Raw genomic sequence first — 136038 nt, forward strand, 5'->3', positions numbered from 1 at the left:
AATAAATATATCCTACCTGGATTGGTTCTGCTGGGAGTCAACTGTCTCTTGTTGGGTTGTATATGCAGATGTTGTTAATCTTGCCAAGATGGTGAGGTACTAAACTGATCACTCTTTATGTGATAAGGCTAATGCTAGAATCTTGTCTGTGTGTCTGTCTGCAGCCTCACCTCCTCTGTCCTGAGCTGATAGTGTCCTGGTTTGGATGTCTTGACTTTGGTCTGGTTGAAGGAAGTCTTTCCAGTGGTACAAGGCTGCCCGGGTAGCTCTAGGTATTTCTACCTTGCCCTTCTGAGTAGGCAGTAACATGGTCATGCTTGGGCTGTAGCAGTGCTGTTTGTGCACTGAAAAACAAAAGGTCATCTGAGGGAACCTCTCTGCTCTCCTGTTCAGCAAGGAGATCAAAATGAATCTATGGAGAGTTGGTCCTCTTCTGATTCCTGGCCTGACTGTGACCTTTGTGATGGAGTGGTTGCCTCTGCAGTGGGGGGTGATTTATGCAGCCCCTCTCCCCCTAATAAGTTATAAACAAAACTCTTTGGCTGAGCTCCCATCACCTCCTGAAGCTGGTGGTCAGCCTGGCCTTGCCTGATGCTGCCTCAGTACGACTGAAACAGTTGTCTCTAGCAGATTCAGGATGGTGTGAGGAGCTGGAGCTGTTGCTAGGCACACATCTTTCCAAAGCCAGTTTGGGGATGTATTACCTCTTGTCTTAAGCTTCCCAGTTACCTATAAACCAGCTGAACAATGAGCAGAGGTTGTTGAGTGTGTTGCATGTTGTGGAGTATGTTGGTGTTCCTCTTGCAGATGAGCCTCCTGTCTGGTCTGTCTCAGCTGTGCAGTAGCTGAGATGCCACTGACTGAAGTATAGGGTGACTTGGCTTGTGCCTGGAAGATGAGCTTTAGGTGTGAAGAGCTGAAAGATCTACCTGGCCCTTTCTGCCTTTTCTGGTGTTAATCTGGTTGTGCCTCCCTTGTCCTGGGTCTGGGGAGCTGAACGTCGAACAGAAAGGATGAAACTGAGCAAGGGGGATGCCGAAAAGCTCCCCACCAGGTGGCACTAGCCTGTCACAGCTACCCTTGGAGGATGTGAGGTACTCCTGCTTGGTTTTTGTCCGGGATAAATCTTCCTGGGATTCTCATTTCATTTCCATGTGCTGCCCTGACAAGCGGGATTTAAAAATAGCGTAAAAGTTTCTAGGAGTTAGTCATTACACTGGGGCCTAATCCTGTGCCCCAAATCATTTGTGCTGAATCTGGATTCTTGATGAGAGAATCAGTGTGCCTGAACTCATTGCATACAGCAGGCAAGTTTGAAACTGTTAAATGTTGTTGATGTAATCTGGGTTCAGCTATCAGCACAAGCTCTGGCTTGTCACAAGTGCACCCAGGGCTGAAAAACTAAGCAAGCTCACTGACGCCCCGAGCTGCGTGGAACCAGTAAACGATTGTCTCTTGATTTTGTGACTGCAATCATACTACAATCCTCTTTTGTCTTCTGTTGCTCTATATTTTGTCCCCCCAAGGTGAGTGCTTTGCAGCTGGTGAGAAATACAAGGAAAAGGAGATGTACACCCTTGCTTAGACATTTCCTACAAGTTTTCTCCTCTGGAGGCATCTGCTTGGGAACGGTTGTCTTCCTCGAGTAACTCCCCAAGTCCTGCTGCACAGCTTTGTACTAGGCACAGATTCAAACCTCTCTGCAATTGCTGCTTTCCAAATGGCTTTCTCTGCAAAAGCAGCAGGCTGGCTGTGCTGAGCGGTGTACTTCCAGCACTTCAGCAAGGACTAACACCTGCTCCCTTCTCCTGACCAAGAAGCTGCAGCTCTGCAAGAATGGCTGGTTTATACAGTGTTAGAAGATACCCTGTAGGTTCTTTGATCCATGTAGAAATCTGGGCTGATCTGGACTAGAAGCTGAGTGGCGTTGGATGCAGAGTGCTGTTGGGTGCCTGCTAGCAGCTAGGAGTTGAAGCTGATCCATGTCCAAGATGTTGGCACCAGTTCCGGTGGCACTCTGCCTTGTACTGCTGGTCACATTTGGATGCTGTGGCAGTCATGCTTCCAGAAACAGGTGTCTCACCAGCTCTAAGGATTGAGAGGTTTGCAGTGTCACTTTTCCTTTGTAAACAAGCAACCAGACTGGGAGTCTCAAAGGTGGGGAGGAGAAACCCATTCAGAAGCAGAGAGTGTTACTGCTTGGCAAAGACAGCTGTGCTGTGAGCCTTAGAGAGGGGCTTGGGAAGTGTAACTTGGAACTGGTGCAGTAGCTGTGCATCTGGCAGCTGAATCCTTCCTTGTCAGAAGAACTGAAGCTTTAATCTCCTTGACAGGTCTCTTGCTGTTGGAGCTGTACAGATGTGTTTCTGCTCCTTCACAGCAGTCTCAGTCCAAGGGAATCCAAACTGGGAAGTGTCTGGCACAATGGAATCTCCAACCTCAGTGTTCTTCCTGAGCCTTGGAAAAGTGAGATCTTTCTGTGGCCCTTTCCGCTCCCCTTCCTGTGGTTTCTGCTGACCATTGAAGGACAGTGGCAGTACCAGAGGAGGGAGTTGGAACCATCCCTAGAACAGGGCAATTTCACTGAAACTGGAGATGGTCTGGGTGACCTAATAAATCTGTTTCCTGGCTCCTCAGACAATACAGGATTGTTCAGCGGGGCTCTTTGACCAGTCTAGTTTTCAATGGCTTAAGTGTTTTATTTTGCTACTTCACTTGGAAGGTTACTTGGGATCCCATTAGTCTCTGCTGATAGATTTAGCCTGGTGTGTGAATTGGCCTTTGCTCCCTCTTCTCCTGCACGGAGCTGTCTTATCCTCTCCCAGTGAAGCTGCCTCTTTGAAGCTCATGCCCTACGCCTACCTCTAGGCAATTGCTTCCCCTCCCTGACAGCTTGGCACTCTGTCTCTTGGCTGGAAGAGAGGAGGATTTGGAAAGGAAGATGCTGTGCATTGTTAGGTACACCCTACCCAAGGCTCTGCAAGGCCACCTGCACAGCACTGCAGTGGCTTGTTCCCACCATACAGAGCTACTCCAGGTCCATAAGATCTAGCAGTGAAAATTGGGAGCACCTCCCTGAAGACCTGTGCTGAGTGCTCCAGGTTTCCCTGAGCTCTAGCAGGAAAAGCTGTTGGTACCCCCAGCATGGTGCTGTGGGGCCAGGGCAGATGTACAGGGTGGATCTGCTTTTGGAGGAGGCAGCCTCTTTGATATGTGAGCTGCTTGTTTGAGATTCGTGTGCTTGCCAGGAGAGGGGCCACAGCAACCAACTGTCAGTAGTTGCCTCACCTGAACTAATTACCTGCCCTGGAAAGTACAGTTGATACTAATCATAGGTGCTGAGCCAAGCCTGTCCTCAGGGAAGCAGGGAGCTGCAGAGAGGCTTTAGCAGAAATTAGAGTCTTAGAGCTGTGCTGCTCTTTGGTGCCAGGGAACTTTTGAGAGGAGAGCCTGCAGTCCTCCAGACCTGCTTCTCTAACCCACTCTCCTGCTGAGAATGGGGAAAAATGACAGTGGGAGAATTAGCTGAGTGAGGTTTAGAAGACAGAAGTGCAGTACTGCTGGTGTCTTGTGTTGCTGGAGCCTTGTGCTGCTTAGACCCCTTGGTGCAGGGATTGAGCAAGGTATCAGCATGGCTATGACCAGAGACCTCATCCTCCCACCAGCCCCTGTACAGTGTGGTTTGCTCAGAGGAGGGTTGAGTTCTCCCTGTGATGAAATGTCACCCAGTAGGGCTGCAGGATTGCTGCAGTGAGGGTGATACCTGATGCTTGGCATCACAGGCTTGTCCTAGCCAGGCCTCCTGTTCTTCACCTTGCCCTTTTCTAGAGCAGGAGAGAGGAGTGGTGAGTGGCAGTATCTGGATGCCTATCCAGAAATCTCATTTCCTGTTTGGCAAATGAAACTTCATCTAAAGCCTTAGTGAACTCATTGCGTGGAAAAGCAATGGACAAAGGACCCATCCAGGCCTGACTGCCAGCTACAGCCATCCCTGCCTGTTGAGAGACATGAGGCTGAGTGGGACACAGCAGCAGAACTTGTCTTTGTCTCAACTCTTTAATGGTGTGCCTGGTAGGGGTGAGTCTGAGCTCTGAGTGCCCTCATTAAAAGCTGCTTTGCCCCACACACCATCCAGGGAGGATCAGTGATTACCACATTTCCATGTAAACCTCTTCTTTTTAGCTCTAGGGCTCTGAGGTTTGTAGTGGTACTACCAGGCTGACATTCAGATTTACTGCCTATTGCTAGGGATGCCTAGAACAGGTACAAGAAGTGTGCCTGGAGGAGGCTCTGCCCAGGTTTGTCACCTGCCTAGGAATGGAAAATGGAGCTGCTGGCTTGGAACTAGGATGCTGGGGCTGGCAGTCTGGGAAGGTTGCAGCCCAGGTCTGTGAGAACAGGAGAGAGAGTGTTGGTGGGAAGAGTACCTGTGGTGGATCACCCATCAGGTTCTCTGGAGACAGTGCTGCTCAGTGTGCCACCATCCATTGCTGAGCTTTCACCTTCCAGGTTCCACCAAGAGCCTGCAGTGTGCTGTGGAGTGTTGGCTTCTCTGAGTGCTGTGTCCCCCAGCTGTGACTGAGCACTGGCACTGGCTGCAGTGTGCAGAACGAAGCTGCTTGGCCACATGTCCTGCCCTCACACCTGGTGACTGAGGTGTGTGAAGCATTCTGGCAAACAGCCCCAGTGCTGTGCACTATTTTCTCCTTTGTGTGTAAATTTTATTCAGGTAGGTGCTTGGGTAATTCCATAAAGGGGACACACTGCTTATCTTTTTGTTTTGTATAGGGAAGAGTGAGCCGACTCTTCGGGGGGGGGGGGGGGGGGGGGGGGGCAATAGATTCTTCCTTATTTGAATGTTTAGGGAATGTTTAGGGAATTAAGTTGTGCTGCTTTGGGATTTAGGGTTTGGAGCATGGTCAGCTTCAGAAAACTGTACTCCGAGCTGCTGTGGGTACAGTTTAGCATCATACAGATTTGTGTATACCAAAACCATGAACTCTCCATTCAGACCACATTGCTCTTGGGCAGTGCTTGTACCAACTGAGAAACAGTCTTGGTGGTACTGATGAAAGTTTTGGGGTGTGATTTCCAGGTATTGAACTGTGGAGCAATAATTGCCCAGGTACACAGCAAGTGGGGCTGGGGCCTCTTGTGGGAGGCTTAGTGTGCGGTGGCTCTAGGAACTAGAGCAGCAGGCTGAGCCCAGCTGCTGCTCACCTGGCACAAGGATGCCCTGGTGTGCCAAGAGCCTTCCAGGAAGAGGTGATGAGTGAGCATGCTTGAGCCCTGGGCACCTGGGCTCCACATGGTGGTTCTACATTTCCTCCCCTTCTCTTGACTGCTGCAAAGCTGGAGGTCCCTGCTGGCCCTGGCCACTCTCTGCTGCAGCTCTCCTGCTTCCCCTGCGTTGTTTACAGCTGTTCCAGATGCGCAGCACTTGGCAGGAGCCCCTGTGACATGGGAACACAAGTATCTCTTGTTTCTTCCTTGCACACACAGTGGTGACTCACAGGTGACCTTGCCCTGGCTTTGCTGAGGAGGACAGAGAAGGATGAGATCCTCATGGGTCTGTGGGTGACAGGATGGAGCCTGTGCTCTTCCCTCCTCGATGGCAACGAGAGCTTTGCAGAGGTGCTGGAGACGTTTTCAGCGAGGAGACAGAGCTCAGAGAGCTCTCAGTTGTTGTTCCTCTGGAAGCGTGCTGTGTGGGTGCAGATTATACCCCATCCTCTGCAGGACCTTCGCCTGGACTGTTCAGCCTTCCCCCGGGGCCTGCAGCATCCTGTCCTGTGTCTGCCACCGCACTTGTGGGAGTCCTTGCGTGAGAGGTACGTGTCCCTCCACCCTGTGCCAGCCCGGTGACGAAGCCCTCCTGCCTGATGGAGATATGAAGTCATCCTGAAGGGGGGTCTGGGGAGGGAGGAGTTCCCATGGTGACAGACAGCAATTCACCCGACGGGACAGGGCGGGGGCTTCATCCTTTTTATTCTTTTCTTCTGGAGTCGGGCACCCAGCCAAAGAGCTAAAGGAGCAATGGCACAGCCTCGCGGGGGAGAGCCGTGAGGACAAGTCCGCTCTTGTCAGCTGCACAGACCCGCTGGAGCATGTCCCCCTTTCACTCCCCACGTGTAGTGGTTCTCCCAACCCCTCCTGCAGCCTTGGTCCCTTGGGTGCTAACCCCCCCCACACACACCCACCCCTAGCTTTCTTGCCACCCCAGCAGCCTGATGACCAAACATTTATCACCCTTCCCATGGACCATGGCTCTGTGTAAAGCATTCGGAGTGGTTAGCTGGCATAGCCTCTAGGGGAAGGTGTGATGGTGTCCTGCTGGCAAAGGAACTTGTGCCATCCATGTGCCTAACACTCAAATCTTCTGAAAGTCCCTTCCTGAGAGACTGCAGCGTGGCCTCAGCCCTCCAGTGGTACACACACCCCTCCGTGCCCCTGCTTGTCTCAGGCAGGGCCCCTGCCGCGCCTTGGTGCAAGCTGTGCCGTTCCCTGCCTGGCGGAGCATGTGCCAGCGGCTGTCTGAAGACTCCCGGTGCTGCCCCGCACGTCTCCCACCGCCCCTCGATCGCGGGTGGTGCTCCCCGTGGCTGCACCGGATGCCCTTTGCACAAGGAGTGGCCGAGCCTCATGAGGAGCAGGACCGGGGCTCTTTCAGGAGCCCCACCAGAAATTTACATGGAGCCGCGGGTAGTTTTCAGGGGGCGTTGGTGCAGGTTGTGAAACACCTGAATAGAGGCAGAGAGGAAGTATTGAGCAACCACCCTGACATCCCAGCTGCCAGAGCCACATCCCAGATGTAAGAGTGGGGAAGTGTGAGTAGGATTGACTGACTAGTGATAGGCAGCCTTTTGCTGGCAGAGGGGCTGTGGGAGAGCTGGCTGGAGAGCTGAGGTGGGCAGACTCCCTCTTGGGCAGCTCCTGAGTGGGTGCCTCTTGCCAGTCCCTGGTGAGCGCAGACTGGCATGCTGCATTGCCAGTGCTGGCTCTGTTTCTGCCTGTGGCTCAGCAGCTGGAGGTCTTGCACACAAGCTGGTAGTGACCTGTTACTTCTATCCCTTGGGAAGTCAATGACCATCCTCAGTAAGGCCTAGTGTGGCAGCTGGGTCCTAGGATGGCAGTCCACTCTGTCCTTGCTTCAGTCCTTTGGGGCTGGAATAGGGGCCCCTGAGGCCAAACTCCTCAGACTCACAACTATTCCTCTTAGCAACGCTCCTCCCCTGAGAATACATCTGCCCTGAGCCACTGCAGCTGAGCAGGCATCTGCTGTTGCTGTTGGAGGGAGGAACAAACACTCCTGGCTCCATCAAGCTGTGTGAACCCCCTGCAAGGAGAAGCTTCTTCCAGCACAGCTGGTAGCATCCCAGGAACGGCTCCAGCTTCCCACACACGCATGCTGCCTGCCTGCTGTTCCTCCTCCCTGCCTGGCAAACATTTAAGATGTGGCCTGGCCACTGCACTCTTCCCCCTGACACCTCCTGCCACACTCCTGCTCCCTCCTGCATGGTCTGTGGGGACTCCCATGGCCAGGTTAGCCTGTAACTGGCCTCATGGCCCTGGGTGCCATGCTGGGACCTGGGCAGCTGCTGTTTCCCAGCCCTGGGAGGTGGAAAAGTTTGACATACAACAACAGAGCAGCTCCTGTGCACTTGAAATATGGTGGTGACTTGCCTATCTTGCCCTGAGCTGGCTGCTCCCGGCTCTAGGGTTGGAGGAGGAGGAATGGGGAAGCAATAGCTTTGTAGTTCTCATCCCCTTTTGATGGGAGACAGAGGTGCTGTGGGGTTTGAGAGGTGGTGGGCAGCTTGCCTTTGCATGTATCAAGGTCTGCTGTGCTGCTGGCATGCAGCATGGCTCTGTAGAGCTGGGCTCTGTTCCGGGCTCCTGCAGACACCTCTGCTCAGCTGGTCCTGAGGTCAGTCTGATTTAAAGCAGAGACTGGTGATACCATCCTGCACATGGAACTGGTGAGTATTCCTGTCAGGTCCCTGGGAGCAATGCTGGAAAGCCACAGTAGGCCTCCTGCCCTGCCCCTGGAAGCTGAGTTTGGTGCAGAGTGAGAGGCACTGATGACAACCTTCCCCAGCGTTCCTCTGCCAGGGCATATGCTGGGGAAGGCTTGATACAGCCAAAGACATCTTGGTGTGTACAGGTAAAACTCTTTCCTTGCCTTCCCTGGTGCTGCAACGGTGACCTGGCCTTGTGCAGAACTACTCTCCCAGGGGAGGGCTGCAGGAATGCCACCTTTCAGCTCTGCATCGATTCACCTGGCCCAAGGCACTGCTGCTAACGTTGGCCCTTGGGGAACCCCATGGGTGCAGAGGGTGGGGCAGGCAGGCAGGGGCTGACTCTGCTGCCCAGCATGTTGAGTCAAGCTCTGCACACCGTGGACCCAGCCTGCACAAGCCACGGGCTGGCAGCTCTCCCTCGGCTTCCCTTTATCTTCTCCTTCCTGCAGGCATCTGAGGGGAATCCACTCCCTCTGCGCTGCTAGCCCCTGCTCTTGCATCCTGATGGGTCCCTGAGTCCCCCTTTGGGCACCCTGAGCCTGGCTGTGCCCCAAGCATTGCTTGTTGCTGCTGCCTGCACACCCCACAGCCAGGGCTGGGCTGGGAGAACCTTACTCTTCTGTGCTCTGGGGAAGGCAGGTTGTCTGCCCTTAGGAAGAGGCAGGCGTTTCCCTTCTGTGACAGCGTGTGCTGGGCTGGCTGAGCAGCTCTGGGGCTTGTGCACTTCGGAGGGCTGTCAGCATGGAAAAAGCAACACTGACCCCACACAGAGGTGCTGAGTGAGCCTTGCTGCACCCAGCTCCTGCCTTTCCAGCCTTGAGGGCAAGACAGGCTTCTTTTACAGAGCCTGATCCCCACTGCGGGTGGGGGCTGTGGGGCCAGGAGTGAAGGGGAGCAGCTCATGCCTCAATCAGGTGGAAAGCCAAATTCCTGTGGGATCAGCCAGGCTGCATGGCTGGTCACATGCAGCATGGTCACAGCTGCCTGTGCTCTACTTCACCCTGTGTCCCTGATGCACAGCCGTAGCCACTGTGCAGCATTTCTGGGCATCGACAGCATCACCCAAAGTTCAGCCACAGGATGCAGCTGAGTAAGGTAGCTTGTTAACTAGCCCTAGTAGTGCTGCTTGCTCCCCAGCCCATTGTGATCATCCCCACCAGCACCTTCCCTTTCTGGTATGCTGGCTCTGTGCTGTGGCAAAGTGCCACTGGCCCTTGGCAGAGCCTTGGCGGTGCCTGGCTTTCCACCCCTTCGCTGTGTCAGAGAGGCAGCCTGGCCCCTGTTGTCAAGCTAACCAGGACTGCCTTCTGCCTGACTCAGCCAAGGGGTCACATCCCCAAGGTGTCACTGTTCCCTCCCAGAGCCCTGTCAGTGAGGACAGCAGGGCATGGCTGCAGTCCAGCGTAGCTTTGTGAGACACTGGTGTGTGGCCGTGCCGGCAGCAGCCTCCAGACACAACAGTTTACAGGTAGTAAAAACTTCCCATCCTTCCACAGCAGGCACGAGGCACACATCTGCCTCACAGGGAGCCCTGGCTTGGGGGCACAGGAGTCTCAGCCCAGTCTCAAGCCTGACTGCAGCTGACCACTTGTTCCATCACCTTTCAACCACTAGACCTTCCCTGCAGCTGCCCCTGCACCCACTGTGGTCCCCGCATCCAAGAGCATCCTTCTTGCTTTGGGTGTCCTCAGAGCCACTGGGCAGAAGGCAGCTCACCAGTCACAGCTCCACCACGTGTTACTTTGCTTCCTTTTCCTACAGGGATGTGGCTTTGGGCAACAGAAGGATGAGGGCTGTTGTGAGATGTCCACTTGGTCACAGAGGAGCTGGGGGTTTGCTGACTGCTTCCTTTGGGAAGCACGTCCTAGACATCTGGCACAGTCATCTCCTACTCCAAACTCAGGGCAAGTCAGCAGGAGGTAAGGGGTGAGCAGTTCCCCACCCTGGCTTGTTTTGTTACCTCCTGGCTTGCTGGGGAGTTTCATGGTCGTCTCCAGTGCCACATTGCAAGTATGATGCTGTACCTCTGATGTTCTCCCCAAGCTGGCTGGTGACAGCAGCAAGGATCCATGAGTCTCCTTCCCAGGCTGCCAGGAGCAAACAGCTAGGTGCTGCAGCAAGGAGCTGGTGGTGCCTGGTGCTAGGAGACATTCCTGGAGCATGTCCCAGCTGGCCCCCTCAGCAGGCGAGGTTCCCCCTCTGGCTCTGGCCAGCTCCTCCCCTCACCCTCCTCAGCACCAGCCACACTCTGCTCACCTCCAATGGGAATCCCTCAGATTTAAGAGATCCTGGTGCTGCCTGGTCCATTCCACCAGCTGAGGATGCCCACACCATCCTGCAATGGGGAGTGCTGCTGGACTGTGGTAGGACCAGGAAACTCAAACCCTGTAACAGTGGTGCTGAATCCCAGCCTGCATCACATCAGCACTGTGGAATCAAGGCAGCAGCTGTGGAATATGGAGAAGGTGAGCAGAAGATGGGGTGTAGGACAAATGGCAGCCGGGCCACAGCTGGCTCTGGAGCCCAGGAGACATTTCACCATGCCACATCTCACTGTGTTGTGTGACTCACCTTTCCTGCTGCTCAGTGCAGAGCTGAAACCTCACCTGGGGCTAAAGAAAACAGATTTTCCTCTTGTCTTCCACTAAGGCACCAGTGAGGCTGCCAGCTTGGCAAGCACAGGGCAGGAAAAGGCTCAGGCCCAGTGCCTTCCCTGCTCTCAGACTGGGAGGTTCCCATCCCTGGGGGTGATGTGATACCCTGCAAAGCTCGGAACTGGTGCTTGCTTATACCTGCAGTCCTGCAGAGAAGAGGGCTGGTGGGGCCTGGGGAGATGTTTTAGGGCTTCTCATGATCTGAAACTTGTGGAGCAGCAGAGGTTGTGCCACGGGGAGGCGGGGGGGGGGGGGTGGCCAGCTGCCAAGTTACATTTGTGGACTGGGTTCGCATGCAAAGGGCAGGCAGGGGCAGGGGGCTGGAGTTAGGATCAGCCCAGCAAGCTTTGATCAGTGTCAGTGGAGAGGACTCAATGTGCTTTGGGGCCAAGCCAGCCCCAAAAGGGGGAACCCCAAGCCTAGAATGTGGGTTTAAAGACTGCTAGTCTGTCTGCCAGCCAGACGTGGGAAAGGACAGGCAGCTTTTTGGTATGTTCTTGGATGGACCAGCATGCAGCAGCTTTGTGAGTCACTCCCACCTGGTGCTCTCCCTCTGCAGTACTGTCCTGCGCCCCGGGGCTGTGGATTCCTTCCTGGGCCCTGGTATGTGGGAGGAAGCTGGGAAACTCCTTCCAGGAGGCAAGCTGGTTTGGGAGTGCAGCACCCCTGCATGTCCTTCTCCGGTCAAAATGTAAAGGGGATGCTGCTGTTAAGACAGTCAAGATGCATCTTTGCTGCCCATGTGGGAGTGGGGTTTCAAGACCACCCACGCTGGTGCTTGTCACATTCCTGGACTCTGGGGTGGCAGGCAGGGCTCGTGGTATGGCTGCAGAGCATCACTGCCCCAGTGCTTCTGCCTGCGGTGCCCACCGGGCAGAGCTCGCCCCAGCGCTGACCCTGTCAGTCAGGGTAACCCCTGGCTGCCTGTGCCCTGCGGCTGACACCACGCCGTGGGGCTGCTCCGCCGGCCCTGGGCCTGGGGCCAACCACAGAGCCCTTGGCAGACCCCTCCGCTCCCTGTTTAGCGAAGCCCCTTGCCTAATTGGGACAGGCCGCCTTGCCTTCATTAAGCGAGCTCTGCTGGGAGGAGAGTTTGGGGTTGGTCCTGACCTGGAGATGATGGATCCACGGCTGAACCCACAGAGCTGAGGCAGGCAGGGGGAAGTCCATGGCCACACTGAACTTTGGATATGGCCAGCCAGGTTGTGGGGCCGGAGTTGGGGCCCAGCGAGAGGAAGGCTAATGAAGAGGAGGGGATGCACTGCTTGCTGCGCCTTTAAGAAGAGCCAGGGAATCGCCGCTCCTCCCCTGCTTGGGAACAGCGTGTGCCTGGGAAAGTTGCTTGCAGCCTGCCCTGGAGCATCTTTGCTCAGTGGCAGGTGGCACTGCCCCGGGCACCCAGCTGTGAGGTGGCCCTGGGTCCCAAGGACTCTCACTGTCACCTCCCTCACTGACTGCAGGAAGATGCCCCCGGACCTGCTTGCTGCCCTGACAGGAGCTGCTGGGAAGCCCCGGGGCTGGTGGCTGGGAGGGCACAGGTATGTGGGGGGCTGAGGACAGGGGTGTGCAGAATAACTAAGGAGAATGAGGGAAAGGGGCATGGGGCACATGCAGGGGCCAAGAGCTGGGGTCAGCCCCAAGTAAGTACAGGCACCAGCAGGGAAGATGGAGCAGTGTGGTCCCAGGGGGTGCCCCAAGGGTAAGGAGCACCCTGAACATCAGGGCTGCACCCTGGGCTGAGGAGGAGCCCCAGGACACAGTTCCGCCTGTGATTGAGTGGGCAGGGAAAGAGGCCAGCTCAGGATGGTATCCCTGCCGACCTTGCTGCCGGCATCTCTTCCCTTTTACCTCCTCCCATCAAGTGCAGTCACACTAACACTGGCTTTCCGTCAAGTTTCTCCATGTCAGGCATAGGTTTTGGCCCCCAGTCTGCTGCTGGGAGATGGTGTCCAGAGCAGAGCAATATGATCTACAGCTGGCTCCAGGGCAGTCCCTGTAGTTGATCTGTGGGTGCTAGGGTTCCACATAATGGGTACCACGATCTGTGGGTGCAGGAAAGGTCCTGGCCAAGACCTGGCCAACCTGCAGTCTTGTGGGAGCTGTGCTGGTACAGGGAGCAGCCCTTCTTTACTACCATTGTCCTGCCCAAGGCTGGTGCTCAGAGCGAGGCTCTAACCTAGAGCTGGCTTAGGTCTCTGTGGCAGCTCTGTCCAACTCTGCCCAGAGCCAGGAAGTGCCCTGAGGTCCCTGGGGACATGTTCCCCCAAGACAGGTCCAAGTCGGGTCCTGGCTGGCATGTTCCAGAGCCACTCACCACATTCCTGGGATGTGGTGGATGGAGATACTGGAGGGAAAACTGCTTTGAGCCTCACTGGAGCCTTCTCAGCCCTGTACTGAGCTTGCTGTGGCACTCCCGGCAGAAACTGTTCCTGGGGGTCCAACCTCCTACTGCTTCTTCCCCATCTCCATCCCGGAGCTCTTCAGCCCCTGCCCGGAGCGCGACCGGTGGGAGGGAGCCAGGAATGGCTCTTTGTGGCTGAACAGCCCGAAAAGCCACTTTCCTGCTCTTCCCGGGGAGCCGGTAGGAAGCCCTTTTTTGGGGGGGCCGGGCTGGGCGGGGGCCGTGGCGCTTCCCCCCCCTTCTCTTCCCCCCCCCCCCCCCCCCCCCGCTCCAGGAACCGCGCTCCGGGCCGCCCTCAATAAAGGGGCGGGAGCGCCGGGGGCCGCTCCGCGCTGGCACCGCCTGCGCCCGGCTCGGCTCGGCACGGCACGGCACGGCACAGCTCGGGGTAGCCCTGCGTGGGGCGGTGGGTGAGTGCATGCGGCCGCGGGGGTGTAGCAGGAGGTCCTGCTGCAGATGAGGGGGGCTGCAGGGCAGGACCGAACCTTCCGGGTGGGCCCCCGCGGGCACTCCTTGCCCTCCCACGCCGGGGCAGCCGTCGGGCTGACAACTCCTTGGTTCTGCTGCACTGGGAGTCCCCGTGGCCATCGCAGTGCTGTCAGGTCGGATGTGTGTGCGTGGGAAGCGGCAGGGCGTGTGGGATTGCGGGCACCCTGGGCCAGCTGCCCTAGAATACTCCCCTTGTGCCACCCGTCCCGGGCTGGTGGGGAATCCTAGCAGGCACCGGCACGGGTGGGCATGAGCAGCCGGGTGGGCTGCTGCCGGTGCCGAGGCTCGGAGCAGGCAGGCGGGAGGCAGCGGGAAGGGCGTGTGGAGGCAGAGCCCGCGCACATCCTGCAGCCGGGGCTGGCAGCCTCCCGCGGCTGGGGCACGGCTACCCCGGGCACCGGGCGTCGAGTGGAGCCGCGGCTGGGCCCGGCTGGGCTGAACGGGGCGGGCTGGAGCCTGGCCAGGCACGGGGCACGCACGCGACCGCGCTGTGGCGCAGCCGGCACCGCCTGTGCCGTGCCGTGGGGCAGCCACCGACGCCGCTCCTGCGTGGCCAGGCACAGCCGCTGCTCGCCTGACTCTTTTCAGAAAGCTGGCACGCTGAATGGGTGCTGCTGGCTGCTCCCCTGGCATGGGAAGCAACGTGAGGTAACATGGCTAGGCATGGCCCTGCTGCCTCCCGACCCAAATCAGGATTGGGGTGCCAGCAGTGATGGCCAGGGTGGCACTGGCACCCTCCTGAAGCTAAGCTGGGACTGGGATCTCCCAAGCCCTGCAGTTCCATAACCACTGTCCCTAGAGGCATGGGGTTGATGTGGAGCAGTAGTGGCATTGTCCTTTCCCACAGGCTCCCACGATGAGTGTCAGGCTCCTGCACTTTGCCGTGCTCCTCACACTCCTGGGTCCCCCAGCTGCCACAGCACAGAAGAGGAACCAAGGTGGGTGCTGAGCACTGGGCACACACGGTCTGAGAGATAAGAGCGGCCCAGCATCATCATGCTGTGGTGCTACTCCATGCCCTGAGCACTGTCACCACCCCACAGCAGTCTGCAAGGATGTGCTGGAGGCTGACATCGCCTTCCTGGTGGATGGCTCATCCAGCATTGGCAGAAACAACTTCCGTGCCATCCGCACCTTCATGGATGAGCTGGTGGGGCCCTTCGTGCAGGTGGTGGGCGAGAAGGCAGTGCGCTTCGCAGTGGCACAGTACAGTGACGAGCCACGGTGAGCACCAGGGAGGGAGTCTGTGGGATGGCAGGGTGGCACAACTGAAAGGTCACACATCACCCTATGCTACCCAGGGTGGAGTTCCCCTTCTCCCAGCACACTGATGGCGCCAGCGTCCAGAGGGCCATCCAGCAGCTGAGCTACAAGGGCGGCAACACGCGGACTGGTGCTGGTTTCCGCTTTGTTGCTGACAACTTCTTTGGCCCCACGCAGCTCCGGCCTGGGGTCCCTCAGGTACTTGCAGGGTGGTGGCCCTAGTGACAACCAGTGAGAGATGTGGTAGGTCTGTGGACCTTGGGTTTGATCTCATGGCTCTTACCTGGCCCTGCAGATCTGCATCCTCATCACTGATGGCAAGTCCCAGGATGATGCTGAGGGGGCAGCAGCAAAGCTGAAGAGACAGGGCATCAAGGTCTTTGCTGTGGGTGAGTGAGGCTTTGGTGCTGGGTGATGGGGGACTTCTGCCAGGTGAGGAGCCCCTGCCCTTACCCATCATCTCCATCCCTGCCAGGGATCAAGAATGCCGACCATAAGGAGCTGATGCGTGTGGCCTCTTTGCCTACTGATGCCTTCTTCTTCTACGTTGGTGACTTCAAGCTGCTGGGGACACTGGTGCCACTGATGACACGCAGGGTGTGCACAAGCATTGGAGGCACTCTGCACCACCTGGGTATGGGCACTCATCTTTGTGGCTTATAGGTGTGATAATACTGGGTGCCAGGCTGTGCTCATCCTGAGTATACCCATCCTCCCCAAAATGCCCTCCTGGCCATACCATCCCAGCAGGCACGTGATTGTGCCTCTCTGTCAAGATCTCCCTCCTGCCCCAAACACTCTGGAACCAACGGCCCCTGTGCTCCCCTGCAGATGGGCCAAGCCACACCGGCCCCTCCAACCTGGAGATCCTGGAGCAGGGCCTTGACCAGCTGTTGATCCGCTGGACAGCAGCCAGTGGCCCTGTCACTGGTTACCGGGTGCAGTACGTGCCGCTGACGGGGCTGGGGCAGCCAATTGTGGCAGAGAGACAGGAGGTGAGTATTCCTACCTGCCTCTTCAGAGTCCCTGGGGATCCCTGGCAGCCCTGTGTGTGGCCTGGGGATGCCAAGGGGGTGCCACTGTCCTTGGTCAGGTGAGCCTAGGACCACGGGAAATGAGCACTACGCTGCGGGGGCTGCGCGCAGGGACGGAGTACCTGGTCACCGTCACTGCCCAGTATGCCAACAGCATTGGCGAGTCAGTGTCCAGCCGAGCACGCACCCGTGAGTGTCCATGCCCAGTGGAGATGGGAATGCGTTAGGACCTGGGTGCCCATGGGACTGAATGCTCATCTCTGGCTCCCTGTGTCTCTAGAGAGCCGTGCCAGCTCTGTAACGAATTTCCATGTGGTAGAGACTGGACCGACCTTCCTGCGGCTAGCCTGGCAGCCCAGCCCTGAGCCCCTACAGGGCTACAGCCTCACCTATTCTGTGCAAGGTAAGGGGGTGGTCCCTGTGAGGGGATGGCCTTGTCTGGATGCTGTTTCTTTGGACAGCCCCCACAGCAGGGGCTTGCATGGGAGGGTACATGCATAGGGTGATGCAAGAGGCTCATGCTGAGTGTGCTGCGGGTGTGTGCATGCCCTGCCTTCACTGCTGGTGCCTGTGGCAGGCCGTGGGGCACGTGTGTGCACAGAGGTGTGGAGGCGGTGTGTGTGTTCCTGCACCCTGAGGCTCCAGTGCACAGGGATCGAAGCCTGGGCATGGGTGTGCATGAATGCTGGGGGCCCCACGCATGCCCCTGCCCAGGGCTGAGAGCTCAGGCATGTGCATGCCCCCGTGGTCAGCGGGTGTGGGGGGGCAAATGGTAGACCTCAGTCCCAGGTGAGCCTTGGGCTGGAGCCAGCACCTGGAAGCCCCTCCCTGTCCTCAGGCATTCCACAGATGCCCCTTCCCTGGCTGCTGTCCCAGCCTCTCCCAGTGCTCCCCACCCCTGGCACTGCCTGGCATCCCTGGGGCAGGGTGCTGGTCCATGGACACCCCTTTGCTGCTGGGCCTGGTGCATGCTGTGCTCTTATGCCCTCCTGCACCTCTCTGCCCACCCCTCAGGAGCAACCCAGGGGGAGGAGAAGAGACTGGGGCCCAGTGCACAGTCAGTCATGCTGAGCAACCTGCGGCCCGATACCGAGTACGTGGTGACACTCCAGCCCCACCGCTTGCAGCAGCCAACTGCCCCTGCTACTCTCACCACCCGGACACGTAAGCAGTGCACCTAGGCCTGGGCTGAGCTGGGGACAGGGATAATTTCCCAGACCCTCCAGCAACTGTGCCCTGTGGGGACAAGGCTGCCTGACCCACTGCTGCTTGGCAGAGGTGGGGATGGGTATGCAGGTGAGCATCACTGCTAGGTGATGCTCTGAGCCCCAGAAGGGATGCAGTATGATGTGATCTCCCAGCTCTTACATAGCCCTTATGGAAGTGTATTCACTGAAGCTTTCCCCAGGTAACATAAAAGTGTTGATCATCAAACCACAGTTGTATTTTAAATCAATTCAAGTACCATGCTTTGGGGGAAGAAAACGCTGTTTCCACGAGGGTGCTGGAAAGCATTGCTAGGCAGAAGCTGGGGTGAGGCCACCTTTACAAGCATCGAATTTTGGCAAACTAGTTCCTTCAGCTGCTCCAGGCAGCCTTAACCAGCAGAATGTATTTAAGGCATTAGAAAGAAAGCATTTTGAGCTCCACTTTGCTGGAGTGCTTTGAGGGAGCCACCTGCATGTGGGCTGCACTTGGTGACCTCAGTGCAGTTCAGCATCCACAGAGCAGGAGCAAGGGGGCTTTCCCCAACCCTGAGCAGGTGGGTTTGCAGGCAAAGGTGTTTCCAGCTGCCCCCTGCCTCACCCTTGCTTGGGGGATGTGACAGACACCTCTTGTCCTTAGGGCGCCTGATGGGTGTGCAGCACTTGGCTGTCCACAACGTCTCGGCACACAGCATGCTGCTGGCCTGGCAGCCTGTCAGTGGTGCCACTGGCTACCGGCTCTCCTGGGCGACCCTCACAGGTACATGCCTCTCCCAGACCTTGCTCCCCTTGTACTGGTGCCCCCAGGGAGGAAGGATGGGTTGTGGGGTGGTGATACCCACTGCCTGGACCCCCAAGGGACTGCTGTACTGGCTCTCACAGGGCAGGACAGGCACAGGGTGGACCTGGATGCTGGGAAGACATCACATCCAGTGGGGGGGCTGCAGCCCAACACCAACTACGTGGTGACGGTGGCTCCGCTTTTTGGACAGCTGGAGGGGCCCACGGCCACAGTGCGGCAGAGGACAGGTAGGTGGTGGGCACGGATGATGCCAGTTCATTGCTGGCCTCTGGCTCTGCCCCTGATGCTGTTGCTGCAAGATGGGGTGGGGACCAGCTCTATGCAGGGGACTGGGGATGTGCCAGGGTGGGTAGTAGAGTGGCACATGGTAGCCCAGCTCATAGGGTCCCTCTTGCAGAGGAAGGTGTGGAGCAGATGCTGCAGACCAACATCCTGGGCCCCACATCCATCCAAGTGATCTGGACTGGCGCCCGTGATGCCCGTGGCTACCGTCTGGAGTGGAAGAGAGCCACAGGTGGGCTTGGGGTGCCTGGTCCCCTCCACAGACCCTGTTGTGCTGGGAGCCAGTGGTGACTCTTCCATCCCTGCAGGACTGGAGCCCCCCAGGACAGTGTCACTCCCCAGCAATGCCAACGCCTACCAGCTGACAGGGCTGCAGCCAGGCACTGAGTACCGCATCACCCTTTACACACTCTATGATGGCAGAGAGGTGGCCACCCCTGTTACTACCTTCCAGACAGGTGAGCAACGCTGTGGTTCCCCTGGGGTGTCCCACACTCTCCCAAGCCATTGAGATGGAAGGATGTCTCATGTGGCATTGCTCAGCTCAGGGAGCCCTTTGGCCATGGGAGTTCCCCAGCTCTGTGATCATGACCCAGGGTGAGGATGAGGGCTGTGCCATCCAGGCTGCGTGGCTTTGGCCGTACCTCACTGTGTCTGCTTGCAGGTGTGGAGGTGCCCCTGGGCACTGTGTCGAACCTGCGGCTCACTGAGGAGTCAGGCAGGCGGGTGCGGCTGGGCTGGACTGGTGTCCCTGGTGCCACTGAGTACAAAGTGGTGGTGCGCAACAACCAGGGTGAGTCTGTGGGCAGGGGCACAGGTGGCCCTCAGGGGACACCACACAGCTGGTGCTGAGTATCTGCCACCACCCTGCTCCTGGCAGATGGCACAGAGAGGACAAGGCGTGTTCCGAGCAGCCAGACTGGGCTGGAGCTGAGTGACCTCCGTGAGGGCATCACCTACCTGGTGCGTGTCTCCGCGCTGGCAGGCGGCCGGGAGGGCAGCGCCACCACGCTCACCGTCCGCCTCAGTAAGTCCCTGCTGGCATGTGGCACTGGGGGTCCTGGCACGGTGGTTTTCCCCCACTGGTGTATGTTGGTGCTCTGTATCCTCAGAAGCCCTCAGGGAACTGAGGTGTCTGCAGGGCCCCTCTAGGCACCCTGAGGTGACACCGTGGTTCCCTGGGGTGGTGCAGAGTATCCGGCAGTGGGCAATGTCTCGGAGCTGCGGGTGACGGAGGCCGGTCCCAGCCAGCTGCGAGTCACCTGGCAAGGGCTGCCAGGTGCCGGGGGGTACCTGCTGACATGGCGAGGCAGCGATGGTAAGTGTGAGGACCACAGGGTGCCATGATAGTGATGCCAGGACCTTTTCCAGCCCAACTGTTTATCCTAGGCCTGGAGCAATCCCGCTTCCTCCCTGCTGACCCCACTGCTTTCACTATCGAGGGGCTGCGCGCAGGCACCATTTACACTGTTGGTGTCTCGGCCATTGTGGATGGCCGCGAGGGCAGGCCCATCACCGCCACAGGGCGGACAGGTGAGGTGTCCTTGTGCCCACCAGTGCTGGCTAGTGCCACTTGCTGCGGACCTGGGTCACACTGGCCATTTTGGTTTTGCAGCACCTGAGCAGGTGGGGACGGTGTCCCAGCTGGAGGTGCAGGAGTCCAGAAGCAACATTGCCCGTGTCACCTGGGTTGGTGTGCCAGGAGCAACTGCCTACCGCGTGGTCTGGAGCCGCACAGATGGTACTGTGGGATGGGGATGGGGACAGGGACAGGCTGTGAGGGCAGTGAGGTGGGGGGCTGACGCTGTGGCCTTTGGCAGGGGGCTCGGAAAGCAGCCGGCGGGTTCCTGGCCACACTAGCTCCTTTGACATCCCTGACCTGGAGGGCGGTGTCTCCTACACCGTGAAGGTGACAGCTCTCATTGGCAACCGGGAGGGCAACCCTGTTTCCATCATCGTCACTACCCGTGAGTGCTGGAGCGGGAGGCAGCACCCTGGCCTGGCACTGGGCAACCCTGCCCCTAATACCTGCGCTTCTGCTCCACAGCGGAGGCAGCACCACCACCCCCTGTTAGAAGCTTCCGTGTGACAGAGGCCTCTGAGCGCCGCCTGCTCCTGGCCTGGGTGCCTGCAGCTGGCAGTGCTGGGTATCGTCTGGTTTGGCGCCTGGCTGAGGGTGAGTATGGCTGGATAGCATCCCTGCTATCCCCAACTGCACCTCCTCACCCATTTCTCTTCCCATGCAGGAGGGCCCCAGCACAGCCAGCAGCTCCCAGGCACTGCCAGCTCCTATGACCTGGCAGGGCTAGAGCCAGGCCGGCGCTACCACATCAGCATCACCAGCTTGGCTGGCAGCCGGGAGAGTGAGCCAGCCACTGTCACTGCTGTCACTGGTGAGGGACTGTGTGGGGCCATGGGGACACCAGACCCCTGGGGCAGGGATGAAGCCTTGAGGAATGCCAAAAGGTTTGGCTGTCAAAGCCTTGGGTTGGGGAAGGGTGATGGGTGGGGGGCCAGGAGCAGGCTGAGGGCTGTCCCACGGAGCCGGGACACCCTTTCCTTCTTAGCAGCTGCCCCAGTCCGTGTCACCAACCTGCGTGTGACAGAGGTGCGGAGAGACTCAGTGATGCTCACCTGGACCTCTGTCCCTGGTGCCTCCAGCTACATTCTCTCATGGAGCCCCCCTGCAGGTGGGATAGGTGGGTGGCCCTGGGCTGGGGAGCAGCATCCCTGTGCGGTCTCACTGGTTCTCATGACTCTGTCTCCTGGGTGGCAGCTGGTGGGGAGACAAGGAGGACGGTGCCTGGTACTGCCAGCTCCCAGCAGGTCTCTGGGCTGCGCCTGGGCCAGAGCTACACCTTCACCCTCCGCCCGCTCCTGGGGAGTGTGCCAGGCGCTGAGACCTCGGTCAGTGAGCGCACAGGTACTGTGGGGACCCTGCGGGGACAGGCTGGGCTTGTCTCTGCTCCTGTGGCAACTTCACCCCTTCCATGCTCACAGTCTGCAGGGATGCCCGTGGTGACATCGTCTTCCTGGTGCACGGCACCCGTGACAGTTCCTCTGGTGCTGATGCCATCCGCGCCCTCCTTTCCAACACCGTGTCCTCCCTGGGGCGCCTGGGCCCGGAAGGCACACAGGTAGGATGCCGCCACATCAGCGGGGGCCTGGGGAGGTGCAGGGGAGCATCTGTGCCCACTGCTCCTCTGTACCTTTGCAGGTGGCTCTGGCCACATACAGCTACCGCAGCCTGCCCTGGCTGCTCCTCAACCGCTCCAGCGACCTGCCTGCCGTGCTGGAGCAGATCCGCACCATGCGCTATGAGGAGCCCAGCGGCAACGCCATTGGTGAGGACCTGTGCCAGCAGCCAGGGCAGCGGCTGGTGGGACACCAGTGACCATCCTCTTTCTCTTTCTCCCTCCCCAGGGGCAGCCATAACCTTTGCCAGGACTTATCTGCTGAGCCCCAATGCAGGGCGCCGGCCCAGTGTGCCAGCGGTGCTGGTGGTCCTGGTCGATGGCCCTTCCGGGGATGATGCCATTGCTGCAGCCAGAGATGTTAAAGCTGGGGGTGAGGATGAATGGGATCCCAGCAGGGTGTGCAGGGAGTTCTGCGGTGTGCTGAGGGTGCTCTTCATTCAGGGGTCCAGGTGCTAGCAGTGGGTTTGGAGGGGGCAGACCAGGAGCAGCTCCGGCGCATGGTCACTGGCGAGGACCCACGGTACATCTACCATGGTGGCAGCACCTTAGCAGAGCTGGAGGGAGAGCTCACTGATGACCTCTGCACCATCATCTCCACCAGGGTAAGGGGCCAAGGTGTCCTAGGGGGTTTGGAAGGGGAGCAGCTCTGTGGGGGCCAAGAGCTTCTCCTACCCCTGAATTTACAAAGGCTTATTTTGCCTTGCCAGCCGGAGCCGGAGCCAAAGCCCTGCACCGTGCAATGCCCCAGGGTGAGCATCCCCATACTCTACCATGCCATGCTGTGCCATGGGGGCTCAGCATGGATCAGGAACCCCCCCAGCTTGCCAATGGTGACAGTAGAGTGGGGAGCCAAACATGAAGGTGCAGCCCCTAAACCCTTTCCTCTGTTCTCTTTCAGGGTGAGAAGGGAGAACGTGGTGAGGCAGTGAGTGTTTTGGTGTCATCCTCCCCCATCTGGTGGCTCATGGAGGGGCTGCATCCCCCAAGCTGTTCTGATGCCATCCCACAGGGGATGCTCATTGCTGTCTTTGTCTCTATAGGGACCACAAGGACGACCAGGGCCACCAGGCCTCCCTGGCGAGCCGGTAATATCCTGTCTAGGGGGTAATGGGGGGCAGCTTCTTGACAGGAGGCAGTGACATGATCCCTGTGTTCCCTTGTCCCTTTATTCTGCTGGCAGGTGGGTGTGGGGCAAGGGGCCCATCCAGCTGCAAGGGTGCACTGGGAACATCCCTTGGCCAACACCCAACACCTAGCCCACCCTCTCTACTGTCCCTCCAGGGCCGTCATGGGCCGCCTGGCCCTCCCGGACCCCCGGGGCCACGGACTGTGCCAGGGGAGACCATCGAGCGGCCAGGCAAGAAGGGGGACAGGGTGAGTATCTCTGACCTCTCACCCAGGCACCCCAGTGTTCTGGGGCACAATAACCTGGCTGCATGGGGCCTCTCTACCCCTCCTCATTCACTTCTTTTCCTTGCCCGTGCTGGAGGGGGTATCCCCTTGGAGAGCCCCAGTCCAACCTCACACTGCTCCCTCATACTCTACCTCAGCATGCAGGGAAAAGGCATCCTAGGACCCAGCTCTGCCACAGGGTCATACTGGGTTTCTGGTGCCGGGACCAGCACTGCCTGGAGCATGGTGGGGGTCTGGCAGTGCCAGGGTGCTCCTCTCTTCCACAGGGATTCCCTGGAGCTGATGGGACACCAGGAAGCCCTGGCCGCCCTGGGAATCCTGGATCACCTGGCCAACCAGTGAGTGGGGTTGTTCCTTGGGGTTGCTTCTGTATGGTGTGCTCTTCCCATCACCCTGCCTGCTCCCTGAACAGGTCTCTGCCTACCCTTGCCCTGTGCCAGGGGGTCTCTGTAGCTGGCAGGGATCCTGCTGTCTCCTTTTTGTGTCCCAGGCCAAGTGTACTGGGCAGGGACTGTCCATCCTTGCCGTGGCTGGAGCCCCTGTAGAGCCTCATCCTATGGCATCGCATTCCATCCTCACTGCCCTGCCTGGCAGGGACACACATTCATATCCTGAGCTGTTGTTTTCCAGGGCACCCAAGGCATCCCTGGACCCCGAGGAGATCCTGTAAGTATGTGTCCATTCCTCCCCAGCCCTGCTTCCTCCCTGCACCCCACCCCTCATTCTCATCTTCCCTTCCCAGGGGCCGCGGGGGCCGACAGGGCTTTCTGGCCCGAAGGGGGAGAAAGGAGAGCCGGTAGGTGGTGGGCACCAGACTGCCCCATGGGGTCCCTGGGGAGTGGTGGCACCCTGCTGGGTACATCTCAGCCCCTGGTACCTCCTGCTACTTGGCGTCTTGGAGACCCCAGCGTCTCCCTGCTGGGCTCCTGGCCATGTGGGAGCCTGGCTTCCCTCCTTCACTGGGAACACAACATGACAAATGGAGACACTGATTTTAACTCCCTTTCCTTGTTCAGGGAGAGCCCAGCGTGATCACGGATGGAAGACAGGGGCTGCCAGGCCGGAAAGGGGAACCAGGAGCAGCGGTAGATATGGGGGTGGAGATGCCAAGGGGTCCAGGGGTCCCTGCCAGCACCCCTGGCCCATGCTGTGGCCCCAGCTAATGGAGCATCTCTTCTGCAGGGCAGCCCTGGCCCTCCCGGAAGCCCTGGCCCAAGGGGACCATTTGGTGATCCAGGTCCTCCTGGTCCACTTGGACCCTCGGGGCCACCAGGACCTCCAGGAGAGTCTGTGAAGGTACTTCCCCCTCAATGCTGCATGGTGGTTGCTGGGGGGATGTGTGGACAGACAGAGGGAGGAACTGCCAGCAGTTTGAAGCTGCTCCCAGGTGCATTGCTGCTGGTCCCACTCATGGGCTGTGTTCCCCACCAGCTGTGCCTGCGCACACATGTGTGCAGGAGCTGGCGCTGGGCAGTGTGGGGAGAGGAACATGGCATGCACCTGCCTTGATGCTACTGATGATGGGCTGCCCAGCATGTCCCTATTCCATTTGAGGGGGACATGGGTGGATGCCAGACCTGCCCTTACTCCCTTTTTTGTTTTTTCCCCTCCCAGGGAGAGAAAGGTGATCGAGGGGAAAGGGTGAGTGTCTGCATTTCCCTGGCTTCTCTGCCCTCTTGGACAGAGGGTCCCATGAGTGCCTGAGGGCACTGCAACCTCCCTGGGGCACTGGGATGGTTTGAGTCCCCTGAGGCCATCACACAGGAGCTGATCCCTGTCTCTACAGGGGCCCCCTGGACTGGTGGACGGGGCAGCACCTCGAGGGGAGCCTGGCCCCCCGGTGAGTCCAAACCCTGGGTCAGTAGGAATGGCTGAGGGGAGTAGTGCCACCATGATCATGTGTCCTTGGAGCTGAGCTGTGCCCTGGGGACTGAGCTGTGCTCTCTTTCAGGGCCTGCCTGGGGACCCTGGGCCTCGAGGACCTGCTGGGTCCCCTGGCCTCAAAGGAGAGAAGGTAAGAAGTAGGGGGATGGTGCATGCTGAGGCCAGACCCTGCACTGCTCTGCAGCAGAGATACTCATTCACATCTCATGGGCATCCCTGTCTCATGAGCATGGCTGACACCTTTCTTAATGTGCAGGGGGATGGAACAGAAGGTTTCCCAGGGCCACCTGGACGCCCTGGGGACCCAGGAGACCGGGTGAGTTTTCTGAGAGAAGGTAGGACAGACAGGAGCTGGCTGAAAGCTGAGCCCCACGGACACCCCAGAGGGTTCCTCCTCCCATCAGCCTGGGCACCGCCACGCTGGAGGTGACATCTTCTGCATCTTCTTTTGCAGGGCCCACGGGGACCACCAGGGGAGCAGGGCAGGAAGGTGAGTGGTGTGGGGACCAAAGGGATGGTCTTGCCTTGACCTCGTTGGGGAGAAAAGGGGTCTGGATGCCACACAGGGACATGTGCCATCCTCTGTGGGTCCTGCTGCTGCTGACTCTGTCTTCCTCTTGTGCCAGGGAGACCGTGGGGCACCAGGTGACCTGGGAGATGCGGGTGAGAAGGTGAGATGGCACTGGAGCATTTGGCAGTGTTGGCAGAGCCTGGTGGCACTGTGGCCCTGTGCCTAGGGCTTACTGTCAGAGCGTAGTAGTCTTGGATGAGCTTTGGTGCCAAGGCCCAAAGGGTTCTGGGTCAGAACACAGTGTGGCATGAAGGAAGGCAGGCTTCCTGAAACCTTCCTTTGTTTGGCCCTGCAGGGGGACCGTGGTATGCCAGGCCCTGAGGGAGAGAAGGTAGGTGGACTGTGGTGGCTGCTGCCATGCCAGGGTAATGCCTGCCCTGCCCTGGAGCAGCTGCCTTGGCACAGGGTGGAAGAATTCCCCTGACATCTTCCTCTTCCTCCTCTACTCTAGGGTGAGACAGGAGCCCCAGGGCGCCCAGGGCCATCAGGCAGAGAGGTGAGTTGGGGCAGTGGCCACAGTGCTGTAGAGCTGGCACCCTGGGAGTAGTGGGGCTACCATGGCCCAGGTGTGCCTCCCCAGGCTCTGCCAGCCCCTGAGGTCTCTTCTCTTGCCACAGGGAGCTCCAGGACCAGCTGGTCCCCGGGGGGAGAAGGTGAGGACAAAGTGGGGTCCCAGCAGGGTGGAAGGGAACTCCTGGAGAAGGGACTGGCAATGACATCCATCTCTCTGCAGGGTGATCCAGGACCACCTGGCAAGCCAGTAAGTGATGCTGCCTGGCAAATCTACCTCTGCCTGCCCCAGCCCCAGGACAGGGCACTGCAGGCAGCACACAGCATGGTCCCCTCTGCTTCTCTATCAGGCTCCCAGTGTGGCCAGTGCTGGAGGAGAGAAGGTAACCCTGCCTTGGCTGTGCTCCCCAGCCCTGTGCTGGCACTTCCTGGGCATGGTCATGGGCTGGGGAGCAGGACTGCACAGCTGGGCATTGACCTAAGCAGATGCCTGTCCCCAGCTGCAGTTGGGGAAATGGGGGTGGTTTGGGGGGGCTGGTAGTGCCATTTTGTCTGCTCCAGGGTGACAGAGGCTTTCCAGGACCAGAAGGACCTCCTGGCCCCAAGGGTGATATGGGAGATAAAGGTGCCCGCGTGAGTATTGCCTGGGAAGGGGAGGAGCGGGGGGCATGGCACAGCCCCTCCGGGCTCATGGTGCCTGTGCCCCAGCTCCAAACTGCATCCTTTCATGTCTAGGGTGCCCCTGGTCTGAGCATCCCAGGACCAGCTGGCCCCAAAGGCGAGCAGGGTGATCGGGTGAGTCTGCATGCACCCCAGGGCCTGGCAGGGCTCCTGTACCAGGGGCACCAGCACAGGGCCCCAGTCCCTTCTTCATCTGGGCTCTGCCCCAGCGCCCAGTGACACATTCTCTCCTTTCCCACACCCAGGGTATCGTTGGCCTCACGGGCAGGAGTGGCCCAAAGGTAAGGTCTCTGCAGGAGGAGCTGCCCCTCTGTCCTGTCCATCCATGGGGCTCTGGGGGTGATGTGCCTGCAGGCCATGCCACAGTGTTGTTCCAATGAGTGGAGAGTGCCATGCTGAGCCCCTTTGATCCCTGGCAGCCCCTGTGCACTCCCAGTGTTTCTCTGACCCCTCTTTCCTCCCTGCCTAGGGTGACCCAGGGGAGCCAGGAGAGAAGGGCGAGCCGGGCCGAGCAGGCATCCCAGGACAGACTGGACTGCGTGGCAAGGAGGTAGCGTGGGACAAGAGGGTGGAAGAACCAAGTTCCATGGGGCACTCTGGCCCTAAAGAATTCAGGGGCTCGTGGGGAGCAGGGGGTTGCTGGTGACTTGTGCTTTTCTTCCCCTGGCTGGTGTCTGCTGACCTGTGCTGCAGGGGGAGCGTGGAGAGAAGGGTGATGAAGGCACCCCGGTAAGTGAGGACCCCCCAGGATCACTGGTTCCCTCCCTACTGCCCCCATTCACCCCCTCTCTCCCCCCAGGGTGAAGCAGGTCTGCCTGGCAAACCCGGAGACAGGGGCCCACGGGTAAGCCTGGGGCTGGGGGGCTCCCTGGTGTGGCTGAGATGCCCAGTGGCCTTGGGGGGTGCTCCTACTAATGCATACCCTCCCTCTGCCCCCACCCAGGGCCTCCCTGGCTACCGTGGTCCCCCTGGGGAGAAAGGTGACCCCGGGGAGCCAGGTCTCGAAGGCAGGAATGTAAGTACCACCTCATGTGCACCCACCATCCTGTGGGCACTGACCACCCCACAGACCCCATTTACCCACACCCACCCTTGCCCCAGGGGTACCTCTACCCCGTGAGACCCACCAGCCCGTAAGTCCCCCATTCCCTCCTCTTCTCACCCTGTCCCTCTCTCCCACAGGGCAGCCCTGGAGCACCAGGGAGCAAGGGTGACCGTGGGGAGCCGGTGAGTGATGCAGCGCCATGTGCCCTGCATGAGCCCTTCTCTTCCCTAGGCCTCACCAGCTCCCCTTAACCATTTTCCCTTTCCCTTTTTTCAGGGGCTTCCTGGACCCCCAGGACGAAGTGTAAGCTCTGCCCCCAACCCTCTCTCTGCCCATGGGCCGATGTCAGGCTCTTGCTCTGACAGTCCCTCTCTGCCCCACAGGTTGAGATGGGGCTCGGAGGAGCAGGGGAGAAGGGTGAGAAGGTAACAAGTGGGTCCCTCAGGGTGCTGGTGATGGGATGTCCCCTACTAGGCTGTGTCTGTGTGCTGGAGTCTCGGTGCACCAAGCTCTCCCTGTCCAGAATCACCCCTGTCACACACCACATTCTGAGAGCAACGCGGGACTGGGGGGCACCTGGGCCTATGCTGCTGCCCAGGGCTGAGGGAAGGGTGCCAGGGTGGGAGATCCCTGTAGGGCAGAGATCCTCAAAGGAGCCAGCATGCTCATGGCACCCCAGCTCTGCAGGGCTCCCACAGCAACAGCCCACACCCTGGGTGCTCTGCTTTTCTGAGCCAGCTCAGGCTTGAGCAGCTTTGGCCGTGGGCTGTGCTCTGTGCCGGATGAAGTGGCAGTCCCCAGCTGTGACCCAGCTGGCTCCGGGCTCAGCATCCGTTGCTGGTTTGCATTTCTTCTGCAAACTCTTGGTGCCATGGTTTAGTTGATTAGATGGTGTTGGGTGGTGGGTTGGACTTGATCTCAAAGGTCTTTTCCAACCTGGTTAATTCTATCCTATTCCTATTCCTATTCCTATTCCTATTCCTATTCCTATTCCTATTCCTATTCCTATTCCCTATCCTATCCTATCCTATCCTGTCCCTGGCCACCTGGGAGCTCTGCTGAGCCCAGCAACCTTTATTACCTTTTTTTTCCCCCTCCCTTTTTTCCAGCCCATGTCTGTATTTGAAAGCTTTGTTATTATCCCACCCTTAAACAGAATAACCAGAGGTGCTCAGCATGGGCTCTGGCACGGGCTCAGGACAGGCGTTTGTGCCAACAGCAGAGCAGGACCCTCTAACTACCATGTCCTTCCTTGGCAGGGGGACCCTGGGGACCCTGGTGAGGATGGTGCGAAGGGTGCCCGGGGTGATGCTGGCTCCCCTGGTGTGCCTGGAGAGAGGGTAGGTGCCAGGTCTCTGCTGCAGGAAGCAGTGGGACAGCAGGATGGATGATGTTCTGCAGGACAGTCAGGGGTCCTGGTATGCAGGGGGTGGTGGGTGAGCATCCAGGATCCCCTCCTTTTCCTCCCTTCTCCACTGCTGAGTGTGTTTCTCTCTTGCAGGGCGTGGAGGGCCCCCGTGGCCCCCCTGGTGCACGGGTGAGTGCCCCCTTGCTCCCTTTCCCCCTTCCTCACAAGGGGCTGAGCAAAGGGTCCATGACCTGCTTGGCTCCCGTTCAGGGAGGACAATGATTACTCCTTTTGTCACCCCTGCAGGGTGACCCTGGTGACCGAGGACTGCCAGGAGAAAAGGTGAGGGGGCTGGGGCTGGAGGCTGCCCTGCAGCACCACCATCCCTTCCCACAGCTCCAACTTTCCTTTCTGCTCTCTTACAGGGGGACCGTGGCCCCCCAGGGCTGGATGGCCGCAATGGGCTGGAAGGCAAACCTGGGCACCCAGGCCCCACTGGGCTGCGGGTGAGCATGGTCCAGGGTAGGGGGGGCTGCAAAACGGAGGGGCAAAGGGCTGGGGGGAGCCCTCTCCCTAGTCTTCTGCTCTGTACTGGGGCTACTGGTGGGAGGACTGTGGCAGAACAGGGATGTCCCTGCCTTCAACACCTTCTTGTCTGCAGGGGGACCCGGGGAAGCAAGGGGACCCTGGCCGGGATGTAAGTACCTCCAGAGAGGGCAGGTCTGGGTTGTGCTCCCACTGGGGCATCATGCTTGAAGGGGCCAATGTCCTGGTCTTGTCTCACGCTCCTTTGTCTGGGGCAGTGTGGCAGGGACCGTCCCCTGTCCCCAGCAGGATGTCATCATCCTGGTCACACTCTGAAGGGTGGTGCTCCCCCACCCTGTGCTTCCCCATCTCCTTTCCCTGCAGGGACTGCCTGGGCTGCGTGGGGAGCAAGGACTGCCTGGCCCCATTGGCCCTGTGGGACCACCTGGCATCCCGGTGAGTGCCAGCTGTGCTGCCCCCTGGGGACACATCCTACCCCATGTGCTCTGCAGTCGGTCCCAGCGGGTCTTCCTGCCGAGGTTCACCCTGTGCCCAGCTGCCACTGCCCTGGGCTCTGGGGATCCCAGCTGCTGGTGCTGGGGGGAGCACCGGGTGAGGCTCTCTCACTGTTGCTGCTTCCTCCCAGGGCAAACCAGGTGATGACGGCAAACCCGGCCTCAACGGCAAGAACGTGAGTAGGGGGAGCAGGCTTGACTCTGGGGCTTGCTCAGGGTGCTGAGGGCCAGTGGTCCCACTACAAGCCAAAGGCGAGGTGGGGATGTGGCAGAGAACTCCCGTTCTCTGAGCCACACCACTGCTGCCTGTCCTCGTCCCATGCGGTGCCCATGCCAGAGTTGGTTGAGTTGGATGTTGACTGTGTCCCCAGGGAGAAGATGGCACACCAGGAGAGGATGGGAGAAAGGTAAGTAGCCAAGTCCTGGGTGGTGCCTGGGTGGTGCCTGCATGGTCCCCACATGGTGCCTGTAAGGTTCTTGCATGATCTACACAATTCTGGTGGCTCCTCCCTGCCTGGGCCCAGGAGCATCATTCTGGGGTATGTGGATAGGGCAGCAACCCTCTAACTCCTTTCCCTCCTGATTAGGGTGACAAAGGTGACACAGGACCCCCTGGCAGAGAGGTGAGGAGCATGGTGATGGGAGTGCTGGGTACATGCCCCCACCAGGGACAGACCTGGGCACCTAGGTCCTGGGGGTGACACAGTTTTCTTGGTAGGGCCACAGCGGTGCCAAGGGCGAGCAGGGGGACAGAGGAGTGCCAGGGCCCCTCGGCCCCCCCGGCCTCCCTGGTGTCCCAGGGCAGGTCGGTCCCCCAGGCCAGGTGAGTAATCCTTGAACTAATGGTGCCACCCAGCCCCCAGAGCCCCTGCTGATGTGGGGTGGGCAGGACCCCTGACCATGCCTCCCTTGGGGCACTGCCCCGTGTCCAAGGGTGCTGTTGTCACCTCTGTGTCTTCCAGGGCTCGCCAGGCCTCCGTGGGGTGCCTGGACCAAAGGTAGGTGTGCTCCTGCCCCTGAAACCCCCAAGGCAAAGGTTTGGGGAACCCTGTGTCGCAGGGAACAAGTCCCTGGTGGGACTTTTTGGCCTGAGGGTGGCAGAGCTGGACTGTGGTACAGGAGTCAGCACTGGGCAGCCTGGCTCTACTTCTCTTGATGCCTTTTCTGTGTTCTAGGGGGACCCAGGGGAGCCTGGACTGCAAGGGGAGCCGGTAAGTGCCTGGCACAGAGCCTGATGAGGTGCAAGCACCTCAGGGTGGTGGTCCAGGTAGCACTAGCAGTGTGAGCTCTGAAACCTATTGAGGGAAGCATCAGCACTGCTCTTTTCATTCTCTCTTGCTCTGCAAACCTAGGGGCGACCTGGCAACCCTGGAGCACGTGGAGACCCTGGGACTGCAGTGGTGAGTCCCTCCTGACCTGCTGGACTTGGATGAGAGCCCTGGGGTATGGAGGACCCTCCACAACCCCCATGGTGGGAGCAGGCTGACACCCACCTCTTTTCATTGTCTTTTTATTGCAGAACATTGAACGTAGCCTGGAAGCACTTGGCATCAAGGTATGTAGTCCCCAGCTGTTGGGCTAGAGGTTGCTCTTGCCACACAGAAGCAGGAGGGGAGATATAGGAGATGCTGGGAGACCCAAGTGACATGGGATGGGTTGGTGGGGCCAGAGGGTGCCAGTGTGGCTGGGGACTGTGCCCCCTGACCGGTGGTTCTTTCCTGCCTCCCAGGTCTCATCCCTGAAGGAGCTCACGGGTGCATATGACGGGAGCTCAGACTCCTTTGTGCCACTGTCTGAACGGCTGCGGGGCCAGAAGGGCAGCCGGGGAGAGCCAGGGGAGAGGGGTCCCCCAGGTCGAGAGGTGAGTGGAGCTGGGCTCAGTGCCATGCCCACACTGCCCCACTCCTACCTGGCCCCCTGCCTGAGCTGGCTGGGAGGACATGCAGCCAGCTCAGCCCTGGGGTGCTTGGGGAGGGCTGACAGTCCCTGGTACAGGGCTGGCACTGGAAGCATGGCACTATGTTTTGCAGGGCTCCTTAGGCTTTCCTGGTGAGCGAGGACCCAAAGGTGACAAAGGAGAAGTGGGTGCCCCTGGCCCCCAGGGCCCTATGGGCCGCGTCGTGGGTGAGCGGGGTCCTGAGGGGCCACCTGGGCAGCCAGGGGAGCCTGGTAAACCCGGCATCCCTGGCGTGCCAGGCCGTGCTGGGGAGCTTGGGGAGGCTGGCAGGCCTGGTGATAAGGTGAGTGTGTGCAGAGGCATGGGGTGGCCTGGTCCAGGAGCTTGGGGACAGCCCTGTGAGGGCCACTGTGTTGTTCTTCCAGGGTGACCGGGGCGAGAAGGGTGACCGGGGCGAGCAGGTGAGCCAGGAGGTGGATGCAGTCCCCTCCTTCCTCTAGTCTAAATCTACCCTCTTTTAGTTAAGATTCAGATTAGATATAAGGAGGACATTTTTTACAATGGCACAGGTTGCCCAGAGAGGTGGCAGGCAACCAATCCCTGGAAACAGTCAGGGTCAGGCTGGATGGGGCTCTGAGCAAACTGATCTAGAGGAAGATGTCCCTTGCTTGATGGAGGGGTGGGTGGATTAGGTAACCTTTAATGGTGCCCTCCAACACAAAACATGATTCTGTGATTCTGTGATCTGTGCTCTGCTGTCCTTTTGATACTCAACCTATTTTTCTCCCCTCCCCAGGGCAGAGATGGATTGCCTGGCCCCCCAGGGCCCCCTGGGCCCAAGGTACGTAATAGCTGCTGCTGGGGATTGTCCCCAAGAGCTGCCAGCCTGCACTTCCAGTGATGGGTGGTCACATCCAGTCCCCTAACACAGGGGCTTGGGAAGGGCTGTGTCTCTCAGAGGACCTTCCTATGGTTCTCTGGGTGCCAGCCCTGAGTGTGCCCTGCCCACAGGCAGACGTGGTGGAGGGCAGCCTGATGGGCTTCCCAGGCGAGCGTGGCCCTGCCGGACCCAAGGGAGTGAAGGTCAGCCAAGGGCCACTGAACCGGGGACAATGGGATGAGCTGGGCTGGGGCTATGGGTGGTGGTGGGGCAGGTGTCCTCAGGGAAGAAGTGGGGGCTGATGGCATCTGTTTTCACCCTGACACAGGGTGAGCCAGGAGCCGATGGCGAGAGGGGACCCAAAGGAGATAAGGTCTGCGGTTGTAAGTCTCCTGCTGCCAATGTGGCACCACATGGAGCAAAGCCCTGGGCAGGGTCACTGCTGGGGGCACCCCTCTTTGGGTGTTATCAGGCCCTGGAGGGAAACAGGAAGGTCCTTGCCTGTCCTACAGCCCAGTGTCTGTCCTGTCCCCACTGCAGGGCGATGGTGGCTCACGGGGAGAGCGAGGGGAGCCTGGTGAGAAGGGCAGGGATGGTGCCCCCGTGAGTACCACAATCCCCCCACCTGGTGCTGGCCCCAGACTCCAACCTGGCACTAACCTTGTCTCTGTCTCTTGCTCCAGGGCCTCCCGGGTGAGAGAGGGCTGGCTGGCCCCGAGGGAAAGCCGGTGAGTGGGGACGTGGTGGTGGGATGTGAGCTGGGATGTGGAGGAGGTGCTGTGGTCCCACACCAGCCACCACCCGCACCAGCAGGAACAGTTACAGCTTGTTTACCTCCCTTCCCCACCAGCACCAGGCCCACAGGGCTTTATGTGGCCTCCTGTCCCACTCCCTCAAAGCACCCAGAGTTGGGTAGCACACACCAGAAATGGGCATCATGCCTTGGGGGGCGGCAGGACTGCTTTGAGGTCGCAGGTTCCCACTCACCCCTGGCTCTGATGTGGTTCTTTGCAGGGCTTGCCAGGCTTCCCCGGCGTGCTGGGACGTCCGGTAGGTGTCTGTGACCCCCCCATGCCACTGTGCCCTGCTGACTCAGCATGCACCTGGGGACTTCTAGCTGTGGGGGCCATGCCTTGGTGGGTGTTTTGCCCCAGGCATTATGCCAAGATCTGGCCAGGCTTGTCCTCACTTGGTGTGGGTGCTTACCAGAGCCACTGCCACTGTCTGGGTCTCATCTTCCAGGGCACAGCCCATGCACCCAGTGGGGAAAACCCACTCCTGCAGTGACCCCATTTCTTCTTCTCCTTAGGGCAACCAGGGAGACCCAGGACCCCCAGGACCTCCAGTAAGGAGCCACCCTGTGTTACATGCAGGGGATTGTCATGCAAGGGAGACATCTGCCCTGACTGACATCCCCCTTGCATGACAGCCACCTCAGGGAGCAGGAGTGGGATGGCAATGCTGGGACTGCATTGCCCCCTCTCTGAGCTGTGCCACCAGCAAAGCCTACCCTGATATATTGTCCCTTTGTCCCTCACAGGGCAGCACTGGCCCACCAGGCACTCAAGGGCCAGCTGGGACCAAGGTATGGCATTGGCATCAGCATTGCCACATCCAACCTGGAAGAGGAAAGCAGTGATTTGCCAGATTTTGGGGCTGGTGGGAGGACTACATCTGAGGATATTGTGGGATGAAGGAACATTTCGGTCTGGGTCCTTTCTTGGATCCAGGCAGCACTGGGGAACAGCCCCATGGAGGGTACAGGGATGTGGTGGCCAGTAGATCAGGGTGGTGGGACTGACACGGGCACTCTCTTCACAGGGTGAGCCAGGGGAGCCTGGCTCTGGCATCCGGGTAAGCACCTGCACCCCCCACTCCCAGCACTCTCTTGCCCGGCTCAAAGCCATCCCAACCCACCAAAACTGGCCAGCCCTGCTGCTCTGCACCTTCCTTCAGGAGCAGCTGAGGTGCCATCTGTGCCAGGGCAGCACAGTGTCCCCTCTTTGATGTGGCTGTTTCCATTGCAGGGTTTGCCTGGTCCCCAGGGTAGCATGGGGCTGCCTGGCCCCACCGGCCCCCCTGGTCCAGGGGTAGGTGTCCATAGCCCACTCCAACCTGCGCCCTGGTTGTTCTTGGTGCCCTAGCTGCCACTTGATTTCTACCCATGCCTCTCCTGCAGGGTCCACCAGGTGTCCCAGGACTGCCAGGACAAGTGGTGAGTGTGTCATCCCTGTCCTGCCCAGTGGCCATCAGTGTGGGTGCTCAGTGCCCCTTGAGGGGGGGCTGCAGGTTCCCTGTGCCCCAGCTCCTCTCTTACTGCCTTCAGGGGGAGAGTGGGAAGCCAGGTGTGCCCGGCAGGGATGGTGTGCCAGGGAAGGATGGTGAGGCTGGGATGCCTGGAAAGATGGTACGTTGCTGCTCACCCCACCCTGTGCTGGCAGGATCCCCACGGGGCTCTGCCTGGGCTATCTGCTATTGAGGCTGAGGGCTGTGCTGCTTGATCCAGGGTATGCCAGGACCTTCAGGCCCTGCAGGTCCCAAGGGAGAGCCAGGGGATGTTGGAGCCCCGGGACAGGTAAGTACAGAGCTGCTGGGAACTTCCCCAGCATTCCCAGACTGGGATGAGAGGGAGCATCCCTATCCAGCTTTGCTCACCTGTGGCCTCTCTCCCCTCTGCTCCAGGCCATTGCTGGCCCTCCCGGTGCCAAAGGTGAGAAGGTAAGGAGCCAGGGTACAAGGCAGGGCAACCTCCACCTCTGAGTGCTGCCAAAGCCCCCAGGGCAGGCAGGGGTCTGCAGGGTGTTAGTGCCTGCTGTGGGCACCCCTGATCACACATGTGCCACTGCAGGGTGAACCGGCACTGCTGAAGGATCTGCTGCTGGGAGAACCTGTGAGTTGGCCCCATTAATCTCATCCCCTCCTCATTAACCTAATTTCCCCTGCCACTACCACCTCACACCTTCTAGGGGGTGAGCCAGCCCTGTGGCCACTCTGCTCCCCTAATGTTGCTCTCCCCTGCTAGGGCTCCAAGGGTGACAGAGGCTTACCTGGCCCCAAGGGTGAGAAGGTGAGCACTGCCCTGGAGGACTGGTGGGAAGGCAGCCATGGGGCTCTGCATCTGCCTGCCCATGGCAGGAGGGTGTCTGGCTGCAGCCGTTCCCTCTTCACATTGTCTCCCAACCCTGCTTTTTGCTTGTTTCTCCCTGTCAGGGAGAGCCAGGAGGATTTGGAGAGCCAGGGGATCCTGGGGAAGATGTGAGTAGGAGGGCCAGGGTGTTGGTGCTGGGGGCAACAGATACTGTCAGGTGGGACCTGTGCCCCTGCTACTCACCACACAGCTCTTTCTGATGGCTTGGTGTCTTCACAGGGAGCAAAGGGGTCCTCTGGAGCCAAAGGAGAGAAAGTAAGTGTCCATGGGTTCCAGGCAGTGGGTGCTTCCCAGCTGCCTGGGGCAAATCTGAGTGGCAGGTTGCCCTCAGCAAACCTGTGCCCATCAGCCAGGGCACACACTGTGTGCTCTGCCACCACACAGGGATCACCAGGTGTCGGTGTGCGGGGACCTCCAGGACAAGATGGGCCTCCAGGGCTGAAGGTAAGCCGTGCCTCCATCCATGTCACCCTGGCTTCCACCGTGTCCCTGCACCTGGGTGCTGCCCTGGTTCAGCTGGTCATGAAAGAAGCATGATCCTGAAGGCTGTTTCTCTGGGCCCTGTCTTTTTCCTCCCTGCTGCAGGGTGACATTGGCTTGCCAGGACCGCCAGGACCTCCAGGTTTAGCAGGCATTGCTGGGACACCAGGACAGCCAGGCCTGAGAGGGGATAATGGGCAGCCTGGCCCACCAGGTGCCCCCGGAGAGAGGGTAAAGGCTATGGCCAGTGGTCTCTCTGAACCCTCAGACAGTGCCAGCTGGTTCCCTTGCAAGCTCCAATGACCCCTAGCCGTGGCCCCTGCTTGCTCACAATGTTTCTCTGCCAGGGAATGATTGGCTTTCCAGGGAGAGACGGCACCCCTGGACCACCAGGACCTGCAGGACCCCCTGGGCCAGCTGTGAGTAGGGGGCTTCAATGCCACAGCATGCCTGAAGGGTGCAGGCTCTGCCCTGTCTCTCTCACCAGCTTGGGCAGTGTGATGGGGACCTACCCTGCACCTCCCAACCCCACACCCTGAGGCTGGGAGTTGCCAGGGGCTCTGGCACAAGACAGGACCTACTGTGAGAGCCCCAGGGATGGTTGGTGGAGCACCTGGCGCTGCCTTCCTCCTGTGGTTCATTCACCCCTCTCTTTTCTTTTAGGGCATACAAGGGGCCTCTGGCCTGAAGGGTGACAAGGTAGGATAGGGGCAGCACTACAGCATGAGGCATGTGAGGGCCACCGCTTTGAGGGGTGTCCCTACTGCAGCCACCCCTGAGTGATGCTGAAACCACTCTGGATGATGACACATAGGAGCCTGCTCTGTGTTGGGCTCTTGGGGTGGTGGTGGGGTGACCCCTGGCATGGGGCAGACATGGCATGGCTGGGAGGAGCAGTGGGCAGCAAGGACAGGGACAAGCTCTTGCCTTACTCTTGCAGGGTGCCCCTGGGGCTGGGCTGCCAGGAGCCAGAGGCGAGCGTGGAGACCCGGGTCCACGGGTAGGTACCACAGCGCTCCCTCTGCATCCTCACCATCAGCCACCCAGGTCCCCACCACCAGCAATGGGAAATTCCACTGTGCCAGCCCTAAGGGGACAGGGAGCCTGCACCATGCCTGCCCCCAGGGTAGGGTGACACAGGAGGGTCCTCCCATCCCAGGCTCCTTTCTCACATCCCTTTCCTCTTGCAGGGCGAAGATGGACGCCCAGGACCAGAAGGCGATCGAGGGCCAGCTGTAAGTAGCCCCCAGTCCTGCCTGCACCCCCAGTCCTGCCTGCACCCCCAGTCCTGCCTGCACCCCCAGCCAGGCCCCTCCCTGACCACTCTTCTCCTGTCTCCCACAGGGCTTGCCTGGGAACCGGGGGGAGCGTGGGGACAAGGTAAGGGACCCTGCAGGCTGGAGATGCAGGGTGGGGTCCTCAGGGAGGTGTTTCCTGCTCCCTGCTGTGCACCTCCGCAGTGTCTCACCATCTCCCCTTCCTCTTAGGGAGATGTTGGGGCTCCAGGGCCCAAAGGAGACAAGGTGAGTCCCTGGGACTGGGGCAGTGGGAGGAAGGACAGCAACATTGGCTCACCCTCCTCACTCCTCCTCTCCCCCTCAACCTTGGGTGTGCAGGGTGATACTGTGGTGGTGGAGGGGCCTGCTGGAGCTCGAGGCAGCAAGGGAGAGCCGGTAAGAGATATTCCCTGCCCCACTCTGCATTGTCCTTCTTGGCATGATGTGCAGGGGGTGTCTTGTGCATCCCTTTCCCCAAGGGCCTGCCCATCTTGCTTCTGCCCTAGGGCAATTCTCAGCCCTAGGGATTTGATCCTGCACACTTTCTCCTGAGCTGCACAGCCCAGCCCCTCACACACCTCTGCCTGCCAGAAGAGCTGGTAGTGCTTCTTGCAGCAAAGGGACCCTCATTCACAGAGCATGTTGTGTCCTTTCCTTTAGCCACTCTACAAAGCCCTGTGTCCCTGTCCTGGGGCATCTCTCCTCCCCACCCCAAAGTGCATCTGTTTATCTGAACATCTCCCTGTCCCCTGACCCCTTCCTATGTTCCATTCTCTGCAGGGTGAGCGTGGCCTGAAGGGCATGGAAGGGGACAAGGGCGACAAGGGGGAGCAAGGCATGCCTGGAGAGAAGGTACAGGGCTTGAGGGGGTGTCTGTAGAGCTGGAATGTGCTGAATTTGGGACCATGGAGGGTTGCAGACAGGGCAATGGACAGAAGGACCAGGACACGATGGCATCCCTGCACCCCATGTCTTGGTGCTTGTGGGCACTCTGGCATGGTGTTTGACACCATGGCAAGGGGAGCTGTCAGAGCTGGCCTTGGAAGCCACCATGGCCATGCTGTGGCCAGACTTCCCCCTCCTTCCCTGTGTCCATCTGGGTTTCTGCTTGCAGGGGATGAGGGGCGAGCAAGGTGAGAAGGGCTCCACGGGCTTCCCTGGGGCACGTGGCCCTGGTGGGCAGAAGGTAAAGCACTGGGCACCCCTCGCCACTGGCGGGGTGCTGGGGCCATGCTGGGGGTACCATCCCCTTTGCCTGACCTGACTGATGCCTTTGCCTTCCTCAGGGAGAGGTCGGAGTGTCAGGAGAGCCTGGTGAGCCGGTGAGGAGCTGCGTCTCAGCGCCGCTACCACCCCCAGGGGGCAGGAGCACATCCTCTTCACACTGTGTTCTCTGCAGGGACAGCCTGGCCGCGATGGCATCCCTGGAGCCCGGGGAGAGAAAGGGGACATAGGACCTCTGGGCATGCGTGGCCCCAAGGTGAGCTGGTCCCTCTGCCCACCAGCGCTCTCCAGGCTGGGGCTGACAGCTCAGCAGGGTTCTGACTCCCCTCCTTACCCTCGCAGGGTGACCGGGGCATGAAAGGAGCCTGTGGCCTCGATGGGGACAAGGGTGAGAAGGTGAGTGGGTGCCCACTGGGTGCTGCAGGAGCTTGGATGGGGCCTGGAGGCTGGTGGCCCTTTGGATCCCCTCTGCCAGCCAGTGCCAGCAGGGAGATGGCTGAGGCCAGAGCACGGGATCGCCTCCTCTGCCTGTAGCTCTGGGGCGAGCATTGAGGAACACAGGACTGACCTCCCTGCCTCTCTCCTGCCTGCTGTAGGGAGAGCCAGGGATCCCGGGGCGCTCAGGGCTGCCGGGGAGGAAAGGCGAGCCGGTAAGCACCGTGCGGGTGCTGAGCAGGGACGGGGAGGTGCAGCCGGCGGCTGACAGACGTCTGCTTTGTCCTCCAGGGAGAGCTGGGGCTGTCGGGACCACCAGGCATCCCTGGGAAGGAGGGGCTCATGGGGCCCAAGGTACGTCAGGGCAGCGTTGGGAAAAGCTGTGTTTGCACTTAAGCTCCCCGGCTGCCTGTCCCCTGCCGTCTGCTCCTTCCTCTTTGCAGGGTGACCGAGGATTCGATGGGCAGCAGGGAGCCAAAGGAGACCAGGGGGAGAAAGGAGACCGGGTAAGCAGGCTGCAAAGGGATGGTGTGCATCACACTGTGATGCTTTTACCAGGATCCAGCCATGATTCAAAGCACATTGGAGTCTTCTGCTCCCTGAAGAGCCATCCAGCACTGCTCTAAATGATGTTGCTACACTACAAGTGACAACAAATCCCTGCTCCACAAGAAGGCTCCAGTGTCGGTGCTTTTGGGATGCCCAGATGTGGGATTGGAGGATGCTTATGGTGGCTGCTGTGGGGCCAAGGTCTCCAACAACCCTGGCCTGACACTCTGCTCTCCTGCTCTCCTGCAGGGTGCCCCAGGAATTATAGGTGGCCCTGGTCCTCGGGGCATTGATGGTGCTCCTGGTCCCCCTGGACCTCCAGGGAATGTTGGCCCACGAGGTCCCGAGGGCATGCAGGGCCAGAAGGTGAGTCCTCACCATGGGTGGCCCTGTCCCTGGAGTGGGTCAAGATTTGGTGGCATCCGGAGCCATGCCCCAGTTTCTGTCCCTGCCCTTCCAGCTCACTGGCTTTGAGGTCCTCCTTTGTGTCCTCCTGCCCAGGGGATGGGAGCCTGGGGAGGTGGAATCTTGCTTGTCTTGGGGCTATGCTGGACCCATCCCACCCCAGAAGTCCACAGGGTGAGGGGATGGGTAAAGCAGCACATCCAAGGAACTGAGGTGAGCAGAGAGGCTGCAGAGCCAGATAACAAGAACTTATCCTTTGCAGGGGGAGAGAGGCCCCCCTGGACAGTCAGTGCCAGGGGCCCGTGGTGTGCCTGGCATTCCTGGTGAGAGAGGAGAGCAGGTGGGTGAGCAGATGCCTGGCCCTAGGTGAGCGAGCCCCAACCTGGCACAGCCTCCCACTTCCCCTCTGCTTGTTCCTAGGGCAGTCCTGGCACCCAGGGATTCCGTGGGGAGAAAGGGGAGCCAGGCATGAGGGTAAGGATCTGGGAGGAGCTGGCACGGGCTCCTGGTGTTCAGGTCTCCAGGGTGGACTGGAGCCCTGGTCCCATCCCACCCTGAGGGAGGGGCTTCCCCCATCTCCGGGCTCTCCTCTGGCACATGGGCCTTGCACCATTTGCCGTTGCACTTTGTGTCCTTTGTGTGCCTGGCAGGAGGAGGAGATCCGTGCCTTTGTCAGGCAGGAGATGAGCCAGCACTGTGGTGAGCATCCCTTACTGATGTTGTGGGACTGGGGGTCTGGTGGGGGTCTGGCCTTGCTGCCCCTGACCCCTTGTCCTCTCTCTCCTGCAGCCTGCGGGGGGCACTTCCCACGGCGTCTGGATTCACGTGAGCACTCAGGTTGCAGCTCTCCCTACCCTGCCCTGTGCATGTGGCATTGAAGGGATTCGGGCACCCTGGTGTGCCTGGGTTTGGGTAGGCTGGAGGCAGCTGGGAATGCTCCTGGAGCCCCTCAGTCAGGTATCAGCATGAGACCATGCACAGGAAGAAGGGATGATGTGTGCAGAAGTGATGGTGAAGGAGAGATCCCCACAAGCAGCTGACTTGAGTTGGTGCCAACAGGATCTAGGTGTTTGCAGGGTCTGCCAATTAAGTAGGGACCATGTGAACTGCACCACATCCATGCCTGGGTGGAGAAGCTGGACCAGGCAGCCTTGCAGGGGCCAGGATGGCTGAAAGGGAGGGTGAGCTGGAGGGACAGGGGCAAAGCATGGACTGAGATGAAGTGAGTGCTTTCTCTCCAAGGAGGCTGGGGGGCTCAGGCCAGAAGCAGCCACCCCTCTACCCAGGGAGGAGGAAGAATTGTCCGCCAGGAGAGGGAGCATGGCCAGACAGGTGATGCAGAGCTCCAAGGACATAGAAGACGTGGTCCCGTGGGCATGTGTCCCTCCCCATGCTGATTGTCATCCCTATCCCATCCTGCTGGGCTCCCAGTGGGCATTGTCTCGCTGGGCAACAGCTCCTCCTGCTATTGCCTCCTCTGGGAGTCCCTGGCAGACCTCATCTGCAGACCCTGGTCCCCCATCCCTGCCCATGTATCCCAGCAGGCTGCAGCAGGTGCAGTGCTGGGTTGCTCCCCACCTGCTAGAGGTGGTTTCCACATGGGAGGCACTGTGTGAAGCCCCAGACCCCACTGGCTCCTCCCTGATGCCTTTGTTGTGTCCCTTCTTGCAGGGCTCTTCCCCACTGCCAGCACAGTCCCTGTGCTCAAGTTGTCACATGCTGAGGAAGAGGAAGGTGAGTATCATCTCTATGCTTTAAGTCCCCATCCCTCCTTTTCACCTGCTCCATGTGTGTGGCCAGTCATATCCCTGCCTTCAGTTTTCAGGGGATGATCCATCAGTGGCAGTGCTGCTGGTCCCGGGGGGATGGTTAACAAAAGAATGAGAAGAGCAGAAGGCAGCAGGGAGTGTGTGCATGTGTGTGTGCATGCAGCATGCATGGGTGTGTGCAGCAGGGAGTGTGTGCATGTGTGTGTGCATGCAGCATGCACGGGTGTGTGCAGCAGGGAGTGTGTGCATGTGTGTGTGCATGCAGCATGCACGGGTGTGTGCAGCAGGGAGTGTGTGCATGGGTGTGTGCATGCAGCATGCACGGGTGTGTGCAGCAGGGAGTGTGTGCATGGGTGTGTGCATGCAGCATGCACGGGTGTGTGCAGCAGGGAGTGTGTGCATGTGTGTGTGCATGCAGCATGCATGGGTGTGTGCAGCAGGGAGTGTGTGCATGTGTGTGTGCATGCAGCATGCATGGGTGTGTGCAGCAGGGAGTGTGTGCATGTGTGTGTGCATGCAGCATGCACAGGTGTGTGCAGCAGGGAGTGTGTGCATGTGTGTGTGCATGCAGCATGCACGGGTGTGTGCAGCAGGGAGTGTGTGCATGTGTGTGTGCATGCAGCATGCACGGGTGTGTGCAGCAGGGAGTGTGTGCATGGGTGTGTGCATGCAGCATGCACGGGTGTGTGCAGCAGGGAGTGTGTGCATGTGTGTGTGCATGCAGCATGCACAGGTGTGTGCAGCAGGGAGTGTGTGCATGTGTGTGTGCATGCAGCATGCACGGGTGTGTGCAGCAGGGAGTGTGTGCATGTGTGTGTGCATGCAGCATGCACGGGTGTGTGCAGCAGGGAGTGTGTGCATGTGTGTGTGCATGCAGCATGCACAGTTGTGTGCAGCAGGGAGTGTGTGCATGTGTGTGTGCATGCAGCATGCACAGGTGTGTGCAGCAGGGAGTGTGTGCATGTGTGTGTGCATGCAGCATGCACGGGTGTGTGCAGCAGGGAGTGTGTGCATGTGTGTGTGCATGCAGCGTGCACAGGTGTGTGCAGCAGGGAGTGTGTGCATGTGTGTGTGCATGCAGCATGCACAGTTGTGTGCAGCAGGGAGTGTGTGCATGTGTGTGTGCATGCAGCATGCATGGGTGTGTGCAGCAGGGAGTGTGTGCATGTGTGTGTGCATGCAGCATGCACGGGTGTGTGCAGCAGGGAGTGTGTGCACGTGTGTGTGCATGCAGCGTGCACGGGTGTGTGCAGCAGGGAGTGTGTGCATGCAGCATGCACGGGTGTGTGCAGCAGGGAGTGTGTGCATGTGTGTGTGCATGCAGCATGCACGGGTGTGTGCAGCAGGGAGTGTGTGCATGTGTGTGTGCATGCAGCATGCACGGGTGTGTGCAGCAGGCAGTGTGTGCATGTGTGTGTGCATGCAGCATGCACGGGTGTGTGCAGCAGGGAGTGTGTGCATGTGTGTGTGCATGCAGCATGTACGGGTGTGTGCAGCAGGGAGTGTGTGCATGTGTGTGTGCATGCAGCATGCACGGGTGTGTGCAGCAGGGAGTGTGTGCATGTGTGTGTGCATGCAGCATGCACAGGTGTGTGCAGCAGGGAGTGTGTGCATGTGTGTGTGCATGCAGCATGCACAGGTGTGTGCAGCAGGGAGTGTGTGCATGTGTGTGTGCATGCAGCATGCACGGGTGTGTGCAGCAGGGAGTGTGTGCATCTGTGTGTGCATGCAGCATGCACGGGTGTGTGCAGCAGGGAGTGTGTGCTGTGTGCCTGCAGGATGTGCAGGGCAGGGCCTGTGGCTGGGGACAGCAGGGCAGAGGGGATGGTGTAGCAGGCAAGGGCTGCTGCTGATGGCCAGTGCTGTCTCCCAGGGCAGGACAGGCAGATCCTGCTTGACACCGATGACCTTGAGTACGACAGTGAGTATGAGGAGGAGGAGGACTATGATGAGGTTCTGGACGTGGAGCACTTGGAGCATCCTGCAGTGGGTGGTGAGCTTTGCCACACCTGCCTGGCACAGGGGATGGCACTACGGGATGTGGCCACAGGGCTACCTGGGCTTTGCTGGGGTGATGTTTCCACATCTCACCTGGCAGTGGGGTCCCTGTGCCCTCTGGCAGGGAGGATTTGGGATTTGCAGCCCTCTCACTGTCACCCAGGCGGGCGGTGTGGTCCCCATCACAGTGCTGTGCACACCTCGTGCTCTGTACCCCTAATGAAGCCTTCACCAGCTGTGATGGGTGGTGTGCTGGGCTGCTGGGACCTGCTGCCCCTGTGTCAGGTTTCCTGTGCTACTGTGTCACGGGCTGCAGGAGGGGATCCTAAAATCCCTAGCAGAGCAGGGAAGGCCTGGTGGTGGCAGCAGCAGTATGTGGAGTGTCCCTCCAGCACCCTTCCAAGGGATGCTGTAGTTGTGTTCCTGTGCCACCTCTCTTCGAGCTCTGCCTCCAGCCTTTGCTGGGATAGGGCTTGCCCAAAGGGGCATCTCCTGCCCTAACTCCCAGCACTTGGGAACGGCACAGAGAGGTTCCATCCAGCCAAATCATGCCCATGCTCAGCAGGGAGTCATCCCCTGCATACCCCTTCATGGGGTTTCTCCTCTGACCAATGGGTTAGGCTGCCTCCAGCACCGGTGGGCTGCTGGCTCCTGCCTGCCCTCATCATCACGGCTTGCCCCCTGCAGCCGAGCCCTGCAGCCTGCCGCTGGAGGAGGGGGACTGCCAGCGCTACACGCTGCGGTGGTACTACAACCAAAGAGCCTCCGAGTGCCGGCCCTTCGTCTACAGCGGCTGCCAGGGCAACCCCAACCGCTTCGACAGCAAGGAGGAGTGCGAGCTGCACTGTGGGCAGCGCCCAGGGGCAGGTGGGCATGGCTGCTGGCACTGGCAGGCCTGGCAGCATTTCCAGCCAGCGACGCAGGCTTGGCCAGTGCAAAGCCAGGGGGACAACGCCGGTCCTCTGCTCTGACACCACCTCACTTCTCCCCACAGGTGCCCGTGACGTGGCTGGTGGCAAGGTGGGAAGGCAGCCAAAGGTGTAGGCACGGGCAGTGTCTCAGCAGGCAGAGCTGCCCAGCAGCTCGGCCCAGCGGCTGCCCTGGCCAGGGCTGGGCTGCCCACGGTGGTGGAGGCCTCGTGCCCACCAGCCCTGAGAAGGAACCTGGTGCTATTTCTAATGTGTCTTTTTGCTGCTCATGGGGTTTTCCTTTCATGTCAGTTTTATTGCCCATTAAGGTGAAATATCAAACAGGAAACCACCTCCAAGGCTCTTAACCCGTTTCCCTACCTGGAGGTTTCCTGGGCTGTTCCCAGCTTGATTTTTAACTTATTCTTTGCAATGGGATGATGCTTGTCCCCATGCCCCATCTCTGGCAGCCCAGGAGTGGAGCTGGGACCTACCATGGTTGGCTCCCCTCATCTCAGACCCTCCTCCCCTTCCCTGCCCCTGTGGACCCCTAACCTTCCCCTGCTCCCTTTCTCTGCTGGGGCACACTGCCTGTGTCCCTGGACAAGGTAGTGCCTCCATACACAGCATCCCTCACCCCCCATCCTGCAAACAGCTCCATCTGAATAAATTTCACCTTTACCACAACTGGGGCCCAGTTCCCCTTTTGTGGCTGCTATGGTTTGGCAAAGACCTGATGGGGGGACTTGAGTCTTTCTCTATGATCTACCCTTCAGCTCACATGCCTGCCAGCAGCACCTCTGTCTTTAATCCGGGGGGGCTCACCTGCACCCTCCAGCCCATCTAGGAAACCCTGAGGATGGTGCTGTGTTAGAGGAGGTTCCTGCTCGCCTACACTCACCCTCAAAGCCTTTGTGAGAAATGATGTCAGCTCCCGGGGTCAGCAGCTCCCTCCAGCCCCAGGTCCAAGTGAAGACATTGTCTCCACTGAGTCAGTGCCCAGGGGCATGTGGGCTGCTGAGTGGGCTGTGTGGCACTCATACACACTACTGCTTTCTGTGTATATCTGTATACAGGGAATGTATATGTGTACCAGTGTTGGGGGGGTGCCTGATATTAAAGCTGCATTCATGGGGAGATGCCACATTTCTTTGCGCACCACTGGAGATGGTCTTTGGGGACAGCTCTTGAGCCAAGTGTGCCCCCTTCCCATCCTAGCTGGGATGCCCTTCCCAGCTGCTTGTTGCTAGAAGCACCAGCTGTGGCTCCTCACAACCCCAGGGACCCCAGTGCCCAGCCCTGTACCCAGCATGTGCCCAGCTGACACAAGCCAGGCCGTGATCCCCTGTTGGGCTGTGACGTGTCAGCACGTGGGGCTGTGTGGCTGCGGGGCTGCATGATGTGCTGGTTGAATCAGTTCTGCTAGCTAATTTTGGCTGCCAAGGGTGAGTTCCTGACTGCCCCTGGGAGAAGGAACAGTGCTGGCATTATTTCCTGTCCTTGTCACAGCCAATGACCTGGTGACCATGGGGGTGGGCAAGACCCCCAGCAGTCTGAGCCCCAGCACCAGATGCCCTGGCTCCTAGCCCTGTGTGAGCCACCCCAGGTTCCTGGAATCCCCTCCAAATATAGCTGATGGAGCTGTGGGGGGCACATTCACACCCACAGCCCAGGATGATTTCATCTGCTATTAGGCAAAATGTATTAATAACCTCACCCCCTCCCGCATGTCATCATCACCCCCTTTGTGGGCCAGAGGTGGAGCTGTGGGCAGGATAAGAGCCAGGGCTTGGCAGGGAGCAGGGCAGACCCCCAGCTCGTGGTCCCCACATCCCAGGAGCATTGCCTTAACATCACGGGAACAAGGACCTGCTGAAAATGGTGAGGCTGTACCCTCTGGGGGTGCTTTCCACGGGGCTTATATCCGGGAAATGCATTGCAGGGAGTTGGATGCTTTCCATTGTCTGCTTCCCAGTGAATTCCCACATCTGCCTGCCTGCTCCAGTACTTTCCAGAGGGTTTCACCTTGGAGATGGGTTACAGGAGGTTGGATGCCTTTCACTGCCCTCATTACAGCTGGGAAGACCCCACTGGTTGACTGATTCAGGGGACAGGCATCCATAGAGCAGGATTTGTGCAGGGGTGCTTATGCAGCTGCTCTGACCCCACCCTGTGGCACAGCACCCTGCATTGTCCGGGGACCTCCCTGGGACCAGGGTGGGACATGGGGCCGAGGAAGATGCTGAGGCTCAGCACAATTCAGTGCACAGGGCAGGACTTGTGCCCTTGCCACACCACTGCCACTACCCGGCTGTGTATTTTAGGCTGTGACATGTGTCCTTCCTAGCAGGGTGGCTTTTGCCCCAGAGAGCCCAGCAGCCCCGTAGGGGACAGCAGCCTCTGGGGAAGTCTTGAGAGGAGGAAAGCCCCACAGCCTGCCTGGCCCTGAAACCCTGGGCATATCACACTTCCCTGGCCAAAGGACAGGTCTGGGTGGAGTAGCAGCTGTGGTCCCCAGGCAGCCACCCCCTCCAGGCGGCAATGCCCCTTCCCCTTGGTTGCAAAAGGCTGGAGGTGGGGCATCTGGCCAGGGGCTGTGGGAAACAACGAGAACACCCATCTGCTTCAGCTTCCCTTGTCTTCTTCAGCCTCCCAAAACTCCCTCTGCCATGCAAGAAGGTGAGCCCCCCACTGCTGGACATAGCCTGCTGGTGTGGGGAGTAGAGGGGCTCTGAGTGTGGCACTCTGGTGGTGACACACCCTGCTGAGGGGCTCTGGAACCATGGTAGTACAATGCAGGCGATGCTCAATGTGTGCTTCCTGTAGGTGCTCCCAGCTGCGCTACACTGCAGGATGCTGCTGACCTGCCTGGTGATCCTTGTGGTGCCAGTGAAAGCCTGGAAGGGGCCAAGCCATGAGAGACTTCCACTGGCATCTAGAGCCGGGGATGGAGGCAAGCTGATGGGGCAGGAAACCACCGGAGCTAATAGGATGCTGCAAGATCCTCCTGAAATGATGAGGAACGACCATGGCTCTGGGGAAGGGTCTCAACTGAACACAGCCAGCCTGCTGCTGCTAGAGGAGTCAGCAAGAAAAGCATTGTCCTGGCCAGCTAGCCCAGCCACCAAGAGACCTGCTCCCAGAAAAAAGGCAAGAAAGGTGTCCCTCTCACTTGATGTCCCTACCCAAGTACTGAAAATAATGATTGACCTGGCAAGAGAGAAGGAGCTGCAGGCCAAGGCAGCTGCAAACGCTGAGCTGATGGCCCGTCTTGGGCGCAGGAAATAAACATCATCTTGCTGGGACACTGCTTCTTGGACAGGGCTGGAGAGGTCAGTAGGGCTGCTGAGGGGTGCTGGTGGAAGGGAGCACAAGCTGGCACTGGTGTGCCCACAAGGGACTGTGGCCACAGCACCTTGTCTGCCTGGTCCACATGCCCATGGCACAAGCAGTCTCAGGAGGATTTGGTTTAATAACTGCCAAAGAAGATACAGCTGGATTTGCCCTCATGGGGGGCAACACCAGAGCACAGCTGCATCCCAACCCCAGGCACCTGGGGGATTTTTGTGCCCTGTTTCACTCCCTATTTACTCACCAGTGGGATGTCTCCAAAGGGGCTACATCTGGTCAGGCAGCTTTTCCATGTGTTGCCTCGCTCTGGGTGGCTGCAGCACACCAAACGTTCTGCAAAGCTTGGCTGAGCCTAACGCCGGAGTTGGTGAGGATGCATAATAAAAGGTGGTGTGGTTTACACCAGTTTTAGACCCTTGTACACTCCCATTTTGTGTTCCCTCTCCCCACACAAGCAGCAGGGCTGGTCCCCAGTCCAAGGTGCCTGCAGCAGCTCTGGCCAACGGGCACACTGCCCTGTGCCGCTGTTGCTGCCGTCTTCAGCAAGGCTGGGAGATAAGAGTGGCCTGAAGCATGGTGTGGCCGCCCTGTGCAAAGTACAGGGTGCCACAAGCGAGGCAGAGGCTGGGGGACGCCCCTGGAGAAGGCCACTGGAGCTGGTAGGGGACACAGCCATGTTCTTTGAGGACTACCTGCAGCAGGGTGAGTGCAGCCTCTTTGTCTTGGAGCAGGTGTTGGCTTCAGAAAGCAGATAGACTAAATCGAGGTGACTGCACCCCGTGGGAGGGACGTAGTTCAGTACCCAGCAAATGAATGTGTCAGAAGACAGGTGGGTTGGTGGGAGGTGTTGGGGTGGATAATTGGCTCCTTTGCCTTCTCTAGACACCCCAGGGCTCTGGTAATACCTGGGCAGTGCTGGATCTCAGGACATCCTGCATATAGGCACCACAGGGCTGGGCCTGGAGATTTGTGGGTGCAGGGTACAAACAGGGTGCAAGGTAGCAGCCAGGACACCAGGCAGTGGAGCCAGAGACAGTGGTCATAGCAGAGACACTTCAGGGCAGGCAGTCTAGGTGACAACCACCAGTCTCAGGAGGAAGGTCTCCCTCGCTGCTCTCCTTGCCCCTGGGCACAAACCCCCTGCCAGAATCTCCCCTTCCGATGTCCTGCTACACTCCGCGTCCCAATGTGCCACTCCTTGCTCCAGCCGTGACGTCCCATGGTTTCCTTGGTACCCCTCCCTGCCCTTCCTCCGCCTCTCCCAGAGTGTTCTCCTACCCAGTGCCCCCTAAGGGTTCCCAGTGCCCGCCTCCCGGGCCCCGTACGTTCCCCCCCTCCTCCGCCAATGTGCCCCTTGGTGACACCATATCCCACACAGCCCCGCTGCCCCCCACCCCAGCTTCCTCTCACGCCCCGCCCCTGCCTCTCCGCCAATCAGGCAGCAGCTTTCGCACCCGGTGTCCGCCCCCCTGCTGTCAGTCATGGCCCCACGCCCCGCCCGCGCCCCGGGCCGCCGCCGGGAGGCACGTCAGGGAGGCTGGGCTGCGCCTGCGCAGGGAGCGGGCGGCGGCAGTGACAGGCTGGCAGGAAGGGGCGGGCAGCAGGAAGGGGCGGGTGGAGGTACCGGCTCCGGGACTGGCAGCGGGGCTGGCATCGGGAGTGCCACGGGGCGGGAAAGGCCTTACCGAGGGGCCGCTCGGCAGCACCATGCTGAAGAAGTTCGATAAGAAGGACGAGGAGTCCGGTGAGAGGAGGCGGGGGGAACCGGGAGGAGCTGGGCTGTGGGGGGCGGTCCCTCTTGTGGGTAACAGGGAAATTGTGAGAAGAGACCCCTCTTGTGGGTAAAGGGGAACTATGAGGGGAGACCCCTACTATGGGTAAGGGGGAAGCTGTAAGGGGAGCCCCCTCCTGTGGGTAATGGGGCAGCTGTGAGGGGAGACCCCTCCTGTGGGTAGCGGGGAGCTGGGGGACTCGGCCTGGTACCACGTTTGCAGCAGGGGCTGGCTGGTGTGCACAGGAGCGCTGAGGACGTCCTAGAGCAGTCTGATGCTGTTCTCGGAACCAGAGGCTAAACCACTTGCACAGGCACAGCACACTGAGATTGCCTGCTGCGGTGCCAGATGTGGAGTCTGAGACTAAATACTGAGCACAGTAGCCTTACTTACAGCTGCCCTACTCTCAAGCCTGGTGCTAGTTTAAGGTAGAGTCCAATTTCTGGTTTCTGTCACTTTTTCTGACAAACGTGGTCTGCCCTTCCAACAAGATCACTGTTGCTTTCAGTGGATCTGAAAGGCTGAGAACACTGAAGAAACACAAATTGAGTGCTTGATCTTTAAATCTTTTGGCCCAAGTAGTAAGGGAGAGGCTGCTATTTTGTGTGGTTTGTAATTCAGGTGGAATAGGGGTAGCTGTTTACTTTCATGGTTGTGCCTTGTAGTATCTTTTTCACTTTCCTGTGAAGCTCTCTGTGCAGCTTGTGCTGGTTTAAGCTGGATGTTAGGAAGAAATTCTTCACAGAAAGAGTGATTGAGCATTGGAATGCCCAGGGAGGTGGTGGAGTCACCATCACTATAAGTGTTTAAAAAAAGACTGGATGAGGCACTTAGTGCCATGGTTTAGTTGATTAGATGGTGTTGGGTGATAGGTTGGGCTTGATGATCTCGAAGGTCTTTTCCAACCTTGTTAGTTCTGTTAACAAATCAGTGCCTCCTGAAGTGAATTGATTCAATGTAAATCCTAGTGACTGTTCTGTGCAGCTGTGCTTGCCCTTTATTCCAAAGTGCATTAAATGCTTTGCACTTGTTTCTCTTGTGCGAAGCTTTCAGTGACATCTTGATAAGTAGAGAGTTTAGTGAGGCAGTTGTTGGAGGGGAATTACACTTGGCTTTCATTTTTGGGGCTATTCTCCATTTACGCCTGTCACACACTTCAAGGTATTGGCATTACCTATGGCCAAGGCTGGCAGGAGATGCACTTCCTTGTATTGCAGTGCTGACTTTTGTTGACTTTTGCTCGTACCAAGAGCGTACAGATCTCTCCTTTCTTCTTTTTTCCACTGCTGCTTGTGTGCTTTCCCACATGTTTACTTCGCTGTTGCATTTACTTCTCATCCTATTACTTCTGCCCTGAGTGAAGATTCCTAGTATTTTCTGCTCCTGCCTTTCTCCTGTAGATGTGTACATGTCCAAAATGTATAGCCTCAGTGTCTGTCATTCCTGTTGTCATTGCCAGTATAAAGTGGGAGTGTGTCATCCCTGAATTTACTCTTTGCATGTAAAAGCTAACAGACTAGTCTTTCTTGTTGAGATGAGTGTCTGCTTAATTGGCATCTGTCTTTGCTCTTCTTGAATGGTTTAGTAGCCTGGGATGAGCTGCTCCCACTGACTCTCAGAAGTGCACATTGAGGTGCTATTTGGAGCACACAGTTGTTCTGAGATCCTTGCTTGGTCAGTGATGGCATCTCTGCACATCAGTACAAACTGCTGTTAGTCATTCAATCCTAGGAGCATTCTGTACACACAGCCTCTGCCTTCCCTGCACCTTTCTCCTTCTCTGATGGAAGAACACTTTGACACAGGGTGCAATGGGGAACGAGGCCTCCTGTAGAACATATTTCAAGATCCTTAGTGTTAGGGAGGATGAAGAGGCAACGGTGGTCTGGGTGTTGTAGACATTGTTGATTTAGGTGTTGAAGATGTGCAGGGCTGTGAAAAATATTTTGCTTCTGGGTGCACAGTGTTCACCTGCCTACACTAGAATTGGTTCATATTCATACTAAAGACATTGTTTCTGTTCCTTCCCCTTGTTTTCTTCTCGCCTCAACCATGCATAAGTGTCTGTGTTTGTTCAGGCACCTGCTGCGTTTGCAAACTTCTCCCAGGCCAGAGGAGGGCAGCTTACAATCCAGGAGGGAGCCAGAGTGCAGATGTTTGCTTTCAGGTGTAAGGCTTACTCTTGCAAAGGCTCCTGGCACCAGTGGAGGATGCTCCAAGGCCAGGTCAAACCAGAACTGGCCCAGGAGCAGTGCTGTCCAGCAGATAAGGCTTGTTAAACACTGGAACAGAGCTAGGAATGGCTGCTTTTTGTCCCAGGGCCAGGCTAAACACCAGTACTAATTAAAACCTGCTTATCAATAACTTGCAGCTTTTGAAAAGCTGCAGCTCACAAATGCTTAAGAGACAAGCTGATGGAGACCATGCAGAATGATAGTGCTTTTCCCTCTGATTATTTCATCCTTAATTGGTGAGGGTTTTAATTATTTAATATAATTTATTCTGTTAAGTGGAACAACAAAAGTTAGGCTGTGTCCAGGCTCTCTGCTCTGCTGTCTTGTTCTCTTAGCAATAGAGCCAAAAATACTTACTGGTGGATTCTTTATGGGTTTATAAGGAAGGGAATAAAGTAGTCCTGACTCACAGACTGGCAAGCTGCACCTCTTTCTGTCTGAGCTTTTCTAGGATTGTCTTATTAATGCTGTAACTGTCAATGCACTCCCAGCCCAGAGGTTGGATATAGGTCTTTGGGGTAACAGTGGAGCAGCTGTGGCTCATGGCTAGTTACTTCTGGAGGGTATGACAAAGTGAAGAATGTCCTGTCTGCTATGCCTTCTCTAACTGCTATGAAGGCATCCTATTAATACTACTTAAGAGGGAGCCCAGGGTGTTTGGTGTTTGTGAAAAGGGTTACCTCCAAATGATCAATCTGGTTTTAATGTGTGGGCATGATTGGAAAGTTGCTTTCCCACAGCACTGTCCCTGGACTCTTACTCTCTTTATTTTGCAGGTGGAGGTTCCAACCCATTCCAGCACCTGGAGAAAAGTGCAGTCTTGCAGGAGGTAAATCCTCAGGCTCTTCAGGCTCTCCTTTGCATACCCCTTTCTGGATAGAGTCTCTCCATCTGTAGAGAAGGTCACTGGAGAACTTCAGCAAGGAAGTGGGAGTTTGTTACAGTCTTGCTAGCTCTGAAAGAAATGGGCAACACTCTTGTCTTTATTTTATTGTTGAAGAGAGGAAGCAAAAAGTTGTAGTGACTTGAAGACTATGGACTATAAAAAGTAATAAAATTATCTGGGAAAAGCTCACCCTAAATTGGTGAGCATTCCAAATGTCTCATAGATGGCAAAGTTCATGACTAGGGTGTGAGCAGTTAAGGAATAGTCTATGAATTTGCTCTGAAAGGATGTCTATGTATTCAACAGCAGTTAAACTCCTCGATCCCCAGACCCACTTGTTTCAGTGCTCTCTGTGTGCTTGCAATGCTGTGGCTCCCCTTAGCTTCACAGAGCACGAGTACTTCTGTCTCAAGACTGGTGTTTTAGCCAGCACACAGTTCAGGCTTGTGTGGGTGAAAGTGTGATGAGGATTTGGCCTTTAAACCTTAACCGCGCTTGTATTTGTGAGCCCAGACTGTAGGACCAGCTTTTCAAGAGTTCCATGTTTAACAGAAATTGGGAGGAAATATGTTCCAAAACCATTAAGACTCTTGCCACAGCATGTTCATATTGGTGACCAGCACCAGAGAGAACAGTGTTTGAAAGGGAGTGTTGGTGTCAGCATCCTTGTCTGTGCTTTGTTTCCAGGCACGAGTGTTTAATGAGACACCCATAAACCCACGAAAATGTGCTCATATCCTCACCAAGATCCTGTATCTCATAAACCAGGTAAGGGAGGAAGAATCTACACCTATACAGAGACACTTGCAGCTGGCCCAAATCTGGTTGTGGTAACTGCGATTTTTCCCTTCCAAACATCTTCCAGGGGGAGCACCTTGGTGTCATGGAAGCTACCGAATCCTTCTTTGCTATGACCAAACTGTTCCAGTCCAATGATGTAAGTCTGCTTGTAATTTTCTGCTATATTTATTTACTGGGACAAGTTGTCAACGGTGTCTTTTTTGAGCCTGGAGGTGTATGATTTTATACAATCAGCTTTTCCATCCTTTCTGGAACCATATGATCTGAGTGGGAAGAGTAGGATAACAAAGTTTGGGAGGGGTGGCATGAAAGTTTAGAAAGAGAAATCGCCTTCCTAGCCCTTTCCAGACCTTGTAGCAGCTTAACTGAAGCATTCTCCGTTCTTGAGACACAGATTCCTCCCTCTGAATTGCTGTTTAACTCTTGTGGTTGTGTTCAACACAAATCAAGCATATAATCAGCTGAAATACCTTGTGCCCTGCATTTAAAGAGCCTGCTTCCCGCTGAGAGTCAAGGACTGTGTGTCCTGGAGGCTGCCAGGAAATTTAATGCCTACCCACAGCAGTAGTACCTTCACTAGTTGTCCCCCAAACCACAAGGCACTAAAAATAATGAGACCCATGTAGAAATCCCCAGACTCAGGAATGTAAGTTGTTTGCTTCTTGCTTTTGAAGCAACAGGGTGCCTTTAGCTAATGACTTTCTTCATGGTCCTCTGAATGCCAAGTGAAAGATGAAACTGCAGATCCAGCTACATCTGGTGTGTCTGCTGCTTTACTCTGACATTGAGGGGGTTAGAAGAAAAAGAGGTGTTTTGTTTATCAGTGTGAGGTTTGTACATCTTTTATACTTAGGCACAGGGCCTCTCTGAAAGTATCAGGTTCTTGATCTTCACAATAAAATCATGGAAGCAGCGAAAACTGAGATCCCTTCCTATCTCTGAGACCCTCTCAGCTGATGTCTGGCTTCTCTCTTGCCTTGTCAGCCAACTCTTCGCAGGATGTGTTACCTGACTATCAAAGAGATGTCTTCTATTGCAGAAGATGTAATCATTGTTACTAGCAGGTCAGTTGTTTCTTTTTTCTCACTGTTAGATTCACATGTCCTCCAATAATGCCTCTCCAACCTCTTGGAGATAATTGTAGCCTCTAAGCAGAATAAGGGTAGGGAATGACTTTAGTGAGGAAGAATTTTTCCTTTAAAAGTGGCCTCTAAAATGCAGAGATTGAACTCCTGGTGAGGTATGGGAAACGTGCTGTGTCCTCACCTCTTAAGCACATAGGTGTCTGGGTTGTCTCCTTTGGTTACTAGATAGGACAGTGCTACTGCTTTTCCCATTTTGCAAAAGGCTGTTTATTAAACTCCTGCTTTTCCTGTCTGAATGCCTTGAAGCTTTTTAAAGATTTCTGGCATAAATCCCAAGGCTTTCAACAGGTAGACAAAGATTTACTGCTTCTGAAGCAGTGCAGGATGCGACTTCAGCAGGGAAAAGAATCCCCTCTGTGAGTCACTCCTGAATTGCTGATCATCTCAGTGAAAGGCTCATGTGGTACAGCCACACAGCAGCTGGAGGGTGTGGGGTCTGCTGAGGGCTGAGGCCATGCAGCAGGCAGAAGCCAGTCCCAAGTGCTGTGATTAGATGAACTCTGTTTTCTCATAGATGGTCTCACAGTGACTAGGACTCTGGGGAAAGGCAGGAGAGTTCAGTAAGGAAGGGAGATGCCTCAGGGGTATGTGTGTGTGCTGCACCCTCACTTGGTGATCAGGAGCTCAGACAGCCTGCTGCTGGGCTTCGAACCTGATCACTGATCTTGTTCTTCTGCCTTCCCACCCTGGTGGGACTTGCCTGAGACCTGCAGTTGTCTGCTCAGCATTCAGCTACGATGCTGGCTGCGTGCTGCTCTGTGTGCAGGGTGAATGCACCTGAAAGCTGCTGGCTCAGGAGTGCAGCATTGAATGCTTTCTGTTTTCAACCAGCTTGACCAAAGACATGACTGGGAAGGATGACAATTACCGAGGCCCTGCCGTGAGAGCACTCTGTCAAATCACTGATGTAAGTGCTGCTTCTCCCTTGGGGCAGCCCAAGGTCTTTCACCTTGCCCTGCTTCATTCCATCCCACCTTCCACTCTGCATTTCATGATTTACATCTCCCCTTTCACACTCCAAATGGCTTTTCTGAATCAGCTGTTGTTTCCTTCTCCCTGCAGAGTACCATGTTGCAGGCCATTGAGCGCTACATGAAGCAAGCGATTGTTGACAAAGTGCCAAGTGTATCCAGCTCTGCTCTGGTGTCCTCCCTGGTATGTACTCCCTGCAGGGCAGGCCTGAGCAACAGCCAAGCTGGGAAGCAGTCATCTGCAGTGGGACTGAGTATCTTGGGAGTTTCAGGGTTTCAGTGTTGCTGTTCCTCTCTTTGTGCATTGAGGAACTGGCACTGATTTTGTGGAAGATCATCGACCTCTTGAGGCTGCAGCCATCAAGGCCAAGCCTCTGCACGCTGGTCTCTTGCTCTTCTCTAAGTTGCTGCTTCCAGCACCCTCATAAACTGTGATTCCCAAAGCTTCCTCCATTCCTCTCATGAGCTGTCTGTGTTTTTTTTCCTCCCCCCAGCACTTGCTGAAGACCAGTTATGATGTGGTAAAACGCTGGGTGAATGAGGCTCAGGAGGCAGCTTCCAGTGACAACATCATGGTGCAGGTAGGAGACTCGCTGCCAACACAGGGAGCAGCAAGCAGCAGCTTGGAGTAGAGCAAACTGCTGCAGTTCAGCTGGGCACCTCTGGGGAACAGAGGGGATAGAAGCAGAACACACCACAGGTTTGTAACAGCCTCTTTCCCTGCACAGTACCATGCTCTGGGCTTGCTCTACCACGTGCGGAAGAACGACCGCCTGGCGGTCAACAAGATGCTCAGCAAGTTCACACGCCACGGCCTCAAGTCACCATTTGCCTACTGCATGATGATTCGAATAGCCAGCAAGCTGCTGGAGGAAGAGGCTGGCAGGTGAGGGGGCTCCTTTGCCCCACTGGAAGAATTTCCTCTTGCAGGCTCACTTGCCATCTCACAAGGGCAATTCTTACTGTTGGGCAAAAAGGCAGTGGAGAAGATGCTGAGTGCTGTCGTGGTTGTTATGAGATGACTTCTGTGAGTCTTGTCCGTGTGCTTGCACATGGAGTACTTTCTTGTTTCTCTAAACTGTTTTTTTTTGCAGAGCTTTTATTTATTGAGATACTCTACTTTGTTTTCTCTGTCTCCTGTAATTATTTGGCTAGCAGTGTGGCTTTCTGGTGGATAAGGCTCGTTGTGTGTACAGTCAGCTCTCAGGGTGTGAGGGCAGAGGGGGAGATTCCCTTTAAGGCAGAGGGGGTCTTCTCAAAAAGCAGCTTGGCTTCCAGCCCAAGCATTCTGAAAGTACAGTATAATGGCCACTCCAAAATCCAGGGGCAGTGGATTCATGGGTTTTACCTTTTTTACCTGCATTTACCTTTTCATGGGCAGTGGGACTTGCCCATTTCTGCTGCCAAATTGTTCATTCCTCTTAGCACCTTTGTTTTAATTCATTCTTGTGGGTTTTTTTGTCCCTCAGCCGTGATAGCCCCCTGTTTGATTTCATCGAGAGCTGCCTAAGAAACAAGCATGAGATGGTGGTCTATGAAGCTGCATCTGCCATTGTGAACCTGCCCAACTGCACTGCTAAAGAGCTGGCTCCAGCTGTCTCAGGTGAATGTGGCGCCCAGGGCAATGGCAAGGAGATTGTGGGACTGCAGGAAACAAGGAGCTTGTGTAGTCTGAGGCTTGTAATGAATAGAATAGACTAGAATAAACCAGGTTGGAAGAGACCTTCGAGATCATTGTGTCCAACCCTTCATCCAACACCATCTAATCGACTAAACCATGCAGCCAAGCACCCTATCAAGTCTCCTCCTAAACACCTCCAATGATGGTGACTCCACCACCTCCCTGGGCATTCCAATGGGCAATCACTCTCTCTGTGTAGAATTTCTTCCTAACCTTCAGCCTAAACTTCCCCTGGTGCAGCTTGAGACTGTGTCCTCTTGTTCTGGTGCTGGTTGCCTGGGAGAAGAGACCAACCCCCACCTGGCTACAACCTCCCTTCAGGTAGTTGTAGAGAGCAAGAAGGTCTCCCCTGAGCCTCCTCTTCTCCAGGCTAAGCAACCCCAGCTCCCTCAGCCTCTCCTCGCAGGGCTTGTGTTCCAAGCCCCTCACCAACTTCGTTGCCTTCTCTGGACAAGCTGCAGCAAGTCAACCTCCTTCCTAAACTGAGGGGCCCAGAACTGGACACAGGACTTGAGGTGCGGCCTAACCAGTGCAGTGTACAGGGGCAGAATGACCTCCCTGCTCCTGCTGGCCACACTGTTCCTGATACAGGCTAGGATGCCATTGGCCCTCTTGGCCATCTGGGCACACTGCAGGCTGATGTTCAGCCTACCATCAACCAATACCCTCAGGTCCCTCTCTGCCTGACCACTCTCCAGCCACTCTGACCCCAGCCTGTAGCATTACCATACCCTTTGCTGCTTTATGCTGCTAGCCTGTGGTGTGTGTGGATAGCTTTGTTCCTGTAAAGGTATTTGCCTGGTGTGTCAAAGTGTGAGGATTTGATTTGATTTTTCTGTGAAATAGGGCTGAATTCTAACTGATTCCCTGCTTTAGACTGAGTGTAATTGTGCAAGAAGCCCATGTGTTGAGATCTTGCTTTCCCAGTTCAGCCCAGTTCAGTAGTTCTCTTGAGTAGAGACTGTTGGTGAGTAGGGAGGCTATTTGTCACCACTCTGCACAGGGAGGGTGCCCATCATGGACCAGCCCTGGGAAAGAAACAAGGTTTGTGTGGAAATGGAGAGCAGTCCACACTGACTTAGTAGAAAAGATGACAAGGTGATGACATTTGCTTTCAAGAGGAGCAGAGGATAGCAGCTCTGTGTAAAAAGTGGGAGGTGGGTAAGAGAGAGTAGTCAGCAGGAATGTGTGGCAAAAGGGACTGAGGAAGCTGGTAAATTCACAGCTGCTTCTTAAGCAGGCTTCTAGTTATCTTGTGCTTGCAGCTGCTTCTTCGTTGAAGCTCTTGCTTTAGGTATGAAACACTTCTCAGTACTAGATGCCTAAATGTCTGCCTTTGTTGGTTTTCCCTCCTTGCAGTTTTGCAGCTGTTCTGCAGCTCCCCCAAAGCAGCACTGAGATACGCAGCTGTCCGTACCCTCAACAAGGTAGGAGCCAGCCTCTGGGGAGCTGTAATAGATTCTCGTGTGCAGGGAGGTGCAAGCTTCAGAAGAGAAAAGGGGCCAGATTATCTGATAATGTTGTGTGAATAACCTTTACCCAGGGTTACAGCCTTGCATTTCATCGCTTTCTGAGTGGAATAAAACCTCAAAGAACACTTTACAGAAGGAAGGGGAAAAAAAAAGTCATTTTCACAGCTCTCTATAAGAATGTGATTGGTCTTTCCCCTGGTGAAGGAGTTCCTTGTAAAACAGGGATCAGAACTGCTGCTGCTTGCCTGCTCTGTGGCAGTCTTTGCTTCAGCTTTTCACCTGACCTTGTAGGATATTAAAACAAATAAAAAAGGAATTAGGAAAAGATAAAATGGCAGTGTCTGGTAACTGCTGTGCTGCCACCCACCCAGCTGTTCTGCAGAGCTGGGCTCCATGAATTTCAGTTGAGACTTCATAGCTTTTTATTGTTAATAATATAGAGAGTAGAATGACAGAGGTAAAATTAGTGAGAGATTCTTTATTACTACTGCTTCTCTTCCATCAAGAGATGAAGTTCTATGGGAAGATAGAGCTCCACCCTCGGATTAGAGTGAGTTGTCTGAAGTGACCCTCATGTACAGTCTGTAGCCTTTGCTTTTGCAGGAAGGAGTGAGATCCTTGGTGGATTTTGATATGAGCTAGGCCTTTTGCATCTAATGAGTGATTCCCACTCTTTCTTGTCTGTTGCAGGTGGCCATGAAGCACCCATCTGCTGTGACTGCCTGCAACCTAGACCTGGAGAACCTTGTGACGGACTCCAACCGTAGCATAGCCACCCTGGCCATCACCACGCTGCTGAAAACTGGCAGTGAAAGCAGCATTGACCGGCTCATGAAGCAGATCTCCTCTTTCATGTCAGAAATCTCAGATGAGTTCAAAGTAAGGAAGTGGGAGGAGGAAGGACATACAAGCTCCTGAAGAAACCCCTTGGTCTTTGTCTATGTTTCTGTGTGCTCTCTGGAACCTGCATGCAGCTGCTTCTAGGAGCCGAGCTGCGGAGTATTTGCGGTGGGGAGAAAGGATCTGAGGCTATTGACCTAAGCCATGTCTCAGTCATGCAGCAGCCAGCTCCAAAGTCACATGCTGTCTTCTGGGGAGATGCCCTTTGAGAATTAAATCTCTTTTACTTTACAGTGGGTGTTGGCCTTTGCTAGGGGCTAGCTGGTATATAAAGATTGATCTCTTCTAATTCCTAGGATTGTACCTCCTGGAATTGCATTTGTTGGATAACTAAAGGCAAACCCAGAATTTCCAGGCTGGGGACCAGCACAGAATTGACATAATTCAACTATGTTTTCCTGCTTTGTGAGGCAGAATCCTTTTTCACTTGCCCCCCTTTTCCTCTAGGTTGTAGTGGTGCAGGCCATCAATGCACTGTGTCAGAAGTACCCTCGCAAACACACCGTCCTCATGAACTTTCTCTTCACCATGCTTCGGGAAGAGGTAAGTTTGCAAGACAACCACTTTGTGCTCCTTGTTCCTATGCATGAACTGCAGGGCTGCACAGTGGACTCCCTGTGGGAGTCAAGCTTTTACTGGTAATGCTGTGCAAGAAGAGCACAGAAGCAAGAAGAGCTCTCTCTAAAAGGCTTGCAGTCTAACTGGCAGAAATGACCAGCTGTGCACAATAATTATATGAGTACTGCCAGGGATATTTTTAATGTGGTTTTCATTCTTTGATTTTTCTGGGGGGTTTATTAGCTCTCAAAGCAAATGCAGGCAACAGCAGAACTGTTGGCGGTCCATGTATGTTTTGCATTTGAACCAGCTTTCTTTTATACTTTGACAGCAAATTCCAAGAAGTTTTGTCTTGTACACAAAGATTTGATCACAACCTATTTATTGATGACACGGGCCCACTTTTGTTCTGCTCTCTGTGCCGTGGCAGTGAAGGGATCATGAGTACCTACCACCATTCTCTGCATTCAGTCAGACATAAATTGCAGAAAGACAGTTTTACAGAGGTTTGCTGAGGCCATTGAGTCCATCATCAGTAAATTTGCAGATGACACCAAGCTGGGGGCAGGAGTTGATCTGCTGGAGGGTAGAGAGGCTCTGCAGAGGGACCTTGACAGACTGGGCAGAATCCAACGGCATGAGATTGAACACATCCAAGTGCCGGGTTCTGCACATTGGCCACAGCAACCCCATGCAGTGCTACAGGCTGGGGTCAGAGTGGCTGGAGAGCGGCCAGGCAGAGAGGGACCTGGGGGTGCTGGTTGATGGTAGGCTGAACATGAGCCTGCAGTGTGCCCAGGCAGCCAGGAGGGCCAATGGCATCCTGGCCTGCATCAGGAACAGTGTGGCCAGCAAGAGCAGGGAGGTAATTGTGCCCCTGTACACTGCACTGGTTAGGCTGCACCTCGAGTCCTGTGTCCAGTTCTGGGCCCCTCAGTTTAGGAAGGAGGTTGACTTGCTGGAACGAGTACAGAGAAGGACAACAAAGTTGGTGAGGGGCTTGGAACACAGCCCTGTGAGGAGAGGCTGAGGGAGCTGGGGTTGCTGAGCCTGGAGAAGAGGAGGCTCAGGGGAGACCTTATTGCTGTGTACAACTACCTGAAGGGGGGTTGTGGTCAGGCAGGGGTTGGTCTCTTCTCCCAGGCAACCAGTACCAGAACAAGAGGACACAGTCTCACCCTGCACCGGGGGAGGTTTAGGCTGGAGGTTAGGAGGAAGTTTTACACAGAGAGAGTGATTGCCCACTGGAATGGGCTGCCTGAGGAGATGGTGGAGTCACCATCACTGGGGGTGTTCAGGAGGAGACTTGATAGGGTGCTTGGTTGCATGGTTTGGTTGATTAGGTTGTGTTGGATGATAGGTTGGACACGATGATCTTGAAGGTCTCTTCCAACCTGGTCTATTCTATTCTATTCATTTCTAAGAGAGCTAACAAGCCTGCAACACAGCTGGCACCGCTGCTTGCTCTGACATCACTTTCTGCCAATTACAGCCTAACTGGGAACAAACCAGAGCATCTTGTTTTGCTCCTGTGAAAAATGGACCTTTCTCCTCTCCCAGATTTTCTGTGGGTGGATGGTATCATTTTGAATGTGGTTTTGTAGTTCAAACCATTCTGTTTTAAAGCTTTTGTTGTTTTGTTGTTGGTTTTTTTTCAATCCAAAATAGCTCCAGAAAGGTCTCCTAAGTGCCCAGCACTCTGCATGTCATTGGCAGAGGATAGTGTGCAGTTTAATCCCCTGGTGTGTACCCAGGACTCCAGTAAATAACATCTGAAGATAACTGAGCATTAACAGTGTGGCAGGTTATGGGGTGTGCCTGGGGTGGTATTGATTGCCTGTCTTCCCTCACTAATAGGGTTATTTGCTGGGTCCTGCTGTGGCAGATGTGATCCTAAATATATTTCTCTTGTGATTCATCCTTGGATGTCTGGTGCTAAAGGGGAGAGGGTTGGTTTTTTCCTCCTCCCATATGGCTGTTTTTATGCACCAGTTCTAGCAGCAGAGGATTTTGAAGGAGACGTAAAACCTTCAGGAGGATGGTTTCTTTTAGTCTTTTTAAGACATTTTTTTCTTCACTGCAGCCATTCTGAAGGGAGATGCCAGGAGAACTTGAATATTAGCTGGCCCTCTGGGTGTAAAGAGGGTCAAGAGTGTGGGCAGCCTTACTGCCCTTCTCCTTTCAAACCCAAATTAAAAGCGTGTGAGTGACCTTGTCAAAGGAAATTCTTTCCTGCCTGGCTATTGCAGAGTCTCTAAAATGCTTTGAGATTTCCAGCTGAGCACTTCCCTTTTTCTCCTTAGGGTGGCTTTGAATACAAGCGAGCCATTGTGGACTGCATCATCAGCATCATTGAGGAGAACTCGGAGAGCAAAGAGACAGGCCTGTCTCACCTCTGCGAGTTCATCGAGGACTGCGAGTTCACTGTGCTGGCCACACGTATCCTCCACCTCCTGGGGCAGGAAGGACCCAAAACCAACAACCCCTCCAAGTACATTCGCTTCATCTACAACAGGGTTGTCCTGGAGCATGAAGAAGTCCGGGCAGGTAAGAGACAGACCTGGAAAGTCGTCTGCCTTATGACAGATCTTCAAGGAAAGGCAGTGTGTGAACAGCTCTGATTTTGAGGACTGTGATTTGCTCTAGTCCTGAGCAGATCTTTTTGCACAGCAAAGATCCTGCAGTAGTACTGATGGAAGAGGTGGCCTGCAGCTGAGAGATGGGGCGGGAGAAGCAGTGACTGAAACTGGACAGAGAAGGTTTGCAGGCATTTGGCTGTAATACTTTTGCCTCTTTGTAGTCAGAATAATGCTTTGTACTAGTGCTAGCATCTCTGACAGCATCTCATCATGTCCAGGAAATGGAGGAAACTTCATCTCACTTCTTTGTTGTTTAATTCTGTTTTTGTGACTTGTGCCACAGGTGCTGTAAGTGCCCTGGCTAAGTTTGGAGCCCAGAACGAGGAGATGTTACCCAGTATCTTGGTGTTACTGAAGAGGTGAGTTGTACCTCAGTGTTTCTCAACATCTGAGATAGAAAACCCTCTTTGCTTGAAAGCTTGTTAGCATCCCCATGCCTGTCTGGTCTCTTCTAGCTGTAGATCTGAAGATGTAGTGGATACTTGGGGTCCTGTGATGGGATCACCACTGCATTCAGCACCACAAATTGGACAGAAGACAAATGTGGCAGATGATTGTTTTTCTAATACCATTACTAGTAGATTGCTGGTTGTCTCCTATGGCATGTTCTTCCTGGATCTGTAAGGTGGCTTAGTCACCTGGATTCATCATGCGGACTCTGCTGCCTTGAACTGAGCAAAGTTTTCTGCTTTCAGGTGTGTGATGGATGATGACAATGAAGTAAGAGATAGAGCCACCTTCTACCTGAATGTCCTGGAGCAGAAGCAGAAAGCCCTCAATGCTGGCTACATCCTAAATGGTAATGCAGGAAGTGCTCAAAACAAGTCCCCATCTCTTTCCTGGTTTAACAAGTGAGAAAGAGCTGACATTATCTGTGATTTCAGTGACCTGTCCCTTCTGTCTCCAGGTTTGACAGTGTCCATACCTGGACTGGAGAGGGCTCTGCACCAGTACACTCTGGAACCCTCTGAGAAACCCTTTGACTTGAAATCTGTTCCTTTGGCAACAGCTCCTATCATTGAGCAAAGAGCAGGTGAGGAGCAGTCCCCTGACTGCTGGCCCAAACAGTGAGTAATTCCCTTGCAGCTCCAGCCCTCAGACAGCAGGCTGCATTGGGCTTGTTGGGAATTGCTGAGCACCATCCTATTTGAATTTTGTGGGATTACATCTTCTGTGAAGACTAAAGCCAGCAAATCTGGTTGCTCCCACACTAATGTTTTGGTTTAGTCCAACTGCTGGTAATAGCTGATAATCCTCACTGGAGCTGCAGCAGTTCCAAAGGTGTTTAGGAGGCTAAATATAGTTGTATAGTCCGTAGCAAGATGAGAAATGAGCTCACTTCCTTTCCTTAGTCAAAATCCCCTCCAGACATTGATCTGTTTTCTGATGTAGTTAGTTCTTGTTCTTCACCATCAAATCCTTTGGTGTTTGTATTTTCTGTTTTTCTTTTGCAGACAATGGCCCTGTTGCTGTAGTCAAGCAGCCAGAAAAGGTGGCAGCAACACGGCAAGAAATATTCCAGGGTAAACTGATGCAAGGCCTCTTCTGTGCTTGTGTGTGAGAACTGTATGGGCAGCTCTTCCTGAGCCTGCCTTAGCCCCTCTGCCTTTTTCCCATCTCCTTTCAGAGTGACATGAGTTCCCAACTTGAAGTCAAGCTCTTCACTTTGGGGGGTGGGGGTGCCTGCAGTCCTGTTCTTTCTATCTTGCAGTGGATGTGGGTAAAGGATGACTCTGCCTTTAAAAGTCCATAGTGAGTGTTTATGGGTGTTTGATGGATAGCTCCTTGCTGCAGCAGCTTCTGGCAGCCTCAACAAGAACCCTGAAACTGCCAGCACCTTCCTGTGGGGTGGGGAAGGCAATGGTTTCCATGCTCTCTGTTTCAGAGCAACTGGGGGCAATCCCAGAGTTTCGTGGACTGGGCCCACTCTTCAAGTCTTCCCCAGAGCCTGTGGCCCTGACAGAGCTGGAGACAGAGTATGTGGTTCGTTGCACCAAGCACACATTCGTCAACCACATGGTGTTCCAGGTGGGTAGCTGTGGCATGTGGTGCTGAAAAAGGATTGGAAAATAAGCTCTTGACTGGTTAAAAGCTCCACTGTGAAGAAAAAGCACATGACTACAATAAGGAGTCCTTAATTTCTCACCCAGGGTAGCAGAGCCCTAGAAAAAATTAATTAGGGAGCTTGTGTGTTTGTCTGAACAGTGCTTATACACACAGCCAAAGGAAATCAGAGGCACTAGGTGGGGCTGCTCTTACTGAGCAGTTGGCAAGGGGAGCTATGTGGTTTGGGCATGAAAGAGTGAGCTTTACTGTATCTGAAAGGCTGAAAAGGATACTCAAGAAAGGGACATGGTGGGGGAGAGCTCTTCATCCCCTACATTTTGTTTTAGCCCATGTGCTCAACATGCTTTGTTTTAGTACAGGTGCTTTTCTCTCTCTGTCTTGGTCTTGGCTGCACCACCTGGCTGCCACATAGGAGATATTAGGGATGTTGTGCCAGCCTTTTTGCCTGGACTCTGGGGAGTTCAAGGCACAGCAAGTCCTGTGTGGTTTGTCCTTGGCCAACTCCTTCCTCAAAAGCTTAGAACTGCTTACACTGTCCTTGCAGGGCTTGATCTTTGCTTCTATTTGTCCATCCACCATGAGTTTAAGTGACTTGTCACTGCAGCTGGAACAAGTCTGACCAGCAAGTTCAGACTTGCTGAAACTCGCCCAAACTATCCTTAGTTTCAGCTGTGCAGAGGATACTCTGTTCCATCTGGTGTGGGGCACTGTGTCCCTGTAGCATCAAAGTGATAAGACACAGGCAACACAGTTCTCACATTTCAATACAGCAAAGAGTTAACCTGAGAATAACCACCCAGGGAGAAAGGGTAAAGTGCACTTAGAGGAAAAACTTCTATACTAACTGGTGATCTGAAGCAGGCAGAAGCTCACTCATCCCCACTCTGATTAATCTCTGCTCCAATCTGGGTTGCAGAGGACAGGCACTGGGTAGCTGTGGGGTGTTTTGTTCTGGTTCATTGTTAGTGTTGTTTCCTTGTTTAAACAAGCAACCAACCAAACAGACAACACAACAGAAAAAAAGTTTGCTGGAGCACTGGAGGCCCCTGCAGGGTTTTAGTTTTTCTTCTAAAACATTTAAATGTGTTGGTTTAAGTCATAGTTGCTCTGTGGCTAAACTGGAACTCATGACCCCTGTGACTGGCCAGCTGACAGCAAGATTGAGAGAGTTGGGGCTATTCAGTCTGGAGAAGAGAAGGCTCTGAGGAGGCCTTATTGTGGCCTTCCAGTATCTAAAGGGGACCTACAAGAAAGCTGGGGAGGGACTTTCTAGGGTGTCAGGTAATGATAGGACTAGGGGGAATGGAGCAAAAGTAGAAATGGGTGGATACAGATTGGATGTTAAGAAGAAGCTCTTCACTATGAGGGTGGTGAGACACTGGAACAGGTTGCCCAGGGAGGTGGTAGAAGCTTCATCCCTGGAGGTTTTTAAGGCCAGGCTGGATGTGGTTGTGAGCAACCTGATCTAGTGTGAGGTGTCCCTGCCCATGGCAAGGGGGTTGGAACTAGATGATCCTTGAGGTCCCTTCCAACCCTAACAATTCTATGATTCTAAGGTGCACAGAGACAGGGATTCACAAGCTGTTACCATGCCCTTACTCTGTTTGAAGTGAGTCTGCTGCTAGATCTACAGTGAGCAGCTTCAAGCTGTTGCTGCTTTCCCCTTCCCTGTTTAGTTTGACTGCACGAATACCCTGAACGATCAGATCCTGGAGAATGTCACAGTGCAGATGGAGCCAACAGAGGGATATGAGGTCATTGGCTACGTACCTGCCAAAACCCTGGTGTACAACCAGCCAGGCACATGCTACACACTAGTGGTACTATCTGAAGAGGATCCAGCAGCAGGTAAACAGTTTGCCCTCTGTTTTCCTGGTGTCCCCCAAATTGAGCGTACCACATTGCTCGCCCCCTTACATTCTACCTTGCATCCTAGCCAGGTATTTATAGCCTGTGTGTGGGTGCAGCCTGGAGTGATGGTGAACATGACTTTGCTGTTTGGGGGCTGTCAGGCCTCCCTTCTCCTTCCTTTGTGCTGTAGCATTGTGGAGTCAGGCTCTGAGACCTGGCAGATGACCTCTGCTGGGTTATCTCCTTGGCATGTTCCTTAGCCTGTCCTTTGTGTTGGTATGTGTGGAGGCTGGCACTTGGGAAGTGCTGTGAGTGCCAGATGCTCCCAGTAGCCAAGGGTTGTTTCAGACTGCTGGGATTTCAAGGCTCTGTTTGAACTGAACCTCGCCTTATTTGTCACTGTCCAGAATATGAACCAGGCCTTGCCTCTGCTTTGGTCACCCTGGTTTGTGCTCTGGGACTGCTCACCTCTGTGTGTTGCTGCTGTTCACCCGTTGGTGGCCATCTTCTGGTGGTTGAGTCACTGCTTCCTCTCCCAGCCAAGTGCTGTTAATCAGCTGTCATGCTGCAGCGCAAGGTGGTTTCATTTCAGAGGTGCACAAAATGATCCCTTGATAAGGAACGTGCCTCTTCACAAGGCACTGGTAAGACATGTGAGTTAGTGTTTCCCACACAATTTGAGGTTCATCAGTAACAGCTCTGAGGATCTGAGGACTGTGGTCCTGAACAACCATTATGAGTCTGTCTTTATCACTGTTTGCTAGCTGTAATATTACAAAGAAATAACTTGTCCTCTAGAGCCAGAAACTGTCAGAGAGCCCTCTCTAGGTCAGTGGCTAAGCCTGTGCTGCTGACAGCAATGGGGAGAACCCAGCCACCCTGAATCTCCCAGCCCCTTTCTGCTGCAGGGGAGCACAGATCTAGTGGTAATGTGAGCTTTGCCTTCCCCACCTCCAGTTGCCTGTACCTTCAGCTGCATGATGAAGTTCACCGTCAAGGACTGTGATCCAAACACGGGTGAGACAGACGATGAAGGTTACGAGGATGAGTATGTGGTAAGGAGCTGGGGGTGTACCTAGTCATGAAAACTGCTGTTATTTTGAGGGGTTGTAAGCTGTATTTGGATCCCTGCACAGAGTGATGTGACTGGTGACGCTGCTGAGGGCAGCTTTGTGTGAACAGTAGATTCTTGCTGTCTCTGAAGTTTGTCCCAGGATGCAGATGTGGGTCTGCAGAGCTTGTTTTGTCCTGTGTGGAGTATCCTTCTGTTGCTCTCCAGGCAGATACCTGACTCTGCAGGATACCAGTGCTTTGGGAGGTTGTGGTATATCCTCCAGGTTTGCCTAGCTGTGTCCTGTGGGATCCAGCAATTGCACAGTCAGGGTAGTGGAGATAGTGCCCTAGGACCATGTCTAGGACCATGTCTTGTGCTCTCCATGAGTAGCTGCCTTGTCTGATGTCCTGGTTTTGCCCTGGGGAAGATGGGGATTTCCTACTCCAGCACTGAGATTGCACTGGTGCTGCAGAAGCACATCTACCCCTTCCAGGCTTTGCTATTTCTAGGCAGGCTCTTTTACCACAAAGGAAAAAGGTGAACTTGTGCTTGGTGAGAAACTGAGACTGGCTCACAGAGGGTGGTGCTTACCCTCCAGAGGGGAAGGGATGTTGTGACACAGCCTCTGATTGCCCTGTTAGCTCCAGAGGCTGTTTCCTACGTGTTGCCTGTCACTGCTTCAAAACTGATTAGGGGCACTGCTGTGCACTGAGTCACTGGGAACACAGAGTCCTCCCAGGAGGACTGGAGAGGGTTTTTCTCAATGGAATGTGCAAGGTTAACCCCTCTCACTGCTTCCCACCAGTCACCAGGGCACGAGTGATATTTAAACAAACTCTTCCATGTGTTTCAGCTAGAATCAAGGGGAGATTTCTTTCCTGCAGCGACTGCTGAAATGAATGTGGGCTGCTGTCCAGCCAATTCTGGCATGGGCTGCCCTTCAATGCATGCTCTGGAGGGACAACCCAGTTCTGCCTGGCACAGACGTAGTCAGGGCAGCAGCTCAGCTAACCCAGCACGCGGCATTAGATGCTAGCAAGCATCTGACAGTGTCCCACTGTACTTTGCCAGCCCACTAAACAATAAATCAGAAAGGCAAAATACAGGCTTATGTGTATTCTAAGGAAGTAAATACTGCATCTGTGTGAGCACAAGCAGCTATTTCTTAGCTTTTGTTTTTTCCTCTGCTTTGGATGTTTGTTCAGTGCTTTGATCTCTGTCAGGCTGAGGCCTGCCCACAGAACAACAACCTGCTTTGAAAACACCAGAGATGGCTTGAGCAGCGACTTTCCCAGAGTTAGCAGTTGCTCAGCCAAGCAGTGTTTGCTGAAGCATCAAAAGGGGCAGAGCTTGCTCTGATGTATCTGTGAGTGGAAGTGGAGGCTTTCTTCTGCATTCACCTGATCTCAGGGAATACATTTTGAGTTCACTCTGGAGAAAGCAGAGTTAAGAACAACCATGTTTCACTTTAACCTCTTCTACCACCAGCTTGAAGACCTGGAGGTAACAGTGGCTGATCATATCCAGCGTGTTCTGAAGCCAAACTTTGGAGCAGCCTGGGATGAAGTGGGTGATGAGTATGAAAAGGAAGAGACCTTTACTTTATCTGCCATTAAAACCCTTGATGGTAAGTGGGTGTCTGAGCCCAGCAGAGCTATTAACATGCCCTCCAGCAGGCACAGTCTGGCTTGCTTCAGATCTCTCACAGAAAGGCTAATGGGGCAAAACCCTTCCCAAGCTATTCCACTGCAGCTGTTAAATGCAGAGCTATTATGTGATAACAAGTTAGTTCAGGTTTCAATAAAACAGGTGAGAATTCTGGGCCCTGTGGAGACCAGGCTGGATTGTGGGAGGCAAGAGAACGTCTTGCTTTGCGCTTTCACATTCTGCCCTCCCAAGCCTACAGACCACAGCTCAGCTATGAGCTCCCACTTCCCTTCTTGAGACCAGTAAGAAAAGATGCAAAGAGCAAAAGACTTGAGGTTGGTGGGCCAGGCTCATGGTGTAAGGCCTCTTCTCTTTCAGCATGTATTAAGGAGCCCTTTTACTTTTCCTGAGAAACCTGTGAAAAAAACCAGTCGTTTTGGTGGCTTAGAAGGGTGTCCATGTCCTATAGCCATCTCTGTGCTTCCTTGCACAGCCCCTTGGGATTTGAAAGACCCTTTCTGAGGCCTTTTCAGATTCCTTCTGAAGACCTGTGTCTCTGGCAAGATGTCTTCTTCCTTCTGTATCTGTCCCCAGAGAAGCAAGCAGGCTGCTGGGGCTGTGCAGTAAGCGTGCAGCCAGCTGTGCTCTCCCACTCCACTCTCTGACTCATTTGTCACCTTTCTGTTGCACCCTTGCTACACCAGATAAAAGAACTGCTGTCTGGTGGCAGGCAGGGTTTGTGTGTTGCCTTTGCCTCCCTGACAGCCTCCAAAACCACAATACTGACCGACGCAACGTGTCCCTCAGGACAAGGAACACGAACCCTAAAACAAAGGGAGAGCTTGAGTCACCTTCACATGCCCTCTGTGTGTCCTTGTTAAGATACTTGTGACATGGAGCCTCTTTTATTTGTTTTTTGATCTTAATAGAGGCCGTTAGCAACATTGTGAAGTTCCTGGGGATGCAGCCCTGTGAGCGATCGGATAAAGTGCCAGATAACAAGAACTCTCACACACTGTACCTGGCAGGTGAGGTCTCTGCTTGAGCAGCAGCTGTCTGGGAGGTTGCATGCAGTTGCCTGTTGAAGATCAAGGCAGGAGTTTTTGATGCAGCCCACTGCTCTACAAGTAGGACTTAGGGTCTTACACCTGCTGTGATTTCTGTCTCTGCAAGTGAAGAGTTGCTGATGCTGGGATCAGGGTGGGTGTTGTGGCAGGGGGATGCTAGGACCAGCCCCAGGCTCTGTTGGGTGGAATTTGCTGTCTTCATGACCTGTGACATCCTGGTTTGGGGTGAGTCTTGGGGCCATAAAGCACCCTTACCAGCAAAACGGGTACGTAGTGGAGCTTTTGGATGAGTGGCAGCCACTGAAGGAGTGCCTGAATCTCTTCACAACTGGAGTTTATTTTACACTTCTGTGAGTTTTACAGTAACATGAGTCCCAGGTACATTATAGCATATGAGAAATGTGCTGCACAAGGGTCTCTCCTGGCACGGTGCTGGGGGTTTACCAGGCTGCATGTGAGAACCTCATCCTTACCAAGCATTGTGTGCATTTTTAGGCTTTCAGGGCAGCACTAACTCTTTCCTCCTGCTCTCTCTCCCAGGTGTGTTTCGGGGTGGCCATGACCTCCTGGTACGGTCTCGTCTTGTCCTGACGGACACAGTGACAATGCAGGTCACTGCCCGCAGCGGGGAGGAGCTCCCGGTGGATGTGATCATGGCCTCCGTCGGATAAACCGCCTGCTCGGGGACTGTCCCAGGGCCGAGCCCCCGCGGCCAACGCTTCTTCTCTGTCAGCGGAATAGGAATCCCATTCAGGACCGTGGCTTTTGTGCTCTCTTCAGAGCGGCTGTACCCGGGGCTCTGTCTGTAAAATAATGATCTCTTACCGCCTGATTTCCCCTGCGCTGGAGCGTTCCGTGGCGGTGGCAGCGTGCGCAGGGGAGGCCGCGCCAGCCGTGCCCTGTCCTTTCTCTGTCGTTTCAATAAAGCCATCTGGTGACTCCGCCTTGTCCGTCTCTCGTGAAGCGACCTCCGTTCCGCGAGGCGGGGCCGGCCCTGCCGCCGCCCCGCCCCGGTGCCGCTGCGCCCCGCCCGCAGCCACCTCCCGCCGGGGCGGAGCGGAGCGCAGCGCTCGCCTGGCCGCGTCCGATCGCGTCCGCTCGCCGAGGCGGCTATGTGCGGGCGCACGGCCTGCTCCCTCGGGGCCGACAACCTCCGCCGGGCCTGCGCCTACCGCGACCGGCGGGGCCGCCGGCGGCAGCCCGAGTGGATCCGGGCGGAAAGATACCGGCCCTCGTACAACAAGGGCCCGCAGTCCAGCGGACCGGTGCTGCTCTCCCGCCGGCACCTCCAGCAGGTAGGTGCCTCCCTCCCTCCCTCCTTCCCTTCCCTCTGCAACTCGGGGCCGCGACCTGGCTCCGGCAGCGGGCCTTGGCGCCGGGCACCTGATTGCTGCTGGGCAAAAGGCCGCAGGGCTGCTGTGGGTCCCGCGGCTTCGATCGCGCTTTGACTGAGCGGTGGGAGTGGGGTTGTGCCTCCCGGGGAGGAGCGGTACCCGATCCGGATGGTAACGGCTTGCTTGGTTCCTCCTGGCTCAGTGCGTGTGTCAGGTTCTCGTTAAGCATTTACGTGTTCCTAAGGAGGGCAGGGAATCAGTGCTGTACTTCAAGTGTAGCGTTGTCTTTTCTGTAAAAATTGATATAGCAGTGATTCATTGGGGTAGAGTATTTTTTTTTCCTCACATGCTGGCTTTATTCTGCCTTTTTTGCTTGTTTGTTTGTTTGATTCATAATGCTGCTGAGTGTCCAGGTCACATTGATAAGGGAAGGTAGATAAAGGAAAAAAATGAATTCTCAACTTCAGAGCTGTAAAATAACCATACACCTGCAGTGACCGTTATCTGGCTAATTTAATCCTCAAGCAGACCTTCCCCAGACAACCTGAGCAGCATGTACAGCTGCTTATGCATCTCGTTTGGCTTCCACACAAGAGGGTGCCCAACGAACTGCTGCTCTTTCATGTTCAGTGGGGTGAAGCTGGGTGTGCTGAATTGAAACACCCCAATCCGGGCTCCCTCCGCTCTTCCTCACTTGGCCAGCGGGGCAGTGAAAAGGGCTGATGCACTTCACAACTAGTACCAATACAGGCAATGGGCTGGGGTACCTCAGCAGGGCCACTTTGGAGTCCTGTGGGGATGCTGTGGGACATCCTTTGTACTCTCCTTTCCTGCCTGAAGGTCTCCCATCCCACCAAGAGCAGCTAATAAGACTATGGAGCAGAGGAGTATGGGGCTGGGAGTGTGATACAGGTGGGTGCAGGCAGACACCTACTTGGTGGTGCATTTGTTCAGCCGTTGGGACACAGGTACAGTGTAAGGTGCCCTTTCTGCTGCTCATCTAGAGGTGTTTCTGGCAGACTTCACAAAACTGGACACACGTCCATATATACAGGGCGGGTGTGTGTGTACATATATGCACCCCAAGTACATACATACATATATGTATGTGTGTATATATATACATATATATAATCTGCAGTTCTTTGGGAGCACGTGCCCCCTGGGAGCTCACTTGCTCCAGCTGTGCACCACTCAGGGCTGTCAGCTGCAGGCAGAAAGTGAGAGTGAGCTGGGGGAGAAGTGAAAGCCGCAGGCTGTTTCCATTATCCAAAGGCAGGTAATATGCAAAGCATGAGGAGCAGGGGTGAACCAGGTCAGCAGAAATCCTGTTGTTAAAATGAAGGTGAGGCTCACCCCCTGTGGCACACTTGCTATGAAGAAGAGAGCTCTGAGGAGCCTGATACCAGCCCAACGTGGCTGTTCATTCGAGCTTGTGTGTCCAGGCACTTCCCATTAAAGAGCAACTGCATTCATTCCTCTAGAGGGCTGTTGGGTGAGCCTCACTGAGACACACAGTTACTTGCTCCTGCAAAATGTTCTTGTGCTTTCTACTAAGGATCAATTCTTACAGGAAAGCCATTGTGAATATGCAGAGGGTTATAATTAGTGGGTATTTCTGCACGGCTTGTGAGTGGCATCCGTGCGGAAAAGAAGAGGCAGATACAGCATGGGAGAGACTAGGAGCCCCAGCTCAGGTCTCAGCAAAGACACCATCCTGTTCCCCACCTTACCTTGGGTAACCACTTCCACAGTGCTCCATGAAGCCCCTTTCTCAAGTGGTGAGGATGCTTGTGGTCTGTGCAAAGTGGCTTTGACCTGAGGGGTTTCTCTGTCTCATTTGAAAGGATGCTGACTCCTCTGAGCGGGTCCTCATGGACATGCGCTGGGGCCTGATTCCCTCCTGGTTCAAAAAGGATGACCCTTCCAAAATGAAGTTCAATACCTCGAACTGCCGCAGCGACACCATGCTGGAGAAATCCTCCTACAAAGTGAGTTGCTGCTGTCTTTGTGTCCAGCTTGGAGAGTTAGCAGAACCAGAGCTGAAGGGGCTCCCTAGCAAGTACCAGCCACCCTTTGCCTGCTGCACCAGGGAGTAAATCCCTGTACTGCAGAGTTGGCAGACTTCATTAAAACAGAAGAATGAAAAAGGCTGTTGCTGGTGAAGCTCATCTTTCATCGCAGCACTGGTGGTGGCCATTGCACACCCTACAGGGCAGTTTAGGAGAGTCCCAAGAGGGAGCAAGCGGTCTCAGGAGCCCCCATTACACTGTTCACTGCTTGCTTGTGTTTTCTCTCCCCAGAGTCCTCTCCTCAAGGGCAAGCGCTGTGTGGTCCTGGCAGATGGCTTCTTCGAGTGGCAGCAGCAGAGTGGGGGGAAGCAGCCATATTTCATTTACTTCCCCCAGACCAAGGACACCATGGTACAGAGCCCCTCGCTGTGTCTGAATGCTCACACCCAGCCCTGAGGCCTTGCTCATTCCAGCTGCCCTGGGAAAAGCTCCCTTCCTTCCAGCTGTGCCCATCGTTGGGGGTCTCTGTTTCCCAGTGGGGCTCTGTTCTGTAGAGGACTCAGCACTGTGGCATTCTGTTGTGGCCAGTGGTCCCTGCTGCTGCAGCTGCAGTCGGTGCTGCGGCGTCCCTGCCATGTGCTGGATGTTTGCACAGCTGGGCGATACGTCTCACAGGGGACTGGGCTGGGAGTTTCACTACCTCTTTCCTTTGGCTGAGCTGGTGGCTAGGATGTTCAGAACAGAACTGGCCTGTGAAAAGATGAGGTTCCTGGTACTTCTTCTGGAGTCACCTCAAATGAATAGAAGGACTCCTGGAAAGCCATCAAATTAGTTCAGTTCATGGCTCCAGGTCTGAGTCGCTGACCTGCTGTGGCACGGGCAAATCTGTGGGCTGCCTGTGGGTTAGCACTGACCACAATGGTGGGGCCTCTCTCCTGCAGGCTGAAGGGAAGGAGGAAGATGAGGAATGGAGAGGATGGAGATTGCTCACCATGGCTGGCATTTTCGACTGCTGGGAGCCACCATCGGGAGGAGAAACCCTCTACACTTACACCATCATCACTGTGGATGCCTCCAAGGACGTGAGCTTCATCCACCACAGGCAAGTGAGAGTGAGCAAGGGGGCTGCAAGGGGAAAGGATGAAGGAGGAAAAGAGCCTTTGAACACCAGTCTTGACAGCATGCAGGCAGGACTCCCTGCCTGCTCCTGGTGCCCTCAGAGGAAAGTGCTATGACTTTACCTATTTGTTTTGGTTCGCCGGCTCATGCCCTTTCCATGGATCACCATCTTTGTGCCCTGGCAGGTGGCAGTCAAAGTTGGATCACTCTGGAGTTGGATCACTCTGCCCTGACCAGTGCCTGGCAGTCAACCCCTCTGCCATTTCCAGCAAAGCAGCTACCTGGACAAAGCAAACACATGCTCTGCCTTGCAGAAGAGCATCCTGCTGCTTGGGTTCTCACATGGTTTCCCCCTGATCTGCTGGTTCCTTGCTACCCTACAGGACTGGCTTTTGCTACCCAGCTTTGCCATATCCATGCTGAGCTTTAGCTCTGACTGCCTTGTTCCCTAGGATGCCAGCCATCCTGGACGGGGACGATGCCATCAGGAAATGGCTGGACTTTGCTGAGGTGCCAACCCAAGAAGCAGTTAAACTCATCCAGCCCACAGAGAATATAGTTTTCCACCCAGTGTCCACCTTTGTCAACAGCATCTACAATAACACACCTGAGTGTCTTGAACCCATCAAACTGGGAGACAAGAAGGTGAGTGATGGTGGCAGCTTGGCAGGGAAGAATTTGGCTGTGTTGATGCTCCTAAGCAGGGACAGTGATGCCAGGCTGCAGAAGGGGCAGCAGCAGACAGCATCTACAGGGCATGCCTGTGCATGATGCTGGAGTGCAGAGCCCCAAACAGCTTCTTTTCCCTCTGCTTCCAGAAATAAACTGTCACCCTGTGCCAGGACTTCTTTGCCAAATGAGGCAGTTTTCATGTGAAATGGGGCTTGGAACAAGCCTGTTTCCAGCACCCTGGGGAACCTCCCAGATGTGCCTGATCACAGGCAGGGCCTTGGCTCCAGCCCCTGCATCCCACTCTGCACCAGCTCAGGCGGTAGGCTTCAGTCCTGCTTTCACCATGCATCTAACTTCTCTCCTACTGTCTTTTGTCTCTCCAGGAAGTCAAAGCTACCTCAAGCAGCAAAGTGATGCTGGGCTGGTTAAAAAGCTCCCAGGAGGGCTCTCCCCAGAAGAAAGAAAATGATTTGCCCAGGTGGACAAGTCAGTTCATCCACAACCCTTCACCCAAGAAAACCAGTGCAGGTATCCTGCAGCAGTGGCTGGGAAAGGGGGTAGAGCCAGCTGCAAAGAAGCACAAGGCTTAGGCACCAGCTGGGATGGCTGGCCATCCTTCTCCCTGAATTTCCTAAGCAGAATGAGTTAATGCTTTTTTTGGAAGGCTTTGCAGACTGGTGTTGGGATTCTTCAAGCCTCTTAGGTGTTGGTCAGATGCTCCTGGTTGTTGTCTCTCATGTTGTCTGTTTGTCTTTAAAGGTTTAGTCTTTGTCTTGTAGTGGCAAGGGGGAATATAACTTAATATCCTCCCTCCCTGCTAGTCACTCATGCCAAACAAAGATAAAGCCCTGAGAAACATCTCAGCCTGCTGGGGAGGAGTAGCTTCTGACAGTGTTCATAGCTCATGCCTCCTTCTGTTTTCTTTTTTTTCCTCTCCTCCTTCCCTCTCCTCCTTCCCTCTCCTCCCTCCCTCTCCTCCCTCCCTCTCCTCCCTCCCTCTCCTCCCTCCCCTCTCCCCTCTCCTCTGTTACACTGATACCTCTTTTCTACTTAATTCCCCATCGATTCTGTACAAATTCCTTTCACCCTTGAGCAGTGGCTGCAGCACAGAGAAACATGCAATAAGTACTCAGAGGAAATGCTGGGCTGGGAAGATCTGCCAGAGCCGTCCCGCTCTGCACCAGCATTGCCACAATTTGTCTGTAGCCCCTAGACAGAGATGTTTAAGTAGTGACTGGGAGGAGCTGGGCTTTGCTTGGGTTTCTCTGTGGGTAGCAGGGTTGGACAGGGTGTCTTGGTCACGTTGTTTGTACAATCTTTTTATTAATGGGATTTGAAGTCTTAGAGAGGATTTCCTTGATCTGTGGAGGGATGCGCTCTGCCTTGCTCCAAAAGGTCATGCATTAAAGCCTGGATAACCGAAGTGCCATTACAGAACAGTACAGGGCAGTTGTTTTTGAGGTCAGGGATTTCATAAACAGCCAGATGTTACAAACCAAGAGCCTTGCACAGTGCAGCTCTTGCTGGAAAGGAGTTTTTCATTTGGTTTGAAAACAATAAATGGGATTAACTGGTTGACTGTGCAGTGCCCTTGTCCATATGCCTGACTGAGCCCTCTTACCCACTGCAGTCCCATTGCTCCTGTTTCACAGACAGATCTCCTGTCTCCTCTCTATCTGCTGTGGGGGAGACCAGCTGCCCACTGCTGAGCTCTGAGTACCAGCAGGGTCATGTTGCTGGAGCATTTCCATTTGCCAGTGGAAAATATTCCCTAGGGATTTAATTTGGATCTCTCCAGGGAGAGCTGCATGGGAAGCTATAGCCTGGGCTCATCCCTGGGGTGGGACAGTGGAGCCAGGGAGCCACTCAACAGGCGCCTGGGGATACCCAAGTGCTCTCAGACCCAAATCCACTTCTGCATCCCTCACATGCCACAGAGACAGCTGAGCCCAGAAGGTCTCCTGGTTTATAGAAAGCTGGGATGGGATTAGGATTTGTACATAGAAAGCCTGTTGCTATCTGGCTCCTCATGGCTCCCATAGTGACTTGAGGCAAGAGAGTTGCAACATTAGCAGCTTTTGGCACAATAAATAGGTCTGCAGGTGCTGAGACTGTCACTTTGGTGCCTGTCCTTGCAGGAGCTGCAAGGGATGTACCTTGCCCAGCCATCGTTCTTCCAGGAGAATGCCTTCAGCTCAGTGGCCCTCGTGGGTGCTGACTGCAGATGAGGCTTTTTCAAAGGTCACTAGCTCATCTCCAGTTACTGTGGAGGGAGTGAAGATGCTGAGCACGAGTGGGGAACATTATCCTTCCCCGGGGAAGCAGGGCTGATGCAAAGATGAAGGGTACAAATCATATGCCTCCAGGCTGTGAGCACCAGCAGATGAAACTGGAGTGGGGGTTTAGGGAGGAGGTGTTACCACTGAACTACACCACCTTTCAACAGGAGCCTGCTGTTTGCAGCACTTGCTCCTACTTCGTGAGGAGATAACTTCATGGAAGCCGGGGTAACCTGGCCCCCAAAACTGGCCTGGGAGCAACTTTCCCCTCTGATGCATGATGCCCAGGGAGGGCATCGAGGTACTACTCCCCGCCACCCCTGAGCATTCCCCCTGCCCGCAGGCTCTGGCACCCTTCCGTCAGAGCCATCCCGCTGGCCTGGGTTTTGAGGAGGCGAAAGGGGCAGCTGGTGAGAAGCAGCGCTGCCGGGACATTGACGGAGGCTCTGGCCAACCCCTCCGCTTCTTCGGCCTCGGCGCAGCCAGCAAGGAGCTGACAGGGTGTGGGGGAGCGCTGGCTGCAGCCGGGCTTGGACGGTTGTGAGCCTGAACCTCGCCGGATCAAGGGGCCGAGGCGGCCCACTCCCCGCCGGGCGCTGCCCTCGGCACCAGCCCCGAGGCAGAGCCGGGGCGCTGAGAGCCCTATGCAAATCAGGGATCGAGGCAGCGACCAATCAACGGTGCTCCGGCCGAGGCGGTAACCAATGGGAAGAGGCAGGCAGCGGGGCGGGCAGGAATATCCGCGGCGCGGCGGCGGGGGCTCCGGCAGTGCGGCGGCAGGCGAAGCGCAGGGCGGAGCGGAGGCGGCTGCGGGTAAGAGCAGCGGCGGGCGGGGAGCGGCGGGGCTCCGGCCCGGCGGGGCGGTGTAACAGCGTTTGTCTTTCTGTAGGCGCCGGGACCGTCTGTGCGCGGCGCTTCTCGAGCGGCGGCGGCGAAGTGCCGCTGCCTGCCGGCCATGTCGGGCCGGGGGAAGTCCGGCGGCAAGGCGCGGGCCAAGGCCAAGTCGCGCTCGTCGCGAGCTGGGCTGCAGTTCCCCGTGGGCCGGGTGCACCGGCTGCTGCGGAAGGGCAACTACGCGGAGCGAGTGGGCGCCGGGGCGCCAGTGTATCTGGCGGCGGTGCTGGAGTACCTCTCGGCCGAGATCCTGGAGCTGGCGGGCAACGCGGCCCGCGACAACAAGAAGACGCGCATCATCCCGCGGCACCTGCAGCTCGCCATCCGCAACGACGAGGAGCTCAACAAGCTGCTGGGCGGCGTGACCATCGCCCAGGGCGGTGTCCTGCCCAACATCCAAGCCGTGCTGCTCCCCAAGAAGACACAGAGCTCCAAGAAGTGAGCCCTGCCCCCCCCACACTCCCCGCTCCCGGTCCCTTCCTCGCCACTATCCTATCTCTCCTTCCAATTGGGATGAAGTATCTCTTCCTGCCCCCCCAGCCTGGGCTGGGTGGTGAGCTCTGGCAGCACCCCGTTAGCCCTCCAGTAGTCCCCCCAGTCTAGGCTGTGGTGGGGTCCTGGGGGGAGCATGGGTGAGGTCAGACCCTGCTTATGTCCACACCCTGACCCTTTTCCCTCTGGAAGAAGTGTTTTTGGAGGAGGCGGCTGGATCGTAACTGTCGGTGGTGATGGTGACATCGGGAGCTGTGTGGTTGGGTCGTGGTGCAGAGCTGCTGGTAGTTCCTGAGGATTGTTGTGGCTGGTGTGGGGATGAACATGGGCACCCTGTCTGCCTCTCTCCTCCACTTGTCCTGAGGCTGTGTAGGGTCCCCTCAGGTGGCCCTGCTCATCCTGGCTTGAGGATGGGACTCACTGTTGCTGCACTCCCTCCCCCCCCAGCAATGCCATCCTGACTGCACTGCAGTGGGGAGGGCAGGGGGCTGGAAAATGTGAAAGGAGAAAAAGTTTCTCCGTTGGCAAGAAGTGACTGTTAGTCTTAGTTTTGTTCATGGTAAAGCTAGTGCGTTGCCTACTGTAAAGAAGCTCTGGTCCTATTTATTTTAAGGTCTTTTATTTTGGGGTACCTCCCTGCAGAGTCACCCTCCTGCAGCTCCCTGGCTCGGCGGATGCCGGGGGACTTGGTGGTCCCACATGCCATGGGTCCCGCTAGCGGGGTGGGGTGGAGGCTGCAGTGATGAATTCCCTCAGAGCGTCGCAAGGTCAGGCGCCCGCCGGGAGCGGGAGCTGCCATCTTCTGCTACAGCTCCCCTGCTCTCCTGGCTGCTGCAGCCCTTCGTCTCGCTGAGAGCTACCCTCTACCTTGGTTGCACTTCTGGAAACAACATGCTGTGTCCTTTCTCTTTTGTTGTTGTTGTTGTTGTTGGTTGTTTGTTCCACACTATTTCTGGTTCAGAGAAATAAAAGTGATGATGCTATCTGTTATCTGTAACCTCCTATGGATTAACATTTCTTTCTAAAAACCACCCTGGAGTTTGTGTTGAGCCTGCCCTTAGCTAGCACTGTGTTTATTCGATGGCTGTATGGGTAAGGTGTGAGCATGGGGGCAGGTGAGCTGTCCTGTGACACCTGGGATGGCTGGTGCAGCGACAGCTTCCCTTGCTGCCCAGAGCAGCTGCTTCTGTGCAGGCTGGCGGTGGTGTGCATGCGGCAGTGTCTAGGCAAATCAGACCACAGACCTTCGTAATGTGTTCCAGTGGAAAAAAAAAGGCAACTTGTGTTTCTGTGCTGTCAGTAGCATGTGTGCAACCTATTGAATCAGCTGTTAATCTTGTGGATGAAGTAACTTACCCTGGCTCTGAGTCTATTATTATCTAGAGTAGATGAACCTAGATGCTTGTCGCCTGGCCTTTCTGAAGGGGGTTTTCACTCCCTTGTGGGCTGTGGAAGCGGAGCGTCCCTTAGCGTTGCGCTCATGGGGGTGCGCTGGGGTGCCCTGGCCTCGGGTGGGTGAGGGTGGCAGGGCGCAGCCGCGTGGCTGTGGCATGGACCCCTGGGCTCTCTTCCCCCTGTGAAGTGACTTGCCGTCAGCCAGGTGGGGACGAGGGCTTTCCTTTCCACTGCCCAGCATGGTAGTCACTGTGTCTGTACCCCGAGCGTCGTGTTCTCGTTCTCTCCAGGAGCAGCGTTCTGTACACCCCACGAGTGCTTTGTATCTCTTGGAGAAATGCACAGCTTGTGGCACTGGCGAGAACGGTGCAAACCCAATGTCTGATTAAACTGGTTGAATGCTGTCGGCTGTGCTGTGTCTTGTCACCTCACCAAACCTACCGATCTGGCAGCGCTCTGCAGGAGGAGCAGGCTCTCTGGTGGCAGCTTGGTGCCTGGGCTCAGTTTTCTCCAAGTGGGGAAGGAGTATTAAGACACCAGATCTGGCCTGGTAGCGATCCTGCTTGCACTTCACTTGGACAAATGGCCTTTTTCTATGCCAGGGGCAGATAAAACCCTTCCCTGGCTCTTCTCCCTGCCATGGCTGTGGCAATGCCACTTTTCTGGATTGCTCCATCACTAGTGCCTGGAAGCCTGAGCTGCACCTAGGCTGGGTACAGCAGCAGAGGAGTGCTCCCTCAGTGCTGGTGGTGCTTTCTTCACTGTATGGGCTGCCCCAGGACCCTCTGGGTGACCTTGCAGGCAAGTAGGCAGAGAGAGGCTGGTAGAGGTCAGATGGGAAATGCTGATCCTGATGGGGAGGGAGGAGAATTGGGGACACAGGGCTGTTTCTTATTCTGTCACCCTCTCCCTTTGTTGGACATCTTCCAGTTTACCATGCTAGTGTCTGGTGCACAAGTCAAGAGTTGCTCCTTGCTTGGGTTGTGGGGAGGAAAGGTTGTGGGAAGCTTAGGGTTCCAGTGTGGTCAGGGTTGGATGCTGGTGACATCTGTGCTGGGCAACTGAACATGTAGGTCAGGACTGGAGCTGCTGTTCTGTAGGGCAGCATGTCATCTGACAGCCCAAAGGTGCTGTCCAGAACAGAAGGCAGAAAGGAGTATTGATCTATTGGGGGTGCCCTGGGGTAGGAACCAGGGACAGGTTGAGCTCCTGCACTGCACACCTGGGGCTGAGTAGGTTTGTGGCCACCTGAGTTGGTTTGGTACTCTGCTCAGGCCTGTGGGGTGATGCCTGCAGTTGTAAGTAGGAGCTGGTGGCACACATGGAGCCCTTGACACTGAGCCCCAGCTGGGTTCTGAACTTCCTCTGCCAACCATGTGATGGACCAGGTGGGAAAGCTGGGCTGTTGCAAGGCAGACGGAAGGAAATCCTGCTTGACTCATCAAGTGTTAACAAAGTGCTTATCATCTCCTGAACTTCACAACTGAACACTGTAATGACCAGGGGAGTGGAAATCTTGGTCTTTATTAGAGGGTTGAAGTGGGCTTTGTTGCCTTCAAGCCTGCAGCACCAGAGTTATGTCTTGTGGCTTTTTGGAGTAGTGCTGCTGGTCCTGGCCCTCAAAGTTTCATTGCACCGGAGCGGTTGAGCTCGAAATGTGAAGGATATGGCTGAGTGGAGCCTTCTCAGCAGTCATCAGCCTGGAAGGGTCTGTTGGCTTTGGCTTCTCACAAGCAGAGGGCAGGGGGGCTGTAGGGATCTTCCCCTGCCTCCTCTTGGGCACCTGAAGGTGAGAGAAGCAGAGGCCTGGGACTGGAGCTGTCTGCTGTAGGAGGCTGCTGTGCATCTGGCTGAATCCATTAGGGTCTCCACTAGCCTGTACATCAGCTCTGGGACTGCCACTCTCTGGGTTGTGAGATGAGTCACTTGGGCATCCTCGGGGCTTGGGTTTCTGTCTAGAGCCTGGCCCTCATGGCAGCTCCGTGGGAGCTCGCTTGGGGATCCTTTGGAATCGTGGCTTCTGGTGGTCTCAGCCTATGAAGTAACATGCTGCCAGCCCCTCCACCAGGACCTGAGGGCTGCAGCTGGACTGGCACAGTGTGGCACCCTGCTGCCTTCCCTCTACTCTCAGCTGCCCTGTGCCTGCTTGCCAGAAGGCCACTGGTGGTTTGCCTTCGAGGTCATGCTCTGTATCAGTCAAGTGATTTTTCTTCACAGGTCAGTGCTAAGGGCAGAGCTGTGTCCCTGCTGAGCTGCAGTGGGTCTAACCACCCTTTCTGGGGAGCAGGGAGACACTCTCTGCCTGCAGCCTTGTGTGCTTCAGGCAGCTGCTGGCTTTGAAACCAGCCAGACTTCGGTGGTGGCACATTCTCCAACCCTTCAAAACCTGCAGTGTCATCTGTTGACTGAAGAGACAACTGCAGGTCAGTGCTGAAATGCACATTCCTTTCCTAGTACCTGAGATTGCTGGCAGGCACTCAGGCTTGGTGTGGGGTTTGCAAGGGCAGCAGGAGGGTGTCTGGCCTGACCTGACAGTTGCCTGTTGTCGATACAGACCTAGCAGAACACCCCATGTCTCTTCCAAGAGCACAGCTGGCTGCTCTTGATGAATTCAGCTGATGGACCTCTCTTCAGGGAATAAAACTTGCTGTCTTTCACCCTGCTTGTGTTCTGAAGGGCCCAGGGATAAAGCAGCTGTGCAAGGAGGGACCCTGGTGGAAGGGGGCTAGTTGCCCCAGGAATGTGGCTGCCTCCAGGCACCACTGGCTGCTGTTCCTCTCTCCCCTCCTCATGGGAGCCTTGTGTGTTTGTGTTGTGCTCCTTAGGTGCTGTGAACACATTGATGCTCTGGGTACAGCAACCCTGGGGTGATGCTCCCAATTTTTCCTCTCCTCCCTCAGTCGGCGTAGTTCAGCAGGAGCCTGGTGTGAGGCTGTCACTGGTGACTTGTGGACTGCTGGCCTGTTGTGAGGGCATCACTGCCCCACACTGGGGTACTGCAGCCAGGTGGTGAGGTACAGTGCCACTGCTCACCCTCTGCCTACCCTCCTTGCCTGCTCCCTGCCTGCAAATCTCAGGGCAAGCTCCTTTCCCTTTCCCTCTCTGGCAGCCCTGCACTGAGCCGAGTGTCCCCGGGGTGTGGTGAGTTTGAGCTGCGGGTTTCCCTCACCCCAGCTCCTGCAACCAGGCAGAACAAGATGGCCCAGATCCCTGGGAGGGTTTTACGCAACCTCACTGCGAGCTATAAATAGGCACTGCCATGGCTCCGCGGGCTCTGCCGTGGGCTCTGCTCTCTGCGCTGTCACTCTCGGGGGTGGCGCTCCCGGGAGGGGGGATTGAAGAAAGGGGAGGTAGAGAATGCACCCTGGGAGCTGCCCCACCCCCACCTCCCAAACCCGGGTGCTGCGAGGGTTGAAATGCCGACTAGGGTAGGGGGTCTAAGGTGCGGTGCACCTCTTCACTGCAGCCCACATCCCTCCCCGCCTTCGGGGAGCGCCCGGCACCCCATCCCGGGTCACCCCTGCCCTTCTGGCCGTGTGCGACGCAGCTTCAGCCGGAGGCAGGGCACAGTTCCTCGGGCCCGCTCTGGCGCATCAACATCTGGGCGGGGATCGGCCTTTTCCTCCTCATCCGCGGGGACCAACGCAGCACAGCCGGGCCCCTCCCGCTTCCCCCGGGCGCTCTGCCGCCCCGCCCCACCCCGCCTCTCCTCCCTGTCCGCAGGGACGACACGATCGCTCGACATTTTCTAACAATTTATTTGAAACGACGATAAATGAAAAGAACAACCTAACACAACCCCCACCCTCCCAGAAAAGAAACCGTAACAAAACAAACCCAAAAAACAAACACCACAGCCCAAAACCGGTTAAAAAAAAACAACCGCAAAGGCCATTGAGGCGCCCGGACCGGCGGTCCGAGGGGCCCCGGGGCGGCGCCGCCGGGGGGCGGGCGCTGAGAGCGCGCCCCGACGCCGCGGCAGCCAATTGGCGCTTCACGGGCCGTTGCCATGGCGGCGGGCGCCGGGAACCAATAGGGGGCGCCGTGGCTTTTGAAATGGCCTCGAGCAGGCACGGGGCACCCGGCAGGAGGGGCGGGGCGGGGGCGCGCGGCGGGCCCGGGCGGCGGGAGCCGGCCCACGTGGCGCTGGGGGCCGCGGGGGCGCCGCCGCCGCCGCAAAATGGCTGCTATGGAAACCGGGCGGGGAAAAAAAAAAGCCTCTGTAAAGCACCGGGGAGACGGAGCGGGAGGGGGGAGGGGAATCGGGAACCGTCTACACGCGGGGAGGGGAACAGCCGAAAACAAAAGGGCGCGATTGGGGAGATGCCGCGGGCAAAGGGGGGGCGGAGGGGAGGGGGAAGAGGAAGAGGAGGCTGGGGGTGAAAAAAAATAAGGCGTCGGAGAACGGGAAGGGGGTTGGGACAGCCGCAGCCCCGCTCACCGCGCACGGCGGCGGCTGCGGAGCCGAGTCAGCAACACAAAGACAAAGCGGGTCCCCTGGGGTCCGTCCTCAGAGCAGTCCTTGCCGCGGGGCCCACAGTCCGGGGGGCGGCGGGGGGCTCCCTGTGCCCCGCTCTCATGCCTTCCTGCTCTTGAGTGCCTTGGGCTTTGCAGACTTCTTCACCTTCTTGCCCCCGGGAGACGCGGCTCCTTTCTTGGTGGCCTTCTTGGCTTTGCCCTTGTCCTTTTTCGCCGCTGCGCCGCTGGCTCCCTTCTTGTGAGATTTCTTCTCGGGCTTCTTACTCTTGGCCACTGGCTTCTTCTCCGCCCGCCGGGACGTCGATGCCGTGGCCTTCTTGTGGGACTTCTGGGCGCTGCTGCCCGCGCCCCCTTCGCCACCGCCTTCCAGTTTCTTCCTGTTGAGCTTGAAAGAGCCATTGGCGCCGGTGCCCTTGACCTGGAGCAGTGTGTCGTTTTGCACCAGCGCCTTGATGGAGTACTTCAGGTAGGTCCTGCCGTTCTGCTGGTCGAACCAGGCCACCTTCTTGGCCTCGTTGTAGATCTTGGCCAGCGAGGAACCATTGCGCTCACCCAGTTTGCGGATCGTCTCCACCACCAACTGACTGTATTTACCCGGTTGGTTTTTCTTCTTGTTATTCTTCTTCTTCTTCGACGGCGACAACGAGGAGCCGCCGCCTTTCGCTTTCTTAGCGGCCGCTTTCTTCTCTGGAGCGAGAGGTACCTCCTCCGCTTCGGTCAGAGGCAAATCTGCTTCTCCCAGTTCCACCGACATGGTGCCAAGGGGGTGCAGGCGACAGGAGTGAGGCGGGGGCGGGCAGGGGCACCCGCGGCGTGGCTAAGGCCCGGCGGGGCGCACTGCTCTCAATCTCCTCTCTGCTCGGCTCCGCGCTGCCGCCGCCGCGCTCTGGTGGGGCGGGCGCCGACACCGCCCTTTATATGGGCGCGGGGCGGACCACGTTGAGAACAACAACAGCCTGGTCCGCCGCCAGCTCCAACTTGTGCTTCTTGGGGCCCTTTCGCGGGGCTCCCGCGCCGCCGCTGGCACCCCCCGCGCCGTTACGCCCGTTCGGCCCCCCGCACCTCGCCGGCCCCTAGCCCACCGTCACCCCCCCGCCCCTCGCCGCGCCCCATCCACCGCCCCCCGCCGCGATTTCGGAGACGCGCCCGACGCAGCGGCAGCAGCGAGGAGGGGGGCGCCCGGCGCGGCGGCGGCTAATGCCCTGCGGCGGCCCCTTCGCGCATCGCTGCCGCCGCCATCCGCTGCCCAAGAGGGGCCACCGCAGGGGAGGGGAGGCGGCGGGCGGCGGGGGGCGGTGGTGGCGACGCTGGACTGGGGTTCTCCGGAGGGAACTAACACAGGCGACGCCCTCCCGCGGCCGCCGGTAGCAGCACGGAGATGCCGCGTCGAGGCCGGGGGTCCCCGCCCTGGTGACGGGGGCTTCCCCCCCCGACCCCTACCCTCATGGTCGTCCCCCTACCCCCATGGTCGTTCGGTCGAGGTCCTCAAGGGGGGAGCCCTGCGTGTTCGGTGTGCCCTCCCCCCCCCGCCCTCGCCTTCTCGGGTATTGCCCCGCAGTGAAGAATACGGAGAGTGCCGCGCGTGTGGGTGGGCTGGAGGTGGACACTGGGAAGACCCTCGGCTTGGCACAGTGCAGGGGCTGTGGGAATCAAGGCTAGCCGCGAATCCTCTGCGCCGCGGGGCGGGGGGGGCCTGTGGTGGTGGGATGTGTCCCCCTTAGCCGCTCTTCAGAGTGCAGCTCTGCAAGAGCTGGGGGGGAGGGGATAGCAGCGGTGCTATGAACCCCCTCTAAAATGCAACCCACCCCCACAAATCCCACCAGATAATCGAGGCTTCGCCGGGTGTGTTTGTGTGTGCGGTGGAAATGTGCACAATACCCCCCCATTTGCAGATCTTCGGGGTCTGGCCCAGAGAGACTTCTCTGCCCCTCCTACCTGGGAGTGGGATCTATGTGCCCCCGCCGTGGGTGGGCCGGGGGAAGCGTGTGTGCAGGGGTAACCCCCCAGCCGGCTGGGCTGGGGAGAGTGTGCTGGAACGCCAGGCACAGGGGGGTGCACACACGTACACACCCCCTACACATGCACACACCATGCACACGCATACACCATGCACACGCACGCAGATGCACACCCCCGCACACACACAGTCGCACCCCTCCCGCAGCCCACGCACGCCGCGCTGAGCCCGCACATCCCCGCCGCCTCCCCTTCCTCCTCCTCTCCCAATCTCCCGGCTCCTCTCCGCCATTTCCCTCGCCCGGACCTCCCGCGCCGGAGGGGACCGGCCCCTGCTGCCCGCGGCGGTGGGAGTCCCTGGGCGGGGGGGGGGGGGGGGGGGGGGGGGGGGGGAAATGGGGACGGCACTGCCCTGACCAGGGCCGAATTCTGCCTGGTCGCGTCACACACACACACACACACACACACACACACACACACACACACACACACACACACACCCCCCCAGCAGGGTGCCCTCTCCCACTCCCTATTCCCCCTCCCTCCCCCCCAAGAAGAGACACACCACCCCCCCCGTAGCAGTAGGGTTCTGCGCCCCCATAGCAGCCGTGCCCGGGCACTGCTGTGCTGAGTTGCGTCCGGTCTCTGAGAGCCGCGGAGAGCTCGGGCTGGAGGTGGGGGCGTCGACTGGCGAAAAGGAGCGGAGGCTGGGTGTGCCAGAGGAACCGCGGCCCCTGGACCTCCCCAGTGGGAGTCTATCGGTCCCAGGACAGCCAATATCGGTCACTCGCACCTGCGACACAGCACTCACCGGCTGCCACGGGGTGGGGTGAGGTGGTGGTGGGGAGTCGGGTATGTAATGTATAGATCTGTGGGGGTGTATGGAACATGCAAACACACAGGTGTGTAATTAATGCTGCAACCAAATGGAAACTGGACTAAGCTGGCTGTATGTTATGGTACAGAGGGAAGCTGCATATGTGCATTATATATGTGTAACATAGCATAGTTATTGTAATAGCTATATGGAAATGTAAAACAAATGTAAGTGCACAGCTGTACATCAGCATCTGGGTATATATATTTCAAATATTTCTATAAACAAGAAAATCCTTATGGAGAGGGTGAGGTGCAGTGATCTCCCACTTGATCTGTGTGGCTGTGAGTGTGTGCAACAAGCCAGGGGATTGACACACACAGAGACTCCTCACAGCACACCTGGGGCGTTCAGGCAAGAGTTTCCTTCCCCCCCACTCCTGAGAGAGGGCAGGAAACAGCACACATAGGTATGACGTGTGAGGAGATACATACTGGAGTCACATGCATGGGGAGAGGCTGTCTGTGTTTCTGTCTGTCTCTGTGCATGTGCTTTTCAGAGAGACACGGAGAATGGGGGAAAACAGCCCCAACACATGCACACATTCTGTCCCAGACACAGAGTGAGTTGTTCAGATACACCCCTTTCTCACATACATATATAAGTCCTCATATACATGCTGCTTTCTCTCTCACACTCCATGTGTGCTTATGTACACATACACTGGGAGTGACCTGTTCTCACACAATTACTTTACATACATACATACATATATGTGCACACACACATGCATACATATCCTTGAACTGTATCAAGACACACTTCTCACACTTCTGTCTCAGTATGTCATGTGCATATATCCATACACAGCATATATGGAGAGGTTCATGTGCAGTTCTGTCACTATATGTTCCTATATATAGATATATAAATATATAGGCATATATAGGAATGGGAGAGAAAGAGACTATGCTGCTCAAACACACAAGCAACGGTCTCACTACACATGCACACATATGTATGCATAATGTCTATATACAGACTGATAAGGGTGTAAGAGACATGTTCTCTGACAGTCTCACAGTTCCTTTTCCTCTCTTGACCTCTCCCTATATGTAGAATCAGAGAACTGTTGAGGTTGCAAGAGCTCTTTGAGACTGCCAAGTTAAACTGCTCCCACAGAGCTCACAATCCCACCACTGCTGGTAAGTCAACACTACTAAACCATGTCCCTAAGCACCCTATCTTCTAAATACCTCCAGGGATGGTGTCTGCACCACTTCCCTGTGGAGTCTGGTCCAATAACACACACACAAACACCCTCCCTTGAGTCACAGAACTGCACACATATATCTTATACTTAGCTGTTCACACACAAATATAAGCACAGTATTCTCTCTCACTATTTACATACATATAAGCAGATACATACAGTGTAAGAGCTGCTCACACATTCTTCTCTCTTGCTGTCTCTATATAGGTATATATGCATATATAATTAAGAAAGAAGAGGCAGCACTATCCCTTCTCTCTCACACACACATTTTCTGTCGTTTTATCCCTGCTCCACATTCATGTATAATCTCTGGGGTACATAGAGGTATGAATATACATATGTGTATATACATATGCAAAGAGAGGGCAAGTTTTTTCTCTCTCTCTCTCTCTCACACACACACACACTATACCATCTCCATACAGATGATGTGCATATACATTTATACTTACATATATAGAGAGAACCTGACCACACAATTCTCTCTCTGCCTATGTAATTAGCACACTGCTTACACACACACTTCTCTTTCCATATATATATGCATTTACTGAGCTGCTCTCGCTCACATGACACTCCTTTCTCTTGCTGTGTATATACAAATATACTGTGTATAACAGAGTAGTTCACACACCCAATTTACTCACTACATGTACATACTCACTACATGTACTCCAGTTCTGAAGGCCCTGTAATGAGAGAGATGTGGATGTGCTGGAGTGTGTCCAGAGAAGGACCACGAAAATGATCAGAGGGCTGGAGCACCTCTCCTGTGGAGACAGACTGAGGGAGTTGGGGATGTTCAGTCTGGAGAAGAGAAGGCTCCGAGGAGACCTAATGGTGGCCTTCCAGTATCTGAAGGGGGCCTACAAGAAAGCTGGGGAAGGACTTTTTAAGGTGTCAGGTAATGACAGGACTGGGGGGGAATGGAGCAAGAATAGAAATGGGTAGATTCAGATTAGGTATTGGGAAGAAATTCTTCAGCATGAGGGTGGTGAGACACTGGCACAGGTTGCCTAGAGAGGTGGTGGAAGCCTCATCCCTGGCGGTTTTACAGGCCAGGCTGGATGTAGCAACCTGATGTAGTGTGAGGTGTCTCTGCCCATGGCAAGGGGGTTGGAACTAGATGATCCTTGAGGTCCCTTCCAACCCTAACAATTCTATGATTCTATATGCACCTGTATGCTCAGGAAGAGTGAGCTGCTCTATATGCACCTGTATGCTCAGGAAGAGTGAGCTGTTCTATATGCACCTGTATGCTCAGGAAGAGTGAGCTGTTCACGCACATGATTCTCTGTTGTTATTTGTAAGTATATATATACATACACACAAAGTTGTTCTGACACACACATGCATTTCTCAATATATTAAAAAATGTGCACATGCTCTTCTCTCTTGAGTAATATCAACCAGGAGAAGAGAAGGCTCTGGGGAGGCCTTATAGCAGCATTTCAATATCTGAAGGGGACCTACAGGAAGGCTGGGGAGGGACTGTTTGGCGGGGCATGTAGTGACAGGATGAGGGGCAATGGTTTTAAACTAGAGCAGGGTAGATTTAGGTTGGACATTAGGAGGAAGGTCTTCACAGTGAGAGTAGTGAAATATTGGAGCAGCTTGCCCAGAGAAGTGGTTGAGACCCCATTCCTGGACACACCCAAGGTCAAATTTGATGAGGCCCTGAGCAACCTATCTAGTTGGGGATGTCTCTGCTCACTGCAGGGAGGCTGACAAGATGACCTTTGAGGGTTCCTTCTAATCTGCAGCATTCTGTGATTGTATATATAAACACATATATGTGCATACACACACCTATACAGAAAGGGAGTGTGAGAGATGTTCACACAGAGTTCTCTGTCACTGTATGTGTATATATATGTGTATATATATATGTATATATATATATGGACACACATAAAAGAGGAGAGAGCTGTTCAAACACAAGCAGTGGTCTCTTGCCAGACACACATGCATATGCACACATATACTGGTGTGAGGGGAGGGATCCGCTCTCTCAGACAGACAGACACTTCTCTCTCTATCTATCTCAATATGTACATATATCTTCCTCCAGTGAGAGCTGAGTGCACGCTTGTGTCATACACACACACACACACACCCCCTGCAGAAAATGCATATTCTCATCTCCAGTTAGCTGGTCACACACCAGTGCATGGACACCGTACTCTCGCCACATAAATACAGACACACAGAGAGAGCTGCTCACACACATTCTCTCACTTGCTAGCTCTGTATATTTAGACATATATACATATATATATATAATAGAACCTCAGAGATCATCAAGTCCAACCTATTCCCTAATAGCTAACACCTCCTGACAACTAAACCATAGCTTCAAGTGCCATGTCCAATCCTTTTTTGAATACCTCCAGGGACAGTGACTCCACCACCTCCCTGGGCTGCACACTCCAATGGCCAGTTACTCTATCCGTGAAGAACTTTGTCCTCCCCTTGAGCCTAAACTTCCCCTGGCACAGCTTGATACTGTGTCTTCTTGTTCTGCCACTGGTCTCCTGGGAGAAGAAACCAACCCCCACTTGGCTACAACCTCCTTTCAGGTAGTTGTAGAGATCAATAAGGTCTCCCCTGAGCCTCCTCTTCTCCAGACAAATATATGTAACAAAACAAGTGACAATGATTCATGCACACAAACACATCTCCCAGCACTCTCTGCACACACACACACACACACACACACACACACACACACACACACACACACACACAGACCCCACCCCCCATCATGTCTAATCTCTGAGGTTCATAAATATATGTGCATATATCACTCAGTGTATTCCCTCTGTAGGTACATGCACAAGCAGAGGCAGCAAGAGCCATTCTCACACACGCTACTCTCTCTTGCTCTCTAGATAAAATATACACAGAGAGATTCTCCACACATATAGTTCTTTACACATAATACACAGAATTAGAGAGAACAGGTATCACTGAGGCAGAAACCACACTATTCTCTCCCCATGTATGCACATATATGTGTTTTCACACACAGCACTCCTCTCTTCTGCTGTGTGTATTTATATCTGCGCTCCATTGAGGCTGCTGTTCTCTCATGCACATACACACACTTACAGCCCTGCATCTATTTAGATACAGAGGGAGCTGCTAACACAATTCTCTTCCTCTATATATGTAACACACTCATGCATGTATTTATATGCATACAAAGATATAGAGAGACAGCTGTTCACTCATACAGTTACAGAGTTCCCTCTTGCTATCCACACATAGATACTGGGGGGGGGGAGAGGTAACAAAGATCTCTGTCTCTTCTTTCCTCCCCCTCCCCCTCCTATATATATATATCTATACTGTTGCCACTGCTTTTCTTGAGATAGATATATATAGAGAGAGAGATATAGACACATGACTATGTAATATAGAGACACATATATACACATATAAGTACATATACATGTGTGTGTATATGTATGTATGCATGTGCAGAAACTGTTCACATGCATACAAGCAACATTCTCTTTATATGTATGCATATACACACACATATATACAGGCATTCATACTCTGGGAGGCCTGTTCACAGTCTGCACACACCTACACACCCCTCCTTCTCTCTCAGTTTTTGTCTATATGTGCATACATATATATGAAGAGAGAGGAAGAGTGAGGGCTTTTTGCAGTCACATAGCTGTGCTCACATGCATAATACTTGCTCTTATTATAGATATGCATATACAGATGCTTCTATATATAGAGAGAGAGAGACTGGTCACACACAGAATTATCTTTATGTATACATATGTAATTAGAGGAAGCACTGTTTACATACATACATCTGTATATACATTGCAACTGCATGTATATATGTGTATAGGTGTGTGTATGTGTATATATATGTATATATGTATAGATATACATATATATACATATAAATATATGTATATATATCTGGGGCTAGAGAGTTCTTGTATATATATATACAGTCATATATATATATACACTTAGGGCTAGAGAGCTCTTGTGTATAGAATCATAGAGTCATAGACTCAACAAGGTTGGAAAAGACCTCGAGGATCATCAATACACATCATATACATCATATGTACACACACACACACATATATACACACTTAGGGTTAGAATCATAGAATTGTTAGGGATAGAAGGGATCTCAAGGATCATCTAGTTACACCACCCCACCCCCCCCCCCCCCCCCCCCCAAGCCATGAGCAGGGACACCTTACACTCGATCAGGTAGCTCAGAGCCACATCCAGCCTGGCCTTAAATATCTCCAGGCATGAGGCTTCCACCACCTCCCTGGGCAACCTGTTCCAGTGAGAGAGCTATTGTATACACACACAGAGACATATATATGTATATATATATAAACAGAGTTGTTCTCTTGCATACACACACCACCCCTCTTCCTATAGATACATACACACACATATATATGTATATATACTTATTATATGGGAGGGAGAGTGACCTGTTCACTCACCTCTGCCTTTGCATATGTACAAGAGAGCGAGCACTGGTCACACAAGCACACAATACTCTCTCTTGCTCTCTCTATAATACAATTTTATATATATACTTTTATATATTACAATAGATACACTTGGTGGGATGATTTCCACAACTGGAATGTAGGGATGGATGGGTACAAGCTCTTTAAGAAGGACAGGCAGGGGAGCAGAGGAGGAGGTGTTGCTCTCTATATCAGTGACCAGATGGAATCAGTGGAGCTCCACCTGGGCAAGCATGATGAGCTGGTTGAGACCATATGGGTGAACATAAAGGGGAAGGTGATGTTACTGTAGGGGTCTGCTACAGGCCACCTGACCAGCAGATCCATGCAGATGAGGCACTCACCTGACCAGCAGATCCATGCAGATGAGGCACTCCACAGGTAAATAGAAGTGGCTTCATGTTCACAGGCCCTGGTCCTTGTGGGGGATTCCAACCACCCTGACATATGCTGGAGAGACAGCACAGCTAGGTACCAGCATTCCAGATGTTCCTGGAATGCATAGATGACAACTTCCTCCTCCAAATGGTAGAGGAAACAATGAGAAAAGGTGCTGTACTGGACCTTGTTCTCACCAATAGAGAAGGGCTGGTCGCTAATGTGAGACTCAGGGATAACCTTGGCTGCAGTGACCATGAAGCAATAGAATTTCAGATCCTCAGGGCAACTACGAGGACGTACCCCAAGATTGCAACCCTGTATTTTAGGCATGCAGACTTTGATCATTTCAGGGATCTGCTGGCCAAAGCATTGTGGCACAAAACCCTAGAGGGAAGAGGGGCCCAGGAGGGCTGGTCAATATTCAAGGATCACCTTCTCTGTGCCCAGGAGTAAAGTATACCCACAAAGAGGAAAGCAGGAAATAGTGCTAGGAGACCTGCCTGGATGAGCAAGTTGCTCCTGGATATGCTGGCACACAAAAAGAAACTGTATATGGAGTGGAAGAGAGGACAGCTGGAATGGGGGGAATACAAGGAAGCTGCCCAAGCAGCAGGAGACCTGGTTAGAAAAGGTAAAACTCAGAATTAAATCAAGCCAGGGAGATCAAGGGGAACAGTAAAAAATTCTATAGGTATACTAATGGTAAAAAGAAGCCTAGGGAAGGTGTGGGGCCCCTCAGAAAGGAAACAGGTGATGAATGACATGAGCTGGTGATGAGTGACATGGAGAAGGCTGAGGTTCTCAATGACTTCTTTACCTCAGCCTTCACTGGCAAGGCCTCCAGCCACACTCCCAGAATAACGGAAGACAACGTCAGGGACTGGAAGAAGGAACTGCCCATGGTGAGTGAAGATCAGGTTCATGACCATCTGAAGAACCTGAAAGTGTTCAGGTCTATGGGACCTGCTGGGATACACCCACGGGTGCTGAGAGAACTGGCAGATGAGGCTGCTAAACTGCTCTCTATCATATTCCAAAAGTCATGGCAGTCTGGGGAGGTCCCCACTGACTGGAAAAGGGGAAACATAACCCCATTTTCAAGAAGGGAAAGAGGGATGACCCAAGGAACTATGGGCCAGTCAGTCTCACCTCTGCACCCAGTAAGATCATGGAGCAGATCCTCCTGGAGGTACTGCTGAGGCAAAAGGATAATGAAGAGGCGATTGGGCACAATCAGCACAGCTTCACCAAGGGCAAATCCTGCCTGACAAAGCTGGGTGTCAGGTAATGACAGGACTCGGAGGGGTGGAAAAAAATAGAAATGGGTAGATTCAGATTGGATGTTAGGAAGAAGTTCTTCACCATGAGGGTGGTGAGACACTGGCACAGGTTGCCCAGGTAGCAGCCTCATCCCTGGAGATTTTTAAAGCCAGGCTGGATGTGGCTGTGAGCAACCTGATCTAGTGTGAGGTGTCCCTGCCCATGGCAAGGGGGTTGGAACTAGATGATCCTTGAGGTCCCTTCCAACCCTAACCATTCTATGATATATAATTAGAGATGTTCAGGATCTCACATCTATACTTAGAGGCACACCACACCCAATCTCTCTGCATTCATATAGACATGAAAACTCAGAGTGTGAGCAAGAGCTGTTCACACATGTACCCTTTCTCTTGCTGCAGACACAATGTCTATACACACCCAGGACATATGCACCTCTAGGAGAGCATTGCATGGCACACACAGAGCACATTCCATGTGTCTCCTGACACACACACTTTATTCACTGCCTTACCTGTGCAACTCATTGCATCTGGGGCTATGTCTGTGTTTTCTATCATTCTTCCCCTCCTCCCCTCTAAGAGAGACAAAAAGAAAGACACGGGGGGGGGGGGGGGGGGGAAGGCCCACCCACACCACTCCCCCTGCACAAAAATATGCATGTGAGGTAGCTGTCTGTGTGAGGCTGCAATCTCTCCCACTCTTTTCTCTGTCTACGTGTGTGTGTGTGTGTGTGTGTGTGTAGGGAAAGAGAGTGTGAGGGATCCAGTCATTGCCCTGTCCCCACTCACATGCAGCTATGCCCCTGTCCACCTTTACCTCTGGTTTATTTAGATGTTTATGGCTGTGTCTGTATTTTCTTTCCTTTTTCTCTCCTCACCTCCCTCTCTTCCCCTCTTTGGCAAAGAAATATGCAAGTATTTGAACTACACACACACACAGAGGCACATGCACCTCTCTGTGTAGGACTTGGTTATGTGTGTGCATATAACACATAGAAATAATAAATACATGAATAACATATAAAACTATAAACACATAAGGGTATGGATATAACAAAACCACAGTGAGGAGTGTCTCAGTGTGTAGACAAAAGGCTAGAACCCACACATAGAAGCACAGAGGTATGAAATAGTGTAAAATGTATCTGTCTGCCCAGATATGAGGGTGACAGATAATACACAGACATCTTTGCCTGTGTGTATCTATTGTTCCTGTGTTAAATGTATGAGGGGAGCCACATCTATCTGGGAGAGAATGTCTTCTCTTTGCCTGAGGATGGATGTAGATGAAACAAATGCTTTGTGGTGCATTTGTGTGCGCTGGGAAGCTTGCAACCATGTGTCTCACATGGAAACCTTATAACCAAATTCATTTGTGCTCAGTCTCTCAGCCTGGGGCTAAGTGTCTGTGTAAATACAATACAGCAGCGCACACACACACGCTGTGTCCACACTGCTTCGTGCTCCTGTGCTCCCTTGCTCTGTAGCTCACAAAAGCTGTGTCCTGGTAAATTTATACATACGGACAGCACCAGTGGTGTAGATGCTGGGTTATGTAAACCACACCCTCCCCCCATCCTGTGTCCCCCTTCCACATTTAGCTAAACTATTTCTGTGTGTCCATAGAATCCTGAACAGAGCTTGGTGCTTATACCTCGTGTTTCTCTCCAAGCACCCCAGGGTGGGTGCCAGGCAGAGGGTCTGTATGCACCTGGGTGCTTGGGAAGGGGGGGGTGGCAGTAGGGGCTGGGGGCAGCAGCAGTCTTTTGGGGCTTCAGGTGTGCAGGGATGGGACTGGTACCCTGCCTGACAGCTGCTGGGGGGTCAAGAGAGGTTGGAATGCAGGACACCTCCAGCCCCAAAGCCCACTTGGGTGCTGCTGCCAAGGCATGCATTGAGCCTCCCTGCCCCCAGCTATGCAGCTTGGCACCTCCATGCTGCCTTCTCTGCACCAGCAATAGCCGTTGATCTTTAACTTCTTTGATGCTGCTCCCTCAGTACAGAGGTGGTTGTGGGACTCCCCAGCTTGCACATGTGCACCAGCACCTCACAAACACAGCTGCTTTCACAAACGGCTCCAACCCTCAGCAGGAGCAGCTGCAGCTGCCAAGCCCCACAAGTGGCTGCCCTGCTGCACCCTTGCATGGCTTTAGTCCCTGCCAGGGGCCAGGCTCAGACTGCTTTGCCAATCTGGGGTGCTGGTTACAGATACTGCCTAGTACACTTATTGTGGACTGGGCAACCAACCCCCTCACCTTGCACCAGCCAGCCTCCTTTTGAGTCTCTTCCTCCTGCCTGCCCAGGACCTGAGCAAAGAGCAAAACCAGCCCTCTGGCTTGGCTCTCTCTGCATGGGCTGGATGCCTCAGCCTCTTCCAGGGCCAGGTTTCCTCCGTGATTTGCCTAGCAGCCGGCAACCCTTGTACACATCATCACTGCACTGGCAGCTCATCAAGCAGAAAGGTCAGCACGTTAGTAAAAGCCATGAGGCCTCATCAGTGCTAGGAGTGGGTTTGAACAATGGGTTTAAGTGCCCTCACACCCTGCAGGGACAATTGCTCCAGCCAGCTTCACACCACAGCGGTGACAGAGCAAATCTTGAAGGAACACCAGTCCCCATCTGCCACCATCAGCCCTGAGTGAAACAGCAGGGCACCAATTCCCTCACTGCTTGCCTCCTCCACTCTTTTTTGTACACTTGTATGCATACCTCTATTACCACTTGCAAGAACATTGGTTTGTAAGCAGTAAATGGAATCTTCCTTTCCCTTTTCACATCCATAGCATCCTGTGGCAAGGATCTACACAGCTGTCCTACCCGCCTTGCAGAGCACACTCCTTTTGCCTTGGGTCACTGACCATTTATTTTGTGGGAGAGAGAATTAAACAGGATCTTTTCAGAGCTCATCCACAGCTTCACCACACAGACCTTCCAGCCTCAGCACCCAAGACCAAAGCAGCAGAAGCTCAGTGCAGAGTTCAGCCCATCCCCTCTCCCCAAAACATCACTCGATAGTCATTGCTTTCCCATCCTCCAGCTTGGCTTTCTCCACACTAGAACTGTGCCTACAGAAGAGTGGAGAGTGATGCTTTAAATGGAGATGAACAGAAGGTCTGAGTCTTTCAAGAAGATGCAGGCAGAGTAGTTATTTGAAATTGATGTGGACAGCAAAAGCCCAGTCAAGTGAGAGAACAGCATGATAGGACAAAGCCATAAAATAGGATATGGAGCACAAAAACTGTTAGAAGGCTCTTGAAATAACTGGCCTCATTTCTCCAGACTTTGTTTTCCATCTTCCTGTAGGCAGATGAGTAGTGAGCTCAGTCCTGCAGAGTGCAAGAACAGGGTCATGCCCAGCATCTAGAAATTAAAGGCTTAACCTTGACTAGGCTGGACCACAGGAATGTCCTTAATTCATTCTGAAGTACCCTAGGCCAGCCTTGCTTCTCCTCCAGGTGAAGCATTTAACTAGTGAGCTGGGAAGGGCTGAACCTGCTCTTCCTACCCACCCCTCCCAGAGGAGGGCAGCAAGAGCTTTAAGAGCACTGCCTTCCTCTCCACCCTTCCAGAGAGGCTTTCATGTGTCTGAGACCAGGCTGAAGGACTATACTGACAGAATATCAGTCAGATCCAGCCATTCCTGCCCTTGTAACTAGCTTCAAGAGAAGCAGAGGAGCAGTGGAGTTTCAGGTAATCCTGCTCAATTCACCCTGGAAAACCAGTCTGAAAGGCACAAACTTTATAGTAAGGAGAAAGCACAAACATCCTCCAGTTAGCAGGCACTGGGTTGTCAAAATGGTGACTAAACACAAATACAAGTAAGGAGAAAGCACAAACATCCTCCAGTTAGCAGGCACTGGGTTGTCAAAATGGTGACTAGACACAAATACAAGTAAGGAGAAAGCACAAACATCCTCCAGTTAGCAGGCACTGGGTTGTCAAAATGGTGACTAGACAGGGGAAAGCAAGCATATTAGTGAAGGGGGGAAAAAAAGAGAGTCAGAAACAGGAGTAAACAAGAAGGTTTGTTCTTGTTAAGTTTATTGGCATCATGTTTGTCTCTTTACATAAGAGCTCAGCCTACGTACTAGAATGTAGACCTCTGGAAAAACAGGTAGAAGGGCTCCATTTAAGCAAGCTACAAATGCAAGAACAAATACCAGGAAGAAAGAGAGGAAAGGGACTAGATTGCCAGGTTTTTCCATACCAAAAATCCAGATTAGCAGTCAGTAGGAAGAAAGGGAAGATTCATGGTCCAGGTTCACTCAATGAGAAACAGCTACCCCAAGCCAGGTAAGGAGAGAAGCTCCTTCCACGGCACAAAAATGCCACCGGGCCCCCTCAGCTCTGGCTCCCTCTCACACGCGCTCCGGGAGGCGGGGAGTTAAGCAGTAGGGGAGGTGAACAAACGAGGTCTTTTCATAGCTGTATTTAATTTCAAATCCCATAATCCAGTGTGCATATCAATGCTGTTATGCAAATCTGAGAATTTAGATACAAAGAAGCCAGACAGATGATATTTTGTGTTTCCCTCCCAGAAGACTGAAGCCTCCTCCTTTTTCGGTTGGCCTCAAAACGAGAAGGCTTACACAGTTCATCTCTACTGTACAGAATACTGCCTCTAAGCTGGACTCTCACAAGCGTCCTCCTCACTCTCTGCACGAGCTGTGTGTCAGCACTGGAACATGTCATTCAGGAACTTTACACTAATTTATACATTTTTCTCTTTTTTTTAATTGGTTGCATATATTAACATGTACTATAAGATTTTTTTGTTGTTGTTGTTTTCCTCCTAAAGAAGCATTACGTAATACATGGATACTGTAAAAAGATCTGATTAGTTAAAAGTAACAAGCATTAAACAGAGATACATACAAAACTCAACCTAGATGGACTGAGTGCTGAGCTTGCAATGAACTATGGGTAATCAGCCTTTCCAGTTGCAGCCTTCACAGGGGATGGGGAGGGGGAGGGGAGGGGATAAACCACCAGACAGTTAAAAATGTATGTAACTTGTTACACAGATTACCTGTAAACAGTTGCTCTCCATTGGACACCCAGAATCAGATTCAGTTCCAAACATACATAAGACTTTTCCATTTTAAGCTAAGAGAAAGGTCTGTTACCACCAAGTGTGATGTGGATGGTGTGGGGATGTGAGCTCTGAGGTGCAGGACTCACAGATGCTCATGAGAGATGGGTGGGTTTTGGCAGCTGGAGATGGAGATTTTGTCGGAGATTTCATTTTTAAACACAGAAGAGGGGCTGTGTGTTTGAAGGCCTAAGTGTGATACTCATTTGTGAAGGACTGTGCTCAACCCCTCCCTATCCCCTCAGCAGCTGCAGCTCTCCGCGGAAGCCTTCACTCGGTCGTTCTTGTCTAGTTTGATGGGTTCAGGGAATTCATTGTAAAGCTCCACTTCGGTTTCCTGGTGGGAGAGAAAGGAGTGAGTTAGTGCCACACCTTTACAGCCAGCTCCTAGCACGCAGGGAGCGGCTCTCAGCCGGGGCAAGCTGCTGGAGAGCCCAAAGCTGCCCGCAGCAGCGGGGTTGAGCAGGCAGGACCAGCAGGGGTCGCCCCCTGGTCCGGTCCCTACCTGTTTAAGTGCATTTCGTGCAATCGTCTGGAAAGCTTGTTCCACGTTAATGGCCTCCTTGGCACTGGTTTCAAAGTAGGGGATGTTGTTTTTACTGTAGCACCAGGCTTGTGCTCGTTTTGTGGTGACCTGGGTGGACAGAAAGCACCACCTTCAGCTATGCAGAGATGATTTCATTCTCAGGACAAGGCCAGAGACCCCTCATATCCAAGCCCGAGCTAAGACAGTTCTGACCTCACCAAACCCACAGCCTTAATACATAGCACAGGAGACTGCTGCCCACCACTGGATAGACCCAGGCCCAGGGCAAGGAGCACCATGTCTGAGGAAGATGAAACCACAGGGCAGACTGCTCAGGCACCACAGAGCAAGGACTTGCTCCCATAGGAGCTCTTCAGCAATTCTGAGGCAGGAGAATCAGCTCTCCTCCTTGCATCTAACCTGGGAAGCTGCTGCAATCCTTCCACCAGTAGGCAGGAGCACGCTGTGAGCAGGGGCAGGAGAAACTCTTCCCCAGTGGCACAGAACAGCTAAGCCACACAGGCACCTCCCACTCCTGTTTCTCAGATAACCCTCCCCTGTTCTTGCAAGGTTTCCCACTCCAACAATTTCCTAAGAGCAGGCAAGTCCCAGTACTCACTTGTCTGTTTTCTAGGTCAATCTTGTTTCCCAGCACAACAAAAGGAAAGTTCTCAGGATCCCTTGGACTGGCCTGAATGAGGAATTCGTCCCTCCAGCTGTCTAGGGTTTTGAATGTGTTGGGGGCCGTGACATCGAACACCAGCACACAGCAGTCTGCTCCCCTGTAGAAGGCAACTCCCAGAGACTGAAATCGCTCTTGGCCTGCTGTATCCCATATCTGGAGCAAAAGACAGGGCAGATAAGCCTACTCTGACAGTCCACAACTAGGGCATACATTTCAAAACTCCCCACTAGGCATCTACAACCCTCAGCAGCCCAGAGAGAAGCACCTGAAGGCTTGGGAGTTTCTGTAGGCACTAAGTAACAAGAGCCAGAAACACTCTTCTAAAGATAGCTGACCCTTTGTGTCCAACATAAGGAAGAACATATCCTTGTTCTGAGCAAGGAGGACTTGAGTATTAAGGTCAGCAGGTGACCTGCAGTGCTTGGGTACACTTGGGCACCAGCACCCTTCAAACACTGCTCTGATGGCTGCAGCAAGGCTACTGCTGCCTTGCAGTCTCATCATGGGGAAATGAAAGCTTTGGATACTGGAGACCTAAGCAGCTTGACACTATACCCACAGGACTCAGGGCAGCACAACTAGCTGAGCTGACCAAGGAGTCCCTTCCCAGCCTTTTCCAGGTCCTGAACACTAGGGAAATGCATTTTTTACAAGAAGATCTACTTTAGTGACAGTACCAGATGCTGGGGTTGGGGGGGGTTTCTGGTTCTTTTTTTACTGGGCCTACCAAAGATGCACTTAACTGAGCCCAGGCTGATCCTTGCCCTCACTCATTCAGCCCCCTCAGGTTGGCAGAGAAGCCCAGCAGCACCATGGCCAAGAGCAGTTCAGGGCAAACAAGATTCACCCCCAGTGCACTGACCCCGCACTGCTCTGATACGGCCCCGCAGCTGATACGGCCACGCAAGCGTGGTCTTGGCAGCCAGGCAGCCCTTGCAGCAGGGAGCAGGGTCACTCCTTACCTGCATTGTCACTAGCCTGTCATCCACCATGACCTCTTTTGTCAGGAAGTCTGCGCCTATCGTGGCCTTGTACTGGTTACTGAATTTCTTGTTCACATACTGGTTCATGAGCGACGTCTTCCCTACCCTGTGCAGAGAGACAGCAAGAGACTGGGTAGGCTGTTCCTACAACAGTGTTTGTGCTCACCACCCTGAGCAGGCCACCACAGAGCCCTCTTCCCAGCCCTTCAGCCAGGGAAAATGCAGCCACCCCTGCTAGAAGGGGCTTCTTGCAATAGATGCTGGAGCAACATGCTGAGCAAGAGCATTAGCTGCCAAAGGATATGAAGGATTAGTCTTGAGAAAGCGTTTCCCCATGAGTCATCTGATCCCGGGTAAGGAGCATGCATCACACTGTGATCATGAGGGCATGGAAAAAGATGAAATGCCCCAGAGAAGCCCACCAGAAACTGACACCTTCAGCCTCTGCAGGAGGTGGAGGAAAAGGACAATCTCGGCTTGCAGCAGCTCACACACACTCTGCTAGGCACCCAGAGGTGGAGATCCTTCCCCAAAGAGGCAGTTTAGAGGCTCACATGAGCTCTGTGGCTGAGAAACACTCCCTGATCAACAGCTTACTGGGCACTTGTGGTATTAATAAGCCTTGTGTCATGGGAGTCAGGTTACAGCCTGCATAGCAAGGAACCTGTAACAGCCAGCACACTCCTTCCTCAGTGGCACAGAGCAAAGCCTTTCACTGCAAGGGGCAGGCTCTAGCTAGAGGTGACAGAAGCTAAGCAGATGGCTCAGTATAAGCCATGTCTGTCAGAGGCAGAGTTTTAAGAAGTCACCTAAGACTGCAAAATATTGATTTGGGGTTTTCATTGTTTAAATGCTCATTTCAACATCACACATCCTGCTTGCAGAAAGGCTATCCAGTTTGCCACTGGAGCAGCCTGCCCAGCACACCCCCCTGATATGAGAACTGCAAGATACTGAACTGAGAGAACACATTCATGACAAAGGGGGGTGAGGAATTCTTGAAGCTGTAAGGCAGCACAGCTACCTGGGACTGTAAAAGTCTCTCTTCCAGGCAGTGCTGGTTTCTCAGAGTATATCCAGGCTCCCACTAGTCAAGAGTACTGCTCCAGGCAGGTGCAGATTGGCAGCTTAAAGGCTCTTCCACTTACCCAGAGTCTCCAAGGATGATGACTTTCAGTAACACTTTCTTCCTAGAAGTCATCTTTTACACTAGAAAGGAAGAAGAATCCCATCAGACACCATTAGCATGCCATTCCTCAGGCAGAAAGCAGCAAGTGTGAAGTCTGAGAAACCTGACTCCCAGCAAGGAACCAGCAAGGGGCAGGGCCCAGTACTCCTGAAACCAGATTCCTTCAGTTCAAAGCTACACTTAGGCACTAACCAGGTGTTTGCCCAGTTCACAGGCAAGGCAATCGCCCACCACTAGTGGCAACTTAGTATCAGCAGGCAGATGAGTTGGCACTGTAAAGGACAAGTGCCAAAGTCCATTATGGACCCTATTTCAGGCAGTTGTGTGGGTACATTAGCCTAGGCCATCTCCCTCAGCCTCACCAGGTACAGTGCAGAGAAGCAGATCAGCTCCCAACCCAGGTGAATGCTTACACATGGCACTAAGTGAGATGGAACCAGAGATGTGTCTAACAGAATCACCAAGGGTGGAAGAGACCTCGAAGATCCTCAAGTCCACCCTGTCACCACAGGCCCCATGACTAAACCACACAAGCTTTTTTCATGCTGTTCAGTAGCTTCAAATATTAAGAGAGGGGGACTTCCTCCACCATTCAGGTTCAGCTTGGAGCAGGGACAGCTTTCTCTTGCAGTTGTGCTTTGTGAAAATGCTGAATTCCAGGGATACACTGTGGTGGAAGTGGTCACAACCACCACACAGACCAGCTGAACAACTGAGTTACACAGCAAACAGACTGCAGCTTTGCTGAGAGCATATGAGGCTAACTACTGTTACCTTGCCTTCACTAGAGGGACAAGTAAGGCTACAGTGACAAACCAACACCCAGCTTATTGCTCTGTTAGAGGAGCTGCTTATTCTATTGCATCCTGCCATGACAGTAGTCCACCTTGCAGGCAGGTACCTCTAAATGGGCCACTAATAATCCACCCAATCAGCAAGAGGGAGAGATGAGCTCCAGAGCTCCATATACTCTTACTTGCTCTCAGGTCTGCTTCCAGGTAGTGAAGGAGCTAGAAGTTCATCAGCTGCATCAGGCCTGAACACACTTCTGGACATGCTTTAGCACAGTGAGAGCAAGTATCAACTCTTGCTATTAGTGGTTAAGCATGCCTTTCCCACCACGAGGCACTTCTCCCCACCCCTGGGAAGCATTCTTGGGTGCTCAGGGTTGATCAGGCTCTGATTTAGTACTGACCTGGTCTACAACACAAGGACCCCTTGGCTTTCCCTGAGGAGCTCCACAGGGTCTCTACAGCAAGAGGAGCCAAGAGATAGCTATAGCTGTGCTGCTTGCATTCAAAGTCCCTGACAACAGGCTTCATGTATTACAGGGACTTGGCTACCCTAAAATTCCCATCCTGCTGTACTTCGTTGCACCACACAACTCCTACTTCTTTAGGGGCAAGTCCTGATTCTCACAGCTAAGGGAGGGCTTCAATTCTACAGCATGGATGTGTCTTACAAGCAGCTCAGTCCGGTGTGTTTCTTGGGATATGCAACAGCCTAAGCTGCTACATAACTGCAACCTGCTTCACTCCACTACTCGAGCAGGTAACATACCCAAGCTGCAGGAGCCTCTTACTAGATGCAGAGTCCAATTGCAAAAGGCCTTAATCATCCTGAGCTCTGAGTGTTAAGAGGCAAGTCTTTCAGATTCTGCCATCCCTGGACGCTGCAGAAGCCATCCTACAGCCACCATGTACCTTTGGTGGTGGTGCACTCACTGCTACACCTTGCTCACACATCTAGTGCTACATCCACAGGGGAAACAGTTAACAACCAACCAAAGGCTGTTGAGTGAACAGCAGTATCAGGCCACCCACAGAGCTGATGCCTGCCTTAGATGGGTGTTAACAGATGCCAGCGAGCCTGCACAGGGCACCTTCTCCCAGTGTAAACACCTCTCCTTTCCAAGGCTGGCTGTGCTGGACTGCATTGCTCAATTATCCAACTGGCAGCCCAGCTCTACTAGCCAAGATATAGACAGATATCTTCTGCCCTTGCCAAGATCCATATTCTGTAGTTTGTCTCCCCTAGAGCCATGGGGACCACAAGCCACCCAAGTTCCTTCAAACCAACTGCACCTCCTGTGTTTTCCAAGCATGTAGCATGTGTGCTACAAGCCAAAGACTCCTGCAGCACAATCAGCCCAGATGAAGCAAGAAGAGCTTTGAAACAGCCCAGGCAGCTGTGTACACTGAACTGTCATGGAAAACATCTGCATAGGTTCAAGTCTAGTGTGAGTCACCTGTTTTCCTCAGGACAGAGGAAAACAACTCACCCTGAAGTGACTGCCAGAACCCAGCACACACTGCTTCTGTTTTCCTCTCTGCAGTATCACTTGCCACTGGCTGAAGCAGCTTTGGACAAGCTGGCATTCTCATGCTCAAGCAGGGATTTGCAGAGCCCTTAATTACAACACTAAACCACTCTGGATGCTTGTACCCAAATTCAACAGTCTGAAGTCCCTCTGTGAGGGGAGGGGAAACTGCTCTGTCAAGTCTCATTATCTTGGAAGAAGCTCAGCTAAGCAGCCACCTGCAGGCACATGAAGGAAGTCAGAGCTGACACTGTCTTCTTGTCATAGCTGACAGGCTACCCCATCAGCACAAAGGGCTATTACTGCTCCATGAGCACCAGTCAGGTGAGGCACTCGGCTTCCAGCCCAGGTGATGCAACGGATATGAGCCACAGCACTGAGGGAGCTGCCTCAGCTTGGTATTTGGTTTCAGCCATGAGACCATGAGGAACTCCAGTCCTGCCAGGGGTCAGCAGTGACCACTGCCCAGAGTTTCCCCACTGTCTTCCACGAGGCCTGATCAATGCTGTTTGGAAGCTCAGTCAGTTGATGGGCAGAGACTTCTTAATCTTCCCATTACAGGTATGAACAGACCAACATTGCTTAGTACAAGAGATGTTGCCTCTGGAGAAGAGACTGCATCTCCAGGTCTTGAAGGAAACTGATTTCCTGAAGCATTCCTATATAGAAGGGACCCCCTCTAAGCAGCATCTTGCTTTCTACAGCACCACCTTTGCCTACTTCCCTTTACCATGTTCTGTGTAGCTGAGCAGGTCTCTAGGGTAGCTCCAGCTTTAAAGCTGCTATTTCTGCTCAGCAGAGGTCTGACTGGTCCTAGTGAGATCTGTCTTGACAGACAGACCAAAGGAACAAGCTGCTCCAAGGACAGGATACCACATCTCCTCCCAGTGTTTGCTTCCAGCCACAATGCTTTTAACAAGCTGAGTCAGCAGAAGTGACAGACCTTAGTGCTCCCTGAAGGCCCCATAGAAGAAGTCTTACTACAGACTCCTTAACACCATGCAAAGCATTTTGGTGACTTCATTCAAACTAAGCCACCAGCAAATGCCTCTTCATGGCAAAGGATGCTTCCACACATTGCAGTTCAAGTGAACTGAACTACCTCAGCTGACCCTGGTCACAGAGTGCCATTTGCTGTGTCAGGAGAACAAGGTGCAACCAACCCACCCTGGGCCAGGTCCAGAGCCCAGGATTTACTTGTGTGAGGTCACAGGCTGTTTCTCACATTGCACAGCACTGAGTAGGTTCATCACTGCCTAACAGAGCCTACATACATTCTCTAAGCTACAGAGATCTCATTCCCAGTGAACCTTGCTAGTGCAAAGACAGCTAAGGGAGACTAAGAAGATAGTTTTAATTTGGACAAAGGAGGTTTGAGTATCCAAAGGAGCAGTTTGTTCAGACACACCTGCAAGAAATTCCTGGGCTAAGCTGAGATGGAGGCTGTGCAGGGTTTCCTCCATGCTCTGACAAAGAGGAAGCCCTGCTTGGGTTGATCAAAACTGTGATAATGCTGAGTCAGTGATATCCAGGTCTAAGGCTGTTGTGCACTACAGATGCAGCCTGTCCTCCTTTATGACACTTGGTGTGATTGCTCCAGAGCAGCATTCTGCAAGAGTCAGATTAGCCCTTAAGATGGCAGTGTGAGAGCTCACAGGGCTCACATCCAGCCCCAGGAGCATTTCTGAACAAACACTTCCTTTTTCAGAAGCACCATGAAGAACAACCTGTTTGTTAAGATTTGTTCCAAGACATCAGTTCTGCTTGACACTGTGTGAAACCTCTTTGAGCAAGGTCACCTGCATGACTGCTCAGAACACAGCCCACCAACGTTCCCAGCTAGCCCTGCTCGAGCCATCAGATCAGTGAGCATCATTCCTCCTGGCTTAACTGCTACCAAGAGAGCAACAACTGCTACTAGTACAGGAGAGAGGTCTTCCCATTCAGTTTTTCATGCCTATCCCTCTAAGCAAACAAGCCATTCACAATGTTGACCCTAATGATATTAAGCCTGGCATAGTAGACTTTCTCCTAGTACTGTTATTGCTTTTGTAAGGCTGGCCTGCTGCAGCAGCAAGGGAGAGCCCCTAACATCTGACCTGCAAGTGTTAGTGGCTTAGCTGATCAGAAAGGAAGAGTGCAAATTTGTCCTATGAAGCTCCACAGTGCCACAGCTCCTCAGATGCAAGAGCAAAAAATGCTTATGCCAAATCTGATTAGGCTTCTGTTGTTGCTTCAGAGTACATCACATCACAACTGTCCTCCTGCTGTATTAAGACAGCTGCTTTAGCTCAAAGCATCAAGGGATGGTTAAGGACTCCTTGGAGATGTTCATGTGTCAAGGCACAGGGTAGGCATTTTAATATTAATTAGGCTGGTACAAGCAAAGAGCAGTAGGAGCTTGCATTGATGACCCACCAGATGACTTCAATTACCTATCCTTTAACAGATGTAAGCCTTGCAGTAGGAACACCCCATTAAGCTGCCCATGGACAGTTTCAGGATGAAGGCCTGGGGACACAAATCTCACCTCCATGGAAGACCACAGCTCCCTATCTGTTGCAGTTCACAGCATGCTGACAAGCTGCTGGAGCAGTCACTACTGTTTCAACTTTGCTGTTACACAGCTCAAATCACAATCCTAAGCAAGAAGCAAAGCCTGTTTATGCAGAAGCTAGAAGAACTGGGATACTGGACCTCCTATATCTACCAGCTTGCTATCTGCAGCTTCTGCCAGAAGCCAGCTGAACACTGAAGCAAGACTGTTGGTCTGCATCTCTAGCCTTGTCCTCTGCCAGGGGTATTTAACACTATGCCAACAAGACACAAAGTGGCAGGTGAGTGAGCACTCCAAGAGCTCAAATTGCCGCAACACTTACGGACGTGGAGTTCTGCTCTCCCGTCCCAGCAGGCAGCACAAGTGCTCCTGGAGCACTGCAGGTCTGTTCCAGGTGCTGTGGTTGGTAAGTGGAGCATTCACTTCACCACTAGGTCGTAGGACCCTCAGCAAAAAATCCCCAGAAGCCTGGACAGAAACTGTGTTAGGGCATACCACACCCTGCAGTGACAATACTCAACAGAAGACAGCCACACTCAACCAACCTTTGCTCCCCAAATGCAGCTAAGTACATTTCTGACACAAACACCATCTCTGCTCACTGTTCTCTCTTCCTGGGGGAGGCTGCAAAGCATTAAATCTCTGTACTGAGAGCTATTTTTATTCCCCCCCTCCAATGCTTCTGCATTTTAAGGAAACTGAAGCTGGAAGAGTGATTCAGGACCAGCTCAGTCTGAACTAGTTCCTTCCTTGCTGCTTCAAGTTCAGCCTGGTTGGACCTTCAGCCACCAAAGCATCTACCCTGTTCTTTACCCATCACACCACACTGGCATATATCACTTGCCCCAGGCTCACACTGGACCCTGCCATAATTATGAAGCCAAGCAGATAAATTTCTTCCAATTCAGTTCTCTGAAAGTGCAAAGCCTCATCCTGAGAGAGTGGAGATGGTCTGCAATTGCCATTAGTTGACCAGGATCACAGTTCCCACTTCCAGAGCACCCTAGGGGTCCATAAAACCTCTGTGTGGAAGCCTCAGTCTCCAATTGCAGCAGGAGCTCCAGGAGGAGCTAAACAAGTTTTACTGATACCATTTCCTAACAGCACTTTGATTCCAACTACTTGGTCATGCAGACATGGCTAAGGAGATCCCTGCTAATGCAGAGCTGCAAGTGACAGACTGGGCAACTCAAAGTCAATGCCTGTCTGACACTAGCAAACATTAACCTTGAACAGCTCTTACCTGCCTTCTCCTGAGGGTTGCAACAGTCCACAAGCACAGCAGAAGCCCTGTCCTTTCAGCTGGGAAAAAGGTAGCTACAGGACAATCAGAGGCTGTTACTTTCATATGAACATGGCTTAAGAGATGCCAAGCTGCCTTTCATGAAGAAGCTAGTGATAAGCCTGCCTTTGATTTTTTTTGACTGCTACAAAGCCTGCATATTTTCCTTATAACACTTGAGTGCTCTACAAGTAGAGCAAGTACCTGGCATCCTTGCACTGAGGACTGCCACAAAAGAACATGAAGTTTCAACAGCAAGTTGAGCCTTGCATTGGCAAGGAACACACAAGCAGGACAGGACCCTCTCCAGCCTTCTTGAGAGCTCTGCAGTAGCTTAGCTTCCCCAGCTGGTTCAAAGAGCCCTGCTAAGAAAAGCTCTCATTTAGGGGGAGGGCAGACTGAACTTTGTGCCTAAAACACAGAACAGGAACATCCTGCCAGGGGCATTGACAACCTGCAAGAACTGCTCCCTGTAAACAGGTTGATTTTCAGGGCAACAGGCAGAGTCTCATACATGCTTTGGAGGTGCTTTCAGGCCTCACTGATGCACCACAGAGCAGCAAAGTGAAGCCCATACCAAAAGCAGCTGGCAAGATACTCCTCCAATAGCTTCCCAGAAGGATACACTCTAGCTACTGCTCTATCAGTAGCATCTCAAAACTGCTTTCCACCTCCTTCCTCCCCACACATTTACGTTGCTGTTCTCACCAACATATTCCCTCCTTCTGGCACCCAGCCAAGAGCTCAAGCACAGCTCATCATTCCCTTCTCAGGAGGAGCTGATAGGCTGCCTGCTACTTACTGCAGTTCCACCAAAAGCAGGCTTCCATCCACTTGGTGCCTTTCCCAGACAACCCTGAGAGGCAGGAATTACCTCTGTTCAGGGAGCTAGCAGCTTCAGCCACAAGTTTATTTTTGATACCCTGTGCAAAGCACTACCTTGCAAGTTGTCAGGTGCAGGTATGCTATTCCATGTCTCCAACCCCCACCTGAGAGTCCTGAGCCAAAGATGTTACCTCCTCGAAGAACAGTCTAGAGCTCTAGATGCTTGTTAGCACATCTAGAAGGCACAGATCAAAATAAGATCTTAAAACATTTCAGCATCCCAGAGGAATTGTCTTCTCAGACTACAGCTGTCTACAGGAAGTTTCCACCTCCTTTTGAGGGTGGAGTTGCAGCCTCCCAGTGCTGGCAGAACTGCTCTAGGATCAAATGAAGCTCAGGAATGAGCCAGGAGCAGCCAGCTACAGCTCAGCCACATGGCTCCAAATCCAGTCCACTGGCTGCTTCAGTGTGAGTACCAAACTGATGAAACATGGGGCTAATAGCCAAGTGACCTGGTCTGAACTAACCATCAGATGGCTATGACCCACACAGTCTGCTGCACTGTTCCTGAACATGCTCTTAAGACAGTTCAGACTCAAGTGAGAGAATGATGCAGCTTGGGAAAACATGTAGAAAACCCAAGTGGATAGCAAAAGCTTTGGAACAGTTGTGAGCAGAATAGGCTCTTGGTGTGACCAAGGAACAGAGTAGAACTAACCAGGTTGGAAGAGACCTTTGAGATCAAGTGCAACCTACCATCCAACACCATCTGATCAACTAAACCATGGCACCAAGCACCCCATCCAGTCTCTTCCTAAACACCTCCAGTGATGGTGACTCCACCACCTCCCTAGGCAGCACATTCCAATGGCCAATCTCTTTCTGTGAAGAATTTCTTCCTAACATCCAGCCTAAACCTCCCCTGGTGCAGCTTGAGACTGTGTCCTCTTGTGCTGGTTGCCTGGGAGAAGAGACCAACCCCCACCTGGCTGCAACTTCTCTTCAGGTAGTTATAGATGGCAAAAAGGTCTCCCCTGAGCCTCCTCTTCTCCAGGCTAAGCAACCCCAGCTCCCTCAGCTTCTCCTCAGAGGGCTTGTGCTCCAAACCCCTCCACAGCTTTGTTGCCCTTCCCTGGGCACATTCCAGCAAGTCAACATCTTTCCTAAAGTGAGGGGCCCAGAACTGGACACAGGACTCAAGGGGTGGCCTAACCAGTGAAGCTCCAGTGTTGGCATTGTGGAAGATGCTCCTTTCAGTCACAAGGTTCTAGCTTTCCTCAGACATGCCCTCAATCCCTAGTTGGAGGTTCTAGGATGCATACACATTCTGGATGAGAGCTCGAAGAGCTCCTTGGAAGAAAATATGCCAATGGCCAGTTTGCCAGAGAGTCTGGGTGGCACAAGGAAGGAAGGAAGAAGCAATACCAGTGGTATGAGCCATGTCTGGAGCAGCATCACAGGACTTGCATGTGAGAAGGGGTCTGCCCTGCCTTAGGTCTCAGCTCAGCTGCAGCTCAGTTAGGGCTGAGAGTGCCGCGATCTGAGAGCGCTGCATTCCTGAGAGGCACTGATGCGTATTATCAGCCAGGCTCAAAGCCTGAAGTCTTGAAGCCAAGCTCTCCCATCCAAGCCTCACTGGTTCACAACCCTGTTACACCTCTCAGCATTTCTCCAGATCAGAGCTGGCTTATGCCTGCACAATGCTTAAATACTAGACCTGGGAGTGAACAAGTTCCTTGCTCCGAAGTTGCCGCTATGAATTGTGACTCTACCCTTGCAAAGTCCAAGCTACACAGGACTAGCTCCCTCTCCCCCACACCCAGGAAGGTATAAAGCTTAGAAGCTAACCTCTACCAGTTTAGATATTATAGCAGACACCTTCTCTTGAGGAGCTATCATGTTGATCTGACAATATGGTTTGAAAGCAGGAACAAACCAAGCACAGAAATGCATTCGCTTACAGTACCAAGGCAGATGAGTCTCTGAATATTTAAGTCAAACCACCAGTTTGCTTAGCAGCAGTGGAAAGGTCTGGAGGTCATTTCATGGTGCCTACAGGAACATTACTTTGCTCAGACTGCTGCTTAGGCAAAAATTACAGCAGAACATGAGCTCTTCCAAGTGATAAATACCCTCAGCCAGAGGAAATGGAGTGCAGAAAGTGTCCCCAGCAATGCTGGACAGCCATCCTGTACAGATCACTTTGCTCATCAGCAAGCTGAGGATCATAATCATCATCTCCACAGCAGGCACTTGGAGACTGCAGGTGTGCACCAGACAGCTGGCAGGAAGGCCCTGTCAGAGCTAATGCCACACAGTAACACCACCAGGATTCCCAGACAGAAAGCCAGGGCTGCTGCAGTGGTAGTCTTGAGGTTATAAGATGACAGCTCTGTCAGCAAGCCATAGCCCAGAAGCATCACTGAAGGCTGATGTTCCTAGTCATGAAGTTTTTTAGTCCACCAGTTCCTCCAGCAGCTGAAGGGTCCTTGTACTGCACGGTATCTTCCTCCCAGGAAGGGGCAGACATACACAGATCCCGAAGAGACCTTCAACTGCTCTTCTTTTGGAGGCTCAAGTTACATTGTCATTCAAGACTCGGTCTCAGCTTGCCACTGCCTCCCAGGAGGAAGCAGTTCCCCTGCAAGTCTCACGGGATTTCAGGTGGTTGCCGGCAGATTTTCCCCATGGATCAAGCTGTTACAAGAACAGGCATGCTTGTTTAACACCCCTCCCCCCTTATCGGAGCAAGCTGAACTTCCCCTATTCTGCCCCGGGGGAGACAATCTCAGGATGTGGGAGGAGAGTTGAGCACATTGCTGGCTGCTGGGAGACACTAGGCAACAAGCCATGTGTCTTGACGAAGGGCCTTGCCTACGCAAAGCATTTCAGCGGTACCAGTATAGCTTCCATGTTGCCATGCCTCTAACCAGAGCAGTCTCCTTGGTGGAGGCCTTTCAAATCAAGCAAGACAAAGCTGAAACTACTAACTGAAACATAGCTACAGTACCCATCCAGCCTGGTTCGCACAGCCATGTCTGTCAGCCTTTTGGCACACAGCCACCCAAGTTGCAGCAGCCCCTGTCTGAACACCAACGGCCCAGCTCAGATCCCATGCCAGTCCCTCCCACTGAACACCATTCCCCCCAATACATCAAGCTGTGCTAGGAGCAGCTGGGGTTTAATCTTTGTGTCCAGAAGATAAGGCTGACCAATCCAAAACACTGCCAGTTAGCCACACCACTGAACCCAGCAGAGTTGTCGGATCTTTACCATATCTGACAGCATTTTCCAAGCACTTAGATAAATTTCTAGGTTTCTGTCTACAGCTTCCTAAGGTTTCCCACACTCCTTTCATGCTTTCAGCTTTAGAAACACAAAGAGGTGGTGGTAGCTAACCTTTGCAGTGGTAAGCAAAGAACAGATTTTAGACCTTGTCAGTGGCAAGCAAACCTTGTTTATCTGCTCCTGGCTGCGAGCTTCCACCAGTTCCTAGAGACTGGGCAGGAAACAAGAGCCTCAAATGAGACTTTGGCCAAGGCTCAGACCCTCAGGTTAAAAGCAATGGCCCTCAAGAGGCCTGCCAGACTCTGGAGCTTACACCTGAGATTTGAATCTGAAAATTAACATTGTTTCTCTGTGAGCACCAGAAGCTCCCTAAGAGAGGACAAATACTGATGAGAAATCCTACTGCCAGGTACAAGATGATGGAGAGAAATACAAGACCAACAGCGATGGCAAGAACCTCCCATCTATTCCAGGAGGTCCTCCTGTTCTCATTAACAGGTCTTCTACAGAGGAGAGTTTCTCTAGGGACAGGCAGCAATCTAAGAACCTTGATGTGTGAGCAGAACTTCTGATCCCACACGCACTCAAGACATCTTACTATGCTAATGCAGTTTGCAGAGCAGGAAGGACAAGTATTTCAGTACCAGGACAGGACTGTAACAGATAACTTGCCATGACAGCTGAGTCAGTGCCTAACAAAGAATTCCTACTATGGGGGCTTGGCTTCAGACCCATACTTCATACCCTAATACCTCTTGCACAGACCCTGCATCAGTGCTTTACCAGCTCAGCTGTTCTCCCAATGAAGCTCCACAAAGGAGCAAAAACCCCACTGAAGTGACTTGCATGGTGAGATTGAGCAAGCAGTGCTAGTGAACTGCATCTTCTTGTTGGGAGCAAAGGGGTGAAGATCAGACACACCTCAGTTATAACCATCTCACTGCTTATGCTTGAGACACAGTGCCAGTTTGGACTTCAGACATCATTATCTGTGTCTGGAAGCTGAAGGGAAGAGATTGCTGCACAACCAAGTGACTCAGTCTACCTGAAGACAGGCACCAAGCAGGTTACTTTCAAGAGGATGCTAATTCCCAGATGCAGAGATCAAGGGTTTTGCACAGACTCATTAGATAAACTGGTAGCCCTACCAACCAAGGTCCAAGTTAGGCAAACTCTAAAGGCAGTTCCAACTTACAAGTCCAGCTTGTCTACCAGGTGGCCAAAGTTAAGAGTATGCAGCAACACAGCACAGACTAAAAAATACTCCTTGTTTTTAATGGACAATATGAAGATCTACTCAGTTTCATTTAGGAATTTCTATTTAAAACTCATGCAAGTACAGTTAGCTACAGCTAGTCACCTTAAGCTGACATTTTAAGAAGGTATTGCAGAGACACCACTCACTAAATCAAGAGTCTAAGTTAAACAAACAGGAGTCTGCACCCCAAGTTTACATTTCAATCCCATCACAAAGGCAGTGCACCCCTCCTGAAATGTCACTGCCCTGTGAAAACAGCCAGGGCCTCAAGAACAGGTTCCCTAGCAAGAGAATTCAAGGCTATTTAAGATCAGCTGTAAATCAACACACTCCAGTGGCCTTGACAAGCTCGGTTCCCTCCCTATCACTGCCGGTGAGTTAGTAACAGCAGTATTGACACAGCTTCCCCCACGGACGGAGCGCTCGTTGCTGGCACTAAGGAGGGGAAGCAGTCTCGCAGGAACAGCAGTAACAGCAACAATGACATCACCACAGCAGATCTCCACCGAGCAGGAGAATGCAGCAGCACACCGGCTTTGAGTGCTGCATCCCTGCAGACCGAGCACAAAAGCAACAAGCACACTGGAAGGCAGAGAGCAGCCATGTGATAGAGGGGTATCCCTTCACTGCCTGCTATTTCTGAACAGCACATGGGGAGTCATTGACCTTGGGCACTCATTGGGAAGCTTTACCCAAGGTGCATTTAAAGGGAAATAGGATGTTCAACAAAGCAGCTAACTGTAGAACTGAAATGGCATATTAACTATTGCCATTCAATTAATTACCCATACCTAATTCAGCTTTGAGATGCACAGCTCACGTTTAGATTGCCACGGCAGAAAGTGACCCTCCGACAGGCCACTGCCACAACTTAACTACGTCTGGAGGCAGAGTGTTACACAGCAACTGCAAGAGATCATTTTAGGAAGCTGTAGGGGGAAGCCAACTGAAGTCCAACTCATCAGGCAATTAAACTGCCATTACCAAAACAATGCTGTGAGAGGATGAAGCATTTCAGCACCTGAAGGATGTAGACTGCTGTCAGACAAGCAGCAGGCAAGCATGCTGGTGACCAGCCAAGTCCACCTCACAGGTCTTATTTGGACTCCCTCCCATCAAGACAGGAGGCTTTAACCTACCCTACTGTTCTGCAAGGTAATCTTCAGTCCATCACCCTGGTGACAAAGTCTTAGGAGCAATTCAGGTCACAGCTAAAGAGAAGCCCAAAAGACACTAGGGAACACTGGCAGCATACAAGGTGGGAGAGTTCTGTATACTTGCTCATCGAATACTCAGTTTACTTCAGCTACTGAAGAAACTGATACATTATAAAATCACAGGCAGCTATTATTAATTATCTGTGAGCCCATCCCCCCTATCCAACAGCTTCAGAGACTGCAAAAAAAAAAAAAAAATCCAAGTGCCCTATTCCACAGCCCTTATTCCCAAACCAGGGCTTGCCAGACACCCATCTGGCAATGCAGCATTTAGAGACGCACCCTAATCAGGCACAGCATGTTTGTTTACAGCCAAATGTTAAGTTCTGCATAAGCCAGTCTCATTTTCACAGAAAAGTCAGACCAAAGTCCCATACATGTTAGAGGCAAAGCTATTTATAGCATTGCACAGATGGTCTGATTGCAATTGTCATGTTTCCTCAAGGACAAGCTTTGCTAGAGACTGCTCCAACAGGTAATTCACCTGACCTTTCAACACAAGTCTTTGAACAGGAGCTTTAAAAAGGTGCTGCAGAAACTGAATCTGGTAGCCCTCTTGCCTACAGGCATTCATTTTGGGTAGTAAACAAACCCAAGTGGTATCTTCCTTGGGTGATTTCAGAGGAGAGCCTACAGCAGAGCTTGCACACTTTCCACTTTCAGTTAAGAGCTCAACGTTGTAACTTGTCCACTGCTACTCAGCATAGGAGCTGACTGGCTTTGGTAGGAGGGCAAAGATGCCTGCAGTGCAACCTCTGCAACATAGGTAAATCCTTAACATGCCACCCTTGCCTTCAAAGTGCAACACAATGTGCCACTATTGTAGGGTATTTGAGGACACAGAGCACTGCATGACACCACAAGAAAGCTACTGCCTTGCATCTTAACAGTTACATTTCACCCTGCAGGTTAGGAGAGCAAGAAGCTGCTCTTGGATTTTAAAAGCTTTCCTTACTGAGGGGCGAGATTACTATTCATGTAGAAAAGCTGTAAGATGGGGTTAGAGTATTAAGAGAATAACACACACACACAAAAGGAGGGGGGCACCAGCACTTGAGAGTAAGAGTTATTAGAACTGCTTTGGATTCTGAGGGCTCAGGCCAGGCATGGTGGATCTACTCATTAGTTCATGGAAGACAAGTCATGTGTTCAGTCAGCTGTTTGAAGTCACAAGGGGGAGGGGGGAAGGAAAAAAAAAAGGAGACAAGTATACTTGTTCTCCCTGAATAAGTACAACAACGATGTCCTGATTATTTAACAAGGAATATTCAAATGACTCCACCCACTTTAACCTCAAATACAGCTACTGAGAAGAAGGTACTTTGACTCCAGCAGCCTGGCTCCACTGGAGCTTCTACCACACACTTCTAGTGCCACCACAGTCCAGGAACAAGGCATAGCCACAAGTAAACCTTCAAGTCACAGCCAGCCAAAGACCAGGGCACAGCTGGTCAAGTGCCATTTCCCCCCCAGAAAAACACAAGGGGGGAGAACTCTCCACTTCCCCAGCCCTAGTTCTCACGCACAATGCCAGAGCACAGGCCACAGCTGGCTGGCAAGTGCTCCAAGTTTTGAAGTTGCCATATTGGCTATTATCAAAGAACTGACTGCTTACAGCTGAGAGAGCTTTGTTTTGTCGTGTGTTCTCAGTTTATGTGCTTTTTACCCTATACATACATACCACAACCACTTATCAGCAAGTATTTTTCATTTTTAGGAAGACAATACCAAATATTCCAGCTTCAACTTGAAAGGTTTAGAGTAACTGGGTAGGAAATACTTATTTTGATGCTAAGGTTACCTATCTTACTTCTGAATAAGGGTCTTCTTACAGTGCTTTTACGGGTGAAACAGCCCCTCTATTTACAGGGAAGGCAGTGCAGTTGTCTTAAGTACAACAATTAGGTATTTCCATATTTATTAGTCTATATATACCTGAAGACTAATAACCTAGCTATCATTTAATTTACCTTATTATACACTCACAGCCAAAAGCACTTCCAACATCCACTCTAATACTTCTCAGAACTGACTCAGGCTTTACACATGCTGAGAGCCACTTTCGCAATAACTGCCAGTCCCTTCAGCCGCCTGTTTTGTCACGTTAATTGTTCCCGGAGCAGGCTGCTCATCTGAAAAGCGATACGTACTGACCAGCCAGAGCAGCCTTTCACCACCTCAATGCAGCGCTTCCCAAAGACCAGCTCTCAGGCCACCAGCTGCCCCAAAGCCTCTTCACGTTTTGAGAGAAAGCTACAGCGGCACATGTCACAGACAATACGCTCTCCTCCTTGCGAGGTACCACTTCAGGCCTCTCATGCAAGCAGGCTCCCACAAAGGCTTCGAGAAACGCGCATCTCGGGAAAGGCCTGCAGGTCCTCCTTCCTGCAGTGCTGCGCGGAGAAGCCCTCTCCCGGGGAGACCCTCGCGGCTCAGCTCTATTGTTCCACGGGAGACAAACCGGCTGGGCCCGGCACGGCTCGAGGAAGCTCAGCACCCGACAGCGTCGGCCGCCAGACCCCGCCACGGGGGCGGGCAACCACCGCCAGTCCCCAGCAGGCCAGGCCTCAGTGATGAGCCCGCCCGGGAAGCACGAAGGCAGCGCCTCCCCCACACCCCTCTGCGGAGGGGTCCTCGGCGCTCCCCCCCTCACCCAGGCCGCGGGGAGGAGCCCCGACTGGCGTCCCCCACCCTGCGGATCCTGCGGCCGGGGCGGAACCGTCACCCCTCAACCCCAGGCTCCACCGAGGGCGATTCCCCTTCACTAAGGGGACCCCAGGGCCCCACAAGACCCTACCTGGTGCGTGTGCCGCGGCGCCCGCCCGAGACTCACTGCCACCCCCCGCTTGCCTCGGTCGGCTTTAATGGGCCCAGCCACCTCCCCGCTTTCACTTCCGCCTCCCCCCCGACAACTTCCGGTCACGGGGCCCGCCCGCTGCCCCTGACGTCAGCACGCCGCCCGGCAGCCAGCGGAGCGGCGCCTGGGGGGTGGGTAAGAGAAGCCGTGGCTCGCCTCACGTGACCGCGGGCTCCCCGCCGCCATTTTGGATCGCCGTGGCCGCTCTCGGTGCCGGGGCTCGACGGCCTCCCGGTGAAACCGGGAGTTTAAGTGGGAAGACGGACCCGGCCGAGCACGTCCATGGTACCACATGTTGCTTGTAGTACCAGTCAAGCGGCTACGCCCACAGAGGCGCAGCGGGTGCGTGTAGGAAGGGCTCGGCATCCTCTGCAGCCTTCCATCACACCCAACGCTACAGCTAACACCACCCCTGAACACCTAGCATCGCAGAGCACGCTGCACCGTGTGCCTGCTAGCACTGCTGACAGCCACTGGCTGCAGGCCCTTAGAAGTCTAAAGAGGAAAGCGCTGGAGACATTTTCCTACTTCATGGTTTCAAAAATAAATGATGACACAGGGGCATAAATCTGTTGTTCGTGATCTGTTTATTTGCAGCTGTGATCTGCAGTGAGGTAGCAGCAACAGCATTTGTAAGTAAAAAAAAAAAAAAAAGAAAAGTGAGATACATTCAGATTGATTAGTTGGGTCGTAAGCAGCTCCGAGAGCTGTACTACAGGCAAGGAAAATGGAACTATGTAAACTTCCTGGCACTTCATGGGACAATAGTCACCCTGGTGATCGAAATCCTTATTTTCCACTGCTTGTTGGCAGCAAGCTAATTTTATTATTCAGCAATTACTTGAATATTCTCTTCATCCAAGTCACATGGCTACTGTGGATTTCGTTAACCTGTGAACTCAACAAAGCAAAAACTGAAGCAACCTAGGAAGAAAGCTTTTTGAGCTAATTAAAGAGATAAAAGGAACAAAACTACTTATTAAAAAGAAAATAACTTCTGAGCAGAGCAATATACAGCAGACTGCTTCCAGTTCTTTTAAGTCACAGGGACTGATTTACCGAGAGATGGCAGAACTGGCAGGCAGAAGACCTTTGCTCTTCCTTCTGTCCAGAGACAAATTTGCCACATATCATTAGGCAAATTGCTCACCTCCTCTGTAGAGTAATAACAGTTTCCCTGTCTGTCACCTGGAAAGGCTCCCTTGGAAAGATGCTGCAAGGTTTTATACATTTATGCTCACAAAGCAGTTAGAGATCAATAGAGCTATGGTAGCACAGCACAGCAAGTGTGCTGTTAAAGTTACCTGACAAGGCCTGGCCTGAATCCCTTCTAAGCAATCCCTACCACAGAGCACATGGAGAGTCCTTACAGTGTTCTACTTTAAAAAAACAAACAGCAGTAGTGTAGGGCCCTGAGCCTGATTTGGCATCTCAGTTACCTAGAGAAGCCTGTGTTCTGCCTGCAGCAGGAACCACCACTGCTCCGAAGGGCAGCTCAGCACAAGCCAGCTTCAGGTAGTCACTGTCACACTCTCCCCGCTGTACACAAGTGGCTGCTCTCTGCTGAAGCTGTCCCGACTTACTGAAGCACTACATCTGCTGGCAACCAGCAACAAATCAGGGTAGATAATTATTCTGCCAGCTTAATGCACTGAACTGGCTTCATGCAGGGCACACCTCCGGGAAGGGGAGTGGATGAGGCAGGACATGGCTGCTGGTCCGTGTGCTTGTGCTGTGGAAATGCAGACTAGAGGTGAATGGGAGCCAGGGCAGCTTGGCTCTCCTCATACAATGCCAGCAAGTTCATTACAAGTTTGGCACCTTATCACTGTTAACAAGATAGGGGAGCCTGTGACATCTGGCATAAGCTGGCCAGGGAGGTGGAAGAGTCATTGTTCTTGGAGGCATTAAAAAAACTGTGTAGGCATGGCGCTTTGAGACACAGCTTAATGGCCACGGTGGTGTCAGGCCGACAGCTGGACTGGATAATCTTAGAGGTCACTTCCAACCAAAACAATTCTATGATTCCATCTGCTTTATTAGTGCTTTTAAGGTGCCACATTAGATGCAAAGAGCTGCAGAAGAATCTGGGACCAGTTGAAACATGGTTTGAACAAAAGAGGAAAAGCTTTCCTTAGTGAAATGATGGAGGAAGCCCTCCCAAACACACATCATTTCTTGGATGGGGAGGAAAGTATCCTCTCAGTTCAGCCCCAGGTCTGTGGGATCTGTGCACATCAACAGCTCATGGGGCAAAGCTCTTTTTTAACAGGACACCCACATGGGACCCACAGCAGGCACTAATGGTGAGTTGCAGTGTTCCTCAGCTCCTAAAAGTTTCCTTTTTCTCTTTCTTTCAATGCAATATGAAAAGCTATGAAAGAGCAGGGGTGACATTTCTTCCTTCTTTCTCCACTACAGAGCAATCCTGGCACTATCTATCACACCTTTGTTACATGGAGAATAACCTCACACCAAGTTCCTCTGTCACTAGCTGTCTTGGCATGACCAACAGCTGTGTCATGCAATAGCAGTTCATGATGAGTTTCTGATCCTCTTTAAGAATGCAGCATTTTCTCAGGCTGACAAGGCAAAGTCCTGCCTCCCTTGAGAAAGATACAAATCCTGGCACTCAGGAGGACTGTGTCATCAGAGAGGTCCTTGCTATCCAGCCTGGACAGCTGTCTCTTGGCACTGAGGACATCTGCATTCACAGAAGGAAGGTAGAAAGATAGCAGTAAGAAATTAGCAAACGGAAACTACTAAGCCATGCTGATGGATTTTGCCTGGCCCTGTGGACACATACTTCCCCACCAGCATAAACATCTGGCCTGGGAGAAATCAGAGTGTGATGCAGTGAGCAGCCCAGCACAGTTAGCCTCAGTAGTCTGTAGAAAAAGAAAAAATATTCTTTATCTGACCACTTCTTTTCATAATATCAGGACCCAGTGAAACCCATACAGACAGCTCAGTTTGAAACCCAAAGCCAATCATTCCCAAGCACAAATAGTGCTCTGAAAAAATCCAGCCCCTGCCTTTGAGGGACCTTCCCATGGGTAAGCAGAACCCTGAGGTTATAGCAACAGATTTTAAGACATTTACCAGTGTAGAAACCTCACTTTCATTCATTCATGCCTCTAAACCAGGAAGTAAGAATGCCTCCAGCTTTGATTTGATTTTCTTCCTTTTGTGACACCTAATCTCTATTTACTAATCTTTCTGATCCAATTAGAGACAATAAAACATGTCTTACACCACCTCTGCTTTTGTCCTGGGAACAAAAGGGACCCTCCCATTCTCATCTTAGTCAGTAAGGTGACAGCACAAACAGAAATAGCAGGGATACAAAACCAGTTGCTGGCTGCTAAGTTTGAAAGAGCCTGCAGAGGTCCAGGGAGCTCATCACCTTAGTACCTGCATATCCCTGACAGAATGTCTGCCATTCCCCACAGTGCCTCATGCTTTTCACCCTTTCACCCTTTTTCATGGACACCTAGCTACCCCTTCTCTGGCCATCTGTGATGTTAAAAGCTTGCAGAGAGCCTGGTCATTCCTTTGCTACTTTTACAGCATATTTCAGCTCTCCGGAGTCCTGCAGTCCTTCCTCCTCATCACTGGACACAGCCCTGGAACCCTTCTTTGTCTCTGTGCCCAGAAAAAGCTAGGCCCAGCTCACACTGGCTGTACTGCTGAGTGAAAACTGACTGTCCAGAGATCCCTGTATAAAGCTGTCCTCTCTCAACCATCTGTACAACACTTTCCTCCTGTCACCTCTGGCTTTCCAGACCAGCTTCCTCAAATTATCATTATGCTAACATTGAAAAAGAGGAACTAAAATGCAGTAAACATACAATATCTTGCTTTTATGCTCCAAGCTTTGTCACCCTTTGGTTTATATTGTCTAAAGTAGGTTCACCCTGCTTCTGCTGGCATTAGGAATCTGCTGTTGCATGACCACATTTGTGTTTCCCCCTGGCAAGAGCAGAGCCTAGTCTTTTGCCTGCCCTCTTCTTTAATCCCTGCTTGCAGTACAAACACCACTCCAGTAATCTACTAATACTTTCACCTTTGCAATCTTCAGATGATTTCTAAATCATACAACAGCAACACATGAAAGCGAAAAGCTAGCTCTGGACGAGACTTGCTCACCAGATGCCAACTATAGGAAGCAACTGCAGTCACATTATCTCATGGCACATCTCCAAGCTGAGCTTCTGCTGAGGAGCAGAGGATGTTGCATGTAGTGCACTGATAAAATGCAGCTGCTGGAGGCTGAACATCTTAAAATACCAAAGCACTGATAACCGGTCTCGGTGCAGCCACTGAAGGTGGGAGTTGCACACAGCCTAATTCTGCCACATCCCCACTGCCAGACAAAGAAGACACAGACACCTAAAAGAAATGGCTTTGGACTTGTTTAGCAGCTTCCCCTTGCTCAACAGCAAGAGCCACAAAACCACTGCAGAGTTGTGATCCCTTTGATAGCGAGAGCTGGCAATGGCAGCACCTTTCCAGCCTGCTTGCTGAGATGTGAGGGTCCAAATCTCTCCCTTGTTCTGCCCTTGAGTCACAGCCTCCTGGAGAGACTGTGTACAACATGCTTAGCACAGGGGGCATCGCCTCAGGGAAATGCTTCTGCTGGCTCTGGCAAGACAAGTGGAGAGAAACAACCACATGCTGCTAGGCCACAGTGTAAGGTGGGCACTACACAGCTTTGCACTTAGCCATTTGATACCCCCTGGAGCCCGGACTGGAGAAAACCAAAGCCCATGGAAAGTTCAAGTGCCTTGGAGCCAAGGGGTGTTTTGATGGTCCTGAGTTGGGCTCAGAGGCACAGGGCTGCCTACTTCCTCACTGTGACTGTAATCCCAAGATTTTGTCACACAAATAGTGACCATCACCCAAGTCCCCTGCAGGACTCCCAGCTGGCCTCCCCAGTTAAAGAGGTTCTCCAACAACACCAGCACCTTCCCACTCCTACAGCTGGTGCTGAATAACAGATCATTATTTTTTTACAGTTGCTTTGGAGGGTAATTCCATATGATTGTTCTCGGTGCTCAAGTGGAGAAGATCCAGGGCGTGAAGTCACTTCCCTGAGGCTAGAGTGAGTCAGTTATTTTGTCAGGTCTGAGTGCCTCCAAACACAGACACTTCTGAAAGGTTCTGTAAACCATAGGAATGAAAGGATGGGCACAGAGGGAGGTGCACACAGCTCAGGCAGAGCTGCACAGGCCTTTGCAGAACCTTACTTCAGGAATCAAGGTTCTGTTGGAGCAGCATTACCAAAGCAGCAGGTTCTGCAAGCTGTTACTTACCGAGCTCTGCAGCCAAAGCAGCAATGGTCTGGTGTGCCGGAGACCTTTCAGGGGTCATGACACCACTGGCCTTGAAGCCATGGGAACGAGCAAGACGCGCTGAGGGCTGAGCGCCCGGACGCTCTGCAGGACCTACAGGTTGCGTGCCACCGCTCCTCTCTGCACGGGGCACTGTGTGATGGGGTGGACCTGCCACATGAGCTCTGCAGCCAGGTGTTTTGTGGCAAAGGTGGCCATGTCGTGCCGCTGGTGTACCCGGAATGTGCCACGAGACAGGAGCCTGGTGCCACGTGACCGCTTCACGGAACAGGTGACTCGCGACTCGCTTCTGCCCTAGCAGTGAGTCAGTGCCAAAAAGTGTCCCAAGGACACTCCATGGGCAGGAACCGCCTGGCTGCATGCCTGCTCTCCAGGATCTACAGGCTCATCCTGGATGCAAGAGGAGCTGTCTGCTGACACCTGGTACAGCTGATCTGCTCTGGCATGGGGGTTGGATCTCTTGAGGTCCCTTCCAGCCCCTAACATTCTGTGAGGCTCAGAGACCTCTTCTGGGTCATCCTTGGGAAGGACATGGACACATCCTACAGCCACCTCTCTGCAAGCACAGGGTGCTACATATTAGCTTCATAACTCTCTGCCTCGGCTCTTTCAAGTCACAGATTTTCGCAATCCCCTCTGGTCTGCTCTAAAAGGAGAAGCAAATTCTGTATCAATAGCAACCACAAGAAGCCTGTATAAATTTGAGTGCATGTTTTTGAAGAGGGTGACAAAGATACTCAGCCTTGAAGGATAAGGGTGTGTGGGCAGAGAGGTTTGCTTTGCTTTTATCTTGGACAACACTTTTCAATGCCTGGTGCCTCAGCAGCTGCATTTTTGACCCCAGTGAGCTATGACTCACTGTTTGCAAATCCCTGAGCCACCAAATTTAAGGTATGGTCTGCAAAGAAAAAGCACCTAAAAGTGAAATGGTTATAGGAGGGTGTTAAAACTACAGTTATTCTAGTGCTCAGAGATGGCCCCATGTTGCTGCCTGAATTCCTGATGAACAGAAAACAGCACCTCTTACTTTGTTTAGATGAATAGTGTCTCTGGGTTTGTCTCCTTCAGTGAAGTCCTCAGCCAACCTGAGAGCAATCAGGCTACAAAAGATACATTATCCCATCTACACCAGCACAACGCTGGCCTAAGGATCATCTGCACTCCTGCCCGCTGCCAAAGTGCTTCATGTACCAGGGCCACTCCAACATCAGAGCCTGGACTGCCCTGCTGGAGTACAGGGCAGAGGCTAACACTGCCTTTTATCTGCTTTCTGCATGGTCTGTTTGGGGTTATGTGCTCCACTGCCTGCTATCCTTTCTGCTGCAGTGGATCAGTTTGCTGGGCAATAGCTGTGACTTGGGGAGAAGCATTGCAAATACCCTACCTGGCATTTCTTAGCAGGCAGGTGGGAGAGTTCTGTGTGAGGAGTCTGAGACCTGCCAGTAAAGAAATTAATAAGAAAGAATGATCTCTTATCCTCAAGCTTCTTTTTTTCCCTTCTCCCCCAGTTTTTCTTATCAGGAAAAGAAGTGACTGCATTCACTGCTGCAGACCAGTGCTGTTCACAGAGGGTTAAAGCTCCCTTTTTTGGGGGGTCATATCACCCTGTGGTGGGCAGGAATCACCACCAACTATCTGGCAGGGCACCATGGGATTGTCCCTGGGGAAGGGTTCACTGTGGACCACCATGTACACACATGCCTGAGGTCTCTGAGCAGCCAGGCTTGGGTCATTGGTCTTGACTGAACCTGACAGGGGCTGCCTTTGCAGGAGAAATGTAAATCCCAGCTGGTATTTCAGAGCACCATCCAGGGATGTCCCTGCCAGCGGATTCCAAAGCTTAGTAACCTGAGGAGAAATTTGCATTATCTCACAGCAAGCACAGCACAAACATGAGGCTTCTGAAAGAAGCAGAAGGCACAGCAAGAGCTGCCAATCTGCAAGTGACCCCCTCTCGGTGCTATTAGTGGGATCCTCAATTTCCCACTGTCTGTGACAGCTCCTACAAAACTGAGGCTTTAAAATCCAGATTTAAACTCTACGTGAACAAGGGGCTTCCAAGGAGGCACACCAGTGAGTGCTTTCCTTTCCAAAAGCAAGTTGAAAAAGAGGATGCATGCAAAGAGGATTCCATACAAAGATGGAAACTAAATGACTGTACTGAGAGCAGCCAGTGATAGTTTCTTGCTGGGCTTCACTGACCCTGAGGACAGGATTGTGTCCCTGAGACTGCTATTCTAAGGTGGCTCCCAGCACTGCATTTGCAGCACCTTGAAAGGTCTGTAGGAAAATGCATTATCACTTCTCTGAAGACTGGACGCTAAATCACTGCAGATGCCCAGAACACCCAGGCATTGCATTACTGCGCAGCCCTTTTAACCTGGGGGGTTTTTGTCCCGGGACAAATGCCACCTCCCGCAGCAACCTCAGGAGATGCACTGAACACCCCAGAGCCTGGCAGTTTGACAGGACAGCGATGATGTTGGGATGATGCAGTGAAGACTGCTGATTTTTGCAGCGGATCTCGGTGCGGTGCTCCGTGCCCCTCGAGATTTGGGTGATTGGGGTGATTCATGCCCATCACAAACAGCCAGGGGATGCATCCCCAGCCCCATCGAGGGATCCTGTCGGCACCCTACAGGAAAGAAACTGGGCTTTTCCTTTCATTTACTAGCGTGACAGCCGCAGGAGGGGCCGGTACAGCCGGCAGCGGGAGGCGGCGGCACCCCAGCGGCGCCGTGCACGGGTTTCCCACACACCGGTCCGCGGCCCCGAGCAGCGGGCAGCTTCTGCGCCACCTGCGTAACGCAAGTTATTCGCCAAAGGGCTGCGCTACGCTACCGCGCCAGCTCCGCCCCCTCGGCGCTGTCTCACTGCGGGGCGCCTAGGTGCCCCCTGGCGGCGGTGTGCGGGCACCGCGGGAAGGGAGCGGATTAGGGTACTGCAGGGCACTGCGGTGGGGGGGGGCACGGCGGGATTGGGGCAGGCGAGTCATTCTGCCACCTCAGAGTAGCGAACTAACCCCATCTCCCAACCCAGACTGGGCAAGAAGTGGCACAGCTGGCTGAAGATAGCTGCCATGACCCTGGCACACCTGGCCTATGTGCTCTTGTCTTGGGAACAAGTGGGTTCCCCCTGGGTGCTCTTTCATGGCATTTGTTTCCTTGTTTTTCGGACAAACGAGGGTGCTGTTGTCTCCACAGCTGGGCCCTGGGATGTTGCAGCCCTGGGGCAAACAGCAGCTCGCAGAAATGTGATCTAGTGCCAGGCCCTGGCAGGAGGAGCTGTAGTGCAAGGGTGCGATTCAGCCACTGTCCGAGGACTGCCAGCATTGCCCCTCTCTGCCCATGGCTAGGACCTCCATCCTCCTCCAGAGCATGGAAGGACAGCAGCTTCCTTTCCCCCAATTCTCCCTACGAGGCAACATCTGACTTTTCACATAAGAGGTACACCCTTGTCCCCCTTTCACCTCCTCTGGCTTTGCATACTCCAGTCTGCCAAAAGCATTTTCAGTCTGCAGTGCGATGTGGACAGGCCACTTTGGGGCTGGTTCAAAGCAGGTGTTGTATCCAGGTCCTGTCTGCACTTGAGTGGCAGCCCTGATCACTGCCTAAGTACCTGACAGGGTTAAACTAGCCTAATTCCTGATACAGTTAAACTAACATTCATCGTTCCCATGCTCTGATACTGTAACAAAACCCAAACCCACCCAAGCCTAAGCAGGTCTCAAGTGGACAATGTACCCATTCCTAGCTCAGGCTCTGCATGTTTACTGCACATGTGTAGCAGATTTCTTCCTTTAGCAGCCCACCAGCGCCTGTGGCTGTTTCAGTTAAGTTTCTAGAGTTAAAAGTACCTTTCAGAGTGATGAAGTGTCCTCCTTGCTGCAATTTTTTTCATCCCTTTTTGCAGCAACACGTCACACATTGGTTTCACCCCCTCACAAGACTCACAGAGGCTCCCCGAGTTTCTTCCAGCAGCTTTTCCTGTGTGCTTCCTGATGCTTCATACAATTGCTGTGCAGAGTTTTCTCCATTGGTATTTTTCTGAGTTTCATGGTCTAATGTGGGAAGGAAAACAGATTTCTTTTTCAAACCCAGGAAGAAATTCTTTTAAAGAAAGTTTGACATTGTAAAGGGGGAGCTACTGAAGGTTCCTGAAGTAACTTAAAACCCCAGGGAAGCAGCCCCTGAGCAGACAAGTGCCCTGTTAAGCGTGGGAAGGCAGGACATGTTTCCAGGGCAGCTGAACAAAGAGCAGGAGCTGTGCCCTAGTCAGCCCCTCTCTGGGCCCAGCACTCCCAAGGAAGTCACAGACAAGCCCCAAGCAAGAATCACAGTGTGTTTTGCTTGGCAGTTGCTTTGTGTGAGTTGTGCTGACTGGGTGAAAAATGAGGTTGTAGAAATAGCAAAACTGTCAGACTTCTTAAGACTTCTTTCTTTCTTTCTCTCTCTTTTTTTTTTTTTTTAGGTGCTGTTTGAGAGCCTTAGCAAAGCTAAGTAAACTCTGCCATCACTCAGCCAGGTCATACCTGTGCTTTCGTGGCTGGGAACTGCAAAACCTTGCCAGGTATCCAATACATAGAGAGAAGTGCCCTCTGCCTTGATTTTACACAGACAGGATTAAGCACTGAAACACCTATAAAGTCAAGCATGGAGCTTTATCTCAGCCACCACAACAGCTACATGCCTGTGTTTTACTCAGGACCACAGCTAAGATTTGTACTGAAATCTGCAAGCTAAGGTGCTGCCAGGATGACTTCAGCTATGCACACAGCCCTGTTTAATATCTGCTGCCCTTGACCCGGGCTCCTCTGAGAGCAGCGCATTAGATCATGGTCCCAGCTTCCTGGCACAAACTCCTGCTGGTATGAGGATCATACTGGGATAAATCCTGTTCCCTGCTGCTACAGGCTTCAGTGTGCTCCTGTGGTCACAGCCAACCCTCTCCTTCAGGAAAACAACTTATCCTTCCTGCCTTAAGAACAAATTGCTCCGACAGATGACACAGCTCTGTGTTTGGCACCAGCCCTGTAAAAACAACACACCACAGGGTTTTTCCTGGGGCGCAGTTCTGCCCTTGGCTTATGCTGCTAGAGGCACTTACTAGATTTTTCTTGTCCCTCAGCCCTGGCAGACGGCTGGGCCAGCACTAGCTCCACAGTGGTTGTTCCTCTCCTACTGCTTGGTGTGTTCCTGAGGGTGACGTGGTCTCTCCACAGCACATCACCTGGAGCTGGGGCATTATGCCAGTACCTGGATGGCAGCAGTGTCTGCTCACCTCTCCCATGCTGTTTGCCGACTCACAGCTCTCTGGGGCATTGCTGCTGAAGAATAGAATAGAATAGAATAGAATAAACCAGGTTGGAAGAGACCCTCAAGATCATCGTGTCCAACCCATCATCCAACACCACCTAATCAACTAAACCATGCAACCAAGCATCCTGTCAAGCCTTGCAATAGGAAAATGAAGAAGGGGGGTGGAAATCACATAGATAATTAAATGGCTTCAGACTCCTGGATCTTGCTGCTGCTTGGCAGCAGCCCTGGATGGCTGGATCCACATGCAGGTACCACAGCGTGGGACAATTAGAAGGCAGCTACTGGCACAAGCCTTGAAGCACTTCTCGGCTGCAAAAGCAATCTCTCCCTGCTCAAACACTGCCCAGGAGCTTTCTGCAAGCTATCCCAGCCATCATAACCAGTGCACACAGCCAGGGGCCCTGCTGTGCCCATGCCATCTGTTAACTGAATCCCTGCACAAAGGAACAACCAGGCACCACTGTGCACCTGCTCGATGCAAGCTCAAAGGTCTACAAATGTGCAGAGCAGCAGTGAGAAGGGCTGGCAAAGCCAAACTCATCCTTGAAGCAAGAAGCCTAAAGGCAGCTGCTTTTCAACCCAAAGATAAATTTAGGCTACATGGTAGGGCTGATGTCTCAGAACAGACATTGTGCAGGCTTGCCATGACTCAGTTATCAGAATTAGGACTGGATCTGAACACAGGGTTAGTATATAAGAGCCTGATTCAGAGCTTGCCAGGGTCTGAGAGGGGTCAGATGTTAAAACTTTTGCATTTGCCAGGAAGCTCAGATCCAGACTCTGGGCTGAACCCATCAGAGAGCAACCTTTGGCCTGGGATATAATGACTGAAGCTCAATTATCTCCACACAAGGTGTATGTGCATTTATTTCTTTCCCTCCCCTTGCCAGGAGAAATTGTCCTGAGGTAGAGAGAGGAAATAAAGGCTGGAGCTGTGCACATTATTAAAGACACAGTCTGGAGTTTGTTTATTCCCTGTGGCAGGGAGGCTGGGGTTGAAGGAAGGACAGTGACAGCCCCTCCTAGCAAAGGAACTTTCCACAGCAAAACCAGCTTAGATAACTGGAGGGAGTCCCCAGATGCAGCACTGCTGGCCAGCATTAAATTAGAGCTGGCTGTTTTGCTCAGCCCTCCATGTTTCATGGTTATTTCTCCCTAAACTGCCTACCCAGATCCAGGGCCCCAAAGCCCAGCACTTTGGAGAAAGGAGCCAAGATAAACACGCTTTTCCTGGAGAGCAGAGCAACCTGGAACATTTCCCTATCTGGATGCACGAGGCTGAGGAGGTGGACACCCACCCCTTCAAGTATCTCCTGCTGTGTTGCTGGAAGATAGCCCTGCTGCCACCCAAAGCACAGCGACAAAGCTACCCACTTGCGCTAGGAGATGCTAGCAGGGCCAGCTGCCAACTTCACAGGTCTGGTGCCTAAATAAATCAAAGGGAAATTGAAGTTATTTGCCAAGAAAATTCCCATTATAGGAATTAGGGGGGCAGTGTGGGAAGAAAGGGAAAGCCAATTAAAAGGTGATGCTGTTTTGAGCACAGCACACCAGGAGACATCCCATTTTATTTAGCCTTTGCCAAGGGGCTATTTGACTCCAGATCCAAACTCACAACATTCAGGAAATCCCCTTCCAATACTTGGCAATCTCAGGCCAATTCAAAGTATTATCTGCATGACTCACATTAGGATCTTAAAGGAAGGTTGAGTCCTGGATCACATTATGCAAACATGAGAAGCCTGTTGTCCCACAGGGCTCACAGGCAAAAGCCCTGCTCTGGCAGTCCTAGCAAACAACATTCGTTCCTCGCTTTCATCTGCTTTAGATGTTTGGGAATAAAATGTCAACCACCTCTCCCCCAGTCATGTGTTAAACAACTGACATCTTCCTTCCTGCAGCTCTCTTTGCCTGCTAGTGCAAGGCTGGCTATTGTGCCATGGCTGGCTGCGGCTCTTACGCTCTGGCACCATTCAGCTGCCAATTATCAGTGGCTGTTTTTATTTTAGCAGAGGATTTGGGTTCGGCTTAAAATCTGCTTGTGTGAAACCTCACCTTCCAGAGCACCAGCGAGCTGTGTGCTGGGCCAGCGAGGCAGACTGTCCCAATTTGTGTCTCCTTCATTCAGCAGGGTAATCAGACACACCGAACTCCACCCCTGAGCAATGCCCCTTGCTGAACCCCAGTGCCACCCGCTGCTGACAGCCCTTCTCTGGTGCCACCCCCCGCCCGCTGCTACCCCCAGACTTCATGCTTTGGGCCACTTGAAACGTCGCTGCCAGAGCCCTGGGCAAGTGTAAGGACAAACCCGAAAAGCTGTGATGGCTGGAGATACAACATGCCTGTGGATGCCCTGGCCGTCCCGGATTATTTAATCGCTTTTTAGTCCTTTTCAGGCCCCACGGTTGTTTCCCACAGCGAGGCCGAAGCAGCGGTCGGCTGCCACGCCTTCGGTGCCCGGCCGGACCCGAGGCCTCGTCAAGGCCTGAGCGCTTGGCAGGGGCGCCAGCCCAGCCGCGCCACGCGAACTCCCCAGCTCGCCGCCGGCGCCGCAAAGCACCAAGAGAGGCGGCGGCCCAGGGAAGCTCCACGGCTCTGGAGAGCCCGCCCCGCTGCGGCTGCTCGTCCAGCCCGGCCTTTCCCCTCCGGCACTCGCGTGGTCGCTCTTCCCACAGGGAGTGGGGCCTCGAGCTCCTCCGGGCGCCGCCATTGTGCGCCTCCTGCCCCACTGGGCGCCGCCATCTTGTGCCCTCCCCGTACAGCTCGGGCGCCGCCATCTTGTAACCTCCCCGTGCAGTGTGTATCGGCCATGGCGGGACTGCTGTGCCGCCTGCTCCTGTACCTGGCGGTTGCTGGGGCCGCCGCTGACTTGCTGCTGGAAGAGGCACGACGCTCCGTGGATCTCAGCACCCACCTGGCCAAAGTCTCGGCCGAGCTCAGCCTCGCCAATGCAGCGGGGGGCACGGCTGCCTCCTCATTCCTGCTGGCGCTGGAGCCGGGCCTGGAGCCCCGCCTGGCCTACCTGGGCGTGCAGGTGAGTGAGGGGCAGCGGGGGTCTGCGCCCCGCTCCTCGGGGGAAGCTGCGGCGCGGCCCGGGGCGCTGCCGGGGCCCCGCTGCCCGCAGGGACACGTAGGCAGAGCGCCGCCGCCCCGGGCGCTGCTCCCCTCCGCGCGGGCTCCGCCGGCTGCTGGCGTGGCGGTCGGGGAGAGGCTTCCGCGGCCGGCACTCGGTGACTGCGAGCGGGCGCTGGCCGCACTGCCCCCCCTGCTGCCTTACGCACAATGAAGCTGGGGGCTTTTCGGAGTGCGGAACAAAGAGGGTTGAACAGCCGAGGTCCAGGAGGCGAGACGTGCTAATGAAATGAACGTCGTTACCGGTGTAAGGAGAGCAGTCGCAACCGGCTCCTGAAGCCCCAGCTATTGCAGGCCCGGGCGTGGGGTCCAGCCTCTTGCCCTACAGGACGTAGTGCAGGAGGGTCTTTCTAATCCCAGAAGTGTCTGCACTGATGTCGCCGTCTGCCCGGCCCAGTCAGTTTCCTGGGGCCTGCTCGCTCCCCAACCGCTGTAGAAAACAGCAGAGAAATCAGGGAAGCAGGTGATGAAGAGTCTCATTTGCACAAGTCACAGCAAGTGTGCTCGCTTGGGAACCAGGCTGAGGAGAGTGTGAGAGTTATCAGAAGCTTCTTGTACTCTGGCCCCCACTGCCATTCCTGTTAATGAAAAACGTTATTAAAAATATGCACAAACAACAAAATCTTTCAAAAAGCAGTTACCTATCCTCTTGTTCTTTTAGGGGAAGCCAGCCCCATAAAAATGAGGATGGAGACTGTTTGGAGTTTGCCCTGAGTAGGTTAAGTCTTTTAAACAGCAGCACACTGATCAGTCTGGGTTTTTTTGAGCAGGTGAAAGGTGAGGAAGAGGATGAGAACACCTTGGAAGTGAGAGAGACTAAAGTTAAGGGCAAAAGGTGAGTGTCACCCTCTTAAGGTCAATACCTAGAGTTGTGCATGAGGGTTCCACCATCATCCTCCCTGCAGAGATGAAATACCATCCCATTCCTGCACATCTAGCTATCCTAGAGTCATTTGTTCCTAAAAAGATTGCCTCAGGCACAGTTCACACAAACAGCAAAACCCAATAGAAGTAATTTCCTTCCCTAAGATGCTCTGTCCTTAGGAGATAGCATACATGGATTTAGAGCTCTGCATTGAGCCAGCATATCATACCTGCTTCTTCATAGGGACCCCCATCTGAATGAGAGGAGAGCTATATAAGGGAGAGAATCTCTCCCTTAAATGCATTTCAGCTGCTTCAAGGGGGCTCAGCTGTGCTTAGTCTCTTGTTCTCGGTGCCTTAAGTAATGGCCCTGTTCCTTTAAGGGACACCAGGTAAGAAGCATTATAGCTGTGGTCATGATCCTACCCACTGCTCCCATTTGAGGTCTCAGATGATTGGCAGTGGTGATTACAGGGAGGCTGTATGTGCTCTGTGGCTGTGTCCTGAGAGCACTGCTCTTAGTCTGTGGTGTAGAGAGTGCCACTGTGCTGGATGCTGTGGCACAGCACAGGCTGTTGCCTACTGCAGGGAGAGATGAGGATGCCTTTTGCATGAGGCTCTGTGCTGGCAAGTTCAGGATATTGTCTGCACACTGCAAGGCTGGGCAGGTGGGTGCTTTCTGAGCCATGAGAGCTGAGAAATAAGGGCTGCTTTTAAAATGTGTCAGAACCACAGTGCTACTGGCTTTCAAGACAGGCCATGGTTTCTGACATATCTGGAGGCCTCATGATCCTGCTTTGGGGCCACCAGGCATGACTTGAAGTCCATTCACTTCTGTCTTTACCTCAGTCCATCTGGTGCATCCTTAGAGTTTTGGTGAAGTCTCAGTCTGTTCTGTAGAACCCCAATCCGAACAAAGCAGAGCTCATTTTCAGCGGTTCCTTAGCTTCAGGTCTTGTTGGCAAAGAGCTGAGAAGGACCAGACCTTATGGGAACAGGTGCTTAAGATGTTTGTCATTCATCTTCTCTACATGTGCTGCTTCTGATCCAGATTGTTCTTGTCATCTGGAGAAGAATGGAAAAAACCCTGCTGAAGAAGGCTTTGTAATTGCAGAACTGGGGAGAGGAGTATGTCACCATTCCCCTCCAAAATGAGAAACACTTACTCTGTGCAGCAAGACTGTAGTTGTGCCTGCACACAGATCACCCTGTGCTGCCTTCTGTCCTGCTTCCTCAGTCCAGAGTAAGCATGTCCTCTGGGACAAGACTTCTGTATGCCATGGGGTAGCAAATAAAATAATAACCCAAATCACACATGGTATATGTGATATGTGGGACTTCACATCCACAGGGGATGTTGGAGGGCTTGAATCTAATTGGTCTCTCAGGGCAGATCTCACATGACTTACCTTTCTTCCAGTGGAAAATTCTTCTCTGTGAAGCTGCCATCTCCTTTGGCAC

At 53.9% G+C, this 136038-nt stretch overlaps 8 protein-coding genes and 2 long non-coding RNA genes across 10 annotated transcripts in view; 8 read left to right on the forward strand and 2 right to left on the reverse strand.

Annotated features, from left to right (window-relative positions):
* The window catches only part of LOC104308811 (cytochrome b-c1 complex subunit 1, mitochondrial), a 10247-nt gene extending 10204 nt beyond the window's left edge, over positions 1–43 (forward strand). Inside the window, exon 13 of the mRNA XM_009910036.2 lies at positions 1–43. This exon is cut by the window's left edge and continues 198 nt beyond it. The gene's annotated coding sequence lies outside the window, so the exon portion shown is untranslated.
* A 14812-nt stretch (positions 44–14855) lies between these two features.
* COL7A1 (collagen type VII alpha 1 chain) lies at positions 14856–44873 on the forward strand. Its single transcript, XM_054172303.1, has 106 exons — positions 14856–15026; positions 15124–15217; positions 15304–15462; positions 15660–15823; positions 15922–16051; positions 16143–16265; positions 16877–17026; positions 17195–17270; positions 17708–17827; positions 17960–18096; positions 18267–18383; positions 18460–18609; positions 18816–18944; positions 19032–19178; positions 19344–19469; positions 19541–19684; positions 19767–19892; positions 19972–20118; positions 20199–20327; positions 20398–20544; positions 20719–20841; positions 20928–21074; positions 21152–21288; positions 21369–21495; positions 21575–21718; positions 21790–21950; positions 22056–22097; positions 22247–22273; positions 22389–22433; positions 22630–22722; positions 23504–23557; positions 23778–23846; positions 23944–24057; positions 24376–24402; positions 24548–24601; positions 24713–24775; positions 24902–24961; positions 25100–25135; positions 25272–25316; positions 25512–25547; positions 26288–26359; positions 26462–26521; positions 26653–26688; positions 26877–26957; positions 27101–27136; positions 27207–27251; positions 27351–27422; positions 27509–27540; positions 27590–27634; positions 27729–27753; positions 27836–27877; positions 28712–28792; positions 28954–28989; positions 29107–29142; positions 29226–29306; positions 29462–29497; positions 29710–29781; positions 29972–30016; positions 30212–30247; positions 30428–30463; positions 30559–30663; positions 30803–30838; positions 31016–31051; positions 31193–31240; positions 31360–31395; positions 31570–31701; positions 31871–32080; positions 32163–32198; positions 32534–32578; positions 32749–32820; positions 32946–32990; positions 33158–33220; positions 33301–33345; positions 33632–33667; positions 33927–33962; positions 34158–34202; positions 34439–34471; positions 34645–34707; positions 34762–34832; positions 35124–35192; positions 35300–35327; positions 35466–35507; positions 35640–35684; positions 36351–36476; positions 36909–36944; positions 37436–37480; positions 37590–37625; positions 37733–37768; positions 37862–37918; positions 38303–38374; positions 38637–38708; positions 38809–38844; positions 38922–39002; positions 39089–39142; positions 39343–39396; positions 39473–39535; positions 39625–39687; positions 39980–40096; positions 40398–40475; positions 40556–40609; positions 40786–40834; positions 40925–40972; positions 41378–41467; positions 41807–41869; positions 43778–43897; positions 44590–44873. The coding sequence occupies exons 1-106, from the start codon at positions 14856–14858 to the stop codon at positions 44871–44873; spliced, it is 8406 nt and encodes a 2801-aa protein (XP_054028278.1).
* On the forward strand, positions 27206–27757 carry LOC128897301 (uncharacterized). Its single transcript, XR_008462312.1, has 4 exons — positions 27206–27251; positions 27351–27422; positions 27590–27634; positions 27729–27757. It is a non-coding gene; the product is annotated as an uncharacterized LOC128897301 (long non-coding RNA).
* On the forward strand, positions 35640–36210 carry LOC128897300 (uncharacterized). The gene is made up of 4 exons (XR_008462311.1): positions 35640–35684; positions 35828–35872; positions 35985–36020; positions 36150–36210. It is a non-coding gene; the product is annotated as an uncharacterized LOC128897300 (long non-coding RNA).
* A 4884-nt stretch (positions 44874–49757) lies between the features above and the next one.
* On the forward strand, positions 49758–71825 carry COPG1 (COPI coat complex subunit gamma 1). The gene is made up of 24 exons (XM_054162641.1): positions 49758–49905; positions 52944–52996; positions 53741–53821; positions 53919–53990; positions 54839–54918; positions 55831–55906; positions 56062–56154; positions 56465–56551; positions 56699–56856; positions 57440–57573; positions 59011–59078; positions 59814–60002; positions 60471–60566; positions 62885–63128; positions 63504–63579; positions 63916–64019; positions 64128–64253; positions 64675–64743; positions 65106–65248; positions 66964–67135; positions 68096–68193; positions 69681–69819; positions 70769–70867; positions 71447–71825. Exons 1-24 carry the CDS (start codon positions 49869–49871, stop codon positions 71575–71577), a joined length of 2625 nt encoding a protein of 874 aa, XP_054018616.1. The 5' UTR covers positions 49758–49868; the 3' UTR covers positions 71578–71825.
* A 176-nt stretch (positions 71826–72001) lies between these two features.
* On the forward strand, positions 72002–76772 carry HMCES (5-hydroxymethylcytosine binding, ES cell specific). Its single transcript, XM_009910063.2, has 6 exons — positions 72002–72201; positions 74088–74231; positions 74544–74663; positions 75194–75354; positions 75824–76016; positions 76427–76772. Exons 1-6 carry the CDS (start codon positions 72019–72021, stop codon positions 76631–76633), a joined length of 1008 nt encoding a protein of 335 aa, XP_009908365.2. The 5' UTR covers positions 72002–72018; the 3' UTR covers positions 76634–76772.
* A 2256-nt stretch (positions 76773–79028) lies between these two features.
* Positions 79029–81147, forward strand: LOC104308813 (histone H2A type 2-B). Its single transcript, XM_054162656.1, has 2 exons — positions 79029–79135; positions 79212–81147. Exon 2 carries the CDS (start codon positions 79278–79280, stop codon positions 79656–79658), a length of 381 nt encoding a protein of 126 aa, XP_054018631.1. The 5' UTR covers positions 79029–79135; positions 79212–79277; the 3' UTR covers positions 79659–81147.
* Positions 81148–85445: 4298 nt separating this feature from the next.
* Positions 85446–86578, reverse strand: LOC104308832 (histone H1.10). The gene has a single exon (XM_009910064.2). It carries the CDS (start codon positions 86334–86336, stop codon positions 85680–85682), a length of 657 nt encoding a protein of 218 aa, XP_009908366.2. The 5' UTR covers positions 86337–86578; the 3' UTR covers positions 85446–85679.
* A 14222-nt stretch (positions 86579–100800) lies between these two features.
* Positions 100801–119959, reverse strand: RAB7A (RAB7A, member RAS oncogene family). Its single transcript, XM_054162676.1, has 6 exons — positions 119847–119959; positions 104262–104322; positions 103093–103219; positions 102065–102283; positions 101425–101553; positions 100801–101256 (listed from the first exon to the last, which is right to left on the reverse strand). Exons 2-6 carry the CDS (start codon positions 104312–104314, stop codon positions 101161–101163), a joined length of 624 nt encoding a protein of 207 aa, XP_054018651.1. The 5' UTR covers positions 104315–104322; positions 119847–119959; the 3' UTR covers positions 100801–101160.
* A 13384-nt stretch (positions 119960–133343) lies between these two features.
* The window catches only part of RPN1 (ribophorin I), an 8904-nt gene continuing 6209 nt past the window's right edge, over positions 133344–136038 (forward strand). The window contains exons 1-3 of the mRNA XM_054162686.1: positions 133344–133615; positions 134484–134548; positions 135998–136038. The exon at positions 135998–136038 is cut by the window's right edge and continues 266 nt beyond it. Coding sequence (XP_054018661.1) covers positions 133391–133615; positions 134484–134548; positions 135998–136038 — 331 coding nt within the window. The 5' untranslated portion in view covers positions 133344–133390. The remainder of the gene's footprint in view (positions 133616–134483; positions 134549–135997) is intronic.

This window comes from Dryobates pubescens, chromosome 1, assembly GCF_014839835.1.
Source record: "Dryobates pubescens isolate bDryPub1 chromosome 1, bDryPub1.pri, whole genome shotgun sequence".
NCBI lineage: Eukaryota > Metazoa > Chordata > Aves > Piciformes > Picidae > Dryobates > Dryobates pubescens.

Excerpts from the sequence above, each read along its gene's own strand:
- COL7A1 (XM_054172303.1), top strand. The coding sequence starts at position 14,856 with ATGCTACCCAGGGTGGAGTTCCCCTTCTCCCAGCACACTGATGGCGCC. Across the intron at positions 22,098-22,246 it reads GCACCGTGCAATGCCCCAGG|GGTGAGAAGGGAGAACGTGG; the intron begins GTGAGCATCCCC and ends GTTCTCTTTCAG. Across the intron at positions 31,241-31,359 it reads GAGACCCTGGGACTGCAGTG|AACATTGAACGTAGCCTGGA; the intron begins GTGAGTCCCTCC and ends TTTTTATTGCAG.
- LOC104308813 (XM_054162656.1), top strand. The coding sequence starts at position 79,278 with ATGTCGGGCCGGGGGAAGTCCGGCGGCAAGGCGCGGGCCAAGGCCAAG.
- RAB7A (XM_054162676.1), bottom strand. The coding sequence starts at position 104,314 with ATGACTTCTAGGAAGAAAGTGTTACTGAAAGTCATCATCCTTGGAGAC. Across the intron at positions 102,284-103,092 it reads ACAGGCTAGTGACAATGCAG|ATATGGGATACAGCAGGCCA; the intron begins GTAAGGAGTGAC and ends CTTTTGCTCCAG. Across the intron at positions 101,257-101,424 it reads CACGAAATGCACTTAAACAG|GAAACCGAAGTGGAGCTTTA; the intron begins GTAGGGACCGGA and ends CTCTCCCACCAG.
- HMCES (XM_009910063.2), top strand. The coding sequence starts at position 72,019 with ATGTGCGGGCGCACGGCCTGCTCCCTCGGGGCCGACAACCTCCGCCGG. Across the intron at positions 74,664-75,193 it reads CCCAGACCAAGGACACCATG|GCTGAAGGGAAGGAGGAAGA; the intron begins GTACAGAGCCCC and ends TCTCTCCTGCAG. Across the intron at positions 76,017-76,426 it reads TCAAACTGGGAGACAAGAAG|GAAGTCAAAGCTACCTCAAG; the intron begins GTGAGTGATGGT and ends TTGTCTCTCCAG.
- COPG1 (XM_054162641.1), top strand. The coding sequence starts at position 49,869 with ATGCTGAAGAAGTTCGATAAGAAGGACGAGGAGTCCG. Across the intron at positions 53,822-53,918 it reads TCCTGTATCTCATAAACCAG|GGGGAGCACCTTGGTGTCAT; the intron begins GTAAGGGAGGAA and ends AACATCTTCCAG. Across the intron at positions 69,820-70,768 it reads TGCCATTAAAACCCTTGATG|AGGCCGTTAGCAACATTGTG; the intron begins GTAAGTGGGTGT and ends TGATCTTAATAG.
- LOC104308832 (XM_009910064.2), bottom strand. The coding sequence starts at position 86,336 with ATGTCGGTGGAACTGGGAGAAGCAGATTTGCCTCTGACCGAAGCGGAG.